At 39.6% G+C, this 144179-nt stretch overlaps 1 protein-coding gene across 1 annotated transcript; it reads left to right on the plus strand.

Moving 5' to 3' along the window:
* Positions 1-3868: 3868 nt before the first annotated feature.
* LOC122803861 (photoreceptor outer segment membrane glycoprotein 2-like) lies at positions 3869-117113 on the plus strand. Its single transcript, XM_044073542.1, has 3 exons — positions 3869-4492; positions 94728-94974; positions 116847-117113. Exons 1-3 carry the CDS (start codon positions 3912-3914, stop codon positions 117111-117113), a joined length of 1095 nt encoding a protein of 364 aa, XP_043929477.1. The 5' UTR covers positions 3869-3911.
* The last annotated feature ends 27066 nt before the right edge of the window (positions 117114-144179 follow it).

Consider the following 144179-nt stretch of genomic DNA (forward strand, 5'->3'; position numbering starts at 1 on the left):
TTAAAGCTGTCTCCCTATGTTAAACCCATTTAACATAGCGAAACAGTCTGTAAAAAGCAACGGAGATCTTGCTTTCTCCGTTGCTTTTATAAAAACTGTCTCCCTATGTTAAATGGGTTTAACATAGCGAGACAGCTTTAAAATAAGCAACGGAGATTCTCTGTTGCTTATTTTAAAGCTGTCTCACTATGTTAAACCCATTTAACATAGCAAAACAGTAAAAAGCAACGGAGATCTTGCTTTCTCCGTTGCTTTTGCTCACAGCTGTGATGTACTGCTTAAGCATACACATGCGCAGTACATCAGAACTGCCGCGGAATACCAGACAGCTGCGGAAGGGCAGCAAGGAGGCATTATACAATGCCATTATTTAAGAAAATTAATTTTTTTTTTCTTAAATAATGTCATTGTATAATAGCAATAACCCACTTCTGGGTGTGGGTAATGCTGGATTTACCCATGGTTGGCTTTGTTTGGTCCCTCGGTCTTCGCCCACATGACCAAACCACGCCAACCGTGAGTAAATCCAGCATTACCCACACCCAGACGTGGGTTATTGCTATATTATTATTCAAGCATATAAAGGTGGAGCAATGGTGGTAATGAATAAATCTATGTATGTTGAGGAAGCTAATAGTCAGCTACAAGATGTGAGATTTTACACTTATATGCCCTATGATCCTACAGTTAGGATTAAAAATGAAATAGATACTTTTTTTGGAGTCTGCAGTTAGTGAAGGCATAATAGATAAATGCACAATGTTTCATTTAAAAGTTAAAGATCCATCATCACAATATTTCTGTCTCCTTCCAAAAATTCACAAAGATATTAATATATCCCCAGGGAGACTAATCATTTCTGGAAAAGGCTCCCTTACTGAACCTTTGTCTTAGGGGTGGCCACAGTGGTGCAGCGGTTAGCATTGTCACCTCACAGCAAGAGGTTTTCTGGTTCGATCCTCAGCTGGGGTGCCTTCTGTACGGAGTCTGCATGCACTCCCTGTGGTCATGTGGGTTTCCTCTGGGTGCTCCGGTTTCCTCCCACATCCCAAAGACATGCTGTAGGTGGATTGGACACTCTAAATTGGCCCTAGGTGTGAGTGCATGAGTGTGTGCCTTCCGTGGAAGGTTGGGCACCAGGCTGGCAATTCAACACTGTAAAACTCCACTGCCAATCATGAGTGGACAGGTGATCCACTGTGGCGACCCCTAACTGGGAAAAGCTGAAAGAAGAAGAAGATTATCCAGAGTTAGAACTAGGATATAGGACACAACAGAATTTTTGAATATTGTCTCTAATACCCAATTGGAACCTAGTTGGTTGATGTGTACACTGGACGTTACATCCCTTTACACTAGTATCCCACATTGGGCGGGTCTATGTGCCCTGGAATGTTGGCTAAATAGAATGTCTCTATATAGCTCAGGTTTCAATACTTTCCTTGTATGTTTGGCAGAGCATGTCTTGCCTAAAAATGTTTCTACTTTAACACCAAATGTTATCTGCAGTTGAACGGTACAGCTATAGGTGCATCCTTTGCACCCATATATGCTGACCTTTTCATGGGCTATCTTGAACAGATTATATATGACAGCAATTATAACATTTTTCTTGTGGAAATAGATATTTGGTGAAGGTTTTTGGGTACCTGCTGGATGGTGTGGAAGTCGGACGTTGTATATTTACAGGAGTTTGTCCAGTATTTGAATGAAAATAAATGGGGTATAAGGTTTACAATTAATTATGATGTTACGTCCATTTCTTTTTTGGATGTAACCATATCTATACAACCTGGTGGTACCTTGTCTAGTTCAATATACAGGAAACCCCATCATTCTAATACATTATTACATGCCTCCAGCTGTCATCCAAAACACATTGTTGCTAACATCTTCAAGTCACAATTTATGAGGATACATAGAATTTGCACCAAAGATTACAAACATTTTGATCAAGACTTAGTAAACCGCTTTAGGGAATGTGGATATTCTATGTCTAAGGTTATGCAGACCAGTAGGGAAGTTCAACAACTTTCCAGAAATGATTTACTCACACATAAGAAACATCGATCTCAGAGGGACAATAAAATTAGGTTTATCAGCACTTATGGTGGAAATACCCATGAATTTTTGGATATAGTGCAACAGCACTAGGATATTATTTTGCCTGATGATAAATTATGTGATTTATTAGGGAACAAATGCTTATTCTCTTTCCATAGACGTAAAACTTTGGGGAGCCATTTTAGTTACTACAAATGTTTCATGCCCATGGAACGTTATATACAGGCTACACTGGATGGGACACAAGTTGTGGGGTGTTACCCTTGTGCTCACTTTTCTTTTTGCAAATATATTTCTCAGACTAAAAAGTTTTTGAGTAAAAACATTTCTAAAGTTTTTTTCTATTAATGTTTTTGGTAATTGCAATAGTGATTGGGCTATCTACCTTGCAGCCTGTTCATGTTTAGCTTTTTACGTTGGCCAAACCTCTAGACCCTTTAAATTTCATATTTCGGAACATCTTAGTAACACCAGGAATAAACATTTGACCAATGCTTTATATAAACACACTATTTCTCACAAGAGAGCAACTTTTAAATGTATTATTATTGACAGAATTATGAGACATAGATCCTTGAAAATAGGTTGCCATAAATTGTTAAATAAAAAAGAAAATCATGGATTGTGAAACTGGGGGGATTATTTCCATCTGGCTTAAATGAAGATTTATAATTGCTTAATTAATGATTAATTATTCCATTATGGTTTTGTATATAATGTGGTGGTTGAACGGACTGAGTTATACATTGAAAAAGGCCATTGGGCCGAAACTGGTCTGTTTTTTGTGTTTATACACATAAAAGATTTTTTTCTTCAGTTGGGTGCTGGCTTTTTGTTATTGCTGGTTTTGTTTTTTGAGCCTGTGCACCTGCCGTCCTTGCAGAGGTCTTGGTTGTGGTTGTTCCTGTTTTTCATTTATCTCATGAAATTATTTTCTTTTGTATTTATATTTATATGGTGTTTGTTTCTGTTTTTTACCCTTCCTGGAAGGCTTTTGCCGAATTGCTAGGGGAATAGGTTTTGTGGATTTATTTATTTTAAATTTTATCATATATGCCATTTACTATAAGTCTCTGTGCATTTACAAACTGCTGTTCTTATTACATTTTGTAATACATTTGCTCTTTGAACCCAAGCAATGGCTGAAATGGGTCTCCTTTTGATTGGTCATTTACCCTATTCAGCAAACAAACAAATAACTAGTCAAGGCACACAAAAATCCCAATAAGTAGGAAAGGAAGGATATAAATCAGAACTGAATAATGGTATCAGATAGAGAGAAGTTACTTACTAGAAATGGTGAGAGTCTTTAGAACTTGTCACCGAATGTGCTGGGGTGCATCACAACTGATGATACTAAGGCCAGATCATATTTGTCAGGGATGAAGATTGGCTAGAGAATGTACAGTTGCAAATAACAAGCAGTGTTTTCAGTTTTGTGTGTGTATCTATCTTTCTATGTGTGTGTGTGTGTGTGCGTGCACGCGCAGCTATCTATATGTATGTGTGTTAGCATATTTCTCATGTATATGAGAACTTATTTGTATCCATGTCTGTGTGGTGACTTCACACAGAATAAGGTGAGATAAGAAAGAAGATCAGAAATTAGGCTGACTGTATTTATAGATCAAGAACAAAGCAGACAAGTAGGCTTCATATGTTTTTAAAATTACTGTGATGAACATTTTGCATATGCAGTGTAACAAAGTGGTAGAAGCAGGATAGAGAACAACTAAAGTATGTATCTGGAATTTCCAGACTATATATTTAATTTCTTTGTTTTTTTCTCCAACAGGATCTTAATTCCTTATTTATTTGTGTAGCTAATTAGTGAAAGACTGACAGGCATGGCAGTTCTTAAAGTAAAATTCACGAAAACAAAAAGGGATAAGCTTGCTCAAGCCCTCTGGATCCTGAACTGGATTTCTGTGGTGACAGGCATCATTCTTTTTGGACTAGGCCTCTTCCTGAAGATTGAGATCAAGAAACATAGTGAAATTATGGCTAACAAAGACATACACTCTGTTCCCAACATGCTAATTTCTGTCGGGATTATTGCATGTGCCATTAATTTTCTTGGAGGCAAAATCTGCTATGACTGTACAGACTCTAGTAAGTTCTGCCGGTGGAAATTAATTTTGTTGCCGTACATAATCTGTACATTTTTCTTTACCTTCTCTATCTTGGTGGGTGCTTTAATGTGTTACACTATGCGGAATGAACTGGATGAATCTCTGTACCTGGGCCTGAAGGAGGCTCTTAAATTCTACAAGGACACTGATACCCCTGGGAGATGTTATTTAAAGAGAACCATTGATATACTGCAGATTGAATACCAGTGCTGTGGCAACACTGGCTTCAGGGACTGGTTTGAACTACAATGGATATCCACCCGATACCTGGACATGACCTCTAAAGAGGTTCAGGAGTAAGTATTCTGTGCTGCTGAGGAGCTTTAATAATATTTTAGGATCATCATATTGCTGTTGTGTTAACTGTAATACTTGCAATATAGCTATGTAATAAAAGAGAACCATGGCTCATGGCTTGCCTTTATTATTCATGTATAAATATGGAGTGATCAGCATACCATGCTTAAAATTCTTTAGCGTAATTAGAACTCTAAAATCAAAAAACAAAAAGATAAAAATAGGCTGCAGTCAGTTGAACAAAAAACACAGCAAAACAAACAAATCCACTGAAAAACTGGCAGAAGACACGGTATAATAAAGTTCAAATAATTTATTAAGCATTTTCAATCATACTTTAAAAAAAACTTCTTCAGAATAAAAGTCATTCAGTTAAAACTCACTTTAAATAAGATAATAAAAGAAGTTGTATGTTAATAGAAAGCTAATCAGTGGACAAGATAATATAATTATTTATGCACATCTTTTTTTAATTTTCAGCATACTTTTTATACTAATATTTTCATTCAAAGTTGGTAGCTATTTGATACTTAGCCTTACGTGATACTCCATCTCACTGGTCCCCAGAAATTAATTGTAATCACCATCTCTGATATCCAAAGTTAAGGACTCTAAGAATTTTTTGAAGTTCTCACATACTTTTGAATGTATGCACAATTAATTATTTAAATCTTTGTCACAGTGTATTTATCAACATGTATGCATGATCAAAAACAGTTTTCTTGTTTTGCTGACATAAAACTGTCACTTTTTAAACTCTTGTTTAAATGTTTCACTTTTATTGTTGTAATTTTTTTGCATATATGTGTGATGAATTTTTCAAAAGCTCTTTCAAATTCTTGTCCTGTTTGTGAATAAAATAGAGTTGTTTATAATTGTTTTAATAATAATAGCACCCTCATTATTTTCATTGACCATACTTTTTATGTGGTCTACATGTAGCGTTTCAGACTCTGTCCCATTCAGTATTACCTTTACCTTAAATAGTTTGAAAATTCTGTTCTGTGTCTACTAACTTTTGGAATAATGCTTCATTAAAATTGTATATCATTTGTTATTGTATCAAAACTTTGGCCATAGTACCACCTATTATATTTTCCAATTTCTGACACTCTTCATGATAGAAAGTTCTTTCTATGTCTATCTACAAATTCTTACACCTATTTTTTTAAGCAGTTCACCTGTCTATCTAATTCTTATAATCCACCCACCGCATGTGTTTTCAAAACAGTGCCTGCCTGTTATCCTGTGACACGTTCAACTTTGAACAGTCCCCAATTAATCTCTTATGACCTGTGTCTTCTACAATGATGCTTTGTTTATGCCCCAAAGTAGACCATACTGCCAAATGATGAACAAATCCACAAAGTTTAGTTCCTGCCTTACAGAAAAAGAATTAAAATCAGTTTGTATTTATATTCCCTTTTACATAAGTGAATTTATGTTCCTGACTCACATTTAATCCAAAATAAGCAATACATTCTAGATATATATCAACCCCTTAACCTTATTTTTTCTTTCTCGTAAATCAATTAAAATTACCCCCCAAATAACTATATTCATATTCAGGTATGTCTTGAAAAATGGTGTTTGTTTATACTAGATGTAAATTCATAAACTATCATAATCCTCATAATTGTCCTTTAATACAAAAATCTTCTACCACTAACCTTTCTGGAGAAAAATTGTAACGCTGTGCACCTTAAAATAAGCTGACTTGTATAACTTCTGAACTCAAATATCTCCCATTAGAACATATAGTTCTTCCCCCATACATGTTCCATCTGTTCTTTTTGTCTTACGTCATTTAAACATGTGTCTAATAAACATATTATGTTATGTTATGTTTTAACCCTTTGCACCATTATATGAATGTGATCCTTCTGTTCTCATTTCTCATACTAATATTAGAGACATTTAGAGAAAGAAGAGAAAAGGTTATCCTTTACCTTTTTATGTCAGTTTGCCTTTCAAAGTATTTTTTTATTTTCCTTAATGTAACTCTGTTAACTGAAGTAATATATTTTCTTACTTATGTTATACACTCATCCTTTCTCAATATCTTTAGTTTTTCCTTCTTATTTTGCCATTCTCCATTCATTTACTCCTTCAACAGATGCATCATCTTCCACATCTTCCTTTATCTCATGACATACTTGTATGTCATCAGTTGATATCTCAGTTTATATATCATGCAATGTATATTATTTCCTTCCAGACACATTTTTTTCTTTCTTCTTTTGAACATTCATACCACCAGTGTCCCTATACAGTATCTACAAAGTGGTTTACTGATGTTTACCAAGTGATGTGGCTGAAAGCACATTTTACACCATTTTTAATATAATCATTAATTAATTTATCTGATGCTGCTCAGTAATACATTTTGAACAGTCCCCTTAATTCTGTTAACTGTTAACACACTTAGAATTTTGTTTAGCAACATTATCTGTTTCTTACAATATTTCTCATCTCCAGTACAAATAGTCTCGTCATCATATAATTCCTGAAAAATAATCCTGATTTTTTTTTCTACATCAGAAGACTGTTAATAGTTAACCTTTTCTTTAAAACTGGTGAATCCACATGGAATACATAATCATTCCAAGGATATTCTTGTTTTTTGCTCTTTATCATAAGCTTGAATTTATGTAATAATTCAAAGTTTTGAAATGTTCCATTGCAGAAATGATTCTTTCCAAAATTGATCTGGGAGTGTATTTGTGAAAACCTGAACCTTAATGGCTTGATTACCTTACACTAAATGACATACCTGTCAATTACCAAATCCTTTTTTGACATAATCTTAAGTGTTTGTTTCTTTCTGTGCTTCAAAATGTACTCTGTCCATTTTCTGTAGCAGCTGCCACCTCAGCAGACTACTCATTTCTTGCACTTTTCTTCTCCTGTAACCAATCAAAAGCCCATGACCAGACAATTGTAATATTGTTGAAGAACAACAGCAAAAATCCACAGAAAATAGTTTATTACAAACTCTCTCTGACGTCTCAGCCAAAGCCTTCAAGGAGAATCTAATTGTAATATTGTTCTCTGGTTCACTTTCTTCCTGTAATCCTCAATGGACTGAATTCTTCTGCTCACCTTCTTCAAGTACTGTAACATCTAGCATTGCTCAGTTCTTCAGCAACTAACTTACAGGCATGCAAGCCCTGTGTCACCTTCTCAATAGCTACTTCACTGCCAGCTATTTTTTCTGTAAGACATACTTCCCATCGCTGTAATCTGCAGTACTTCTCATTCAACTCCTTCATCATACTCATTCCTGTTACCTTCCTGTGGCCATCTTACAGGAAAGATAAGGAATTTCCCTGGTGCTGTTGTCAGATTTCACTTAGTATGAATACCAGCTCTGGCTCCCCTCCCTGGAAAGAGGTCAGGGGCCAGTTGGGGACTGACCCAGTCATCAAAGGATGAATGGAAAGATGAAAAAGTGCCAAGAAACTTTTATATAAGACTTCAATTTTTGCATTATCATATTGAATATTTTCTTTAAATACAGTGATAACATCTATGTTAAAGATCCACTGGCACTTACTTTCAGTATTAATGAAAGATGTAATGGATCTTTGTGCAATTACAGAATACCCAAAAATATTCCCAGTCTTGTATTTTCTACAACTAAGAAGTTATAAACATCAGTATTAATGTCTCATTGGTCAAACAGATATATTAAAATGCTACCAATTTATTTCTTAGCTAAAATGACCTCACTAAATGTTGATGATACTATTATTAAAACAATTATAAACAACAACTGGAGGATTTTATTTGGTAATCCTGATCTGTTTAGAACACCAGGAAAACAATCATATTTTACTGACAAATGTTTAAGACTTAAAATATTTTTTTAACTCAGCAAACATGACAGTAAAGAGTTATAACAGAAAGAAACATGTTTAAAAGAGGGTTTTCTCAAGCCTGCAGATTTATTAATGTAGGTCCTTCATTATACTTTAGTCATGTAAATTAAAAGTTTTAGAATAAAGTAAAATATTTGACTGTAATAGAGGTAATGTGTGGTACACTGTGACAAGTTTAAGACTTTTGTTAGTAAAATATCATGAAAACTGTCACAGTGTATTTATGAATGTGTATATGTGATCAAAGATAATTTAAATAATGCACTATGCAAACAATCACAAGAGTCCTTGTTTTTCTGTGATACAGTCATTAACACTGGACATCAGAGTTGGTGAATACAATTTAGTTCTGAAGATTAGGGAGACGGAATGGCAGATAAGGCTGAAAGCCAACCAGCTACAACTTTAAAATGTCTGCTGAAAGTAGAGAGATTTGCATAGATAGTTAACTTGTGTTGTGTGTTAAATGGCTTTGTTTTAAACATGTGAATTGTTTCAAATGTGCATTTAAATTTAAATGGAATGACTTTTATTTTGGATTCACCTGTAAAATATAGATGAAAATATTTATTTATTTAAATTTTATTAGATTGCATCCCTTGTCAGTTTTTAGAAAATTTTTTGTTTTAGTATAATTTGAAGTCTGTCAGAGCACAGACACTTCAGTTTTATGCTTTAACCCTTACTTTCTGTCTTGTGAAATGTAAAAAAAAAACCACTGCATCCAGCAACTTGAAATATGCCGTATGCCCACTAGAGATTATATGGCAGCATTACAAAAATAGATAACTTTACCTTCTCTCCAGATAATGTATTCTGCAGTCTATAACCTAGATATAACTCACTGTACAGACAAATTCTTCTGATGGGTCATCCATGGTTCATTATTTCATACTGTCATATGTTCTGAAAATTCATTCATTCATTCATTCATTTGGTAATTAATTTGCAAAGTACACACATATGATACTTGGTGCTGTACAAACCATGATAGATTCCATTAGCAGTGTATTCCATTCACACTACATATCTGTGTACCATCCATATGACTATCTATGGGTACTTGGTACTGCACAAGCAGTGATACCCCTTGCAGTGTATGCCATGCATGCTACATATCTATGTAACATTGTCACAGTGGTTCTGTCCTACACACACACACTACTGAGAAGGCATACAGAAACAGAAATATTGAGTAGTGTTGCAGACCTGATGCATTTTGCCTGCATCTGGGCTGATACTATGGTATTTATGATTAAGGACGTATCTATTAAGTTCACTGTTACACAGCTGTGGTAGATGCTTAACAGAGGTAATCCAGAGGGCTTGAGTGAAGTGTAGTATCCCACCTGTAACCCAGAGGTGACAGGACTAACAAAAACAGTGTACAAAGGATTAGTCCAGATAAAATTACTTTAGCAGATGTAGGATATTCCCTCTCTCTCCCTGATACCCTCCCTGTGGGAGGAATAAATACACCTTATAGATGTTTCCAGTAGTTCATTCAATTAAGTAGGTAGATGGATGAGTATTCTTAGATTTTTTTTTCCAAAATAGATACATGGTGGTCAGAGTATCTTTTCATTGTCAATGAAAGTGTCCATGTTCCTAATAACTTTGTCAATTTTCAAAGAGGGTGTCATCTATGCGATGAGTGTATGGGCATCCATGTTTGTTAAAAGACAACATACTATATTTCTTGGCATTTAGCTTATGGCTGTAGTCCCGGTAGTATTTATTTCTACACTTTAGACCATACTGGAGAATCTGGGAGTCAGACAAAGATTTTATGATAATGAGTTTGTAGTCATCTGCAAACTTTATCAGCCACAGGGCCTTAACACTGGCCTTGACATTAGATAAGTAAATACCCAAGAGAAGTGGCCAAAGGACAGTATCTAAGGGAGACTGCCTTTGTTAATGATTTCTGTAATGATGCTCTTCTTTGCCTTACAGATAAAGCTGGTTAGTCCTGTAGGTCTATAGTCTGTGGTGGGTGGTGGAGTAGGATGACTGCAGCAGTTCTCCACACCTTGGAGAGGCTGAGATTGAATAAGTTTAGTAGTATCTATAAATCAGTCACTGGTGCTGACAAGACAGCAACCTGGTATATTGTCTAGACCCATAGGGCCAATTGTCTTTGGCTTGGAGAGTGCCATCAGGACTTGCTCCAAAGGGATCTGAGGGAGCTGTGGTCATGCTAATATGTGGGAGAAACTAGGGTAAAATAAAGATGTAAGGTTAGAGCTACATCTGTCTAGCTACATATTGGCTAAGTCCTCTGGGTTTAAGTATATGTTGCTGTATATTAGCTCAGTGCAATGCTGGATATTGCTTCTAAGGTTTTTGACATAGTTATAAAAGGCCTTGTGGTTGTCCTTTGCTATGTGTTGCAGTTTTCATTTCATCCTTATTTAGTTCTCCATCTCCAGTATGACTAGCATATGACCTTGGGTCTTCACATCTATAACACCCTCTGGTTGCTTCTCACTTGGAATGCCACTGAATTCTCACCTTTTCCTTTCTTTCATTGAAGCCAAACATGTAGTGTTTTAATTTAAAAAATATAGTGTTTAATGTACTGTCACACCCCAGCTCACAGTATTTGTTAACTTCAAAGCCTCTGAAAACTTTGAATAATAGCAAGCATGAATTGGATGTACATAGTCCTTATACTGAAACATGTTTTTTCCAGACTTAATCAACCTCCTGTTCTGTTTGTGCAGACCTTTATGGGTCAGATACCACCTTGTATGTTCTTCCTTTACAATTTAAAATGACAAAGCATGGAAACTTGTGTATTCTTGCTAAAATGCATTTCTTTAGTAAATTTGGCACTATCAGTTTATCAACCTTAACACTGAGCTATGTATGCAACTGATCTTGTTTTCCATTTTGGACTGGCCAACCTCTCATAGTAACCTCTCAAAGCCTTAGCATCTCAGGATCACTCTCAGTACTTTGCTGAAATTCCTTCACTTTTTTTCCAGTGAATGGCAGTTGTCCTGTAAACTTACAGTTCATCAATGAGGAAATCTTGCTGCTCTGGCAACATGAATAACTCAGCACATCTGTTTCTTTCTTTTTCTAGCTTATAATATTACATTTAATTATACTTCTGCAGTCAGAATACTCTTTGCAATCTTGACTGTGTTTTGCAGTGATTTTTAAATATACTCTGTAGTGGCTAGTGGATTTTTGCACTTGCACTTGTTTCCAAAAGACTTTTCGTAAACCTACTTTAATTAGCAGCTTTCCTTCTATCTGAAAATATATTTTCTAAAAGTCAGCAAAAGCTCAGGAGCTGTATGCATCTGGTTTATTCTCTTTTAGAATCATTGCACCAGTTCCGTTATGGCTTACATCTATTAGTAATGTGGCAAACTTATTCACATCAAACTATTTCAATGTGGGTGGTCTGGATTTGTAACAAGGAGAGAGAAAGTTAAGGCTTTGGTTGTGACCCAGACAACCCAGTATTAACTAGAAGTCCAAATACTGGGAAAGCTAGTCTTGAAGAGTAAGATTGAGCAGTTAATGCTGGCATGCCCCCCTGCACCCCCATGCAAGGAGGAAGTGGTGGATATGATGCACACTTTCTAAAACTGCCTATTTTTCTAGACTCCTGATGTTTGTAAAAATCCATGGTTGTCATATTCCTGGCATAACTGAAACTACTTTTTTGTGAAAATGGGTAGTATTTCCTCTTTATGGCTTTATTTGGATTTTGCAGATTGGGCATGCACAAAATTTATGTGTTCAAAACAGTAGCTATGCTGTGTACTCATTAATTTTGTTTGATTTAGTACTTAACCATGTCCATGTACTCACCAGATGTGGTAGAAATATTTGAGTCCTATTTCATTGAGGTGACAGCTTTAGAAAATAATGCATCAAAAGCTATAAAAAGACTGTCCTGGATCTAGATGAAGTGGAGTTAACAATCCCTCCATAATCTAAAGTAGAAAGCTTTATGCCTGCACCCCCTTACTAAATATAAACATTTTTGAAGTTACACCAGCTTAGCAACATGAGCAGTTTAATGAATATACCCCATTAGTGGAAAAAAAACCTCAAAAGAAGTAATCAGTTACCTACATTATTTAATTCAAATCTTCTCAAGCCCACTCCTTGAATGTGGAACTTTGTTAGACGTGTGCAGCACTGACAACACTGCAGCTTCTGTCTGAATATGCTGAGTGTCTGGAAAACAATCTAGACTAGTAAATAAATCTTTGTACTCACAAAGCAAATTCTTACTCTTCACATTGACATTATTATTTATACCCAAGTTATATGACTCAGTATAGCTAAAACACATACTGTATTATCTGCAACAGGAACTGAATCTTTTAACGTTTATTCTTACAGTCATAAGTAATCACTTTCTGACCCAGTGGTTTTACATGATTAACTGAATAACAAAGCAGTTTCACAGAAATCGTTTCCATTTACTTTTTCCCATTCAGTGCTTTGAATGTTTGAGCAAACATTGTATTGCAGCATGTGCCAGTATCTTCATTTTAAGGTTATTTGACCATCTTGTGACAAATCCTGTTGCAAATTTTCTCTGTCACTTAATTGCATAGTGTTAACTTTATACATATGATCACTTACTTTGTGCCAGAGAAGCTGATTTTCATCCATTTGTTCTGCCACAGACTTATCTGTACATAGTTTCATCTCATGTGCCTTCAGTTTTCCATTCCATTCCCCTATCATTTGCTGACGTTCTTGTTGAGAGTCTGCCTGCAATACCATATAGTCCATAGTCTGCATACAGCAGGTTTGTTGATCTGTCCCTTGCAACCTTTTGCTCATGTGGTCCATCACCAGTATGAATATCATTGGGGTCTCAGCTAAACCTGGATGCATACACACTCCAACTGGGAGCCCCCTGTGCCTGCATTTCTCATGTGACTTTTTTCGTATTTACAAAAAGATTTCAGGAGTGCAAGGTTATCATTACAATCAGTCCGTCATTCGTGCTCTTGTGGTCAAGTTGTTTTTTTTTTTTTTTACTTATTTGTAAAAAGATTCTAGTAGCATAACTTTTTTGACTACTTGAGAAAATGCCATGTACATGAAAACTCATGATTATTACAAAGTGTACAAACAGTATTTTTATTTTATTTATGTATGCTTGTAAATATAATTAAAAAAGATTTTATAATTCTGTTTGGGTTCTGGTACTGACATTCAACTGGGATTTGCACTCACATGAGCCATTTGTGCTTTTGAACATACAGACTTGAATACTGAAGATCAGGACTGAGCCTCAGGCATTTGAGATTATTATTCAATGATCTTTCAGTGATCCACAATCTTACCCAAACCTAGACTTGAGGAACATTTTTTTTACTGAAAGGGTGATATAGGAAGGGTAATATATAAAGGGATTCAGGAATCATTCAAATAAAGCATCCTACTATTTCTCAAGTAATGCTTTAACAAAACACAGAGCTTCTTTTTATGTCATTTCCTTCATTTGCTGTGTTAAAACAGAATGAGATTGAATGACAGAGGTGGTAAGGACATTTATCCTTCTCCCTATCGTTCCTCTCTCTTGTAGTTGTTCTGTGTAGAGCTATGGGGGTACTCAATTTTGTAATTGTTATTTACAGTCAGTGATGTGCAATGTTGACTTTTTTGTTTGACAAAGTAGTGCCAATAAAAGTGTGTCTAACATTTAGCCTTTTTTATAAACAAGAAACATCTTTATTAAATTATTGCTTATGACATAGGCAATCATACATTTATATAAGTGAAAACAAATCTTATTGACATAATCTTAGTTGCAAGCATTTTTACAACACAAACCATATTGAGATAATTTTACTTGTAAACATTATACATTAATTATCTACCCAATCATTGTCAGTCAAACATTATATAACTCACTGAAATCCTGCCTTCTTTTAAAACTCATTCCTCCCCTGCATGTATTGTTCCCACAATTTCCATTTTTTTCGTATGTAATTTGCTTCTACCCTTCTAAAGATCTCAATTCCAGTTGTTTTATCTCTGTTACTATATTTACTACTTTATAGTACATTTGGTTTAGACTTTAATTTACATTTTCTAGTATTTGCTTTTTTGGCAGCTATCATAATTAGACTCAGCAAGGCCTTACAATGTCTAGACAATTCTGAATCTCTATCATAGCTCAGAAAAATAATTTCCCTAGTTACACCAATTTGCTCACCCTGTATCTCTGATACAGTTGTCTGCAATGAATCTTTAAAGTCTGCCAGCTCATTATACTCCCAGAAAATATGTTCCCAATTACCACTTTCTTCCCTATCACACCTCCAACATTTGGTGTCTACCAGAGGAAAAATTTTCTGGTGTCTATTTGGCATATAAACATATCTGTGTAAACACTTCTAAGCAAAAATAATAAATCTTCTAGATTTTGTTGAGTATTTGGGAGACAAACATATATACCCCCAGTCTTTATTTGTGAATTGCTTATCCAATTTCTGTTCCCAATCCTTTCTAACCTCCTCTGATTGAGTCTTATAGTTATCATGCAATAGTTAATATGCTCTAGTAATTATTCCTTTTTTAACAGCAGCTTCTGTTCTAAATTCTAAAAGCTCTAACAGTGCTGGTCTTTAGTTTAAGACCCCCCCCCACACATTTCTTTCTCTTTGCCTATACTCTGATAGCAATCCTTGATAATGGAAGGCAGTCTCTAACCAGCAGTCCAAATAGATTCTTGGCATCTTCCCATTCTCTTACCTTTCCCTCTCTAGTTATTTACTCCCAATACCTTGGTCCCTTTGCCAGTTTTCTCCAATATATTCCAGCCCCCTCTTGCCTATTGTATGTATCCCTAATTCCAGTCATCCCTCTCAGCAGACTGTCCTTTCTCCATCAATGTGTTGGCTCGCTTCTAGAATAATACTTTCTGCTACTTTATAAATATAATATTCTATATGATTATTGTTCTCCATAAAATTCTGCATCCAAAATCCCCATCTCTCCTTGTATCTAGAGTTTCCCCCCTGTTTCATCATCATCATCTGCTTGTTCTATTGAAAGAATTAACATATCTCACTTGACTTTTTGCCATCTTCCCCTCCCAGATAAAATCCTTCAACTGTTTATTAATTGCTATCCATAACAACTACTCTGGTTGAGAAAAATATGCCTGACCTTTGTATAAGATTAAAGGGACTAAAAACATTTTAATTGCTTGTATCTTACTATCCATATAGATATAACAGAGCTTTCAGTTTCTGAGTTTTTCTATTATTTTTTTATTTACTCTCTCTCTTCCCACATATCCTTAGCTGTCACATGGAATCATTTTTTTAACCCATACTCTTAAATACTTTATTTTATCACATCCCCATAAATAATAGATATTGCTGAAACAATTCTTATGTGGGTACATAATTTACCACTATTGCATTTGTTTCAGCTTCATTAATTTTGTATCACAAAATTATTTGAAACTTCTGAAAATGATCCACAACACTGTAATGTCCTTTTCTGGTTTTATCAGGTATAAAATAATATCATTTGCAAATTGAGCCATTTTTTTTAAACAAGAAACATGTTTGTTAGTTGCAAACATTATACATACTCTATCCAGCCAGTCAAATATTACATAGCTCATTCAAATCCTGCCTTCTTTTAAACCTCTGCATGTATTGTTCCCACAATTTCCATTTTTTTCCTATGTAATTTGCTCTTACCCTTTCCTAAAGATTCCAATTCCAGTTGTTTTATCTCTGCCACTATATTTGCTACTTCTAGTAAAGTTGGTTTAGACTTCGATTTCCATTTTCTTGTAATTACTTTTTTTTGGCAGCCACCATAATTAGACTCAGCAAGGCCTTATTATGTCTAGGCAATTCTGATTCTGTATCATAGCTCAAAAAATATAATTTCCCTAGTTATACCAATTTGCTCTCACAGTATCTCTGACAGAGCAGTCTGCAGGGAATCTTTAAAGTCTGCCAACTCATTACACTCCCAGAAAATATGTTCCCAGTTACTTGTTTCTTCCCCATCACACCTCCAACATTTCCTGTCCAGCTAAGGAAAATTTTTTTGGAGTCTACTTGGGGTATAAAATATGTATGTAAACACTTCCAATCAAAGATCCTAAATCTTCTAGACTTTGTTGCATATTTGGGAAACATACATATACCCCCATTGTTTCTTTGTGCATTGCTTATACAATCTGTCTTCCCAATCCTTTGTAACCTCTTCTGATTGATTATTATAGTTATCATGTGTATAAGACTAAAGGGACTAAAAACATTTTAATTGCTTATATCTTAGTATCAATATTCATATAACATAGCTTGCATTTTCTCAATTTTTGTAGTTTTTTTTGTTTAGTCTCTTCCAATATATCCTCACCTGCTGCACCAGAATCCTTTTTAATCTATAATCCTAAATTCTTCATTTTATCATGTCCCATAAATACAGATATTGCTGAACCAATTTGTGTGTGACTGCAGAATTTACTGCTATTACATTTGTTTTAGCTTCATTGATTCTATATCCTGAAAAGATTTGAAACTGTCTAAAAATGTTCCACAGCACTGTAATGCCACTTTCTGGTTTTGTCAGGTATAAAATAATATCATCTGCAAACAGAGCCAGCTTTCCTTGACTACCATACTAATTATATCCTTGAACTTCTGAGTCCCTTATTTTCTTTGCCAGTGGTTCTAAATATAATACAAATAACAAAGGGGAAAGAGGACACCCCTGCCTGGTTTCTCTGGTCAAGCCAAAATGATCAGAGAAACCCATTCACTTTAATGTTTCCCTCTGATCCCTCATATATCCTCCTAATCAACCTTATAATTTTATCAGGGAATGCAAATGCTTCCATTGCCCTGCTCACAAAGTCCCAGCTTACTCTGTATCAAGACAAACCAACATCAGTGGTATTTTTTTACATTATGCTTCCCTCTGGATCATCAGTGTTCTGTTAATGTTGTCAAATGTTTGCCTCACCTCCACAAAACCACATTGATCCATGCCTCTCAATTTTGGCATCACTTTTGCCATTCTTTTAGCCAGCATAGACATAAACACTTTATAATCATGATTTAATATTGAAATGGACCTGTATGGAGGTGGAGTTGATGGATCTTTACCCTCTTTACTTAGTACAGCTACTACCAATTTCTTCTAGTATATTGAAACTTCTCCTCTTAAAATACTGTTAAACAAAACCTTCCAGATCTTTATCATTTTTCCCCCTCCTTGCTTCCAAACTTCTACAGGAATACCATTTATTCCCAGGGACTTTCTTGTAGATTGGTTATACATAACCATTTTTATCGTATCTCCTTCTATCCTAACTGTTAGTAATTGAACCTTATCTACCTCTGACCTTGGCATATTTAATTCTTCCATAAACATTTCAATTTGTAACTTTTCCTGATTTCCATATTTCTTTGTTTTATACAAACTTTCATAGAATTTCTGAAATATTTCTAGTACTTCTACAGGATCTCTTGCTATCTTCCTTGTTATAAGCTCCCTAAGCTTGGCGACAGTACTTTCTACTTTCTGTTGCCTGAGACTTTTGTTCTTTTTATTTTATTTATTTATTTATTTATTTTACATTGCAGTGCCTACATTTCTTAAAACTAAACAAGGAGAAAGAAATAAAAACAGGCACACCATTACACTTAAAAAAAAAATTACTTACAGTTTACTTTCTCCTGCCTCTTTACCTCTCCTAAATATTATTCTGAACATTAATGACATGAATTAGGGCACATACTTTAGAGTCCCCTACAAGTTTAACAAAGTTCAAAAGAGTCCAATGTTTCCAGATTTTCTTGTTCTGTCATATTTCACAAATATACTTATTGCTTTGTAATTCCACATTTGTCAGTTTCCAAGTTACTGGTTTTATCCATGTTCATCTCCATCTCCCAAATCCTATCTCTTTTTCATTTCCAAAGCACTCTTGCTTCTTCTAGCTGACTCTTGTGCTTTTTTTCCTTCTCTTAAGCATTTTCCATTGAAACATTGGAAGAGGTTTCACTGGCACAGACTCTTTGTGGTCTTTATTACCAGAAAAACAAGAAGCAGAATCTCCTGCTGTTTCATAGCTCACTTTTTGTTGGACAAACTTTTGTATTTTGTCCTTAGCATGTACTTCATTAAAAATGTATTTTGTCCCTCCAGGGAAGAATATTTTGAAGATAGCTTGCTACAGCAGTTTGACTCTCATGCTTGTTTCTCAACATTCTATGAATAGTGGAATAAATTTACTCCTCTTGTGAGACTGGTGTACAATGAATAATCATTCTCCACAAATACTCTGCTGTCTCTCACTTTTAGTGCTTTGAATTTCTGCCTCAGTTGCATCAGAATCATCTTCTGCTGGAAGGATTGCATCTTTATTATTAAAGGTCTAGGTTGCTATCTCATAGCCATATTTGGAGCATGCACATAATGTACCATTTCAATTAACAACTCCTGCTGTGGAATACCAGTCCATTTGCTTATTTGTGCTTTCATAAAGTTAATAGAATCTATTCCTTCCAACTTCTCTAGTACAGCATAAAATATCAGGTTTTCCCTACATGCTCTGTCCTCTAAATCTTTTATTTTTTGAAACATCTTCTTGAGCAGTCTCATATTCAGCCAGCCTTTTCTTCATTTCAAACTCTGATTTTTGCAGTTTTATCACCTCATCTGAACATTTGTTTAAAACCTCCATTTTTCCAGCCTTTTGTTTGAGTTGATATACGTCATCAGTGTTTATTTATTTGTTTATTTATTTTAATCAGGTCTGTGTGCAGTTGTCTCCTTTTTGCTGAACACTTGCAGTACTTTTCCCAGTCAGTGTTTTTTCTTCACCTTTTTAGCTGACTTTCAGGTCCTCTGTATTTCTTTTTTCCTGGCATCCAGGCAGTGTCCTTACTAGCCAGTTACTGAAATTTACCCAGAAATGCAGATCCACTGGCTTTCCCTGCTGAGTTTCTGTTTTCACACTGGGAAAAGCTAGAATTAAGCTGTTACAAAATGTGCAACCAACTTGGAAGTCCCTCATGGTGATCAGACTTTTATCCCAAGAGGAAGTAGGATGGGGTGGTATTTTGCCATAGGAAGAGGAGGAGGAGGACAGTTACAGGAAGTTAACTGTATCATTGGGCAGCCAAGCCAGAACCTTGGTTTTCTTCTGCCAACAGAAATGTGTGCATACATGTATATAAGAAATACATAGACATATCACTGGGAAGTATGTATTTCTCCCGTTTTTAATTTCTCCAAGTCTTTTGGGTTTCTAATACCATGATGGGAATGGACCCCATTCCTAGGTCAAAGTATGATTAAAGTTCATGAAATTAGTATTGTTTCACAGTTTGATGTCAGCCAAAAGTGCTCTTCGTAGCACCCACAATGTGCCCAGTAATGACTCCTTCTGCAGTTTGTATGGTGTTATATGAATAGGTAACATATCTAAATATGATTGTAAATTATTTTTTTATAAGACCCATTGCTCCTACTACTATTGGAACTGTCTGTGTATCTTTCTTCTACATGGCTCTAATTTCTGCCTGCAGATTCAGGTATTTTATGACTTGGTGTGTCTCTCTGTATGCAAGACACTGTAGTCACTGGGTGTGGTGATGTCAATGATCAATGCTACTTTTGTCTTCTTTTCTTGGACCACCATATCCAGTTTTCTAGCATCTGTCTTTTGAACTGTTGGTATTGAGTGATCCCATGTGATACAAACTTCATCATTTTCTATGATTCTTTGTGGCTCATGTTTCCAGTGTTTTTCAGCCACTTCAATACCATTATGTTTGCACAGTCTCCATTGTAACAGTCTCGTCGCATTATTATGCATTTCAGTATCCAATCCCTCTGCCATTAGTGGGTCCCAACCAGCAACAAGGTGTGTAACTGTTTCCAATTCGGTTTTACAAAACCTACATATGCCTGTTTCTCCCACATGTTCAATGGACTTTGTAAACCAGTATGTACGTAGCCCACTATCTTGGGCTGCCTATATTAACCTTTCATTTCTTGATGTGAAGTCGCCTCTCTTTAACCATTCTTGCATTTGTTCTTAATCAACATGAGGATCTCCCAGAAGTTTGCCATACTTGCAACTATATTTATGTTTTTTCCACATTTCTTGTCTTCTCATCTGGTCCATCACCTTATATTCTTTCTTTTGTTTTTTTTAGTGCATTCAGTTGCTTCCTGGTTTTTAATCTACTTCTGGTTTGATTTCCATTCCTGCTTGACGTCGATATGCTTCTGCTAAATTAAGCAGAGATGTCATCTTAGATTTATTCTCCTCATGTTTCAAAACTTTCACTACATTTGGATCTTGTGATGTTAGTAGATATGTGTGGAGTCCCACAATTGCAGATCTATACATGTAATCAATTTCAAGGAGACCCATCCCTCTTTTGGAACGGGGAATATATAATCTTGGTATACACTGATTTTTATAAATCATTTGGTGAACATGAAGTATCCTTCTTGTTTTAATATCCAATTTATCCAACACTTTTTGGGGCCAGTCAGTCACTCCAAAACTATAAGTTAGGACAGGAAGAGCAAAGGGATTTATGGCTTGGATCTTGTTCCTAGATGCCAGTGCTGTTTTCAGGATTAATTTAAGTCTTCTAAAGTACTTCTTACTGAGCTTTATTCACATTTGTTCATGTTTTATTGCTGACCCTTCATCAGTTCCCAAGTATTTATAGACTCCCTCTTGCTCAAGTTCTTTTATATCACATTCTTGTCCCAAACTGATGTTTTCCTGGTGCTGCAGTTTTCCTTTTTTAAAGGTTGCTTTTGCACATTCTCCCTCTTAGCTTCTGCCCATGATCTTGTATAGGCAATTAGTCCTACTGATATCTGCATATAAGTAGCTAATATAAAAAAGTGTGTGTGTGTGTATTGTGAATGTTTCAACTGCCCTTATTGCAGAGAGGAAGAGAAATATTAACAGTGTACCTAGTTGATAGGAGTACTAGCTGTCTATCTTTCTGCACAATAGTACTAATTTGGGCATTTCTGTATTGGGGGTATGGAAAAGGTAAAAGTCTTGATATTTTGCAGGAAAAAATATTTTCTGATTTTCTTTAAATGTCCCAGAAAGCCGTGATATTACATTTAAGTCATCTAACTAGCATGTAAAGCAGTATAACTAACCAAAATTGCATGTAACAGAATCTTTATTACTGTGATAAGATGCAAATTATTCTTTTTCATTTAATGATGGCATGTTTTTCCTGCACAATCTCAAATTTCAGTAAGAACATCCTACTTTGGGCATCTAAAAAGATAATTCTAATAACTGACCACATATTTTGTATAATGATCCAGTTGTAAGTGGTATTCTCTATAACTTCAACAGTCTAATAGAAAGTGGTGCTAGTCTTACAGAAGTACTGATTTGTTATACTCAAAGATTATGGTTTTGATGAAGTGTGAGTATACTGCAATATAACAAATCAAAGGGTAGCAATGCAACAGAAGTGGGAAAATATAAAGTATGAAAGCATTTGTACCTCATTTAAAAAAAAAATCTAATAGAACAGATTCAAGGACCGATAGTTGTATTTATTTGTTTATTTTTTGTACTGTGCTTGTAAAATAGCTTTGAGCAAAATGTCAAGTACATTAGCACATTTCTCCAACAATCAGGATAACAAATGCATTTCTTCCTACTGCTGCTGACACTTGTCTGGTGAGTAGCAGAACAAGTTCTTTGAAGTGTTGATTAACAGCTCTTAGATTACAGTGCTTGCTTTAACACCCCCAGGAAGAGTGCTGGGGAGGGTCTGTCAGTGTTCCTAGCATAGAACTACAAAACGACAGTCTTACAAAAACCTCTAATTAGATAGGTTCTTTGGCTGCAGATATAAAATTGGTCAGAATTGTTTAAAATAGGCTCTGAGAGAATTCTATATGATGGTCAATCAGCACTCCTGCTATAGAAGGTGTCTAAGATGCCTGTGACTCTCACTACTGACATTTTATCTCAATGGACTAGGAAGACAACATGACTTCCTTATATCTAGTTTGACTCATACAAAGGCACTTGAAAAGGATTCTGGGAAGGGGAAAAGAAATCACTAAAACAAGATTCCTTTAATATGTCAGGCTCTGGGCCTGACATTTTGTGGAAAAATATATTAAAATTTTATTAGCAGCACCTAAAGCTATTTTAATGTGTTAAATTAGACCAGAAAACAAAGACAGAATAGAAAAAAACGTATTTGTATTCCAAAGCAGAGTTTTCCTTTAAGATTTGTCTCTTGTATATAGTTTCTATAACTTCTTCATAATGAATAAAGTTTATTTCAGATTCATATGTGTTGTAAACAATTTCTTATACTGGATGCTTAACAATGCTTAGCGTATAAGTATAAAATGCATTTAATATAGTAATTTTGTTTAGACAAAAAGGTAAAAGAAGGTATGTGCTCTTATATGGAGATATGAGAAATATTGATGGAAATAGTTATGATCTGGAAAGTAGCCTTTTTAACAGGTATTCTTTGAATGAGTGCATAGGCTAGAGGTTGTTATGGTTTACGTGAAAAAGTGATATTGTTTGAGAGGATGTCCAGTTCCTAGTTACAAAGGAAATAAATTGTAGAGGCAGGCTGCTGTATTTTTAATAACGACCAAGGCACAAGTTTAGCACACTGGGAACTCAATACACAGTTTCTAGCATGTATTATTCAGAGTACATTTAAATAGATTCACAGCTTAGACTATTCTGGCAACCCAATGCAAATAAATAGGAAATCAGGAAAATAGTACAGACTAGTCAGAGCTGGATGCTAACTGCAAGTCCTACACAACTTAATCTTTACTGATCATGTACCAGCTAGGCATAATGTGAGTACAGGATATGCCAAGTATCATCTAAACAACTTGCTGTGCAAGATTTCCATATTGTTTGTACCATCTGCTCATAAACCTATACAGGAATGCAGATTTGAGAAATTTCCTTTGGATCTGAAGTACAGCCATTCAACGAAACATAGACTTTGCATATAAAAGTCTGTGTAAAAACTGAAACATACCACCACAGGCTACTAAAAATTATGCTTTTCAGAATAAAATAAAAACTTTAATTGTTAAGACTTAAAATGAAAAGTAAAGCAATAAAACAAAGCCCTTGATGATTTGTATATGATAAGCGCTTTTGGCTAAAAGCCTTCCTCAGATCATAAAGAATCTGGTTCCACAGGGCTAAGATAAATGAATGAAACACCAATCATGTGTCTAAATCCAAGCCAACACCTTTTTCTAAAGCAATGAGTTCACAGCTAATCAGAGACCTTGAAGGAAACACACATCCAAGTTGCCAAATAAATACAATTTCCTTGAAGAAACAGCACATACCAGGCTAAGGCAGCCTTATCAACACTAATCAATGTTGATGTTACTTCAGTTCTTTCTTCCCCAGTAAATACTTTGAGTTAATATAACTACTTAAGGCTTGTATAACATCAGTCCTTTTTAAATGAAACTTAACAAAAAAATCTAGTAGTTCTAATTCCATTGCTGAGACGGTCATTCATTTATTTCTCTTGACTCAAACTGTCAAGCAAAATAAAGGACATAAAGACATAGTGGAAACTGACCTCTTGTGCTGATAAGAACAAACTCCATGGGGTTACTGGTTCAGTATCTGGTATTCACAGGTGGTCTCCCATCCAAGTACTAACAAGGCCTGACCCTGCTTAATTCCGAGACCAGACGCATTCAAGGTGGTATGGCCGTAGAAGCAAAATCTGCTTCTTTGTGAAATAGGTACATACCAAGCTAGAACAGCTTTTGTACCATTAGCCCACGTTGCTGTTCCATTGTTCATTTTCCCATTATTAATGGCAAAGGCACATATAGATGTCATCATTTCCTCTTGGTGAGAACTTCCCAAAGGGCATAATTATTCAAAATCCGTTGCATAAAGGCAAATGTGCAGTCACTAGTTGTTTATCTCAACACAGACTTTCTGTGCCATGAACCATCTTTCAACTACTAAAGGGACTTAAAGAATACCAACATCAAGGAAGCAATTCCCAGTGCTTAATACTTCACTTATCTCCGTACAACATCCTTATATTGAAAATTCTTTTCTTTAAGGTTAAGGTAAACTTCACATTCCTTTGCTAGTAGACCAACTACAGAGTCCTTGGTGCACTTGTCAACATATGGGTATGCGCCTTGTCTTTTAAATTGGTTTAAGTGGTATAACTGCATTCAGGCCCAGAGGGCGATCTGCTCAGAGATTAATAATCCAGTTCACCTTGCATATTTCAGTCCTGTTGCTTATATCTCCACCTCTAGGACCTTCAAAGACACTATCAATGGCTTTAAACATGAAGGAATGTAGGGGATGCTGAATGACATGATTTGCCAAAGAGTTTTTGTGATCCTTATGCTGGATATCTCTCAGATGGCGCAACACTCTGACCTTGAATTGTTGGTTGGTTTTGCCTACATAATAAGCAGAACACTTTAAACAAGTAGCTAAGTAAACAATATGTTTACTATTACAGGTAGCACTGCATGAAAAACGATATTCCAGTCCCATAATGGGTTGTTTGAATAAATTGCTGCTATCTATCACAGGGCAGGCTTTACACCTGCCACATTTAAAAGTTCCTTTCTTATTGATAGAACTTTGTCTAGAGAAACCATCTTTCGTACATAATAGCCTTTTCAAGTTCTTTTTATTTTTAAAAATGAATTTTGGCCTCTCTCCCACTATTTCTTTCAGTTTTTCATCTTAGGTCAGCAATGGCCAAAACTTCTTGACAATGTCACATATATGTCTCGAATCATTGCTATATGTGAGCATGAGACCAAGGGTTTGCTGTCCTTTGGAACTGTAACTTCTTTATGATCTGAGGAAGGCTTTTAGCCGAAAGCGCTTATCATATACAAATCAACAAGGGCTTTGTTTTATTGCTTTACATTTCATTTAACAATTAAAGTTTTTATTTTATTCTGAAGAGCATAATTTTTTAGTAACCTGTGGTGGTGTGTATCAGCTTTTACACAGACGTTTGCTTAGTTTTTGAAACCACCTTTGGCAGTCACAGGAGAGTTTCTCTTTCTTGATTCCATGTAAGGACAATGTGACAAACCTCATATGCCCATTTCCAAATGCATCAGTTAACCCCTTTTTGTAGTCCTTAGAGTGTGCAGACTACACCTTCAAATCAACAAAAGATAATCTTATGCATTTTTCTGATGTCAGATATGTGCATAATAAACGTTGTTATGCATCTTTGACAGCTTTTTATGATTGGGTCTCTTGCTGCAGAAGACACCCAGCACAAAACAGTATTAGAAACTCCAATGTAATTTGGATGAGTGGACGGAAAACTGCAAATTCAGGGTCAGCAAGTAAATATCCTAATGTATCCTTGTTCTGGCTGCTTCTGAAACATTTGTAAGCTAAATATATGTGCTAGAAACTATCATGGAAATGTAAGTCTGGGCTTTAGGATCCTCACATATAAATAGGTTAGTTAAATACTTATGAGCCTACACAGTTTGACAGCTTTGAAAACTACCATGCTGTTCATGTGCCCACATTAACACACACACACACACACACACACACACACACACACACACACACACACACACACACACACACACACACACGGCATAGTGAAGTGGCTACCAGCTTTTCAGCTGTTGATTGATCAGACACATGCTTTGCCCACTGTCTGTGTGGCAGCTTTAAAGTGTGCTACAGCTTTCAAAGCTACAGCACACTTAGCACTCCTTCAACTTTTTATTTTTCATTCTGTAAGTTGTAGGTTATCAGGTCAGCTAAAGCTCAATATAGTGGAAAGAATTGTGAATGGGCTTGTGATCAAAGCTATTTGTTAATGTTGTTGTTGTTATTGTGTCTTTCGGCTTATCCCGGTTAGGGGTCGCCACAGAGGAACTCCGGTCCGCTAATGTTTGGTAGTGGATTTTTATGTGCCGAGTTACCAGCCCTGACGCACAACCTTCAACGAAGGCATGCCCATTCACGCATGCCTCCACACAGAAGACGCTCTAGCTGAGAATCGAACGGGACAATGGCTTGCTGTGAGACAACAACGCTACCGCAGCACCACTACCGCGAGCTAATTTGTTAATATGTTCTCAAAATACATTCAAGAAATGCATCTCAAGCTTTGCTTCCAAGGTAAATGTTTTTGGATCCATTTTTCAACACATTAATAAGCAAGTTATGCTAAGCAACCCAGTCATAATCCTCCATAAGTTATCATGCATAAGAATTGCATTCTATTTGTCCCATTCATTGTTGAGTGATACTGCTTTTGACTATGTTACTTTTGTAGGTGAGCTGCTCCAGCCACCCAGCACCTTTTCTATAAAACAATACTTTTCTATTTCTCCATTGAGATATCTACTTTGTAACATAAAATGATGTGCTCTTCTTTTCTTTTGTGTTAGCATTTATACTCCATTTCCCTTGAGATACTTATTTTTTGTCACATCTCTCTCTTCTTCAGAATTATACATGGTATTATCTCACACTCTCATTTATCATGGCTTCTAAAGCATATCCTGCACTATATTCTTTGCCATTCTCTCAACTGTTTCTATTTGCAGTGTCCTTAGATAGGCAAATTCTTCAGAATCTATTCTGAATAGAATTCTACACAATATCCCTAATGTAAACTTACAACTTGCTAAAAAAGGGACAATAATTTCCTGTTTTTTTACTGATAATACATCTTCCTGTGCTTTCAAGTATTCTGGTAAACGTCCATCCTGCTGTCTTGCATTGCTTGTTTACCTTTATGTCATCCATCATAGTTAACCCTAGGCCATTTTATCTGTTTTGTTATTGATTGTATAGCCCCTCTTTCTGTATAGTCCTCTCCCATGCTTTTGTTCTCAGATGCCTTAATTTGCACTGAACATAAGGTACCATGTTTTGTGCCATTTTTTAAATCTTGATAAGTCTCTTCTCAGTTTTTCCATGTTCACATGTGTCACGCAGTCTGCATATGTTTGTGCCATTTGGAAAAAGGCAAACATTTCCTTCTAGTTATTCTGTGGTATCACTTCTGAAAACATTAGAAAGGATGGGCCCTAATACTTCAACATATGCGTCACCCATTTCCTACTCATCAGCACACATTCCTGAATAACTGCAGAGTTTTATTTTAAATTTAGCAAATAGCTGGGCCAAATTTAAGCTATAGCTTGGGTGGCACAGAGGTGCAGCAGTTAGCATTGTTGGCTCACAGCAAGAGGTTCTCCGGTTTGATTCTTGGCTGTGGTGCCTTCTGTGCAGAGTTTGCATGTCCTCCCTGTATTCATGTGGGTATCCTGCGGGTGCTCCCATTTCCTCCCACATTCCCAAGGCATGCTGCAGGTGGATTGGACATTCTTAATTGGCCCTAGGTGTGTGTGTGTGTGTGTGTGTGTGTGTGTGTGTGTGTGTGTGTGTGTGTGTGTGTGTGTGTGTGTGCGCGTGTATGTGTATGTGTGTGTGTGTGTGTACCTTCTGAGGAAGATTGGGTGCTGGGTTGGCAACTAGACACCATGACACACTACTACCACTCGTTCTAGAACCAATGATCCACTGTGGCATGTCCTAACAGGAGCAGCTGAAAGAAGAAAAAGAAATTTAAAACTATAGTTTATTTCCTTATTTATTTTACCAGTATTTTTCAAAGCATTTTGAATAATTGCCCAGCCCCCTCAATTCTTCTACTTTACAAAATTAAAAAAAAAAATCTGAAGCTTCTTCCACCCCACAAATATTACAGTCTTTTCCTCTGAATGTTATCATTTGTTTCACTGGAAGCTTATCCAGTGACAAAATCCAAAAAAAAAAGAAAATCTCCAATCTACCATTTCTTCAAACCTTTTCACTCTCTCTCTCTCCTTAACCACCACCTTTACTGCCTCTTCCAGTTTTCTGCATGGATGTACATAATAATTATCCTTCATTGCCTTCTCATAGCAGTCTTTTCTTTCCCCTGTTTCTATTATGCTTATTTTCTATATTCTTAGTTAGTCTCTGCGTTCTTTAATTTTATTTTTCTCTACTTTTTTCCCTTTCTTTTCCTTCTAGATTCCATTTCTATACTTTTCATTCTTTTTGAATAGCACACTTTTCTTGTTTTTCTTAACTTTTTCCTTTGGTTACAATAAAATAATACAACCTCAATACCCATGTTTGCTACTAACCTGTTCTTATGTACGCATTCACAAATAAGCATTAAATCACCTTTTAGCAATCTATTGTTTCTTGCAAAGAGGGGCAACTTTACATGCTTGTCTGATAGTCCAGTCCCTTAACATTAATAATGCGCTTAGTAAACTATCTTTGTATTCTAACTACTGGATCTGTGAACAACTGTAAGAACAAACAGCCACACAATACTCTATATGTGGTCTAATTACTGACTTGTAAAGTGGCAATAAAACTTGTTTATCTATACTTGTAGTGGTATGCAAAATATCCTAAATGGTTATAAAACATGTCCAGCCATAATGTTAGCAAATATTGAAGGTGAAATGGTTATCCATTATCACCTCAAGTATTCTAGCATCATATTATTCAGAGCATATAGACAGCATGGATTTTTAGTTTCAAACTGGATAACTCCGCATTTTTTAACATTGAACTTCCTAGTATTACTTCTTGACCAAAGTTCTAAAGAGTCCATAAATCTCTGCATGCTCAACTGGTCATCCATACTATCAACAGTTATTCCCCACTTGTGTATCAGCATAACTGTTGCTAATCCAAATCTTACTTTGAACTGGAAAGTCAAACATAAATATGGTAAATAAATGTGGCCCATGCACTAGTCCCTGTGGGACATCTACTTCTGTATTTTTAGTGTCTGAAAGAGCATCTCTGTTTTAATCCTGTAACTTCTTCCTTTTAAACAATTTCCTGTCAATGTAATTGTATAACCATTGAGGTTACCTTTCTTCATAATGCTCAGTATTTCAGCTTGCTGCATGGAATTGGAAGCCTTATTCAGATCCAAATTCACAATATCACCTGTTAAACCCTGAACTAAAGCTTTCCAAACTGACTGGTAAAAATTAATCAATCAATTTTATTAAATATGACCAGCTTTCCATGAAACCATGTTGATAGATGCCTAATACTGTACATTTTGCCTTAATTATGAGATTAATCAGTGCACATTCAAAACATTTTCCAAATATACAGGTTAAATTGTTGGGGTGGAAATCAGGGTTGCCACCTTTTGTATCATCCTGTTTCCTGACAGTCAAGTCGCATCCCATATATGCGTAAACCACACTGCTATTTCCAGTTGCCCCGGCCCTTTACAAACCAAACCAAATGTTATATGAAGTGCCATTCCCAACAATTCACAGTCATAATGTAAATAATTAACAATGAGCATATGACACAGCTTTTACTCTGAAATAATTGATGTTTTTTATTTTAATTGTAAATAAAAACAACATGCAGTAGAACTTTTTCAATGTTACAGTACAATTAATAATAGCAAACCAATGAAGCTTGATTGCAGTGATTTGTAGAAACCACAGTGGCTGTCTTGTATACTACAAATTAATTAATATGTTACATAAAAAGTAGTTTGGTATTATAACACACCAAGTCCTTCTTCACACAAAATACTTGAAAAATACATTGATTTCAGCACTGGATATTTAGAACCCAAAGAATGCAGTACTCTAATGACAGGTGCAATTGTTATCCATCCATCATATGTTAGGTCTTCAAGACATATTAACTTTATGCTTTTAAAAGAAAAATGCTGTACATTTGCTAACTGATAACACACAGTATTCACTTAAAATTCATTGCTGACTACATTTAAACATGTCATACAAACTAAAAGAAGAGTTTGTCACTGAACACAGAGAGATATCCAAAATGAAGGTGCTAGGCTTGTATGATATAGCACTTAATGTAAATTGAAAAGCCACTACTACTATACCCAGAAACATATGCCAATGAAAACAGATGGAAATGAATACATTTTGCTCAAGGAATTGACATTTACAAAAAAGTTTTTTTTTTGTTCTTTTTAGGTAAAGCAATTGTAAAAGTATGCTCTCCTTTCTAATAAGTCTAAGAAAGTGTTTCCTTGTGCTGAATGTAAATGCAGATCTGATGTTGTCAGTCTTCACGTAATCTTTGACTGTGGGCTCAGTTCCGAGTCTTTGGAACTGACTCAGCCGTTATTCCAGCTCACACCTTCCAAAAATTCTCGAGCTAGGCTCTACCCATGATGCTCCTCATCAAATTACCTCAGATCTCATTTGCCGCTTTGTAGGGCCAGACGCGTTCAACCAACGTCTCGAGCCTTGACTTTTTATCTAACTGTAAGTTAGTTTTTCCCTTTAAATTCTGTTTCTTTCTATATTCTTTATTTACCTGCTCCTCTAGTTCCCTTTAGTTGTGTGCGTGAGTGATCTTTTTTCTGTTTTTTAATCTTTAGGTAGTCTAATGTACCATTGTTGGTACTCATCCCATTTACCTTTGGGTAACCTCCTTTACCATTGTTGGTAATTCCTCTTTCTTCTCTATTATATAAAAAAAAAAAAAAAAAGTAAAATCTCTTTCTTTTGTTTATCTGTGACTGTGTGTGTATTTGCGTGTGTCAGGAGGCCTTAGTTTCTATAATGGCTGACAAACCCTCTAAAGGCACCTCCAGTTTTAAGAGGTGCCAAAAGTGTGAGAGAAAAATGCCAAATTCAGATGGACACACCTTTTGTGTTTATTGTCTTGGTGCTGTCCATCTTCAAGAAAATTGCCCCATCTGTCATGTTTATTCCAGTAGAACCCTGACAGAGTGTAAAAATAAGCTCATTCTCAAAGGAACTCTTAAATGTGAGTTTGAAGAGGCTATCTCTGGTCCCAAAACAGAAGCCAGCTCTTCTTCTTCTTCCTCCTCATTGTTCTTCTTCAAACTGAAAAAGTGAACTCATTCAGTTCCAACAGCATCTTCGGAACCACCTTCTAAATTGGTTGTCTTCCTTGGTGCTGACTGTCTCCTCGACACCAGAGGGAAAAGAAAACTCTTTCATCGACACCAACCTCTGCAGCTCGGGTATCGGTGCAGACACCTCTTGCTTCAGTACCAACTGAGCACTCTGTACTGAAGGAATCACAATTGATAGTTCTACTGAGGACATCTTATTCTCCCTTAATTGACTTATATGCGGATCATCCTCTGAGTCCATTTTTGGAGAGATGGCCACCAAGATCTTCATCGGCCTCTTCTATTCAGTCCACTAAGAGCCTGTTAGAGTCAAACATTGAGACTGGTTGACCAACTCCTGATGGAGAGGAGATTGCCTCCATCTTCAGTTCCTAGCCAGGTTGGCTCTGGAACCTTCGTTCTTCTACACCCATGCAGATTCCTCCTTCGACTCCAGCTGAGTTTTCAGTGCCCCTGGTACAGACCATCCCAGCTTCAACTGTTTCAGTGCCAGCCAGAACTCCTTCTCCAGCACCGATAGTTGCCTTGAGCTCTTCTGGTTTGTCAGAACTGGAGACCTCCTGGGGTTGGAGCTTCGTTGCTGGTTCCAGGGTTTGACTTCAATTTTTTTTTGAGACCTCCATGCCTCTTGGGGCCTTGGCATATGTAAATGTTCGACCCTGGCTTCTGCTTCAGAGGTGGCTTCCTCGGTGTGGGGAGGGACCACCATTCCAAAGGAATTTATTTCAGTTTGGGGCTCCCATCTATCTATGGGGGGGGCCTGCCTTTTGGGCTATGGAGAGGGCCTTGCCCATTGAAGACTCACAGTCTATGCCATCCCTGTCTGGCCAAGTAACTTGTCCATCCCCTCAACCGGAGCTTCCTCCAGTCTCTTCCCTGGGACAGAGGGCACAAAAGCTTCAGGAGAGATCCACCCTGATGATATTGTCTTCAGATACCTCTCCAGAGCATCCCACTAAAGAAGTACCTTCGAAGAAAAAGTGCAAGAGGAAGCACTTGGACTCCCCTGAAGAGTCCTTCATGGAGGATACCGATTTCGATGAAGGGGAAGGTTCCCCCAAGTCACCCCCTGATGATGTTTCCTTTGTGGACATCCTAGAAACCCTGAAATAGAGGGGTGGCTGGACTACCCTCCAACCTTGCTCTGAGGAATTGGTACACCTCTAGAGGCTTTTCATGCCCAGCCCTTTTGGATCTCACTGCCTGCTGATGATCGCATATAACCGATTACCCAGTGGGCTTGGAAAATTCCTGACTCTATCGAGCCGATCCCTAAAAGACCTGACCGGATTCTCTCTGCCCCAAAAGATGAGCAACATTGGGCCAAGGAAATTCCTGTAGATGCCATGGTGGTAGTGGTAGCCACTAAAAAGGAACTTGCTAAATAAAGTCCAACTATCCAGCCTCCTAACAAGAAGTCTAGGACTATGGATAGGCTTTGGAAGCATATATACACTCATCAAACTTCGCTTTCAGGTCCTTGAATTATGTGGCACATTTTACCAGGCTTCAGAGAGATCTGATTAAAGAGATTTCAGATACTCTTACTGGAGTAGTCGCTGAAGGGGTCCCAGATAAGGTTATTTTTCAGCTCACCACCCTTGAATCAATTTCCAATTCATCCATGAGGCTAATTGCTCATGCAGCTGAAGGGACGACAAGAATAGCAGATTCAAGTGTAACCATCAGGAGACACACCTGGATGCACTTATTTGATTTTGCAGAGCCATTTAAGTCTTCTTTCGTCAACGCTCAGTTTGACGGATCATCTCTGTTTGGCCCCAAGATTAAAGAGATGCTAGCCAGATGTGAGAAAAATGGGAAGACTCTTTCTGCCGAGGGTGTATGCTTCTCCACTCCTCAATGGCCCTACTCTAGGAACCAGAGAAGTTGGAGGCCATGGTTCAAAAATACCCAAGGACCTTACCAAGACTCATGTGGGAATGACTTCTCCCGGGGCAGGGGGTGAAGTAATAATGGATGACGGGATCCAAGATGCAGAGGTGGAGCAGAGAACCAGGGGTCCAGAGATTCTTTCTCTGGTAACTCCTACCAGCATTCCTGAAAGGAGGCCAAATTGTCTTCTTCTGGAGGCAGTTGGGGGATGATTATCCCTGCAGCAATATGTCTGGCTAGAAGTGATGACAGACAAATGGGTGCAGAAGATCATTTCCAGAGGTTACATCATTCACCTTTCAATGAAACCAAAAAGATTCCCAGACATTCCACCCAGTTACAGGGAGGCAGTTGTCTTAGAAATTCAAAAAGTGCTTGATAAGAGTCATCCAAGCAGTCCTGCCAGACCAGAGAGGATCTGGAATTTACTCAAGGTTCTTTTTAGTGCCCAAAAAAATGGGACTGGAGACCCATTTTGGATCTCAGTCAGTTGAACAAATCAGTTCAACAAACCAAATTCCGGCCGGTCTCGGTACAGTCAATACTTCCATTCTTGGAAAAAGATAACTGGATGTGCTCAGTAGATCTTCAGGATGTGTATTACCACATAAAAATGGACAAGCACTGCAAAAGATTCCTGCACTTCTGGCCAGGAGTCAGTCACTATCAGTTCAGGGCACTGCCCTTTGGTCACACCACAGCCCCCAGGGTGTTTACCAAAGCACGGCAGTGGTGGCAGCACATCTTAGACTGCTAGGATTCCAAGTATTTCCATATCTTAATGACTGACTACTTACCGCTTCCACCAGGCATCAACTCTTAAAGGCACAAGATTACACTCTTCATCTATGTACCACTGTAGGAATCACTATAAACTATGAAAATCCCATTTAGAACCATCACAACAGCTGAAATTTATTGGAGCTATGCTAGATACGGTCACTGGATTTGCATCACTTCCCCTGGAAAGGCTCCAAAGGATCAGGTCACAAGTAAACCAGATCATTCAAAACAAGAGAGTAACAGGAAGACTCATCCTACAGGCTTTAGGGTCAATGGTAGCCGCTTTCACTCTAGTTCCCTTGGCCAGATATCACATGCAAATTCTTCAATGGCTTTTGGCCTCCCAATGGTCCTTGTTAAATCAACCCATGTCCCATCTAATTTTGATCACCAGTCATTGCAAAGAAGACCTAGGTTGGTATCTCCAGAACAACAAAATCTTGCTAGGCTGTCCCTTTGTCCCTCCTCAGCCCCAAGCCATAGTGACCACGGATGCATCCCAGATGGGGTTGTGCATTATCTGGGAAAGACAGTCCAAGGCATTTGGTCCTGGATGGAGGCCAAATTGCATATCAACGATCTAGAGATGAGGGTGGTGCTCTTAGCATTGCAAGCATTTCAAAATACCCTCCCTTTCGGAATGATTGCAATTCCAACAGACAACATGTCAGTAGTCTGGTATATCAACAAACAAGGGGGGACCAGGTTATACCATCTTTATCGAGAAGTTCTCAGACTATGGCAAAGGACAATTTCCTCCAACAGCTTTCTAATGGCAATGCACATTCCAGGGAACTCAAACATGATTGTAGACAAGTTGAGCAGAACCATCATCATGCCTCATGAGTAATCTCTCAATCCAGTGGTGGCAAGAAAAATATTCCGCCACTGGGGACAACCTTGCTGTGATCTCTTTGCTTCCTGTCTGAACAACAAGTACAGCAGTTACAGTACTTTGCCCTAACCCCCCCCCCGGGAGTCACCCAGAAACAGTCTCCATCACAACTGGCCCCCAGTCTTCTGTAAACCTTTCCTCCGACTCTTCTGATAAATCAGTTTCTAAAGAAAGCCAACAGGTCGAAAAACAGAATAATCCGTATTGCCCTGTTCTGGCTTCAGCATGTCTGGTTTCCTTTTCTTTGGCCTTATCTACTTCAGAAACCCTGGATACTGGACCCAGCTCCAGATGTATTGTCCCACCCAGAGGGAATGGTTCATCTGAATCTTCAGCATCTCAAGCTCACTGCATGGCTTTTCCAGTTCCCATGATTGCCAGGCATTTCTCCCCCACTTCCCTGGTCCGAAGCATCATTCTGGCCCACCACAAGCCTTCAACTAGAAAACTATACCATAACAAATGGATAAAATTCACTAAATGGTCACTTGACTGTAATATTGACCCATATGCAGCACATGTAGACAAAGTCCTAGACTTCTTAGTCTTACTCCATGACGCTGGCTCATAAGTTTCTACCATTCGGGTCCATCTTGCTGTGATATCTAACTTCCATATTTGTTTCAACAGTTCATCACTTATGTCACATAAACTTTGTAAAGCCTTTTTGAAAGAAACCTTAATGCTCAGGCCTCCAATTAAAGAACCCTCTGCTCCATGGGATTTGCATTTAGTACTGCAGTCTCTCATTTCTTCCCCCTTTGAACCTTCAGCGACTTGTGACTTAAAGTTCTTGTCCTGGAAAACCTTATTTTTGATAGCTATCACTTTGGCAAGGAGAATGTTGGAAATTCAAGCCTTGTCCTACAAACCCCCTTATTTGATATTTCATAAGGACAGGGTCTCCTTCAGGACAAATCCTTAATTTTTGCCAAAGGAGGTTTCAGAGTCAAATATCAGTCAAACCTTACACCTCCCAGACTTTTTTCCAAATTTTTCCAACAAGTAGGAGTATTGTCTACACTTACTAGACATACACAGACAGTTACATTTTTACCTTCACAGAACAAAGGACATCAGAAAATCCGATCAACTGTTTATTCCCTTTTCTACACCCTCTTTAGGTAATCCAATATCTAAGGGTACCTTGACGAAATGGCTTAAGGACTGTATCACCCTTGTTTACAACAACAAGGGACTCCACCTAACATGTCCTGTAAAACTCATTCAACGAGAGCTGTAGCAGCATCAGCAGTTTTTCATGTCAGTGCTTCCTTAGACGATATTTGTGCAGCAGCTACATGGGCATCTCCTCATACCTTTATTACTCATTACAAACTGGACCAGGTCTCTAGGGGACGTGGATCATTTGGCTCAATGGTGCTCAGGAATATTCTTCCATGAGACCTCCCAAGATTCAGGTAGCTAGCAACTATGTCCCACGGTTAAGGATTATGTGAAGATTGACAACTTCAGATAAAGAAGTTATGTTTTACCATAACGTTCCATCTGTGTTGTCAATCTTCACTGATCCTTAATATTCCAACCCTCCTTCTTCCTGCCTTAGAGCTCTTTGTGAAACGAATATGCCCAAAGACTGGCTTCATAATCGAGACACAGATATGGTCTCTTATCTATTACTTCTTGTCTGTCAGAATTGTAGGCAAACTCGATCTGAGGTAATTTAGTGAGGAGCATCATAGGTAGAACCTAGCTCGAGAGTTTTTGGAAGGTGCAAGCTGGAAAAACAGCCAAGTCGGTTCTGAAGTCGCAGAACCAAGCCCACAGTCAAGGATTAATGAAGACTGACAACACAGATGGAACATTATGGTAAGACATACCTTCTTGTTTTCTTAAACAGTAATATGTGTTGCTTGCACTACTAAGAAGTACATTCTTGCAATTCTGATGGCATGAAATAGTAAACCACTGAAGAAGAACCCATAGATGGACTGTAATGAGTTACAAATGCACTGTAGGAAATGTCTGTATACAAATGATATGTAGTGTACAATATTAAAACAGCAATGGTGGTTTTGGGGATTTTAACAGTCCAACCAAATCCTGCCTCAAACTAGATGAAATATTTGATAAATGCATTCATTAAGCTACAGGGTATGTAACAACTAAAGAGACAGCTGACTACAATGTCATAAACTACATAATTTGATCTCCTGTTAAGGCATTTAGGCTTTTAAAAGAGAAATTCATTATTGTTTATAAACTTTGACCAAGTAATGCATACTTACAAAATCACTGCATAATACATTTGCATACCATGCGAATAAAAACATTGGTTATGTTGTGATACTCTGAAGCATCAAACATGCAGTCAATACCCGTTTATGACTTATGACATTCCACAGGCAATACATTGAGAAGCCTCTGCCATATCCAGAAATTTGTATCAATGGAATAAGATGAAAAATTCTGTTTGGTTAGGTAATGGTATTTTCAAAAAAGGAAACATAAAACACAGTGATTCGTTCTGCTGCAGGTAAATGCAATTTTCTTAATCTGTTTGTGCTACGTAGACGTATTACATGACAGTGTTGATATTAAAGGTAAAATATGAATTTAAGCAAGTGTTCAAGGAAAGGTTTTCATACTTTCCGCTCCCCACTCCAAAACACTATCCAGTTAAGTGTTAGGCTTTCTATACGATTGTTGGCATGACCCTAGTAGCTGCACTTAAACACTTAAGTTTACCCTTTAATTTAGAAATCTGTGGAAGCTGAGGACTATTCTTGTTATTTACCATGTCTTAAACATGTACTTTTTGATAGTGGTTGGCAATTACACGTAATGTAAGCAACACTTATGTTCACACTTGAATTTGGAAGCAACACTTTAGTTCCTACTTTAATTTGGAAATTTGTGGAGACTGATGAGGATTGATTCTCAAGAAACAGCTTGCATTGAAAATGTACTAACTTTTATTTCAACTGATCTGCTTTGCATGACAGCTGCGTACACCTCAGGGGCAGTGATGATGTTGCTTTACATTTTTCTGGATGTATTCTTTCAGATGTGTACTATAAGTGTTAAGTTAAAAATAAGAGGACATCACATCTGTCAAAGGTAATAACGATTTCCTTTATTTTACTTGTACAAGTAGACATCAAATACCTAGCTACAATAGCAAAAAATGTCTGTCTGATGCAGTTTATGCTCTTGCTTTTATAGTGAGTTCTGTACACAGAACAAAGGAAAATTTTCAACCTAAGTATTACAAGCTTAGCAACTTGGAGCTTCATTAAAATATTATTGCTAATAGGAATTCTAGACACAACTGGTACTTTCCTAGAAAAACATGATCTATTTTAAAGGTCAAACACAAGCTGGTACTTTCCACATTTACTGTTTTTACTGGTACTTTCCAATCAAGGTAAAACTTCAGACTTTCCAGCGTGGTTTGACCTTTTGTAAGTTAACATCTTAAGCCTTTGCACGTATTTAACCCAAGCAAGCCTAGACATGTATATGATATACAAAATAAAAGCTGTTATCAAGAATAAAGTTACTACATTTATTATTACATTTCCCCCCTGTTAACACTTTTATTCTTGTTAGGTAAATGATTATTAACATCCTCACCTGACTTTTCCAACGGATTTTCGTTCAGGAGATTCATAAAAGACATTTACCCTTGGTCAATGGACAAGATTTACAAAAAGCCTTTGTGCAATACCTCCCATAACTCATCTTGCTTTTGCCACAACCAAGGCATGCCAATTTTAGGCAAGAGGTGAATGCCAGCTTCATGTAAGAGGTTAATGCCTTTAAAACGCCAGACCTATTTTTCTTCTGGTTTCTCCTTCAGTGCATTTTTATGACTTTCTGACTCTATCCTTTCGGATCCTGGGTCACTCTTTCTTCTTCGTTTGTTCTGCTTCGTTGTGTACCTCTTTATTTTACTGGTTTTTCTATCCTCTCGCCCCCCTCCCTTCATTTTATTTTAGGTGGGTTATAGATGATTTTGCACAAAGGTCACTTTATAACTCTTATATGTTAGTATATGCATCATCATACAATTTAGCATACGCATCATTGTCCACTGGCTGCAATTGCTGGTACATTGTTTTTGTGACGGCAGTTTCAACTAGTTTTTGCAGTAATCCCCGAATGCAGGGAATACAACAGCATCCACATGTCACAAGAATAGCTGCAGCAACCCCTATGGAAATTAACAGGTTTCCGATGAGGTGGCTCCACTTTCCGAACCACGCTTGTAAGAAATCAGTGAAGGGGTTATTTATGCCTGAGTTTTCTGCAAGTTCCTTGGACAGCATGTCAAGTCCCTGTAGAGCTCGTGTGATGCTGCCATCTGGTGCGGTATTGTTTGGGATGTAAGTGCAACAGAAAGTTCCGAACATCTTGCAAACCCCTCCTTCCTTTGCCAGTAGCATATCCAGAGCGAGGCGGTTTTGCCAAGCCACTAGAGAGGTTGCCTCCAGCTGTTCAGCAACACCTTTCAGAACATCTTTTGTGTAATTCACAAAGCGTTGTTGGTTGTAATATATATAGTTGATCCAATCCACATTTTTGTTAGGTTGTACCCATATGAAAATGGAAGCAAACCCTGCGCCTATTTGGTTTATGGCCTTATATTCATCGGGAACTCCTCTCGGGACCCCAATACTATCAATATAGATGCCATTATTAAAAGCTTGTCTCGGAGCCTGTCTTTTATTTCTTCTTTTGGTCTGCTGAGTTGTTTTGAGGGCCGTGGTGGGAAGTTCGTCAGCCGCCATGGGTAGGATGTAAAAAGGCAAAATCAACTTTACTAGAGTGCACGTTCCTTTTCAGGATTTTATTAGTCGAGATCTCAGTCTATTATCTCTGCAGAGCCACCAGACGTCTGCCAGACTGTGCGTCTGACTTGTCAGAAGTTTATTGTCATTTTTGACAGTGGTTTTGTTGCAATAACCTGGGGAAAGAATACCATAATCTTTCCCAGTGCCATTTCTAAAGAAACAAGTGTAAGAACCAGGATAGTCAAGTGCTGCAGGTGGCTTTACTGACAATTTTGTCAACGGGAATCATTGAGTTTCATTTTTACAGTCCTTGTGCGTCTGGTTATGGAACAGTTTTAGTAAGCAGGTATAGTTTGCTTCTTCAGGGAGCAGTGGAACAGTAGCCAGTTCCTGCCTGCCTTCAGCACAGGCAACGCAGTCCTGATGTTGAGCCTCCTTAGTGCTAAATGTTACCCATTGCATCCAGGCATTTTTCTGTGCGAATCCTGTCTCTACCATTAACTGCTCTTCTTCCATCATTGGTGCCTGGGTCGTGTTTGTCACGGTTTGAATTTCGATCTTGATTTTCCCCAATGGGTCAGTTACTGCTGTTATTGAGATTCCGAGTCCATACAGCCCTGAATCAGTCACCTGTGGGTTGAGAATAGTGATGGTGACATATGGGGAAGAGTTTTGAGCAACAATCTTTATTCTTCTCTGTCGATTTTGGTCTTTTTCTGGGATTCGTGCTGCACTGGTTTCCCAACTTCCTTCCGATGTCCACCATACATTTTCCCAGGAGGCACAGTTTATATTGCATAGATATTTTACTTTTGCTCTTCCTGTGGCTCTGGCCCTTTCATATGCGGAAAATGTGGAACAGTCCACTCCGGTGTCACAGACATTAAGATAAAAGTTGGTACTAACGCCCACTTGAGTCTGTAGTAAGACATAGTCATTCTCCTTGGTTACCATTCCTCGGTGGGGGACTGCACCCTTTATTGTTTTTAAGAGGAGAAAAGTGACAATGGTCACCCACAATCCCATCATTATGTCCTTATGTGATTATGTGTCAGTGAGTGGGAGTTCTGATGTCGACTCTAAGTCTTTGTTAATCTGGAAAGTTTTGACAATCTTGCAGTGTGTCAGATGTATCCACGAAGTGCGTTCTGCTATTCTTACTGCTGTGGGGGTTGAGATAAGCACTTGGTATGGACCTTCCCACTTTGGTGATGCCCAGTTCTTCCGCTTCACGATTTTGATCCACACCCAGTCTCCTTGTCCCACTCCCACTGGTTCCGTTACCTTTGGACCTGCAAAGTAATCATGAGTTAAGAGAGATTTCTTGTTGGTCAGCATTTTTCTCATATAATCCGCTAGCTCCTCACCCCCCTCACGTTCCGCTGGCAGGATACCATGCCACTGCGGGACGTAATATGGTCTTCCGAAAAGAACTTCATATGGAGCCAGACCCTTGGAAGAGGGCGTGATTCTCATGTGGAGAAGAGCTAGTGGTAGGCAGTCCATCCATGTAGTATGTGTCTCTGCCATGAGTTTTCGTAATTTGCTTTTCAAAATACCATTGTGTCGTTCAACCAACCCTGCTGACTGTGGGTGGTAAGCACAATGGTTTTTCAGGTCAATGTGAAATACTTGGCCAAGTCTTTGGACAATTTGGTTAACAAAATGCGAGCCATTGTCGCTATAGATGCGTTTGGGAATACCAAATCGTGGGATTATGTCCATGGTAAGTATTTTTGCCACTGTTAGGGCGTCTGGGTGTTTTACAGGATAAGCTTCAACCCATTTAGAGAATGAGTCTATTATGACTAATACAAATTGCTTTCCTTGGGATGGTGTCAACTCTATAAAATCCATACAGATGGTGTGGAATGGGTACGGAGGTACTGGGAAGGTCTGAGTAGACTTCCGTATTTTCCCTTGTCCATGATATTGTGCGCACAGTAGACAGGAGAGGGTAAATCGTTTTGCATAGGTAGAGAATCCCTTACACCAGAAAATCCGCGACACTGTTTCTGTCATTACTGATGGTCCTGCATGGGCAATTCCATGACTTACTAGGGCTGCATACCTAAAAAGATTTGAGAGTAATACTAACCTACCATCCTGTGCTTTATATACACCTTCCTGTTGAGTTACTTCGTATTTTATCCACCTCCTCCTTTTTTTATTTGGTGTAAGACTCTGCATGACTTTTAGCATTTCTAGATCCAAAACATCACTAGGTTGTAACTCAGAATTGCTAAAAAGGTGGTCTTCCTGTTGCGCTGCATCTTTTGCTGCCTTATCTGCAAGCGCATTTCCCAGTGATATGGGATCCTTATTGTTGGTGTGTGCAGAACACTTACATAGGGCCAGTTTCTGTGGTAACTGGACAGCGTCTAGAAGACCCAGAATCAGATTCTTATGATTGATTGGTTTCCCTGTCGCCATTACCATTCCCCTATTCTTTCATTGCTGTGCAAAGACGTGCACAGTGGAAAAAGCATATTGACTGTCCGTATAGATTGTAACTCTTTTCCCCTGTGCTACTATGCAGGCCCTGGTCAGTGCTACCAATTCGGCCGCCTGAGCTGAGTAGTGCCCAGGTAGTCGCCCTGTCTCTAAAATTGTGTCTTCTGTGGTGACCGCATATCCCACCAATGTCTTCCCTGTCATGTCCTTTTTTGCAGAGCCATCTACAAAAAGTATCAGATCCGCCTCAACCAGAGGCATATCTTGTAAATCAGGACGGGGAAGAATCTTTTCATGTATAGCGTCTAAGCAAACATGAGGTATTCCTTCCTCTGGTGTGGGTAGTAATGTAGCCGGATTGAGTGTGGTGCACCGTTCAATTGTCATATGTGGCTGAGTCAGTAATATTGTCATACAGGAGAGATGCCTACTTGGTGACAGAAATGTAATTCGGTCCTGCAATAAAATTGTAGCCACTGAATGTGGTACTCGAAGTGTCAATGGGTGAAATAGTACCAAAGAGGCAGAGGCTTGCACTGCCATAGCGGCTGCTACTACTGCCTGTACACAGTGTGGAAGTGCCCTTGCTACAGAGTCCAATTTTGAGGAGTAAAATGCAATAGGTCGCTGTTTAAGTCCATGTATCTGAAGCAGGACCGATGTCATATATCCTTTCTTGCAGTCTACCATTTGCAAAAAGGGTTTTGAGTAGTTTGGAAGCCCTAACACTGATGAGCTCACTATAAGTTGTTTAATACGCGTAAATGCCTGTATAGCCTCAGTTGTCCAAGTCTGCTGGTCACCGGCTGACATAGGGGTTCCGTAAATCAGAGCCGTTAAGGGCTCTGTTTCCTCAGCATAGTTAGGGATCCAACTCCTGCAGAAATTTGTTATTCCCAGAAATGACATCATTTCTCTTTTGGTTTGAGGCATTGGGACTTGCAAAATAGCCAGTTTCCGCATTTGTTCTAACTGTCTGCCCGCTTGTGAGATTAAGTATCCCAGATACTTAACCTGTGGCTTCCATAATTGCAATTTTGACTTATTTACCTTATGACCTTCATCTGCTAAAAACTTAAGCAGCGCCACTGTGTCCTTTTGGCATCCTTCGAGTGTAGGAGAAGCCAATAGGATATCGTCTACGTATAGCAGAATTTGGCTTCCTTCCCTGGGTGTGAACTGAGCTAAATTGGCTGCCATTTTCTGAGCAAATATTGTTGGGCTTTCACAATATCCTTGGGGTAGTCTGGTATAAGTATAACGTTTACCTTGATAGGTAAACGTGAACCAGAACCTACTGTCCTCATGCAGAGGTATGGAGAAAAATGCATTGCTAATGTCTATGACGGTGTAGTACTTATTGTCAGGGTGTAAGTTGTTTAAAAGGGTGTGAGGGTCTGGTACCACAGGGGCTCTCGGAACTACCGCTGCATTTACCGCCTGTAAGTGTTGCACCATTCGCCACGTCCCGCCAGGTTTTTTGACGGGAAACAGGGGTGTATTACACGGAGAGTCGGGGCATTCTATTAAAATTCCTGATTCTTTTAGAGATTTTATCACTGGTGCTATGCCTTCTTCTGCCTGTTTGCTAAGTGGATATTGGTGTTTGTGTGGCCTAAACCCTGATTTTGGTGTTATATGAACTTTTCCTGCTGTTTTCATTAAGCCCACATCCCCCTTATTAAGTGACCATAGACATTGTGGAATATCCTTTAAAACTTGTTTTTCCTCCTGGGTAAGGAGGAAATTTCAGCTGGGGGGAGAATTGCATTCTCTCATGTGAACTGTCGGCCTAGCCTGTGTTACCCAGTTTAGCCTCTGAACTTGAACCTGGTGTTTTTTTAATTGTCTTTTTGACATCGTATTCCAATCGGTGACCTTTTTTCCTAAGTCTACCCATTTAGCGCCCTCCGTCTTAGTAATTGAGACATGTGGCTCATAGTGGGATCGAAACAATTTTTCCATCTCCTTGGTCAAAATGCAAGTTGCCACAGCATTGCCTTGTGTGTCCCAGAAAAGATTGTTTAGCACTATTTTAGTCACCTTATGTCTTAAGAACTGTTTTTCAAATTCCCTATCAGGCCCTGCCATTTTTCGGTAATACATAGTGCAATGTAGTTGCCCTGCCACCGTAGGAGGTTGGTCCCTATATTTACTTAGGGCCAAATTAACCAGATCCTTGGTAATACTCCCCGGTCCTGTGGCTATCAGGTCCTGACTGTACCAGTAGTGTAACTCTCGTGTCCCTTGGACCATCATTTCTTGGGTGGCCACCATTCTCTTGGCTTCAATTCCCCGTGGAGTGGGCACTGCTGCTATTCCAAAAGTATGCATTAAATCCCTGCCCAACAAATTAACTGGGCATACTTTTGATATAATTGCCCTGTACCGGACTGCCTGATCTGTCAGCGGATCAGTGAACAAAAGTGGACAGGATAGCGGTTCCTTATATACACGTCCGTTTGCTGCCTTAACAAAAACGAACTCTTCTGTCTCACAATTAGGAGGCAGGTCCATTGGCCTTAGGAGGGTCCGTGAGGCCCCTGAGTCACATAGGAATTTTACCTGGTGGCCCTCCACCATAAGTTGTATCACTGGCTTTTCATCTAGTTGCATGGTGGTCTCCAGGGCCGCTAAATTGATGACCTCACAGTCTTCTGACTCAGTATCCCAATCTACACAATCACCCTCCCCCTCCCCAGTTTCCTCTGCTATGCATTGGCAGGAGTTAGATTCCTCCTGATAAATATCACAATAAATATCCTCTTCCTCATCATCTTTCTCATCTTTTTGCCCTTTAACTACAGAACCGCAATGACCACAACAGTTTTCACTATCATATAGTCATGCAGAACTTTGCTTACGTTCCTGCTGTGATTGTTGTCGTTCCTCACAGTCTGCAGAAAAATGTCCCTTCTTTCCACATCTAAAACATTCGCCCCTCTTTGCTCTACCTTCATAATCTTCTGAATGTCCTCCCTGCCTATTTTCAGAATCTCTACTTCCTTCGCATCCTCCACGTCCCCTCTGTTTGCCTCTCCCTCTTCCCTTTTGATTTTGTATTAAGAAAATCCCTCCGTCATCCCCAACAGCAAATACTTGTCCCTTTTTTTTCTTTTTTTGTCTTGCATATTCTAACAAGGGCTGTAATCGGGATGTACGGTGATTTATTATATGTTTGGTTATAAAACTACTTATAGGGGCACGGCAACCTTTTAAAAAAGAATTTTTGAGTTGTTGTTCGTAAGGACTATCAACTTTTTGGTCTTGTGGTGTGTCCATGCCACAGTGATTGTTAAATGTCTCAGTCAATCTGACAATGTAATGGTCAATCTTTTCATCGTCAGCCTGAGTACATTGATTTATGCACGTCCAATTTGCCCGTGGACGCCACTTATCGGACATTCTGTTTAGAATATCGGTGATCCTTGTGTCTAAGGTGTCTGAATTATGTTCCAGGATGGCTCCATTGTCCGTCCTGGATGACCAATTTCCGCATATTAAATGCCAATCTGGTCCTAAAATTTGTCGTAAAACTTGCTCGATTTCTAATCCATTTAAATGATAGCTTAATCTCATTCCAATTAGGTCCTCGTAAAATTTCCGGAAATTGATTTTAGGGTGAGGTATTCCCTCTGTAGCTCGTTTTATGTCTTCCTTTGCCCATGGACGGAATACCAAAATAGTGGGATCCTGTCCGTCACCCCCTGCCTGAGGATTTGCAACCTGTATGAGGGGAAAACTTTCTGCAGAATTTTCCTCTTTTTTTATCGCCCATTGTCCCTGCCCCACTGGGCCTGACCGCAATTGTTTAGGAGAATCAACCTTTTATAATATTAACTTTGGGACCAGCGGAGTTTCTACTGTATGCCAAGATAGTGGAATGCGTGGATACAATTGTCCTGTCTGCTGTCCCTGGTTCGGCCCCTGTTGATGTTCTGTTTCCGGTCTACTGGCCTCATACTGAGGGGGTCTGTCCCTTAATTCATCTCCTACTGTCCCATATGGTGGACATGTGGGTCCTCGTGTCACTGCACACACCGTATGTTCATCTTCCTTGTCCACAAAAAGAGCCACCTTTTTATCATCTGCTTTATTTTCACATTCTTTTTGTCTTTTTATCCTGTCTTCCTTATCCTTTATTGTCTTATTCTTCATAAATCTCTTATTGGCCTCTTCCAACCACCTTTGTGCTTGGGGAAACCCCAATTGTTTTTGTTTTTTAGTCCTAGTCCCTGCATCTATTTTTATATTTCTTACTAATGCTAAACATGAGGTCTTGTCTAATGTTCCATTAAAGCCATACTTGACTTTCCACTTTTTAAGAAATTGTACATTTCTGTTATTTAAGTTTTTCATATATTTTTCATCCTTATTTAAGTCTACATTGGTCTGACATTTGCAACATCCTGACCCCATTCTAATATATTGAAATTATTTTCAGTCCTTCCGTATTATGAGATCTGTCCTGACCTCTTCCCTTTTTTTTTTTTTTTTTTACTAAGGTCTTATTTAAAAATGACCTGACGCACAATAACCGGTTTTCTAATCCTTCCTCTAAATATTCTTTTGAAACAAAGAAAAATCTTACCTTTCTCAGGCGTGTGTCCTCTGTCCCAGTTCGGATACCGTCTCTTGGATAGGAATCAGAAAGCGACTGGCCTCTCTTAACGACAAAATAGTCGGAGGTCTTTCATTATAAGGGCGCCGTAGATTCGACACCCTTCCCGTACGGGCGTTACAGCCTCTCTGTCCCCTGATTCGTATCTTCGAAGAGGTAGCCCCACGTTTGGGCGCCAAAATGTTAAGTTAAAAATAAGAGGACATCACATCTGTCAAAGGTAATAACAATTTCCTTTATTTTACTTGTACAAGGAGACATCAAATACCTAGCTACAATAGCAAAAAATGTCTGTCTGATACAGTTTATGCTCTTGCTTTTATGGCGAGTTCTGTACACAGAACAAAGGAAAATTTTCAACCTAAGTATTACAAGCTTAGCAACTTGGAGCTTCATTAAAATATTATTGCTAATAGGAATTCTAGACACAACCGGTACTTTCCTAGAAAAACATGATCTATTTTAAAGGTCAAACACAAGCTGGTACTTTCCACATTTACTGTTTTTACTGGTACTTTCCAATCAAGGTAAAACTTCAGACTTTTCAGCGTGGTTTGACCTTTTGTAAGTTAACATCTTAAGCCTTTGCACGTATTTAACCCAAGCAAGCCTAGACATGTATATGATATACAGAATAAAAGCTGTTATCAAGAATAAAGTTACTACATTTATTATTACAATAAGCACATTATATTATCCAAAAATTTAATCTGTTTTGCTCATTATGTTGCTTGTTTCACATGCACGATTTGGGCATTATAACGTAAGTGGTACTGCAGTTACTTGAATGGGTGATTGCATTTTAAAATTGCATTCACTTTTGTGGATGGTAGGTAATAACATGCCAGTCATTGCAGCACTTAAAGTGCAGTAATCTGAGTAAAGTGCATCCATGTCTACATCTGTTAGATTTAAGGCCTCTGCACTGTCTGTAGTTTATCCCATGCTACTGTTTCCTGAAGACTAAACAACTGAAGAATTTTTTTAAAAGGCTGTTATTAAAATCAAACAGTTTTTGTAACTATTAAAGTGATCTGTTGTAAAGTATTGAGAAACATGCTGTATCACATGTAGGGGTTACTGCTTTAAAGCAGATGGTGCTTTAGCTCCAAAATATTTGTCATCCATTCTTTTCTGCAGCTTGTCTCATACTCTGTATCACTGCATATACCACAGGGGTGGTTATAGGGTGACTTTCAACTTTTGTTATTGATCTATGGAAGACGGAAAATGTGAAAGAAGTATATGTAGCACAGTGCATCAAAGATGCTAGTATCCGAGAAACCATTCTAATGAACTTCCACAAATTTCCAAATTAAAGGCTGGCATTCCTCAGGCCACTGACTAATGAAGTAGCTTTCAACTGCAGGCCAGCATTCCACCAGCCATGAAAGTGCTGGCAGCAGTAACAACCACCTTGTCACAGCCTGCTGAAGAATCTCCTTCCAATCCTTATCTAGGAAAGTAAACACATCTTTTAATTGCACCACTTTTTTTAGCTGAAGATGAAAATTCACTTTGCACTTTCAAGACTAGCATTTCCACATCAAATCGTGCAAGGGCATTCCTGGCATTTGTTACCACAGTTATACAACACATGGCATAAGCAGTTAGCATTATATGTCGCACCTCAGACTGAAGATGTTTAAAAATGGAATGATGTTTCTTGTAATTGACAGAAGCATTGTCTGCACCATAGCTGGATACATGCTTCAATTGCAGTCCTTTCTTTACTAGTATGCCTTCTACTTTTGTAAATAATTTACCAAATTTTGTAACTATAGATTCATCAGACTCATTGTGGTCCACACAAAAGTCTAGCTTTTGCTGGCTGCAATGGTTGCAGTCGAACTGCCAATGGGAACTTTTTTTTGTTTTGTTTACTTTATGGGAAGCATCATTTGCAATGGAGAAGTAAGAAGATTCCAGTTCCTGTAGAAAACTCTCCTTGGGGTATGGTGTCAGTACATTCATGAAAATGTATTCTGCCTTTCTCTTACCACAGTTTAGTTTTGCTGCATTTGTTGAATGTGAGTAAATTGCCTGTGCCAGTTTTGTGCTGCAGTGTGTAGAAACTGAGAGTGGTTATGTTGCATCTCATTGTGCACTGCTGTAATCTTTTTTTCAGAGAATCACTAGATGGAGCACATGGCTGTACAGATTTGGTCATTAAGCAGTTTTACTTTTGTAACTTCAGACATTATTGATGTCTCTCAGACTTTTGGTGACTTTTGGGGGCCTTTTCCCCATCCCACTTGATGGTGAAGGTTATCCCTCAGGAAGTACACATTCCTAGTCAAGCTCACTTTGTCACAGAACACACCCATGGGTAGGTCTGCTTGCAAGTCTTGTTATAGCAAAGGGTGTGGGGTTCTTTGATGAAGCCATTGACATGGTGGTGGTGCCCTCAACCTCTACTGCATGCAGTCCTCTTTTTCCAAAAGTAGTCATGCTGATTCCTGCACTGTGTTCACAAAAAAAGGAAAGAAAAAATAAATGTATTAACCCCACCCCATAATGGAAAATTTCAGTTCATATAAATCTGAAACAAACAGCTGAAGAATTATTCTCAATAATCATACTTTGATCCAATGTCCTGCCCGCAATAGCTTTACATTTAAACAAAAAAACAACGCAAAGCAGAAACTGGATATATAGAGACCCCAATTTTATTATTAGTGCTTTCGTTTAAACATTCCTAAACATCATCAGATCTTAAACATTGCTCTTATAACTTAGTAAGTTGCTACAAAAGCAGGAGTTGTGTTAGCATGCAATTTCTGAACAATATTGTCACATCCTTCCTCTGAGCCAGTGATCAAGGACCAACAGCAAACAATATACCTGCACAAGTGGCTGGTGCATGGCTATACCACATCAACAAAACAGCAAAAAAGAAAAAGCCAGCACTCAATTCTCCAGTGTAGCCTTCTGGCAAAAGAATATTTTATTCCATGAACACTGAATAAAAAAGTAGCCCAGTGGGGTCATACCGGTTTCGGCAAAGCCTTCTTCAGCAACCACACCACAAAAAATAATATAGACTATTGACTCACACGCATTTATATGCAATGTAATAGCATCCTCTAGTGGATAGAAAATATGTTACAAAACTAGATAGCAAAAATATATATACAACAAAATATTTAAATATCACAAAATATCTGTGTGTACAGGAATCCAATATTAAGTATATAAATGCTGATCCATTACAAAATCATTCAAAATTGGTCATTCAACCCAGGTGAAAATAGTTAGTAACTCATGTAATACATGAACCTCATTACTGTTAAACCTGATACGGTCAATGACCATGAAGCTAAAGACCCCTGTGGGATGTTTAGGTATGTGTTTATATAAGGAACTCAAAATGTTTTTGTTTCTAATATCACTTAAATGTTCACCGACCCTTAATTTAAAGGGTCGGGAAGTCAGTCTCACATAAAATAACCCAACAGCTACATTGGGCTAAATAAATAACCCAACTGGTACTGCAGTTAGCAAAAAAGGAAACATTATAAACATGTGGAGAATTGTGAGAAGTAAAACTATCTGACTTGAGCACCCTCGGACAATATGAGCAGTGCCCACATGGATGACAACCCAACAAAAGTTGCCCAGTTACTGTTGTTTGAGCGGGGGGGTTAGGAAAATAATTGTGCACCCTTTTGTAGTGACTGAATAAAGATCCCAATTATCGCCCCTTCTGAAAGGAATAAGAACACTAATCCTTAATGTAATTGTTTAATGTATTATCTGACTGTAACAAGTACCAATGTCTTTGAATGATATTCATGAAGCTCGTGGTGTTTCTGCCATAAGTAGTGACCAATCTAGGCTCCTGAGATTGGTGTATGCACTTGGGATGGTATGATAGTAACTGTGACCTATCTTGTTGATTAGCAAACCGACTGACTCTGGTAATGTCACCTGCTTGGTATCCCCTGTTCTTAAATCTGGTTAACTCCTGTCGATGGTAGGCATACGTGGAGAAATCAGAGCAAATTCTCCTAATACAAAGAAATTGCGATTCGGGGATGTTCCTGATGACATGTTGTGGGTGGAAGCTTGTGGCATGAAGTAGGGTGTTGAACTGAGGAAACTTTCTAAATACCTCACTCTCCAAAGTGTCTAATTCAGTTCTCTTAATTGACACATCCAGGAAAGTGATTTTCAGTCTGTTATAACTTAGCTTAAATTCTACACCCCACTTATTGGAATTCAAATATTCCAAAAATTCAAACAGAAATGCCTCATCCGCTCTTCACACCAACCAACAGTCATCAAGATATCTCCTCCAAATATCTAATTCATTCATAAAGATATTATAATTGATATCATAAATCAATTGTTCCTCCATGTAAGCCATAAACAGGTCCGCATATATAGGGGCAAAAGAAGCCCCCATAGCAGTACTTTGGATCTGCCAGAAGCACTTGTCTTGTCTTTGAAATAAAAGACATTGTGGGTGAGTACCAATTCAGCCATACAAACCAGAAGAGTGTTAAAACCTGGTTTGTACATATTCATCTGATCAAGCCAATATTGCAAAGGAGTGAGTCCTGCCCAATGGGGGATACTAGTATATAAGGAGGTGACATCCAAAGTACATAAGAGCCAGTCCGGTTCTAGTTGAATATCAGATATGATGGTAAGAAACTGTGTGGTGTCCTGTATCATTGCCCATATCAAGGATAGCAAAAGTTTAAGATACTGTGTGAGAAATTCCGACAAGGGCTCAGTCGAGGAGCCTCTACCAGAGACAATTGGTCGACCACGTAGTCTGTTGGGATCCTTATGGATCTTAGGCAAGAAGTAAATGTATTGTTGTCTACGGTAATTAACCTTGAGGTGATAACAGGTATCATGAGTAATGATACCCTCCTCTTCTGCTAGATCCAAAAATGTATCAATATCTTGTTTAAACTTACTTGTTGGGTCAATAGACATTGCCTTATAATGAGATTCATTAGATAGTTGTCGCTCTGCCTCTGCCTCATAATCCACCCAATTCTGAACCTCCACTGATCCACCCTTGTCCGCCGGCAAAATGACAATGTCATGATTCTTAATAAGAAGTTCAACACATGACCTTTCTTGTTGGTTAAGATTATCCTTAATCATATTATACTTGCTCAAATTCAGATGTAAATCTTTGAGAACCTCATTTTGAAAAGACTGTACAATGGGTGACACTGGTGGCTTGAACTGTGAAGGTCTAAATCGAAAAGTTCCAAGGCCAGATTGATCTACCTTTTCTCCTTCTAAGTTGTGAAAAAAACAATTTTAAGTTAAGGGTACGGCAAAAATTGACAACATCTTGTGCAAAATGGTGCTCCGGAACACAAAAACCTGGCACAAAACCCAAACCTTTATTTAAAACCTGAAGTTGTTCATTAAATGTAACAGAAGATATGTTGTGTACATTGTTCCCTTCAACATTCAAATTTTGGTCATATTCTGAAGAATCACCCCAAGATCCATGATGTCTTTTGTGTTTCCTACCGCCCCCCGTCTCTGAGATCTGTGCCTAAAGGGATCCCCCCCGTCAAACTGTGCTCTAATTTGTTCCTCTTGGGAACTGGTGAAACTCTGGTGTGGCCAGTGATCAAGGAACCTCAATCCTCACCACTGACACTAGTGTGGAATGTTCACTGAGAGAGAAAAATAGACACCCACAATATTTTCAGATGCAGCTCTCTGCATCGAGCACAATTTCCCTTAAAAGTACACAAGGAATGCACACTCCAGTTTTGGGGCTGGACTTCCTCTCCAGGCCCCCAAATAAGACTCCACACTGACCACCTCAGAGTTGAGTCCTCAGCCGGGTGTTCCAAGCCAAGTCCTCCACCACCCTCTGTGTGAAATCAGTGCTCTGTGTCCCTGTTCTAAGTACCTGACACACACACTCTTTGAGATTTGATTTTCACACACACACACACACACACACACACACACACACACACACACACACACACACACACACAACACACACACACCTGGAAAATGCTGGCACAGATTTACCCACTAACTCCACCTAGACCATAAGGTAGATACTGCCACCAGAAGACCCTAAAGCCAGCTACTTTAAGGCTCTTGCCAGGGTATCCAATTACTCTTAGTAAAATTAAAAACTAATGTTGTTGTTGTTCTTGTTGTGTCTTTCAGCTTTTCCTGGTTAGGGGTCGCCACAGCAGAACTCTGGTCCGCTAATGATTGGCAGTAGATTTTTACGTGCCGAGTTGCTGGCCCTAACGCACAACCTTCAATAAAGGTACACCCATTCACGTATGTCTCCACACAGAAGATGCTCTAGCTGAGAATCGAACAGGACAACGTCTTACTGTGAGGCGACAATGCTACCGCAGCACCACCACCGCAGTAAAATTAAAAACTAATAAAAATGGAAATTAAAAACTAATACAAATGGTAAAGTTCCACCAAGCAGCACGACTTTCAGGAACATGAAGCCACAGTGCCACCAAATAAATGAAATTAATCTCAAAAGACCAGCCACAGTGAAAGGTATAACTATAATAATAAATAGTAAAATAGAAAACTTGAAAATACTGAATATCTATTTATAATAAACACCAGTGTTTCAGTTCACAAGAAATATAAAAAAATCACAGCTGGAAAGACTCAGTCAGATACAGAAAAACTTGTAGTTATGTACTCACCATAACTTCAGATGTTTGGGATCCATCTCGCCTACATTCTGACTGATGGGTTCGGAGCCGATCCCTCGGCTCCGACTTGGCACGCTTATGCCAAAGAGCGAAGTCTCTTATTGGCTGAGCTTACTATATCCCAGGATGCACCACTACCAGTCCCCCAGATCTAGTTTGTCCACATACATGCACACACGCATGCACTGCTTATATAACATCGACAGATGATACAAGATAAAAACAGTAGAACTCAAACCGTTCAATCTCTTCTGATCTCCAAGGCAGGGGGAAGGAGGGTGGGTATTAGGAATGTAGGCGAGATGGATCCCAAACATCTGAAGTTATGGTGAGTACATAACTAAAAGATGTTATGTGATCCTATCTCACCTACATTCTGACTGATGGGACAGCGTCCTAGCACCTAAATCCTGGGTGGCTCACTGGAAAACACTCCTGAGTACCGTGGAACCAAAAGATGCTCGCCCTTTAGATGCCACATCCAATTTATAGTGGGAAATGAAAGTGTGCGGGTTGGACCAAGTAGCCGCATAAATCTCAGAAATAGCGAGCTTGGAATGAAATGCAATAGAGGTAGCCATAGCTCTAGTAGAGTGAGCTTTGACAGATGTTGTAAGTTGCTTATTTGAAGAGGAATAAGCCTGAGTTATGCAATCTCTAATCCATTTGGCAATAGTAGCTTTAGTGATGGTTTTACCCAGTTTATTATCTGAAAAGGACACAAACAATTGATCTGTTTTTCGAATTTGTTGAGTCCTGTCTAGATAGAAGCGCAATTGCCTGTGAACATCCAATGTATGCAAGGTGTATTCCGCTTTGTTTGAAAATTTTGGAAAGAAAACTGGTAGCTCTAGAGATTGTTGGAGACAGAGATTAGAACAAACTTTTGGAACAAAAGATGGATTAGGCCTAAGTGATACTCTATCCTTGTGAAAAATCAAGTACGGTGGTTTGATAGATAGGGCTTGAAGTTCTGAAACTCTTCTTGCAGAGGTAATTGCAATTAAGAAGGCAGTTTTCCAAGACAGATATTTCAACTCACATGTAGCAGCTGGTTCAAAAGGGGAAGATGTTAAGGCACAAAGTACCAAATCAAGATCCCACGGAGGCGCAGGATGAAAAACTGGGGGTCTTAAAAGCACAGCACCTTTCATGAAAGTTTTACATAATCTGCTGCTCATCAACGGTGGGTCTATGGATTCGTGAAATTTGGAGATAGCTGCTAGTTGGACTTTAATAGTAGAGACTGAAGATCCTTTATTAAACAAGGATGTTAAAAATTTCAAGACCTCTGGTATCGGGGCAGTAATAGGGTCTAAGCCTCTGAGTTGAGCCCAGATAGCAAACCTCTTCCACTTACTGTGATACAATTTCTTAGTGGTGGGTTTGTGGGCTGAAGATAAAATGTGAATAACTTCCGGGTCCAAGTTGTGATTTCTGACTAAAGTCGGAAGTGGAGGGGCCAAGCTGTTAATTTCAAAGTGTGAAGGGACTGGTGCTGTTGTCCTGACTGATGAACCAGAAGGTCTGGAGTTAGATCCAAAAACCAAGGACCGTCCAGAGTATATTTCTGTAGGTAGGGGAACCATACCTGATGAGGCCAGTACGGAGCAATTAGAATCATTGTGGACCCCAATTGGGAAGCTTTCTGGATGACTTTGGGGAGGAGTGGAACCAGAGGGAAGCATAAAGCAGTCCTGTTGGCCAAGGTTGGACTAGAGCATCCGTAGCTGCCTCCCCTTGATGCGGAGTCAAGGAAAAGAACCTTTTGCACTTCGTGTTTTGTGGTGTTGCAAACAGGTCGCAGCACGGAATCCCCCATCTTTTGAAAATCTGAGCTGCTACTGTTTCGTTCAGGGACCACTCGTGAGGAGAGAGAATAGTCCTGCTCAGTCTGTCTGCCAATACATTGGATTTTCCTGGAATGTGGGTCGCTACCAGGAAGCGGTTGGTAGCCACTGCCCATTCCCACACCCTCATGGCCTCTCTGCAAAGGGGGTAAGATCTGGTCCCTCCTTGTTTGTTTAGATACCAGACCACTGACATGTTGTCTGTGTGGATAGTGATAATGCCTTGAGGGAGAAACTTGTGGAGGGCTTGTAGGGACAGAAGTACAGCCCTCATTTCCAACACATTGATATGGAGAAATGTTTCGTTTGGAAGCCAAGAACCCTGAACTGACCTGCCCAGACAATGCCCCCCACCCGTCTGGGAGGCATCCGTTGTCAAGGTGGCCACCGGAGGGGGTATAACAAAAGGTCTTCCCTGATTCAGATTGGATGGCAGAAGCCACCAGCGGAGGTCCCATTTGCACATTTCTGTAATCAGTATGTGATGATTGAGGGGGAGATCCTGAAAAGACCATTGTGTCGATAACAGCCACTGAAGAATCCTCATGTGCAATCTTGCCAGAGGAACTAGGAGAACTGTGGCAGACATTGAACCTAAAAGTTGCAGGACCATCCTGGCTGGGGCTTTGGATCTTAGAAGCAGGGCTCGGGCTTGACCTTGTAATGCTTGTATCCTTTCGGTAGGAAGGAAGATTCGCATTAATTTTGAGTCTATCTCTGCTCCTATGATTCTTATGCGCTGAGAAGGCAGCAAGACAGACTTTGACCAGTTGAATGTAATTCCCAGGAAGCACCCAGGAGATGGTGGCTTGTAGGTTCTCTAGTAGTAGATGCCTGGTGGTGGCAGTCAGGAGCCAGTCATCCAGATAGGGAAACACTTGGAATCCGAGACTCCTCAGGTGAGCAGTCACTACTGCCAAACACTTGGTGAACACCTTGTGGGCTGTGGTGAGACCAAAGGGCAGTGCACAAAATTGGAAATGACTGTCTCCCAGGCTGAAGCGCAGATACCTCCTGGACGCCTGATGTATCGGTATGTGATAATAGGCGTCTTTGAGATCTATGGAGCACATCCAAACATCTTTCTCCAACAATGGGAGAATGGATTGTAAAGTGACCATTCGAATTTGGACTTCATGACAGACTGGTTTAGTTTGCTGAGATCCAAAATGGGTCTCAGGTCCCCTGTCTTTTGGCACTAAAAGAACCTTGAGTAATTTCGGATCCGATCTGGTCTGTGGGGACCGGTTGGATGACTCCTTTTCTAGCAGCTTTGAAGCTTCTACGGCTGCAATTTCCCTTTGACTGGGTGGTGGGTCCGGGATTTTTGGACGGTGGGGTGAGTGTGTGAAGGGAATGGTGTAACCTCCGGCAATAATCCGAAGCACCCATCTGTCCTGAGTAATAGACTCCCAGGCTTTTAGGTGCTTGGCAAACGGCACCCGACTGGCTCTGGAGCAGCACAGCCGGGTAATCCCTCATGGAGTGTGGGAGGCTGAAGAGCCACGAAAGGACTCGCGGTCTCCAGTGTTGCGGGGCCTCTGCCGCCTCTGGGACAGCATCTCCCAGAAAAATTTCCCGTCCTCTGCCTCTGGAAGGGAGTCTTCCTGCTGTTGAGGAAAGAATTTCTGTGATTTGGAACCACATCTTCCCTCCTCTTTAGCCTTGGGATAAGGCCGAAAGGGAGTGGAATAACGTGCTCCTACGGCAGATAAAGTCTTTCCCTCTTGCTCACAGCAGGTAAGAGTGTCTTTTACCTTGGGTCCAAACAAAGAGGACCCATCAAAGGGAGCGTCGGCAAAGGAAGACTTGAAGGCCTCCCGAAATGACACAATGGAGCCAGGCTTGTCTCCGAGAGCCACGCCTGTGCCAGCCGCTCTGCCTGCCCCTTCGGCCGCATATGAAATGAGCCTCATGGACGAGTTAGAAATTGAGGTGAGGATAGCCAACTGAGAGCTAACCGACTGGGCTAGCTGCTCAGGTAGGTTACCTGAGAGGGAGTCTGAGAGCTCCTTGACCTGATCCCTCTGTAGTCTGGTGAAATGTGCCAAATAATTCAGGGACCTCAGAGTAAAGGCCGCTGAAGTCAGGGTGCGCTTCCCGTACCGGTCCATGCTCCTAGACTCCTTATTAGGAGGATGGACGGATGTTGAAGCCTCTGCCACGTCCTGCTGGGTAGCAGATGCCACCACCATGGCATCTACAGCCACGCCTTTCGTTAAGAACTCCTTCTCGGGTGGGGCAGACAAAAATTTGTTAGGGCGAGAAGGCACTGGTTCCACAGTATCTGGATGTTCCCATGCCCTCCGACAAACCAAATCCAGGAGCTCGTCGAAGGGCGGAGACACCCAGGAGGCGGAGGGCTGAGCCCCGAAGGCCTTGAGAAACACCGACTCATCAGCGGAGGGGGGTTTGGAATTCCAGCCGCCTCGTTGCTTAAGGATCTCTAGAATGTCTGCAAATGAGACATCATCCGAGGACGACTTTGGGGACCCCTCCGCATCATCAAGATCAGTGTCCAATGTAAGAGACTCGTCGGGGGAGTCCACGTGCTTCCTCTTGCACGATCTCTTGCTTGGGCGCTGCTCCGAAGACAACTCGGAAGAACCCTCAGGAGGAGGGGAACCCGCAGTGCGGGTAACCTCAGGCCCGGGGCTCCGCTGCCTAGAGACAGGGGAACTGCCAAAGACCCAGTCTCCATGCCCAGGGAAGGTGCCGGTAAAGCCAGAGATGGCAAGAAGACTTGGCCAAGGCACTCCTCATAGCTCTGAAGGCCGGACCCCAGAATCCTGGGAGGGTCCGGTCTCCGGAGCCATGATAGCAGACGGAAGTCCCGCGGCCGAAGCACCGAGAGGGAGGCTTGGAACCAACAGCATTGGCCCCGAAACGTCACCCCCGGGTCCGGCCGAAGAAGTCCGCGTGCTAAACTCGGACCCGAAGGCCGGGGTTGGAGTAAGGGTCGGAGCCGACCCTAGGATCTCCACTGGCTCCATCAGCACCTGCTCCGACGGAGCCGAAGCGGTCGGAGGAGGAATGGCAATGGAATGGGCTATCGGCTCCGAAGCCAAGTGGGTCGGAGCCGAAACAAATTTCTGAAAGACTGGGGACTGGAACAGTCTTTGGAGCACCCTGTCTATGTCTGAATCTGACATCCTTGATGACCTGGAAGAGACCGAATGGGTCCGAGTAGGCCTCTCCAACGGCTCCAAGGGACTAGGGGACCGGCTCCGAATCGACTCGACAATTATCGGTGCCAAGAAGTGTCCAAACCAATTTCCATCGGTGCGAAGAGGGCTTCGCGCCGAGGAGGAAGTGTCTGAGCGGACAACCTTCATCGGCTCCGAGATCAGTGGAGCTGATGAAGGTGACCCGCCTCGATGCCCCAGCTGTCGGCTCTGAACCCAGAGGAGTCGAGGCTGGAGGCATCGAGGCAGACCGTTCCTCGGCTCCGAAGTCCGTGGAGCCGAAGGAGAAGCCTGCCTATGTCTTTTGGCGGTCGGTTCCGATGGACTGGTCGGAGCCGACGCCCTTTTCTTTTTAGCAGGAGAAGGAGAGGAAGCTAATGCCTCTTCAAATGATGGTTTAATAAGGCCTTTTAGAATAAGTTTATTTTTCCTCTCTTGGAGGACCCTCGAGGAAAAAGCGTGACAGACGCTACAGGACTCCTGCAAATGTTTGGCGCCCAAACAGTACACACAGAGAGAGTGATCATCTGTGATCGACATTTTGAAACTGCACTTAGTGCACTTTTTAAACCCTGAAGGCCTAGGAGCTTGTGACATAATGGCAACCAAATTAGTGTATAACCAGTAAAATACAAGACACACTAACTATCACAGAGAAATTCTTTTCTTTGAATCAAGAACTGTCACAAATAGAAAGGTATGATCAAGGAATACAAGAACCTTTAAAAATAAAAAGGAACTTGACAGACAACGGCTGACAAGGGAAGGCCCTTCAACCCAAATGGAACCTCCAGTCAGACAAAACGCAATCACTACACAAAGTTTTTCCACAAAAAAACTTCAATCATACACAAAAATACGATATAGCTGTTAAAACAGCTTTTTGTTGAATTTTAAAGGAATTCCTGACAGGAAAGTAAGAGAAAAAACCCTACTTAGCTCAGCCAAGCTCGAGACCACGTCTTTGCTTGTTAGCGGCAAACGAGATCTGGGGGACTGGTAGTGGTGCATCCTGGGATATAGTAAGCTCAGCCAATAAGAGACTTCGCTCTTTGGCATAAGCGTGCCGAGTCGGAGCCGAGGGATCGGCTCCGAACCCATCAGTCAGAATGTAGGCGAGATAGGATCACATAACATCAATATTTAGCTATTTTCACTATATTTTCTTAACTGGCTGAAGAACTATGATTACTAGTCAGTTACCAAAACAAAGCAAGATGAAGTGGATGAGTGTCTTTGTTGTCAATTCCAATAACAAAGTGCTGAGTATTTTTATCACATCTCTCGCTAGTATCTAAATACAGTTTCAGTGCTGGCTGCAGAATGACATCACATCTGGTCAGTCACCTGACTGACTACTCCCCCCAGTAGCAACTGAGCCAGGATTTGGCACAGATGTGTCATAGTACACACACAGAACTTTGCTAAGGCTTAATACAGCATCTGGAATCTATAAAACAATTCCAACAGTTCTGCCCTTCCTGTAGAAAGGCTTTTCATAGACCTTGCATCTCTAGTTGCATTCAGACCTGTGAGATAGAATCTTTATGGCCTAAACCCAGTCATTTAATTTCATGCTATTTTTCTTAAGGTTAGCTGGGCTGAGCTTAAACATTTTCCTTCCAATATCCTCTATTAAAATATATACATTTCAGCAGTTACAACAATATAGCCTGACATACATGTATATTTCTTTTCTGTCCAGCAGGTCCCACTGTTGATACATTTTTAACACAAGCATCTGTACAAATCAGTTTAATATTCAAATGACATATAATTCTCTACAAAACTCCAGCTAGCTATGCTAGCATGTGTTGCACATACACTGCCCTACTCCCTCTGACACAGCTGGCACTACCTCACATCATCACATCTCCCCCCCCCTTGAAGACTTAAGCTAGTTTCTCAAGTGACCCTGGAAAAGCATTGCTTGAGAGGAATGAGCTTGTCTGGGAACACATGAACCTATATGCTGTCTTGACAGTCAATCTGGATTGGCAATGATGACCCCACTATGGTGCTGCACCAGCACCAGATGAGTGTATCCAGCCTTCCCAGTGATCATGCCTCCAAACTCTTGTAACACTGCTCAGATTTCTCGAACCTGGGTAGAGGATAGCCACTGGGACATTGGTAAGCCTTCCACTGAGGTGTCATTCTGAACCTCACTGAGGAGATCAGTCACCTGATCCCCCTCAGACTTCTCCTACCACCCACTGAAAATACTCAGCACAAAAATAATTATTATAATATTATATTATTATTATAATAATAATATTATAAATAATTGGAAAATGTGGACTAAAACTAGGGCCCCTCCTCTTCTTCAGAAATATAAAGAACTCAGGAATAAAATAAAAAGAAAATCATCCATTATGACAAAATAAACTTCTGTGCCAATCCTCCCTCTACTCTTAAATCAGACCCAAAGAAATTCTAGAGCTCTATTAAACAGACTTTTCATCCAGGAATCCCTTCCTCTCCTAACCCATGTCCCAATGCAACACCTGAAGACATAGCCAACAAATTTAACAATTTTATAAACTCAATAACCTCCATAATAAATCCCCCCCCAGAAATAACACTAGCTCCCCCCACAAACTCTATACCTCTTCCAAACCCTCATAACTCCTTCTCTCTAAAAGCAGTATCAACTATGTAAAGTCATTACTCTCTAAACTTAAACCTTGCTTCCCATCTGTTGACAAGCTACCCCCTTACTTCCTGCAGATTGCCTCTGAACCTCTTGCCTATCCTGTATCCATCTTAATCAACTGATCCATTTCTGAATCCTATGTCCCCACTGTGTGGAAGAATTTCTGTACTCTACCCATTCACAAAGGGGGCAACTCCTCAGACATATCCAACTTCAGGCCAATTGCCATACTCTCTCCACTCTCAAAAATCCTAGAGAAATGCATTCACAAGCAGGTAATGCATTACCTTCACCAGGAAAATGTTCTCACACACCACACAGCATGGTTGCTGTCCCAAGCATAGTTCAACTCCTGCACTCATATCATTCATCAACATAGTCTCCCTAGCTTGTGATAACAAACTTGTCTCATGCCTATTCCTTGACCTTTCTAAAGCCTTTGACACTGTCTCTCACCCACTCCTCCTAGATAAACTCACTAACTTACATTTCTCTCCCCCTACTATCTCCTGGTTCTCCAGTTATCTCTCAACCCACCAGCAATCAGTTAAATGGCTCTCTGCACTATCCTCCCCTCTCACTGTACAAATGGGAGCCCCCCAAGGGTCCATACTTGGACCACTACTCTTTAATATTTTCACCAACTTACTCTACTCCTCTTGTCCCCAGTCATCTCTTGTGCAATATGCTGATGACTCAGCTGTTATAACCATTGCTGACAACCCAACTGACCTCCACTCAACTACCCAGGCATCCTTCCACACCATTGAGACTTGGCTTAGTGATAATTAATACTTAATCCAAAATAACTAAGCTCCTACTCTTCCTCCCTAAAAACATCACCACACTCAAAAGTACATTTACCATCTTATCCTGCAACAACACTATCATCTCTGCTGAATCTAGTACTAAATTGTTAGGTGTTACAAAAGATGATCAGCTTAAGTTTGATCTCCATATTACTAACTCGGTAAAAATAACTCATCAGAAACTTGGACACCTTTTCCTTAGCAAGAAATACGTAACTAACACTGCCCGAATAACTCTCTCCCAGGCTTTATTACTCCCAACACTCCTGTACAGCTGCCACATATTCACAAACCTAAATTTTACACTTATTTCCAAGCTTGAAACTACCTATAATAAGATCGCCAGATTTGCAGCTAAACAAACCTACAAGCTACACCACTGCTTAGCAATACAGCAACTAGACTGGCTAGAATTCCCTCAGCTGCTCCAACTATACCAACTACAAATCATCCACTCTATCCTCTATCTACCCTCCTTCTGCTCCAGCCTCTCCACTATCATATCCAAATATTCCCCTGCTAGGATGCTACGCAGCTCAAATCAAGAATTATTAGACATCTACAAACCCAAAACCAAAATAGGCTGCCTTCTCTATAACTATAACCCAGCTATATCCTGGAACCAACTCCCCTTGGAAATAAAATCCCTCCAGCATAGCAAACGTTTCAAATTAGCCACAAGGAAATACCTATAAACAAAATGGTCTTGCCAACCACCCTGAAACCACCATCCTTTCTCCTATTTCACCACCTCACTCTTAATGTATCTCTAACACTATTCCCCTGCCTCTTCTACCTCTTCCCTTCCTCTATCTCCAACCACTCTTAATTCTTAGTCTCAAAACCTGTCTAGTCTGTCTCCTATTCTCTACCTCCTCTACATCTCCTACTAGCCAGTCCTACTTTCCTTTCTTGCTTCCAAACTCCTATACAACTAGATCCTACCCACTTTAAATAAGCATCTGCCTAACTATTAACTCATTTTGCTCTAAGCAGCTAAAATAATATTGCAACTAGTCACTTTTTCTTCTGCTAATTGTTTAAAACCTTGTTTATAACAACTCACATACGTGTCTGCCAATTGTTAATACTCTGTATAATTGAATTGCCTGAGGAGCGTTTTTTTTCTCTCCAGGTCTCTGCTTGTAAGATCCTATAGCTGACTATTACTACTATGTTACTAAAATTTAATAAATTGTTTTCTAGTCCAGAGGAGCTTTTCTCCCTGGGTCTCTGCTGAAAATGAACCAAAAGCTCAGCTAGACTAACCCGGTTAACAAATGTAAAATATATAAATAAATAAGTAACTACAAGGGCCTCCCTATCAAGGTAAGGCTTCATCATGTTAACATTGTACAGTTTGTGCCCCTACCTCCTGCATACCAGGTTTACCATGTAATTAACATCACTGACCTTCCTTACCACTTCTTAGGGTCCTTTCCAAGCTGCCTGCAGCTTATTTTGCCTGACAGGAATGAGCACCATAACCTGCTGTTCCACAGCATACCTTCGGGCTCCAGCATTCCTGTCATACCAGACCTTTTTTTCTGCTGTTGGGCTCCAGACAAGTTCTCCTGGGTCAAGCCCATGAGCTCCATAAGCTTTGTCATAAGGTTTAGGACATATGCCACAACACTCACCCTCCCACTCATTATGAATGAAATCCAAAGGCTCCCTCACCCTATGCACATACAGCAACTCAAAGGGTAAAAAACCTGTGAATTCCTGGGTACCTGTCGGTATGCAAACAAGAGATGGGGCAAATATTTGTCCCACTCTCTCTTAAACTGGTCCGCAAATGCACTTATGGTCTGACGTGTAGAGTTTTAACCTCTCCACAAGACCATTAGTATGGGGGAGGTAGGGGGTGGTCTTTAGGTGTTTCACCCCACAGCACTCCACTAGACAAGCCACAAGTCTGACATGAAAGTGCCACCTCTGTGAATCAATTTTTCTCTTGGGAAACCTGCCCTGCTGAAAATATCTAACAAAGCATTTGCCACCTGACCTCAATGGAGGACAGCGCTACCATCTCAGGGTATCTAGTAGCATAATCTAGTACCACTAGGATATATTTCTTCCCTGAGGAACTTGGGTACTCAGAGGCCCAACAATATCCATAGCTACTCTGTGAAATGGCTCCTCAGTCACAGGCAAATGCATCAAAGGAGCTTTCACCTTGTCTCTTACCTTGCCTACTTTTTGGCACTGCTCACAGGACCTTCAGTACCTTGTTATATCCCTTGAAATCCCAGGTCAATAAAAGTTCTACATAATATGTCTCTTGGTACACTTTATGCCCATATGGCCTGCAAAAGGAATGTGTCTGTCTTAACAGTGGCCTGTTTTCCATCCACTAAAATAGGATACAAACTCTGGTGATAGTTTGGTACCCTTGTTGTCTCCAGACAGCTTACCACTGACTCCCTCACCTTTTGCAGGCTCCCCTCACCTTTTGTTCCCCATCTTGCTTCAGTGGACATTTGTATGCTACATGGCCACCTCTGGTTACATTTAACACATCTAAATCTTGATCCTGGCCATGTACCTAAACTAGTGGCTTCCCCTATTACCAGTGAACTCTGTTGGGTTGGTTTAGGCTGCCCACCATGGGTTCCCTTATATCCATGTGCAGCACTGAGTATCCCCTTCTTGTGCAGTGGTGCTGTGCTTGCTAAGTACAGATCTCCTTTTCTTCCCAGCTCATCTTCACAGTTAACACTCCCGGTCTGCCAACCAGATTCTTGTGTCCTTAGGCAAAGTGCTGAAGGCTTGTTCCCACACCAAAAGGCCTGCCAGCCTTTCAAATGTGGTGACCTGACACGCACTCACCTATCTATGAAAATAAGTGCTTATCTCAGCAAAATAATCACATACCCTTTCATCTGCCTTCTGTCTATGCTCACAATTTATTTTGTAAGCTTCAGGGTTAACTTAAAACATTCCAATAAATATTGTTTAACCTAATAGAGAGAGAGAGAGACAATATTTTAAGATGCAACTCTCTGCACTGAGCACAGTTTCTCTTAAGAGTTCACAGGGAATGCGCACTCTAGTCCTGGGGTTAAACTTCCTGTGCAGACCCAAATAAAACTCCTCACTGATAACTTCAGATTTGAGTCATCAGCCGGGTGTTTCAAGCTATGTCCTCCACCACCCTCTGCGTGAAATCAGTGCTCTGTGTCCCTGTTCCAAGTAGCTGATACACACACACTCTTTGAGATTTGATTTTCACACATGCACACCTGGGAAAGGCTGGCACAGATTCACAGTAGAGAGTTGATTATCCAAAACATCAGTTATCTGAATGCAGCCTTCCAAACTTTTCGGGTAGGAAAAGTCATAAAGTCTGAATATGTAATGTTATACATATTTGCTTGTGCATGTTTTTGAGCTTGTAGCTCACTCGTGTGTGAAAAATATTCTTTATTATTGTTCACTGGATTCTCTGAATGGTTGAAAAGTGCATTCCCTGCGTAGAGAAAAAGCAAGATTTTAGAAGTTTTTTATCTGGTTCAATTATATGTTTGATTATCCAAACAGTTTGATTATCCGAACTACCCTAGATGACAATTAGTTCGGATAATCAAGATTCTACTATACCTGCTATGCCACCTCTATCCAGACTGTAAGGTAGATAGTGCCACCAGAACACCCAAAAGCCAGTTACTCTAAGGCTCTTTCCAGGGTACCCAATTACTCTTAGTACAATCAATACTTATACAAATGGTAATGTTCAACCAAGTAGCAAGACTTTCAGGAGCATGAAGCCACAGTGCCACCAAATAGATGCTTTACTTTCAAAGGTTAAAATATTTTCTAAAAGACCAGCCACAATGAAAGGTATAAACATATGTAATAATAAATAATAAAATAGAAAACATGAAAATACTGAATATCTATTTACAATAAACACCAGAGTTTCAGTTCACAGGAAATAAAAAAAAACACAGATGGAAAGACTCAGACAGATACAGAAAAACAATATTTAACTATTTCCATTATATTTTCCTAACTGATAGAAGAAATACTGTTCCCTAGTCACTTACTAAAGCAAGGCAAGGTGAATTGGATGAGTGCTTTTGTTGTTAGTTCCAATAACAGTGTTGAGTGCTATCACGTTTCACTAGAATTTAAATGCAATTTCAGTGCTGGCTACAGAATGACATCACATTTGGCTACCTGACTCTGTGGTTACCACACTACCCCTTCACTAGCAACTGAGCCAGAATTTGGCACAGATGTGTCACAATACACACATAGAACTTTGTTAAGGATTAATGCAGTATTTGGAAGCTATAAAACAATTCGAACACTTCTACCCTTCCTGCAGAAAGGCTTTTCATAGACATTGCATCTCTGGCTGCATTCAGAGCTGTGAGAGAGAATCTTTATGTCCTAAACCAAGTGTTTTAATTTCAGGCTATTTTTCTTAAGGCTAGCCGGGCTGAGCTTAACCCCTTCCTTTCCAGTATCCTCTGTTAAAATATACGCATTTCAGCAGTTACAACAGTACAGCCTGACATGCATGTATATTTATTTTCTGTCCAGCAGGAACCACATACATTTTAGCACAAGCATCTGTACAAATCAATTTGCTATTCAAATGTCATATAATTCTTTACAAAACTCCAGCTAGCTATGTTGACATATGTTACACATACACTGCCCTAGTTCCTCTGGCACAGCTGGCTGGCACTACCTCACATCATCACAGATATGAAGTCTGAAACTCAAATGAATGTCATTATTTAGTGACTTTAGTCCTTAGGTCATCTTAGTGATTTAGCCTAAAAAAAAAAAAAGTAAAAAAAAATTTTTTGAGGGACTGAAAATATGAGTTAAGGATCCAAGAATCTGGATGTTCTGTGGAAATCTGTACTTCCACAGTTGAGAGGTATGGCAAGGGAGTGTATTCAGTAGTTGGATCAGAGTGAAAGAGGAGGTTGGCATATTGGTTAAGGTTTACCTGGTGGAGAAGGCTATGGGCACTAGATGCAGGGTTTTGATTCTCACATGGAGTAATGGGTGTTACCATATGAGTCCAACACATGATTCATGATTAGGCATGCTTGCTTCAGAGGTCGTCAGGAGCCAGTTCAAAAAAATATTTTTTTCTTCCCTTGAAGTCTTAATGTGTCTCTTCTTTGTGCAGATGGCAAATATGCAGAGTTTATGACAGAGGTGTGTGGCCATTGTGTCACAGGCAGAAGAGCTGTTCCAGGAGGTTCCTAGTGCTAAATCTGTGATGGCAGATAAATCTGGTGAGTCCAGTTGGAAGAGACAATGTCCAGGTGTGAAGACCAGGTTGGTGGCTCGATGGAAGCAGGCACAGCAGTCAAGGAATGTTGTCGCAGTGGATCTTCCTGCTGCTGGAGTTGCACATGATGGAGTGGCAGGTAATGATATGTTGTTGGTAGTTCTGTTAGGCAGGGCAGGTTCAGAGTATGTGGGGAATAATTGTGGGATAGTTATTGACTAGGTGTGTCAGGGGTTGGGTGAAGCTATAGGTGCATTGGGAGATATGCAAAGGTTTAATGAGCAGAGCCAGAGTGAAGCAGGTCAGTGGGGAGGATAGCATAGGGTTGTCTATGCAGAGTGTGGGGTCATCTGTGGGAGGGGTGGGGTTGTTCACTGAAGTAGGATTGAATTTTGGCATAAAGCCGGGTGATTGGTTGGCTAAATAGGCTTTGGGTCAAGGGGCAGGGACAGTTTTTCTGGCTCCTCACATTCTGTCCTCAGTTAAGGAGAAGATTTGGAGGGGGAGTAAGTTGATGTATTTGAATTGATTGATGGGGAAGGGGTTCAGCGATTGGTGGAATCAGAAACAGTAAATAGAAAAGTCCTTTTGGCAGCTTTGATGACTTTGAGAAGGAGGAGAGTCAGTAGGCTGCGATCCAGGATGTGGGATAATTTGGTGGTAGGCTTCGTGTACTACATGGCAGTTTGGCTAGAGAAGGATACTGCTTTGGCCTTACCACTCTTGGCCTATTGTCTTATGATACAGGAGGCTCAGAGTTTTGGGGGGGGGACTGCTTGGTTGTGGTATGATCAGAGGTTATGGAAGTGGAAAGCAGCTGATCACTCCTTCCACTTTGAAGTTAAACATTGGGACATATAGCTAGCCATGGATAGCTTTGGAGTGGTTAGTAGAAAGGGAATGGTGGGAAGTATGCTGGGATTTTAAAGCAGGACGCTGCTCATGTGTAGGGTGTAGGTTCTTGCATGCTTGTTCAAAGTGCGTGATTTAGAGAGTGATTTATCCAGCAGTGCAATGTGGTCAGCAGGAGGGTAATTTGGTGTCTCTGGGTTCACTTTCACTGATGTGGGTGTTTACCTTCCTCTTTTCAGGGGGTTTGGAATCCATGAGGTAGGGGGAAGTTTTGAGGGCTGTGGGGAGGGGTATCCTTTCATGGGGCAAGTGGTCAGCCGGGGGATGCATTCTCCCATTAAGGTGCCAGTATTGCACTGTATGCTCCAGAAATTTCCTAATTCTTCCCTTAAGGAAGAAACAATTGATAGATTTTGTCGGGGTTTATATTAAACCAAGGGTGGTGGGGGATGGAGTAGTCTGTAAGAATCTGCGATCTGTACAGAGGAAGGATGATATATTGGAGGGTTTGGTAGAGAAGGAATGGCAGGCGGGTAGGTTTGTTGGGACCTTTGGATAGCCCCCCTTTTGAGAGTTTTAAGGTTTCACCTTTGTGTCTGGTTCCTAAGAAGGTGGATGGTGAGTTGTGGTTAATTCCCCATTTGTCATACCCAAAAGGGATCTCCATTAATGGCTTTATTTCAGTAGAGGGTCCCAACATCACTTATGCTTCTTTGGATGATGCCTTGAGTGTTATTTGGGGGTTTAAGGATCTGTGGTTAGTGAAGGTGAACATTAAATCTGCATTTCACCTTTTGCTGGTATGGGAGGATGAGTGGACATTATTAGGTATGGTAGTTGGGAACAAACATTACTTTGACAAGGCTATGCCAATGAGATGCTTGGCAGCTTGTTCTACTTTTGAGAAATTTAAAACTGTACTTCATTGGGTTTGGCAGCAGCGAGTAGACACACAGAGGGCAGTGCATTACTTAGATGATTTCTTGATAGTAGGTGAGGGGTTTGGGGGAACATTGGAAGGTTTGAGAGAGATTTTGGGGATGTGTGATGAGTTAGCTACCATGCCTGTTGACTATTGACTAGGCAGAAGATGGAAGGCCCAGCTTAAGGCATTGGATTTCTTGGGGTTATTGGTGGATGTAGAACTTGGGTTGTTTTGCTTACTTGTAGACAAGATAGCCCGTTTGAAGGAGAAGATTGGATGGGTGATGTGCAAAGACAAGGTGTGGATTAGGGAGGCTATGGAGTTTTTAGTACTTCTAAATTTTGCATGCCAGGCAGTTCATCTGGTGCATACCTTTTGTATGTCAATGGCCTTCTTGTTAAAAGGAGGGAAGAACAAACATCATTGGGTCAGGATTAGTAAGTTGCTGCAGGGTGATTTGGCACTTTGCTTGTCCTTTTGGAGCAGTTTAATGGTGTTTCCATTTGGCAGATGGATTGGGTTGGTCGACTGGATGGGAAACAGAAAATATACACCTGGGATCCCACCTGTGTCCCTACTGGACAGAGAAAACAGGTGCTGACTTTGTGGGAACATGGGTGAAATTCTTGGCTAGGCTTATAAGGGCCTCCAGGCTAATAGCCTAGTATCATCCTATGAACCTATAGTCAAGGGGAACTGCAGTTGTTTGTGAATGCAGCTGGTGGTATCAGAATATGTGTATTTTTTTGAAGGGGAATACTTTGTGGCTCGTTGGACAGCAGATTGGAGGGGATGAGTGGAAAAGCGATGTTGCCTTTTTGGAGTTAATGCCAATCTATCTAGGTTGCCTTGGTAGTTTGGCAAGACTGGTTTAGGGAAATGAGGGTAATATTTTATTCAGACAATATCGAGGTGGTGCGAGTTTTGCAAGCAAAGACTGCGAGGTCTGAATTGTTATTGTTAGTTTTATGTAAGTTGGTTTTGCAGATTTTAATTCATTTTTCTTTCACAGGTGTGCATGTGGTAGGGGTTAGTAATGGGATTGCTGACAGTTTGTCTTGATTTCAATTTTCCAGGTTTCAACAGTTGGTCTTGGGGGTGGAGGAAGAGGCAGTGGTGTTGCCAGATAAGGTATGGCATTTTGGGCTGATGTAACCAGGCAGTTGGTGCAGCAAACCTGGGCAGCATCTACCAGGAGTGCGTATGGTAGGGCATTATATGATTATGATAAATTTATTTTACAGTTGCCTGAGGGTAAAGGAGTTTGGTCAGAAGAATTATTATTGCAATACTAGGCTTGTGCTTGGGGGCAAGGTAAGGCCATGCAGTCGGTTAAGATGGACCCAGCAATGATTAGTATATTTGTGCAGGTAGCTGGACTGCATGATTTCACAAAGTCCTGGATAGTGGGGTGTATGTTGAGAGGCTGGGGTAGAGTGGTTGGTGTGAATATGGATATGCGCTTACCTTTGATAAGGCAGGTTTTGAATGTTTTATTGAAATGTTTAGTTTTAGTGATTGGTGAGTCAGTGGATTATGTTTTGTGGGTAATTTTGTGTTTATGGATGTATTTTGGGGCATTCTGGTTGTCAGAATTGTTAGGGTAATTAGTTTGGAGAGATGTCTTGGTTTTTCCAGTGACAATGCACATTTGGTTATGTAGATCTAAAATAGATCAGTTAGGGAAGGGCACACAGATAGTTCTTGGGAAAGATAGGAGTGATGGGCTTTGTCCAGTGGGTTGTGCTGTGAAATTGATGTGGACTCATGTGGGGAGCCCTTATGACTTGGCTTTCCTGTTGAGAGGGGTTACGGTGGTAAAGGGGTAATCAGTTTGTATATGTAATAAGAAGAGCTCTGTGTTGTATGGGTTTTCTGTGAGAGACGTTTTTCACTCATTCTTTTCAGATTGGTAGGGCTTCAGATTTAGTGAGGGAAGGCAGATCAGTTGAGGTTATTCTGAGAGGGGGTCAATGGTATTCAAATGCCTATTTATCTTATATTAGTTAATGGATTCAATTGGTTTAATATTTATTATTATTTTTTTTAGGAAAAGAGATTGTCATCCTAGACCATTTATATATTCAGTGGGCAGCAAAGAGGGCTGCTGTTAGGACATATGGAAAGGGATTGGGTTTGCTTCGATCTGGGTGAACAGTCCCTTTTCTGGGTCAGTGATCATGGAGCCTAAGTGCTCACCACAGACACCAGTGGTGGAATGTTCACTTTGAAAGAAATAGACACACATGCAGCTCTCTGCACCAAGCACAATTTCTCTTAAGAGCACACAGGGAACACTCTTCAGTCGTGTGGATGGACTGTCACTCTCTCTCTCCATGATCCAAAGAAATAATCCATACTGACCACTGAGGAGCTCTGTGTTCCTATTCCAAGTAGCTGACACACACACTCTTTGAGATTTGATTTTCACACACACACACACACACACACACACACACACACCTGGGAAAGGCTGGCACAGATTATCCACTCTACCACTTCTGCCCAGGCTATAAGTAGTTCCACTGTTACCAGTCAGCTACTCTAAGGCTCTTAACAGGGTGTCCAATTATACTGGGTGAAATTAATACTAATACCAGTGGTAATGTTGACCGAACAGCAAGACTTTCAGGAGCGTGATGCCACAGCATCATTAAATAAATAAGTATTCTTGAAGGTTAAATATTTCCTAAAAGACCAGCCACAATGAAAAGTGTAAATATATTTAATAATAAATAATAAAATGATGTAAAAATACTGAACATCTATTTACAATAAACACCAGTGTTTCAGTCACAGGAAATATTAAAAATAACACAGATGGAAAGATCCACACTGGTACAAAAAAACAATACTTAACTAATCTCACTATTTTCCTGACTGATCTAAAAAATACTGTTTCCTACTTACTTAATAGAGCAAGGCAAGGTGATGTGGGTGAGTGGTTCTTGTCAGGTTTCACAAACAGACTGCCCTGAGACTTCTGTCTCATTCAGTAGTAAAGCATCATTTCAATGCTGGATTACATAATGACATCACATCTGATCACATTACTCTGTGGTTCCCACAAGCTTAACCAGGTTCTTGCACATATGTGTCACAATAAACACACACAGAGCTTTGCTAAGAAGTGTTAGAGCATCTGGAAGCTATAAAACCATTTCAGCACTTCCACCCTTCCAGGGTAGCAATTAGTTCACCACTAAGGACAATACACCAGGATTCCAAGTCCTTGTTTTTACAGATGTTGCGTCTCTGTCTGCATTCAGACCTGTGAGATACAATCTTTATGGCTTATACCAAGTAATTTAATTTCAGATTATTTTTCAAAGTCAGCTGGACTGAGATTAACCTCTTCTCTTCCAGTATCCTATGTTGCAATATGTTCATTTCAACAGTTACAATACAGTCTTACACACAGGTGTATTTCTTTTCTGTGCTGCACGACCCACTGTTGGTACATTTTTTAACAAAAACAACTTTACAAATACATTTTCAATACTAGCACCTGTACAAATCAGTTTGATATACAGGTGACATATAATTATTTACAAAGCTCCAGCTAGCTATGCTGGCATGTATTACACAAGCACTGCCCTACTCTCTCTGGCATAACTGGCACTACCTCACATCATCACAGGTGGCATGGTATTAGAGGTCTTAAGTGGAATTAGCTTATGGATGAATTTGCATTTATGGAGTCAGAAATGGGGGCTTCCTCGAGTATTAATGGTACATTTGGCTGGTAATGACTTAGGAATAATACCTAAAGAAGAAGCTGGTATATAGGATAAGGGAGGATCTGGTTATGTTGCAGGGGTTATATCCAGGCATGTGCATTTTATGGTCTGAGATAGTACCACATTTGTGTTGGAAGAATGCCGCTAGTTTTATGGTGCTGGAGTGTACACAGAGGTTTATTAATTGTAGGCTGGCATGGCAGTTGGTTGTTTTGGGTATGCATATGATATAACATAGGGATTTTGATGACAGGGACCTGGTTTGGTTTAGAACCGATGGAGCACATCTGAATGAGTTTGGTTTAGATCTGTTTAACATACATTTAAGGTTATTTTTGGAAAGTTTAATGAAAGTTCTTTCTTAGGAGAGGGGGAACAGCCTGTGGTCACGCTAGTGGGTAGAGAAGAGGGGCAGGCTTGTCCCTCTTCTGTTCTTCCTCTTGGTGTTGGATGTTGATGCAAGGAGATTAGGGGATGAAAGCGAGCAGCAGGACGCTGCTTTAATAAGAATAAGTGAGCAGTGGTATGGATGCTAGTTATTCATGCAGGGTGAGCAGGGCTACGCTGCCCTGATGCATGGTTACAAGGATTTTACTTGCTGTGGTTACAAATGTATTCATGTTATGGTTAATATTTGAAGTGATGCAATAAAGTTATGTTGGAAGTTAATAAAGGTCATCAAATGTCATTTGATGTGTAGTGTTTTATTGAAGGGGACCAGGACAAATGAGGTTTGGGAACAAACAAATTTGTCCATGGACATCTTTAGTTAGAGGTTAGAGGGAGTTAAATGGGGGTGGGGAGGTGTTGGGGAAGGAGGTTAAGGTTAAGAAGTAAAGGGAGGTTTGATTGACTGTGGGAAGGGAAGGGTTAATTTATTAGGGGGAGGTTAGAGGAAGTGAGATTGATGTAGGGTGGGACTTGCATGTTTTATGTGAGTGTAACTGGGAAGGAGAATCATATTTTAGGATGATCTTGCTACCCGCCCTCCCTCCTTTTCTTTTTGGATTCTTTTGGATGGTATAGTTATTGAGCTGGGTGTTGGGCAGAGAAGAGAGACAGGCTTGTGCCTCTTCTGTTCCCCATCTTGGTATTGGGTGTTGATGCAAGGAGTTTTGGGGGATGAAAGTGAGCAGTAGGACACTGCTTTGATTAATAAAAATAAGTGAGTAGTGGTATGGATGATGCTTATTCAGGCAGGGTGAGCAGGGGTACACTGCCCTGACGTATGGTTATAAGGATACTCATGTTACAATTAACATTTGAAATTATGTAATAAAGTTATGTTGGAAGTTAATAAAGGTCATCAAATGTCATGTGGTGTGAAATGTTTTATTGAAGGAGACCGGGACAAATATATTTTATTGATTGATTATTCATACATTAAAATAGCATTGACTCTGTCAAGGAATTCACCAGGAGCACACCAGAATCCACCCATGTGTAAAACTCTTGGAGTATTTGGCTCTAGGTGTTGCCTTTTAGGATACTAAGGTTACTAGACATAATGACACCTTACAATATTACCACAGGTGTTTCAGTAAGGAAGACTGAATGGTGCAGTTGGAACATGTTAAGGAAGCCTTGTTTATTTAGGGATACTCTGCCTGGGAGTTTGTCCAACAGTACGACTACCAAGTCACGCCAGTATGAGGACAGGATCCCCAGTAAAAGAGTGACCATCCAGACATGAAAAAACTCTACAGAACCATAACGAACCCTCAACAAATATTCATTGCAGATGACAATTCGAACATTTTCAAAATAACTTACACTACTGTCTTTTAAACAACTAGCCAGCTGACAGAAGTGTATTCTAAGAAGCAGACTGAAACCAGACCATATCATAGTCTAGAATGGCCCAGCTGGCATGGGAAGGAAGGGTTTGCCTATTCTAGTGGAGATGGAACCATAGTAGATTCCCTTAGTAGACCTCATCTACCTTGCTTGCAATAGGTGGTAGTTCTACCTTCAAGAAATTATATGGGTGGGAGAATCCCTGTTGTTCTCAGTGTAGCAGGCATTTGTGGAAGTCAGTACAGTGGCCGGGGAAAGAGTTAGGTTCACTCTCATGAATACAGACCAACCTACTTCCTAACCCATAACTCTCATCTCTCAGGGGTTGAGCTGATTAGGCTGTCATGCAGATAAGAGTATGATTGACTTGCAGGGTTCTCACACATTCTGGGGAATGAATAGTGATGGCTTGCCTAATCAAAGGTGCAAATAGACCAGTTTATAAGGAAATATGGGAACCACTGAGCAGGTCATGCAGATGGGGGAGAAAAATTTACAGCCATCGAAACTGCAAAATAATTCAGATGTTTTGTACTGCTACAAGCATAACTTCACAAAACAGTTGTTTTAAGGTAAAAAGCTTTTTTTCTACATTCACTTCTGAGAATATGATATACCCAATGAAATACAAAAACTATCGAGAGTCAAGCCAGACTTGCAGTTTCTTAGAATAACTGACAAGCCAGTAGGAGAACATTTTTCTCATTTCAGTGATTCTGTATCAGGCAATTTAGTTTTGGTTCTTCAAGGACCTTAGGTGCATCTCTGAAAAGAAGGACAACGGAATTAAAGGTAATTGGTTCTTCCTCTGTAGCAATTAATAGTGGACACATATTACTTATACTGAAGGACAACAAATGTATGTTGTACTAGTAATGCTTTGATTTATGCTGATTTTTGGCAGAATCTAAAATTCTGGCTACCTTGGAAAGTTGATAGTACTGGAAAGACCGTGGGGTTTGCATGCTGCTGGCACCTGTGTTTTATTCTTGTAGACAGAATTTAGTATGATGTAAGGTTATCATTTTATCTGAATATTAGCAACCATAGCTTAACAGTGAGGAAGGTCCTAATTCTCAATGCATTTTTATTGTATTTCTAGCTACCATGCCTGTTGACTATCAACTGTCCACCACTTCCCATTCATTCCCCATCACTAAGGCAATCAGTGGTGTGCCCTTCACAGAGGGAACCAGGAGGAGTGTTTTCCATTTAAAGGCCCAAACCAGTCTGCTTGGATAGGGGATGTTAACCCACATCGAGGAGTGAGGGCACTACATCTTCTTGTACATCTACATGCTTCCATGCACCTCATAATGAAGGCTGCTGTGTTTGAGATTTGATAAGTTGAATGCACTTCTGTGACCTACAGTCAAACTTTGTGTACCCTATTGCAGGAGATAGTGGCATTGAACCACCCTGTACTGCCTCATCCCCCAAGATAGGCATACCCATCCTCTGAACACCAGCTCCATCAGATGACAGAGCTGCTAAGTGAACTTGAATCACCTGGATCATAGTCAGGGCTTTATTTCTCCATACTTCTCAGTAAGATGTCAAAAGTAGTGCAAAGCAATGTGGGGTTCAGGTACCTAGGCAGCGAGACATTTCCCTGTGGTACATTTGACTGGGGACACATGGCTGATGTGACAGACAGCTGCAGAGAAATATGGATGTTTTCAAATTCCCTGTTGACAAAGAGAAAACTGTGTTGCCATGCCCACAACTTCAATAACCAAATGCACTGGGGAAGAACAATGTCCAAGGTCCCCAAGGGAACATGAGACTGCAGGCAATAAGGCAGGCATCAGCAGCAGGCTGGCCAGAGGGCTTGTCAGTGGCAGTAAAAATTCAGTACATAATGGGCACTGCCTTTAAAATTGGTGTGTGTGGAACACTACCCCCTTCACAGTATCTAGGGAACATTGCCTACAATGCATACTGGAGCGAAAAAGTGACTACAGTAGCCTGTAGAATTTCCTCCATGTTGTACCACACTTCTACATGTTGCAATTACATAAACATGTATTGTAAACTGTGCACAACACACATTACTTCTTCTGCCACCACAATTTGGTTATTAAAGCTGTGAGCATGGCAGAGTGAGCTTTTCTTTGCCCACAGGGAATTTGCAAACAGCCATATTTCTCTCCAGCTGAATGTCACTTCAGTCATGTGTCCCCAGCCAAATGTACCACAGGGAAATGTCTTGCTGCCTAGGCGCCTGAACCCCAATAAGTGCCTCATCAAACTCCACTAAGAAAACCAATCATATAATCACACAGTAACAGCACGTTATTAAAACAATATATATATATATATATATATATATATATATATATATATATATATATATATATATATATATAAAGAGTAAGTGCTTTCATCTCACGGACAGAAAAGTCAAGACTTCATCAGACTGCTGAAACAAATCACAGACATTCCTATTTTATTTGCAAATACAACATTATTTTTTTAACATTTGTTGACTTGAAATGTCCGACTAGGACAGAGCCTATTTTCAGCAAAGGCCCAGGCAGAAATGTTCCAGACACATGTCTTTGGAATGTGGGAGGAAACCAGAGTACCCAGAGGAAACCCACTCGAACGCAGGGAGGACATACAGACTCTGCACAGAAGACACCCCAGCCCAGAATCGAACCAGACAACCTCTTACTGTGAGGTGACAACATTAACTGCTGCACCACTGCACTGCCTCAAATGAAAAACAGTTAACATTTTTTCTCATTAACATTAATTACATTTTATACATACTAACATTTTAAAATCTCTTTTTAAATATACATCCAAAATTTAATGTACCATGAAGGCTTGGCTCTTCTGTTGCTTTGTATTGTATTTGCCATTTGAACTCCTTCACTTCTAATTTATTTTCCCTATCCCCCTCTCTAAAATCTTTTTCTTGGCAGTCAGTGATAAAACATATAAACTTCTCATACTTTCTACACAGAAATGTTAAATAAGTCACTTTTAAAACAGCATAGTGATTTCATCAGTGTGCAATGGATGTGACCATTTTTATCTATGTAACACACTTTGTTAAATTTTGAATTTATGAGCAGTCTAACTTACCCAATTAACAAAGGAAATGAACATTAGATGTAATTTTTTTTAATTATATGTCTGATGAGTGGGGAGGCTGCCCTTCTTGGATGTATAAAAATGATTTCCAACTATTTTGAGAGTTCAGGAAGGCAATTCCTCTAAAATATATGATGCGGTATTTTGTTTTTGTTTTGCTTCCTGATTCCCATTAACTATCAAACCACAGTCCCACCCATTCATTCAGCCTGTTCATTTACCTGGGAGGTAAAAGTCCTCCGAGTGCAATAATTCTATTAATACAGGACTGAACATGGTTGCTTCTTTGTCTCATCTTATAGTGCCCCTCTCACAAATATCCAAGTCTCATATCCTGTCTAAATGAATACTGACACTTAGTTTAGTGAATGATACTCTATATAGCAGTACTTTCTGACTAGCCCATTTAAGTGTCATAAACTCAAATTTTAATTGAAGTCTACCCTTATTTTAGGAAACTATTCCCCATGTTTGTGTGTGTTAATACCTGCTGTTACTTTTCATTTTATTATAAATTGCAAATACTTTAAATTCATAACCTGTTCCTTTCAAACTTGATGCAACATGGTTTCAAGTATTTCTATTTGGACTAGAATAATAATATTCTTATATGATTTAGTGAAGCTGCCACTTAGAAAATTGTGGCTAAACAAGATTCGCTGCAAAGTGTTTTGTTATGAGCTGTGCTCTGTAGCACTCTTCCTCATATTTGTTAAGTTGGAAAATAAAATTCCCTTCACTTAATCTTGTCTGCCAGTGTCCCAAAATTCCTTCTTTAACCACAAAAATATGGAGGGGGTCCAAATCCCTTTGTAGTTTATTTATGACCCTATGTGTACATCATAGAATTTGCACTAAACTTATTTAATCCAATCCAGTGTGTAGATGTAATTAATTTAGTTATTTGATAGTTGTCTTACTTTTTGAACAAAGTAAAGAAGAAATGCAGTCAAATAGTAAGAGATACAGACTCAAAGTGACTTAAAAACCATTCTGTGCAATTTCAAAATATCCCATCACATGCTGCATGCTGTGTGCACCAGTCAAACATCCAAAGTTTTTTGCATTCTGTAGGAACTTGGTGGTTGTACTGAGGAGAATGATATTTTCACTAATGTGAGTTCTAACATCATGTCGAAGCATTGACGTTTATGCAGTACCTCTGTAATGCAAATACATTTATTGGTCTCAAGCAGCCATATCATCAGCTGGGCCTTAGATAAAGTGGTGGAATGATGATGTGAATACCTTGGCAGTTTGTTCTGGACTCAAGGATGAATTTCCTAAATGTCCTTATTTCTGTGGTAGACATTTTGGGTACATCCAGTATGACTCCAGACTTAATGAAGAACATTTTAAAAATGTTATGTATTTTTAATTTAAGAGAATTCTGCTTACTTATGATTTCCTAGATCTCACACAGAACATGGTGAAAGAAAAAAAAATGTAATCTACCCTCCTAACCCTTCACAATCTCAATTTTTAACATCAACTATATCAACTCTCAGATCCAAAACACTGGCACTACTGTGTAATTTCTTTTTAGTATTTTTTTTTGCTCCCCCAACAGGACCGAACCTTATGGTTGCTCTACTTACACCTATTGTGACCCATTTGTTCCACTTTTGTGGGAGCTAGGCTTTCCCTGGGCAGGCAAGAGCCCTAGTTACCATTCTTTCCTGACAGGGAATCCCCAATGAGCTCAGCAGCTCATATCGAGAGTTAGGTGCATACCTCTCAGCTGTCCAGAATTTTGCAGAATGCCCAGATTTTTGACTTATAAGTTTGGTTCGTCTCTAATAATGTTTTGGTTTTCTGGCAAATCACGGAGAATCATAGTCACTAAATAATGATATACATTCAAGATTCAGGCTTCATAACTTTCAGAAAATGCATGTTAATGTAAAACCTGTTATTCTAACATCTTTCTAAGTTTATAAAAGCAATAATTACTATTTAATGTGTCCCTATTTTTAGGTCTTTGTTCCCCACCCCCATTATTTTTGGTTCTGTCCAGATTTCTTATGCTTAGAGGTTTAGAGGTATGGTCAGGTGGTTAGGAGCAGTCCAGCCTTGCTGGTCCTGTGGAGTGGCCTACCCACTCCCCTCACAAAGTGCTCTCCTCCCCTGAGGTGGCTCTTCCAAGCTCTGATATAGCTAACCTCAGAGAGTAACCCTCATCTCATAGTGTGATTGCACATGGCAGTATGGGCTCAGTATACTCATCCTCCACAGGGTATATACCTAATGCTCCTTCTAGGCATCACCCACGTGAAGTTCCAAAGTCACCTCTCTTCCCACAAGATAGGTGAGCAGGCACAGGCTACTAATTCCTGTCCTCCCTTTCCAGCTCCTACAGGTGCTTGAGCAAGTATTCGATTTTGGGTCACCTGTGACATAGTCAGAGTTTTATCCTTCAGCTTCATGGAGTGACTCAATTTCTTTTTAACATTCTGTCTAAAAAACTTTTATTGAACGTTTGAGAATAAGTATGACACTATGTTATATTTTGAGAATGTTACTCTGGCAAGACTTTGTTATTCATAGCCTAAAATGTAAGGCATTAATATCTTCAGGGCATCTCAGGAACAAAATCAGTATCAGTCTTAAGAGAATTATCAGACTTGCATTTATTTCATTTACTTTGAGTTGTTGAACGGCTATGATTTTCTCTGCACTGTATAAATTACATGACCTTTACTCTATGATGTTGAGCTTATTCTTTGTGACATACAGGGCAAGGATCGTTAATTACTTGACTATGCTTAGCTTGGTAGAAGACGGAAGTTGCTAGTTTCAGGAAATGCTTATAGTTGATTGGATTAATGGATTTTCTCTGATGTGGTGAAACTAAGGTCACACATGAATGACCTTGGGTGATTCCCTGTCGGAGTGAAAACTAATTTCCTCAGCATGCTCTGAAAATAGTCTGTCTGTGCCTTACAGGAATGAAAATACTGATGAAAGCATTGCTTACCATCAGGAAATTTGTTTAAAGTGTTATGAAGCTCATGAAAGTTAGAGTCCATAAATATGTCAATATCAACAACAAAACTAAGAGTTGTAATGCATGCAAGCAGAATTCTTCCTGTGGTTATAGGAGATAATGGTAAAGCATTTTAGTAACAAACAAGATTTTCTGGCTCCCACCACAGCTGTTTGCCATCAGCTGTGTCTTGAAACCCATCCTCAATTGTCTGCTCTACCCAACCTGGCACGTTTTCTAATCCCTTTGGGCTGTGGCCGCAAGTGAAGTCTTGGTGTAAGCAGTCAGAGGTGTGAGAAGAGGACATCTGGACTTCCTAGTATGGTGCCATCCTGATAGCTGTGACTACTTTTGTTTGGTATACTTTATGTACTGCCCCATTTCAATTCACGGTATGCCTTGCATGTGCACATATCTCTGGACTGGTGTTATTTGTCTCCAACAGTAACTGCTAATTATTGTCTGTACATTCCCCCACCCCCACCCAGAATAAGTGAACTGGCAAAAATCTCTGTCCACTTTATCCCTCTCGTAAGCTCCTCAGGGATTGGGTTCATTAATCAAACAAGTTTGTATTTTTCAGTTCCTTTAAGTTGTTTCAGAGACTATATTAACATATTTAAAGTGCTTAGATTACAGGTGCAAAGACAAAACAGGAGAATCTTCTTGGACTGACACTCTTGCTTGATTAAATGAAATTAATGGCCTAAGATACACTGTCATATGAAATTTAAAAAAAAATTGCAGGAGGAGGCTTTTATTCTCTAAAATCATAGAAATCTATATAGTAAGTAGCCATGAGGGTTTTTCTAATATGGGATATATTCAACGCATTTTTACATACCCCTCAATGGGAGATCATTACTCATAGATGTCATAATAATAATGAATCTCTTGGGAATGGCAAAACTGGTTAAGTTGCCTAGAGAGAAAACAGATAGAGCATGTTGTTGATCTTGCTACATTGTTTATCTAAACACAAGTTACGATTCCAGATATGTTGAGTAGGTAACAGATTTATGCCTTAAGATCCTTACAGCCATATATTTCTAAATATTTCAGGGAAGAGGCAGCTAGGGCAAATATTAACCTTACAAATAAGAGAATGATTTGTTCAATGTCTAATTCAGAAATGTCACCACACAGTCCCTGGGTATTTGGTTGAAGCATTCTTCAGGCATTTTCTCAGCTTTACTGATTTGTTATACAAAGCATCTGGTGATGAGGAGACCAATGCAGTTGGGCAAACAGGCCTTCTCAGATCTTTGAACTTTTCAAGTTATGAGTTGCTCGAAGAGAAGGTTTGACAGCTCAGAACTCAATGACAGCTTGCTTATAAGTGATGCTATAGAACAGCTCATAGATCTGAGATAACATATGAGATGATACTAAAGGAAGAAGCCAGCAGGAAAAGTAAAAGATCTAGATGAGTTTCAGTCTGAACTTTATGAATCTTTCAATAAGCTATTCTCCCCGTGGCTGTTCAAGGTCATGAGTGATGTAATACTGAACTGGCACACCCAGTCTTATGGATGGATGCATATGTATCAGTTATCCTAAACTCAATGTTCTAGCTTTCTATAACCCTTTATACATACATGCATACATGTGTGTGTGTGTGTGTATATATATATATATATATATATATATATACACACACACACACACACACACACACACACACACACATATATATATATATATATATATATATATATAGTTCATCATGACTACATTGTTGAGCTGTATTCTGGTGTTCTTATCACCTCCCTGTAACTACTGACATTACTCCCCCTGTAGATACTGACAGTCACCAGTGTATGTTTATTCAAGGCAGACAGAGAAAACATAACATCAGGAATGTACTGCTGACAATAAAAGAAGTAAAGAATGAAGGGAAGAGGGCTGTCTAACAATACATAGCCCAAATACAAAGAGCAATTTTGACTGAGTCAGTTGATCTTTTCTTTCCTGTTTTAAAATCACTTTATTAAGAAAGTAAGCACAAGAGCACAGTAGGGAGTGTATATCCTTCTTGTTTTTACATGTGGTACAACACCTTGTGGGAGGTGCTCCCAATGTACTAATATTTTCAAAGCACCTCAAACCCACCTAGCTAATAAGATGGCATCTTAGGTTATATTCAAGAAAGGAAATTGTTTTATCACCAGAGTGGTGTACCTTGCTCTATGTGATACGTGCAACAGATTCTATGTTGGGAAAACGGAGAGGGTGTTGGAAAGCAGAATCTATGAGCACATATATGATGTTAAAAACAAGAAGGATACAAGTGCATTATATAGGCATTCCCTCACTTGTTCTAATTTTAAAGGTTTTAAATTTGGTATTTTGGATACTGTGGACATAGATTTGAGGGGGGGAGGGACTGGAAGAATTTATTAAGTAAAAAAGAGCTGGTTTGGCAACTCAGAATAGCAGCTAATTTTCCACCAGGTATAAATGATTCCTTGACAATACTTCTAGCCCTGAAAGAAAAATCCGTGAAACTTTAAGTATTTTAACATTTTTACATGGATTACTGTGCCTGCATTTTTAAATACATGCTGAAGGTATTTAATATATAACAGTGTTTTATTTGTAAAAAGCTATGTTGGCTTGAATATTAACATCCTGTGTATTTAATATTGCTCATGTGACCATTTCACATGTGACTTTTTTTGACAATACCGCTGGCTCAATTTTATCTATTATGTAACATGTACTGGTATAAAAATGGTTCTTGAATCTGTGTGCTTTATTCTGATGAAGTCCTCTATGTGAAAGACGAAAGCGCTTGATCTTGGTGTGTTTTTACTGCAATAAATGGAGTTTGTATACAGGCTTGTTTGGTGCATTTTCCATTTGGTTCCTGGTCTTCTGCTATTCGCACTGCACCAGATATTTGGATTTTAAAATTACTTATATGCCAACACACTTGCTCAACGTTTTCTGGAATTCATTAATTCCAATGCCCTGGGCCAACTCATTCTTACCCCCACCATCCTTGACCTGGTCATTACTAATATGGGTGACCATTGCTCTACACCAGCAATCAACTCCTCCCTGGTCATATCTGACCATAAGCTAATCACCATGGATATCCACATCCCACCCTCACCCCCCCAAAGGAATCCACCATAAAAAAACTTCTCCAAAGCCAATTTTGGGCTTCTAAAAACAGAGGCGGCTAACTTCACAATGCCCATGCAAATGGAAAATAGGTGCATGACTGCTGAATCATACACTAATGCACTGTATGGGCACATACACAAGTGCATGGAATGGGCCATACCAAACAGAACCAAGACGCTATCCTCCAAAAAAAAGGAAGCCAATCTGGTGGTCCCCTACCATAAATAAACTCTACAACAGAAGAAAAAAAACTGTTGCAGAAAAGAGTGAAGTTCCAAGACTAGAAAAACTCCCTTGGTAGCCTCAGCAAAAAACTGAGATCACTCATCAAATCCTCTAAAGCTAGCTATGAAAACAAAATTGCTGCAGATTCCAAATACAACCACAAGGCATTCTATAGTTATGTCAAGACTCTACATGGCAATACTCAGATCTGCTCTGAGTTATAGCACAATGGCAATACATATACAGAGCCAACAGATTTTGCCAACATACTGGTCAACAGGTTCAGTGCGAACTTTACCCCCCTTTCACCCTAAAGGGCCTATTACAATACCTGAGGAATGCCAAGTCCCTATTATCACAGCTACACAGGTAAAAACCACACTGTCCAAAGCCAAGAATACAGCTTCCATGGGATGTGATAATATCCCTTGCTGTGTTCTACATGAATTACAAAGTGAACTGGCACCAAACATGAGTACCCTGTTCATTCGCAGCCTCATTTCAGGCTTTGTTCCTACCGAATGGTGCACTGCTACGGTCATCCCACTCCACAAAGAGGGAGCAACTATAGACCCTGGGAACTACCGCCTCATTAGCCTGATGAGTCTGATATGTAAGACTATGGAGCACATCATCATGGAACTTATAAATAGAGACATTGAGAATCTCTAAATTCTGAACCCCATGCAGTTTGGGTTTGTGAAAGGTAGATAATTCCTGCTCAACCTGGTAGACTTCTTCGAGTCTGTCACCAGAGCTGTGGATGAGGGAAAAGTAGTTCACACAGCCTACCTAGATCTTGCCAAGACCTTCGACACCATCCCTCACTCAGGAATCATAGAAAGACTCACTTGATTCAGTCACCAAAGCTGTAGAGGAGGGTAAGGTGGTTCACATAGCCTATCTAGATCTCGCCAAGGCTTTTGACACCATCCCCCACTCTGGAATTATAGATAAACTCACTAAACTAGGTATAAATCCCTATGTCACAAGATGGGTTGCCAATTCGCTCACTGATAGAACCCACACTGTGAAAGTAGCAGACTCCAAATCCAACTTCAGACCAGTGACAAGTGGAGTACCATATGGTTCAGTCCTGGGTCTTCTCCTGTTTGGTATCTACTTTTCTGAAGTACAGGATAACACAGAAGGTCTTTGGCTAACGAAGTTCACAGATGACTGCAAATTAGGAGCCATAATTGAAACTCCTAATGATGTGGACATCCTACAAAAGGGCCTCACTGAGACAGATGCCTGGTGTCAAAACCATGGCCTCAAGCTCAATGCCAAAAAGTGCATTGTCATCCCCTTTGGTAAAAACTCTATACCCATGAGCTGCCACATAGGTGGTAGTCTACTTAAAACTGAAAGTGTGATAAGAGACCTTGGGACACAGGTGGACAGTAGTCTCTCCTTTGATAATCAGATCGCCACAGTAGTTAGGAAATCCTTCTATGTGGCACACCTCATCACAAAAGGTTTCTCATCCAGAAAAAAAGATGTCACTGTTCCCCTCTACTCATCACTCATTAGACCCATTATAGAGTATAGTGCCCCTTTTGGTATGTACCTCACAAGACATCTACAACAACTGGAAAGGCTACAGAAATACCTCACAAAGAGGCTTACCGGCCTCAAACAGATGCCCTACGCAGACCATCTCAAAAAACTCCAGCTTTACTCCATCGCATATTGCCTACTCAGAGGAGATCTCTGCCTAGCATACAAAGCTATATCAAACCCAAAGCTGTTGGACATGCTCCACTTAAAGAAATCCCAATTCCTATGAGCTACACACTCTAGGACCTAAACCTTTTCACCACAATAAACAGAACATGCTTGAGGGATAGATTCTTGTCCCAGAGACTTCCCATACTCTGGAACAAACTACGTATCTATATCAAACAAAGCTCCTCATTAGCACTCTTCAAGAAAAATCTTGATGATTGGATGGGAAATAGGAAATTCACCCCAGAGATCACCTCTGTGACTCTGCTCGACAGGGGCACAGGAGAATAATTTTCCTGGGTGGCAAAAACCAGGGTACCTTTTTGGCTAGGCTTTTATAGGCCCCAGGGTCGACAGCCTAGTACCTACCTATGAACCTATAAACTAGGCATAAACCCCTATGTCATAAGATGGGTTGCCAACTGGCTCACTGATAGAACCCACACTGTGAAAGTAGCGGACTCTAAATCTGACTACCGACCAGTTACAAGTGGTGTCCCACAAGGATCAGTCCTGGGTCCTCTCCTGTTTGGCATCTACTTCTCTGAAGTTCAAGCCAACACAAAGGGACTCTGGCTGACCAAGTTCACAGATGATTGCAAACTGGGAGCTATTATTCATTCTCCAACTGATGTGGACATTCTACAGAAGGGCCTCGCTGAGACCAGTGACTGGTGCCAGAACCATGGCCTCAAGCTCAATGCCAAAAAGTGCATTGTCATTCCCTTTGTGAAAAAATTTGGTGCCCATGAACTACTACATAGGTGGTAGTCCACTAAGTAATGAAGGTGTGATAAGACACCTGGGGACACAGGTTGACAGCAACCTCTCATTTGATAACCGCACTGCCACTGTAGTCAGAAAGTCCTTCTATGTGGCACATCTCATTACAAAAGATTTCTCATCCAGGAAGAAAGAGGTCATAATCCCGCTCTACTTGTCCCTCATTAGACCTATTATAGAATGCAATGCCCCATTTGGTATGTACCTCATTAGACACCTACAACAACTGGAAAGGTCACAAAAATACCTCACTAAGAGGATCTTAGGCCTTAGAAAAATGCCCTATTCGGACAGACTCAAAAAAATCCAGCTATACTCTGTCTCATATCACCTACTTAGAAGCGATCTCTGCTTGGCCTACAAAGCCATGTCTGACCCAGAGCTGTTAGATATGCTACACTTAAAGAAATTCCAATCCCTCTACGCCACATGCTCCAGGGACCTAAATCTCATTACCACAATAAACAGTACATGCTGGAGGGACAGGTTCCTAACCCAGAGACTTCTCATACTCTAGAACAAACTTCCCATTCACATCAAGCAGAGTACTTCGCTGGCCCTCTTTAAGAGAAATCTTGACGAGTGGATGGGCAATAGGAAGTTCACCCCAGGGATCACTTCAGTGGCCTTGCTTGACAGGGATACTGGGAACTAGCTTCGGGTGGCATGATGCCAGAGAATCTTTTTGGGCTAAGTCTTATTTAGGTTGCAGGGCCATTAGCCTAGTAAACACCTATGAACCTATGTTATCTATGTTATCTTGGATTTCACTTTGGTTGTAGAAAAAAATACCCACTGGTTTAATTTGGCAAATAGATCAGTAGATTAGGTAATTTCCCTCCTTAGATTAAAACAATTCTGTTGCAGTATCCTGTGTTATCTAAAACTGATCTCAGTCAGGAAAAGGCAGCTGGAAATGCTATTTAGAAAATTGTATCTTTTTTTAAACTAAAGACTTGATTGTTTATAAAGCACTGTATGGGGGGAATTAATGTTTAGCACTGCTTGCTAAAAACATATCCTTCTAATTATGGCTCTACGTCCATGTGCCAACAGCTAAGGCAGTTATAACATGCCACCATTATTTTATTCAGTAAATGACAAAAATATCTCAAAAGAACCAAGTCAGAAAACCTGTCTAGTAGATGAATGATCAGTAACTCTCTCTTAGACTTGAAAGATTTTTTTCTACATCTGCTTATCCCAAATAACTGTGTCCACCTTTTAATATTTAATGATACACTACCATGTAAAACAATTTGGTAAATGAAACTACCCCACACAGAGGTACAGGCAAGTACAGTTTAAATCCAAAAATGTAATGGCTCTGACCATAGTACATTCTGTGTTAGAAGAAAAAACACTGACTGAAACTCAGCAGATGACTGCAAGCTAGGAACAGTCAATGATCCCCAAATGACTTAGCCATCCTGCAGAAGGTTTGTCTCAAATAAATAAATGGTGTCAAAATCATGGACTGAAACTAAATATCACAAATGTATTATTGTATCCTTTGGGAAGTCATCTTTCCTGGGGAACTGCCACATTGAAGATACACCCTTAAGAGTTGTCTCAGTTGTTCAGGATTTGGGATCTTGTTTGGACAGTGACCTAACTGTTGACCAACATGTGTCTGGTATTGTAAGAAAGTCCTTCCATATTGCACAGCTTATAAACAAAGATTGTGTCTAGGTGGATACTTGAATTTTCAGAAACTCGAAATTCATATGGTTGAAACCATATGATCGAGTTTCCGAAAACTTGAAGATGAAAATAAAAAACTTCCTTTTTTACATTTTTGCAGGAGTACAAGCCCCGCTGCACCCACCACACCCCCTGAAAATTACATATACCAACTCTGAAATCACACTACAGTGATCGTGGTACAGTGCGGATTGGGATATTTACCCTTTTCTCATTGTAGTGCGACATCAGAGTTGGTATATATAATATGCAGGGGGTGTGGAGGGTGCAGGGGGGCTTATGCCCCTGCAAAATTGTAAAAAAAGGAAGATTTTTGTTTTTATTTATTTTTTGATAATTGAGTTTTCGAAAACACGATCATATGGTCCTAACCATATGAATTTTGAGTTTCTGAAAATTTGATCATCTGATAGGAATCTATGTAGTTATAGAGATGTCATTGTCCCCCTTTACTCAGCCCTCATTAAGCCAGTCTTTGAATATAATACCCCTTTGGTATGTATCTGTCCAGACAACTGCAATAACTAGAACACCCACAGACATACCTTACTAAATGGATACAAGGCCTAAACAACATGTCCTACATGGACCGACTCAAAGCCAGTGGTGGCTGGTGACTTCAAATCAAAGGAGGGCTGCAGGAGACAGCTGAATGGGTGGGACCAATGGGAAGGGGTGTGACCAACTAGAACGGGGCAGAGCTATGCTCAAAACCACAAAAAACTGGGACTTTAATTAAATACGCTGCTCTGGGTGCCAAACCATCATTATGAAAGTCCACTCAAGACAAAACGAACTGTAGAAGAAAAAAATAAATTACTTTTTAAATACATTACTGCAATGCCAGTCAAAATCAAGTACAAAAAAAACAAGCAGCACTCAACTCAAACCACTTCTCCTTGCACTGCAGTTCTAATTATAATTTATATTCAGCTTTATTAAAGTACCAAGTAACATGCTGAAAGTAATAATCTCTGTGATGCCCCCACTCGTAAAAATGTTTCTTATCCAAAAAAGACCTGCTGCCTGACAACAACCATCTACTTGTTGTATGGGGAAAACGTGATCAAAGTAAAAAATGAACAGCAAACAAGAAACAAGCTCAAGATAAATTGCTTAAAGAATTATTGCACAGGTTATGGAGCACACATGATAGATTGGGATTCTGTTTAGTTTACGGGTAAAGCCTGCAAAGTGACAGACTTCTTTTTTTTAAATAAAAATATACTTTTTCTTACACTGTCACTAATCTCATTATGTAATGTGTAGTTTTAAACAATAACCCTTGTTTTTGCATATTTTTGTAAAAAATTGTTCATATTTTTGGACTACCGATACATCTGAGGTAATGAAATGTATCTTTTATGTTCTCCTTTTTACTTTTTTGGGGGATGTACACATTAAGCTTCTTTAAGTTTTCTTCAAATGTCTTCAACTGTGCATTTTTATCTTTTTCTTTTTTCTCTGTGATTGACAACTTATATTTTAAGTAGGTCATAATGAAGTTGGGTTCCTGAAAACTGTAAACTCCATATCCAAATAAATTACCAGCTCTTTGTAGAAATTAGTATCTTCTCTTTTTCTAACTGACACATTTTGCTAATGCTAATTCTATTAACACAGCATGCTGTCGTCTACAGCTGCTAGCTTACATCTAATAACAAAGCAAGAGTTTAGCATGCATATTTTAAAGCACACAAGTATGTACAAACATGCATGCATGACAAAAAGAGGAATTATCCTTGACACTTTGTCTCCCTTCTTTTTGAGTTTTGGCTAACTTTGTGTTCCCTCTTCTATTTTTTTCATCCCGCAATCTCGCCTTTTATTCCATTATTTTTTCCATCTCTACATACCTGTCCTCATCTTCCTCTACCACTTTTTTCCTTATTCCTTTTATTTCAGTCTTTTTTATTTTCCTTTTTTGATACTGTTTATTTGCTTTTGTTTTATCTTCTCTTATTATAAGCATGCATACATACCTACATATCTGCTTATAACCTGCTTATCTCATATTCACACTATTCCTAATTACCACGTATAGTCATGTACCTGACCACCAGCATTTGCTGCTGTAGTTTATCCCTTGCTCTTAATTTCTCTTTCCCCTTCTTCTCATCTCACAATGTACAATGTACTCATCCCTCATTAGACCCATTATAGAGTATAATGCCCTGTTTGGTATGTACCTCACAAGACATCTGCAACAGCTGGAAAGGCCACAGAAATACCTCACTAAAAGAATCACAGGCCTAAAGAAGCAGATGCCATATGCTGATCGTCTAAAAAAAACTCCAGCTGTACTCTGTGGCATATTGTCTACTCAGAGGCGATCTCTGCTTAACATACAAGGCCATCTCAAACCCTAAGCTGTTGGACATGCTCCACTTAAAGAAATCCCAATCTCTCAGAGCCACATGTTCCAGGGATCTAAACCTTGTCATCACAATGAACAAAACATGCCGGAGGGATAGGTTCCTGACCCAGAGACTCCCCATACTCTGGAATAGACTGCCCATACATATCAAGCAGAGCGCCTCATTAGCCCTCTTCAAAAGGAACCTTGATGATTGGATGGGAGATAGGAAATTCACCCTGAAGATCATGTCAGTCGCCCTGCTAGACAGGGGTCCAGGGAAGTAAATATTGTGGGAAGAAATATCCAGGGAATTGTTATAGTTAGGCTTGCATAGGCCCTAGGGCTGATAGCCTAGTACCATCCTATGAACCTTTGAACCTATAAGGCATAAGACTTGGAATTTAAGCCTTTAATTGATGTGAATGCGGATTTCTGTGACAGTGAGCACAGTTTTTCAATATATTTTATAAAGATAATATGATACAATACAAACACAGCTGCCATAGAAGAATTTTACTTTTTTAGTAGGACCTGTTTTTACTGATTGTGTGTATTTGCTTGTCTTCTAGTCTGTCATTGTATGTAAATACTTTTCTTTTTTTTATTATCTCCTTTATGTTTTCCAAAACAAATTAATTTAATTCTAAATGCTTTTCTGAACCTTTCTTGTGGCACAATTTACAATGAATTCTGCCCTGATGAAGTTCATCAGCTAGCAAACTCAATAAAATAAATACTTAAATAAGTAAGACAGTAACTAATTTACTTACTGACTAAATATTTTGCTGCTAAGACAATGTACACTGATCTTTGCCTGTCTGCTAAGACCCTGTTTAACTATGTGACAGGATTCATTGCTGTTTAAGGTAATATAGTGCCATAGGAACAACCTGACAAACGTTACAAAGTTTAGCTTTGTGCATTTATGCTGTACTAAGCTTTGAACACGTCAGGGAAGGAGTAAGTGAAACATATGTCCTAGTACCAGAAAGTGGCAGGCAATATAAGCTGACAATCTTCTTAATCTGCAGCAATAGTTGATATGGACAATAGGGAAAGATGTCAGAATAGCAGAAATGTGTAAGTAAGTACAAGTAGTTAACAATGAGGTCCTTGAGAACCTCGAGAGAACAACAAATGTTTAAAAATGGCTGGAAGAAACTGAATTGCTTTTTTATCAGATTTACAGAGAAACAATAATAAGAAAAGAAGCATGGAAGTAGCATGTGGACACACTGCTGAAAGAAGATGCTCTTGTGAGATGCCTCACAGTGCATTGCATTGCCATCTATAGTTACATCACTACCTTCTGTTGACTAGCTTGTGAAAATCTTTAAATTTGGTCGTCTTTAGGCTGCTGATATGCAGTAGCAGGGATAAGTGCCACATGAAAAGAATGAGTTGTCAGCAATACTCATTTACTCTGAAAGCAGCAGTCAGGGTTAGGATTTGTTTTCTTAAGAATATAAATTCCCATTCACTCCCAGTGAAAGGCCTGCAAAGTAAAATCAAATGAAAGTGGGAACAGATTCGGAGGAACTGAACTCATGCTAGTCATAAGAATACTTTAGGAATCCATCACATTATAGTTGCAGCATCTCACCGGACTCAAAATAGTACTTCTCTCCTTCTTCTGTCAGGTCTTTTATACTACGTCTCTGGGTTTTCTTAGATAAAAAAGTCAGCTTCAGCACAAGTTCCTCTTGGGTGTTTCGGTGATTTAAAACAAACAGTGATTTTCATTGCCTACAGCATTATTTTTTCCTGCCAGCTTGCTATTGTTTGACTTATCTCTCTCTCTCACACACACACACACACACACACACACACACACACACACACACACACACACACACTCCTCACCTAGAACGCCTGTGAGACCATCTGACATCAGGAAAACACACACTCCTCACCTAGAACAGCTGCGAGACCATCCGACATCAGGAAAACACACACTCCTCACCTAGAATGGCTGCAGGACCATCCGACATCAGGAAAATAAATCCAATCCAGCCCTGTGAGTGACAGCGGGAAAAAGAAATCCAATCCTGCATCCATCCTCCAAGAGAGAGCTCCTCACCCGTGCAAGCTAACGGTAAATCCTCCAGTCGTTGTGAGAAAAACCTCACCTCTCTCCCGATTGGTTCCAGCTGTGCAAAGCTCTCCTGATTGGTCTAGCCTGCAGAAGGAGCAGTCCAGAGCTCTTCTGTTCTGTGTAGTCATCACCACACAGACTTCTGGGTATTTGCGGGGCAGAGATGCCTTTTCCCTTATCTGGACTGCTTGACAAAGCTGTCTGGAGTTCTTCTGGATTCCAACCAGTGCGTGTGCACATGCGTGGACTTTTGGGATTCATAGTTAACTGTTTTTTTTTACTTTCCTTTTTTTTTTCCTAGGTGGGTATTCTTTTTGTTTTCTAGGTGGGAGGGCTGCAGTCCTGCAGTCCTATAGCATGAGCCGCCCCTGCTCAAAGCTCTGTACCCTGCAAACTGCTAAGAGATGATCTGTGTCTGGGATGCAAGGCATCCTCCGACCTATTACAGATAGATTTGCTGCACGTCAGCAAATCAAATGGCATCAGAAGTACCTGGTCTAGGGCTCTAAACCTCTTCTGCAACATCAACAGAATGGTTTGGAGGGATGGGTATATCTTGCAGAAGATAGCACTGTTGAAGAACAGACAACCCATTCACATAAAACAACATTCATCCCTATCCATATTCAAGTGGAACATAGATCTGTGGATGGGAAACAAAATATTTACCCCAGGACTGTTCCCTGTAGTACTAATGGACAATGGCAGCTACTAAATGCTTTGTCCCATGTATGGGTCCCTTCAAATTATCTATGGTATGATCCAATTTATTATCATTAGGAGAGATATATAGTTTTCGACCATAGGATGGGTAAGACCAATCAAGAACCAAATGTGAAAGGTTATTTTGATCACAAAAACGGAAACTGAATAGGCGTAAAATGGCCTGCAAGGGCAGCTAACCTTCTACTTATCTATGAACCTATGAAAAAAGTGCAGAAAAAAATTATAACTGTTTGGAATCAGCATAAATTGCTCTAAATTATTTACTTCAAGAAGCCATTTCATGAACTTACTAATCTTACATTAAAACTATAAAAAATAATGTTTAACTTCAAAAAGACTGAGCACAGCACAATGGCAAGAAGGATAATGTGACTGCATTACTTTAATTCACATGCCACATAAATATTTCTGCCATACAATCCCAGACATGCCAAAGTTGCAAACAATTGAAACCATCTTTGTAATTTTATTTGCCATTTATTCACTGCCCTTTTTTACTAGTAAGTTTAAATAGCAGTTAGAAGTGCTGTTTTTCCAATATAAGTTTTCCAGAAAATAACTATAAATGTATATTAGACCAAGCCATGGACTGGCCGTGTAATGTAGAGTTAAATAAAAGAGAATAAATTGTATATCTTAGTCAACTCTCAGACAATGAACTTGGTTAACAAATAAATGAATAAACTTATGCTGCATTTTTTAATTATTAAGTTACTTCATGAAATTGTATAGAAAAGTTGAAAAAGAAAACATGGATCCAGACATCAACTAAATTCAAAACTCAGTCAGTTTAAATGACTACTTTCAAAATGCAAATCTATGTATTAGTTAGTCTGCTCTGACCTCTAAAGAAATGTGCCACGCACAGTATATTGTAATATTACCACCACTAAGTAGCTCAACATGGTGCAATAAGGTAAAATAAGTAGTGATTTTTTTTTTTTTTATACAGGGGACTGCACCCTCTGATGGGGGGGACTTTGCTATACACTCCCTGTCTGTAAATATGCTACCTCCGATGCCTCATCAACACAGCCAAAAAATACTAAATATATATATTTTCCCCAATGAGCTTGTGTTTTAAGTAATCTCTGACATGTACCTCCCTTGTCTGCAGTTTAGTTAATTTCTGTACATACAGACTTCAGATATAAAACAGTATGCTGCCAGAGAAGTATTATCTATGTAGGTATCTATTCCATTTCATTTTCTGTCAAGTCTACAAGTGTATTTGTTTGTCTGTCATTTTGTTCATTTATCTGTCATCTGCAGTGGGGAAGTCAATCTTTACAGTGAATAATTTAATGCTTACATACCCTCAAGTGGTTAATGTTCTAACTTTCTTATTTTCTTTTATTTTAGTCGTTTGAAGAGTAATATTGATGGTAAATACCTTATGGATGGAGTCCCCTTCAGCTGCTGCAATCCCAGCTCCCCAAGACCCTGCATTCAGTACCAGATCACAAATAACTCCGCACATTATAACTATGACTACATAACAGAGGAGCTAAATATCTGGAAAAAAGGCTGCAAGCAGGTCTTGCTGGACTACTACATCAACACCATGCAGTCCATAGGGCTAACTGTGCTCATTATTTGGGTTTTTGAGGTAAGAGGCAGTAATAAGAAAAGTCTGATACCAGTAACTGTAAAACACCACTGAAAGGAGTGGTATAGAATCATTAGGGTCATGCTTATCGTTGTTGTCTTATCAGTTGGTTGACATCTTCCAGGAGACAAGGGCATCCACAATGTTTTGTAAAATTGCAACTTAATTGTTGATCTCTTTTCATGTTGATTGGTTGAGCTCACTTTGGGGCAAGTGATAAATGTCTGTGTACAACTCCAGTACACTTATAGATTCATAGATTAGTACTAAGCTAACAGCCGTTGTGGGCCATTTTAAGCCTAGCCAATTATCCCATGTGAGAATCAAGCTCTGTACCTTGTGTCTGTAAGGTAAACACCTTAACCATTATGTCAACTTCCCACCCTTCATAATGATCGAGTATTCTGTAAGAAATGTGTACCTTAAATATGAATCGTACATTTTTTCAATTAGTTTTAATGATACACTGCTAATTTTCCAGTAATTTCAGATGCTGGTACAGGTCAAAGAGGTTTGATTTGGTTTATAGCTTCATGCCTCTCAGTACTTCTATAAATAGACAGTGACTTATGATACTCTGCACTTTCTTTTTTCATATTTTACCCACCATTTCTCTTGACTTCTGCCTAACACTTTCAGGTATTTATTTCTTTAGAAACAAACGAACAATACCTGGTAAGTAATCACAGGAACCATAAGAAGTCTAGCCATATATACCTTTAAGGCGATACATTTAAAAGTTCTTGCCACCCTTTTTGAGCATCAGTAGTGCTCACCTTGCAAATTGAGCAGGGTCATACATAATAACACTACTAAAAATTTTGATTTGTGTCTACCCATCCATTTAACTTGTTAAACCTTCTAGGCATGTGTGCACCTTCCAGAGATGACTCAACAGCTGTCCCTCCAGCATGTCCTGTTTATTGTGGTGAGAAGGTTTAGTTCCCTGGAGCGTGTAGTTCGGAGGGATTGGGATTATTTTAGGTGGAGCATGTCCAACAGCTCAGGGTTTGACATAGCTTTGTATGTTAGGCAGAGATTGCCTCTGAGTAGGCGATATGCAACCGAGTAAAGCTGGAGTTTTTGGGATGGTCTGCGTAGGACATTTGTTTGAGGCCAATAATCCTCTTTGTTAGCTATTTCTTTGGCCTTTCCAGTTGTTGTAGATGTCTTGTGAGGTACATACCAAAAGGGGCGTTGTACTCTATAATGGGTCTGATGAGTGACGAGTAGAGGGGAACAATGACCACTTTTTTCCTGGATGAGAAGCCTTTTGTAATGAGGTGTGCCACGTAGAAGGATTTCCTGATTACTGTGGCAATGTGTTTATCAAAGGAGAGGCTGCTGTCCACCTGTGTCCTAAGGTATCTTATCACACTTTGGGTGTTAAGTAGACTATCACCTATGTGGCAGCTCATGGGTACAGAGTTTTTACCAAAGGGGATGACAATGCACTTTTTGGCATTGAGCTTGAGGCCATTGCACTGACACCAGGCATCTGTCTCCATGAGGCCCTTCTATAGGACGTCCACATGTGCCATCTGTGCTAGCCTGTACTTCAGAAAAGTAGATGCGAAACAGGAGAGGACCCAGGACTGAACCCTGAGATACTCCACTTGTCACTGGTCTGAAGTCGGATTTGGAGTCTGCTACTTTCACAGTGTGGGATCTGTCAGTGAGCCAGTTGGCAACCCATCTTGTGACATCAGGATTTATACCTAGTTTTGTGAGTTTATTTATAATTCCAGAGTGGGGGATTGTGTCAAAAGCCTTGGCGAGATCTAGATAGGATCTTGTGTGGAGTGGGACTTCTGGGGCATGGTGGGGGATCTGTAGCAAGTTACAATTTGTATTGTGGTCTTGCCCAGAGTTAGCTGCACTTGGATAATCCCGGACGCATTATGCTGAGCAACTAGCCTGGAGGTGTGGGTATCTTTGATGAATATGGACACACCTCTACCTTTTGTGTTTCAGTCTAGGTTTGGTGGCCGAAAGGTGTGGTATGAGTTATAGCCCAGTAATGCAGGGGTGCTCTCTGGAGCCTTGAACCAGGTCTCAGTCACTGCACAGATGTCGATGTTCTCCATTTTTAGAAGTGCCTCGAGTGAGTGCATTTTGAGGTTTAAACTTTTAACATTGAGTAGCATTACCCTCAGATTTTGCTTGCATGTACCTGTTATGGTGGCGGATTTGTCTTTTGAACCTTGCTTAGAAAAGGTACTATAGGAGTGGCAAGAGCCTTAGCCAGTATTTGGAATCCCAAGTTCGACAGGTGCAGGCCATCTCTGGCAAAGCATCGTGGTCTGTCGATCATGTAATCCCAGGCAGACAGATACTGGATCCCCTTAGAATGACACCAGAAGCTTAGCCAAGTGTTGAAGTCAATCATTTTGTCCTTGTACTGTAGTATCATTCTGGGTGATGGCAGGATGCTACTGAGGGCTAGGGTCATACCTGCCTGGCTACAAGATCAGAGAGCTCCTCCATGTCTCTTTTCATGTGGTCCAGGGAGGTACATCTCAGGTCATTCACACCGACATGGACAATGACAGAGTCATATTTGTACTTGTGGTGTGACTTGAGTGCATGGGTTATGTGGTGGATCCTGGCATCTGACAGGCAGCTGACTGTAACTTTCTCCTTGTTCAGCCTGGTAAGTGGGACATCAGTGTGCCTGACTATAGAGTCTCCAATGACTAAAGTGTTTGGTACATTGTTTTGCCTTAGGGGCTGTTTCTGGGTGGCACACTGGTGTTGTGAGCAATGTGTCATTTTGGTGGTAATTGGTGTTTGTTTGCATATCAGCTTTGGAGGTCCTCGTTTCTTGGGTAGGTTAATGTTAAGGGGCTCCACATATGTGGGTTTCGTGTTACGTGTTATGTGTGGGTGTTGGTGGTGTGGGTTCAGTGGGTCTATGTGTTGCTTGAGGTGTAGTGCAGATGTTTACCTTCTCCTCTTGACTGTTTAGCACAGTCTTGGCAGGAGAGAGCTTTGCTTCCAGTTTAGCTATGTAATTGCATCTCTCGCAAGTTGTAGTATTTGGTGGCAGGAGGAGAGGGTTGTCTGTGTACATGAGGCAATTGCTACATTGCCCCAGTATGCCCAGATTCACTAGGTGGATAGGAGAAATCACTGGAAGCTGACCCTTGGACATGCCTGGTTGGTGCTTTTTTAGTACAAGAGCTGTTTTTTTCCTTACTTTGACAAGGTTCTTGCAAGTTAGGTTCTTTAGTGCTTACGGTTGAATTTTAGTGCTTGTATTAATTTATGGCTTTTTTAGTGCTTTCTAGCTGTACTAGAGCAAGTGCTAGTCACAGAGGTTCAGATTTTAGTGCTACTGCTGAAAAAACAGCAAGTCCTAAGGGAAACTTTGAAGAGCAGATGTTCTGGCACCAGGAATATATTAACCCTAGCTGAGCCGCACTGTGAAAACCCGGGTTTTAAAGCAGGAAGTTGAAAGGGATAGAAGCTGCCCAAAATGGCCAATAGCACAACAAACTAGAGCTGGAAACCACTCCCCTAGTGATAGATAGGTTGTTTAGAGCTTACCACTGCCACTGACAGGCTGCAAGACTATCCTCGATCCCTGCAAGGTCTGGTCCACTCCCAACAAAAAAACACAGTCCAGAAGTCAGCAAATCTGGGATCTGGACTGTACTGGTTTAAGGAAAGGCGGGAAACGAGGAGGCAGATAGGATTTTTGTAGAAGATAGGGTTTTTTGTTTTTTTTTAAGTAGAGAAGTAGCAAAAGCACAAACAAAATACACTTACAAAGCTCTAAAAGGCTAGTGCACACGAGTGTGTAGCCTGTAACAGTAAATTACAATTTGAAACAAATGATCTGGCAAAGTGCAATGTGCAAATAAGGCAGAAATGCAAGTAACTAAATTAACACAGTTGTAAAACACTTAACGACCAGGTGCGGCAACCAAAAAGAAGCAAAATATCTTTTTATCAATTTAAGTCTCTCTCTCTCTCTCCTTTCTGCTGCTGCAATTCTCTGCTGGACGCCCCACGAGGAACCGCCGAGGAATATACTAGCGCAAACCTGGGCAAACACAGGTTTTAAAGCAGGAAGTTTAAAGGGATAGAAGCAGCCCAAAACTGCCAGTAGCACAACAAACTAGAGCTGGAAACCACTCCCCTAGTGATAGGTTGTTTAGAGCTTACCACTACCACTGATAGGCTGCAAGACTACTCTCTATCCCTGCAAGTTCTGGTCCACACCCAACAAACAAACACAGTCCAGAAGTCAGCAAATCTGGGATCTGGAGTATAGTGGTTTAAGAAAAGGCAGGAAATGAGGAGGCAGATAGGATTTTTGTAGAAGATAATTTTGTTTTTTTTTAAAGTAGGGAAATAGCAAAAGCACAAACAAAATACACTTATAAAGCTCTAAAAGGCTAGCGCATGAGTGTGTAGCCTGTAACAGTAAATTACAATTTGAAACAAACGATCTGGCAAAATGCAATGTGCAAATACGGCAGAAATGCAAGTAAATAAATGAACACAGTTGTAAAACACTTACAACCAGGTGTGGCAACCAAAAACAAGCAGAATACACTCCCCTAGTGATAGATAGGTTGTTTAGAGCTTACCACTGCCACTGATAGGCTGCAAGACTACTCTCTATCCCTGCAAGATCTGGTCCGCTCCCAACAAAAAAAACCAGTCCAGAAGTCAGCAGATCTGGGATTTGGACTATACTGGTTTAAGGAAAGGTGGGAAACGAGGAGGCAGATAGGAATTTTTTTTTTGTTTTTTTTTTAAGTAGAGAAGTAGCAAAAGCACAAACAAAATACACTTACAAAGCTCTAAAAGCCTAGTGCACACAAGTGTGTAGCCTGTAACAGTAAATTACAATTTGAAACAAATGATCTGGCAAAGTGCAATGTGCACATACGGCAGAAATACAAGTAAATAAATTAACACAGTTGTGCTGTGCTACTGTGGGATCATCAGCTGCTAGATATTTGACCAGAGAAATAAAGACTAAGTGTCTAACAGACTTCCCCATTTTATTAGGGTTAGGGAACATTGTTGCACTGGCAGGTGACTGACTTCTGAGGATCAATTTGTAGGTCAGTTGGTTGAGTATATAATGACAGTAGATGCAATAGAAGTTAGGGGCCATATACAGCAATGTGCACACTGTTATGCATATCCCTAGATGGCACGTCAAGATGGGGAAGTAAAGAAAGACTGCCATACATCTAGATGGCAAATTATAGTGCAAAGCTTATGTAAAACATAGCAGCCAGTTATCAGTAAATAATGGAGGAAAATGATGTAATGAGTTATCCATTGTACTATGATGGTTATCTTTTGTGGGGACATTTTGTTTGATCATAAATTGAAACTGCAGAAAAAGAAAAAAATACTGCATTGTGGTGTACCCGGTGACTAAATGATTTAAGCATCTGTTATGCAAATAAGTAGAGGAAAGACATTGTGTGTGAATGAACTATAACAATATTGCTGTTTATTGTTGGAGGTGTTGGAGAGTCCTTCGGAGGTTCACTATGTGCCTAGCAAGGATGGACATATCATGTAACCATCTGCGGAAAGTGTAATCTGTAAGCCAATTTGGCCTGCTTAAGTAAACCCTTGTGAGTTAGTTTGTGGAAATACAATATGCAGCCTGCTTACGGGAGATGTGCTGAACAACCATGAGTGGTGCAGGCTGTGAATGATTAACACAGTTCTATTCCTAACCTGCCTGCATTGAGCACCTTTTCTGCTTCATTGTAGGCTGTGTAGTCCTGTGATCGCAGGTGTATTGTCTTCAAATAACTGTAGCAGCTGCAATTACATTGGACTAATACACTCTGCATTCTTCAAGACTCGAGGTACACATGTGCATGAATGGAAATTCAGTGTACACTGTAACTCAAATGTGATATATTATACAGCTGATTCAGGGTGCTGTACTCTATATTAGAATGGGAGATGTACTTTATGTTCTACCAGTAAAGGTTACCCCATATGTATGATGGAAAATATTACATATCTAATAATAAGAATTGTATGATATGTTTGAGAGTAGACTATGCACTCTGATAGATGCTTGATAGTGCCTATAAAAGGTGCAGTCAGTTGCAGACTGCTGAATGGGCATTCTCGATCTGGAAGCAATTAGCAGCAGACTGCAAGTGGTAGGAAGTCTTTCCTATATGTTAGATGGAAATGTACCAAGCAAAACACTATGGGATGTACACTACATGCTTAAACATGGGAGATGAACTTTTTGCCACAATAATGGCAAAACTCTTCTGGAATAACTTAAGATCTTCCTTTGTCTATACTTCCTCTGAAGTTACCAAATGACAGTGCATGAATGGAAGCTAATATAATCTACAAAAGAACAGTAGTGTCTGTGATAGTTTAAGAATGTCTTACTTTGGGTTGTATATGTCATTACATCTATAAGGACAACCAGAAAACTGTGCATTTTGGAAGGGACTATCTTCTCCAGAGGATAAACTATCACCGACACTGCTGTTCTTTTGTAGATGGGAGTAGCTTTTATCAACTCTCATTCATGCACTGTCCTTTGGTAACTTCAGAAGAAGTGTAGAAAAAAACATATCTTCTCCAGAGCTCCTTCCCTTCTCATATAACACATATGTCCTTCCTGAAGCTCCCAGATCTCCTTTGCCTTTTAAGAAATTAGACATAACCTCCAGAGATCAGCTAAGCAAAACTTAAATTGTACTTTTTGTCAGAGATTTCTCATTTTTTTCTTTTAGATTATCTTTCTGATTCCTTCTCTTACATCATTAAAAACTATGTAAAATGTTTCTTCTTCTTTGTCCCTCCCTCTGTCATGACTAAGCACTTAGACCTAGTTAAATTTGTTGGCTCTTTGCTTTATTTTTATTTTATATTGGTTCTTGTTTGTTGTGTTTTGGCCATAGTTGTAACTGTTTTTCTACTCACAGTTAGTAGTGGTTAGTTTGTTCTTTTTATGTTCATTATTATTGTTAGCTATAGTCCTAAGTATCTGTAATAGTTGTTTGAGTCCTTTCTTGTTTGTTATTTGCTATGGACAAGGATTCAGGTTTTAAAAAATGTGACTGTTGTGGTCACACAATTCTGAACTAGAATACTCACAAATTTTGCATGGTATGTCTTGGGACCAGAGCATGTTGCTGCCTTCTGTGAGATATGTAAGGCCATTGGGTCTCAATCCTTACAGGAACACAAAAATAAGCTAATTCTGAAAGGTTGCCTCCTTCCTCATAGGACAAAAGGGACAATAAGGATCATAAGGAGAACAAAAGAAGAATGGAAGATTCCTCTTCAGGTCCTTCCTGGTAGAATCTTGCAGCCAGCTTCAACACAGGAGGCTCTGGCTCCTTTTACTTTGGAGACACATTCTTCCCGGGTCTCAGGACTGTCTCACACTGAGACTATAGTCATTCCTGGCCACTCCCCTCAGAAATCAGGTAGCAGCAGGTTCTCAACACATGAATTCTCCAAGTTCCTGATTTTTGACCCACCTAATAATTCCTCTTTTAGATGTACAAAATCTGTTCAAAACGTGACTGACATTAATTGGAATTAAACGATGAGTACAGTTCTCAATGAGCGGATTGATATGGATGTCAACCCACCCCTCCTCTGTTTCTTGTGCAGATTGAGTTAGCTTTTGGACCTGCAGCCATGATACTTCCTCCCTGGCACAAATCTTGGTGCCGGAGGTGATGGTGCTGACAACTTTTCTGGTGCTTCATCCTTTGGCATCTTTCATATACAATCCATGCCCTAAACAGAACTTCCTCTTCTACAGCATCTAACACACTTGACAATGATTCTGTGGGCAAAAGCTCCTGAATTCCAATTTCTTGTCTTCAGTGCCAACTCATTCACTGCCATACTCGGTGTTCAAGGTATCACCTCCATTCTCAACCTTGGAGCCATCTGGACAGTCAGTTCCAGGGGTGCACAGCTCATATCTGTCTTAGTCCACCTTTGCTGGAATGTGGATAGTTCAAAGATGTGACTCCTCAGTGTCAGCTTTTGATTTTTTTGAGACAATTATAGCCTACCTATCAAGACAGGCAGAGGATGCCCTCCTTATTTTGTCTCTGCTCATTGATACTGTTTAGTCCATGACCTTGGACCCTCACCTTTAAACCCATGGACAAGGGCAGTCTGAATTTCTTGAACATTCCTTGAGCAAGAACCCAAGGACTTTTTGGGTGATTTGAAATATTCCCTTCTGGAGCCTTCCCAAAAGCACATATGTAAGGAGTTGAGGCATGTAGAATGTTCCACAGAGTCAATTACCCAAGATAAATCATTGATGAAAGGGAAGGGTCCTCTCCTGAAGACACCAGATTCACTGCAATCTTGGAGCTGATGAGGCAGAGTGGTACCTAGCCTAATGACTCCCTTCCCAGGATGAGGAGGTACTTTTTGAGGCATTCACATCTGCCATTCTACTTCCTGGGTGGACCCTCCTGCTAACTACATGATGGACTTGGTGGTGGACAGGGTATGCCAGGAGCCTGAATATTTGAAGTTATACTGAAGAAGCCAGACAAGACCTTGAGACTGCCTAGTAGCAATGAGACTACAGTGGACTCAGTTATTGTGGCAGCTGCCACCAAACATGCATGGGCTCTACAAAGAGAGTTCATCATTCATCAGATCATCTTCCTAATGAAGGAGTCTAGAATGATGGACCTTGCAGGGAGATGCTAATCTGCCTCAGCAAATGCCAAGGTTCCAATGAGACTTTGCAGAATAGGCACTAATCTCCTTGTGAAATCCTGTCAGCTGTGAAACTTGCAAATAGGGTCACAGGTATCTACCATGCTCACCATGTCCACCCCTTTCCATGAGAGTGATACACAATGCAGTCAATGAAACAGAGACAGCAGCAGACATGAGACACCATGCCTGGATGCCTTTATGTGACTTTGCAGACAACTTCAGGGCATTCTTTATTAGTGCCCCTTATGATGAATCCTCCATCTTCTGACCTAAGGGTAAAAAAAAAATTTTCAGAACAATGAACAAAAGGGAAAGATATTGCCTGCCTTGGGAGTGCATTTTGAGACCTCTCAAAGGTCCTTTTCCCAGAACCACAAGGAGTTCAAATCCCTCTGGTGTAGGAAGCCGTGGTACTTTCTTTTCAATTCTTCTTCAAGTAGTATCAACTTAGGCAGAGGAAGTCCACAAAACCAGGGCTTCAGAGTTCCTTCCACTGAGAGGCAACCTCAACAACCCTGAAAAGGCTTTCCAACTTCTCCCCTCTGGATCCAGTCGGGGGGCCAAGTGTTTCATGATAGACAACCACACAGGACATCTGTGACAAGCATACTACCTGTAAGCTACATAACTCCCTCTTTAAGAACCACAGAATAGCATCCCATTCGCTTCCAGATGTACCATCCTGACAGAAAAGAGTAGCTACAAAGGAAATTGCACAGCTCCAGAAGTAAACTATTCAAGAATTCAAACCAGACCAGAAAGGATCCAGAGACAATTCCAGATTCTTTTTAGTGCCCAAAAAGTCAAAGGACCTTAGACCCATTTTTGAATTAAGTTGCCTAAATGGTTCTATAAAAAAGATAAAGTTCTAGATGGTCATGGTGCAAAACATACTTCTGTGTTTATAGGAAGGGAACTGGATGTGCTCAGCAGACCTTCAGGATCCTTACCTCCACATAAAAATTACCATCAAAACCTCCAGAGGGTATCCTGCTTCTATTTGGGAGCTAGAAATTATCAATTTGTGGCTCTGCCCCTTAGTCGCACTACAACTCACCTGAGTGTTCATCAAGTGTATGTTCATTACACAACTCACCTCAGACTACAGGGAATCCAAATTTTCCTATACCTGGATGATTGGCTCCTGACCACCATATCAAGAGTCCCTCTTATCAGCAAGAAACTTTGTGCTCCATTTGTGTCAGTCCTTAGGTACCTCCATCAACATTGCAAAATCTTATTTGGAACCATCTCAGACTTTAGTGCTCATAGGGCACCATCTGGACACAAGGCTACACATTGTCAAGCTCCCTTTGGATAGGTTGACAACCCTAAGATCCTTGTTTTCAAAACTGAAACTTCTTCCCTCTTCTCCAGCATTGTTATTCTAACAAGTTATAGGCTTGGTGGTAGTTGCTATTCATCTTATTTCCCACATGAGGCTGTACATGAGGGCATTACAGTGCACTTTCAGCATGCAGTAGTCTCAATCAATACTGACAAAAATCAAACCTATTTGACTTTCCTCCGCTTGCATATATCATCTAGACTGGTGGATGCAGTCACCCACAGTTGCAAAAGAGAGAGACCTTTTAGCCTCCCCATTCCGAAGGCCATAGTGACCTTGGATGGCTCCTCTACATGTTACGGGTCATTTTAAGGGAAAGATGGTCAAAGGGATGTGGTCTCATCAAGATACCAACCTTCTCTTCAGTATTCTGCAGGTGAGGGTGGCCCTTCTACTGCTGAAGGCCCTCTGGGACCACCTTTCTCAAGGAGTGATTTTATCAACATAAAAAAAAACACTTTGGTGGTATGATACATCAAAAAGCATGGGGAAATCCAATTTTACAGCTTGTGCCATGAAGCTATGAGAATGTGGCAATGGACAATGTCTTCACAGGACTTTCTGGTGGAAATGCACATTTCAGGATGACCAACTAACTGGGGGTTAGCCTCAGCAGGTATATTCTGATAACTCATGAGGAGTCCTTTAACCTGTCATTAGACAGACGATACCCTACAGCTGGGGGGATGAGCCTAGCTGCAACCGTTTTACATCCATGTCCATCACAAAATGCAGCAGCTTTTTTGTCCTAAGTCCTCCAAAGGGACAATCATCCAGGGAGGCTGTAGCACATCATTGGCCCCTTCGACTCTTCTACACCTTTACCCCATTGCCACTAATGACAAGATTCCTTCAGAAAGCATCCTTATGGCCCCTTTCTGGCTGAGGCAAATGTGGTTCGCAGTGTTATAATCTTCCCTCAGGAATCAGCCCTAGGTTATATATTTACAGCCAGACCTCATTTCTCACTTAGTTGGCAAGCCTCACCTGGACATTCCAACCCTGAAATTGACCACTTGGTTTCTTTAGTCTGACTGATGCCCAGGGACCATTTCCTTGCTTTCTAGAGTAACTCAGGTTCTCTCTGCTTCTCATAAAACATCTACTGTCAGGACTTAAAGAACTAAGTGGAAGATTTTCCATTTGGACCCTTTATCAGAGACTGGACACTTTTACTGTCCCGTTCTTCTGTATTACAATTTTTGGACACTGTCTATGATGGCTCTAGTTACTCCATCATTAAAATTTAGTTAGCAGCTATCTGAGATTTCCTCAAGGGCTTTAATTCACTAACCTTAGCCTGACAGAAAGTCTGTAAAGCTTTCCTGAAAGGTGCATTTCTTATGAAATACCACATAAGGACATGCACTTCACTTGGATCTCAACTTTGTACTGGATGCCTTGACACATCCCTGCCCTTAAGCCAGCTTCCTCAACTGGCTAGAAGTTTCTGTCTTAAAAAAAAACTTGTTTTTTATGACAGTAACTGCAGTTGGTGAATACTGGAGCTACATGCTCTTTCATCATCCAAACCTCCTTACTTAGTCTTCTAAAAAGACATATTTTACCTCAGAATGAGTCTCTCCTTTATTCTCATCAGTGCTTCAGAATTTAACCTTAATCAACCTATCCAAATTCTGGTTTTCTTTCCAAACCATTCCAACAAGTGAGACTACTTGCTCCACACACTTTTTTATATATATATATATAAACAAGACTTTTTTATAAACAAGAAAGCCTGTTCTGCACTCTTGATTTAAATAGACAATTACATTTCTACTTACACTGCCCAAAGGATTTTAGAAAGGACAGACAACTTCTCATTCCGTACTCCTCTGTCAAATTGGTCAGAAAGTATATAAAGTCAGCTTGTCTAGGACTTCCAAGATGTACATTGAGTAACAGCTTAATTCAGGCTCTCCCAGTCTGAAAACAGAAACTTAGCAGAGAAAGTTAGTGGACCTAGATTTCTGGGTAAATTTCAGTAAGTGGCTAGTAAGTCTTCTGCCTGTATGCCTGTAAAAAAGAAACATAAAGGACATGGAGGAAAATCAGCTACAAAAGGTGAGAAGAAAAAACACAGACTAGGATAAATATTGCAGGTGTCCAGCAAGAAGCAGTACAAGTTCCAGAAATTACTTCCAGTAACCTAGAGGAAAGTATAAAGCAGCTGCACACAGACCTGGTTAAAATAAATGAAGCACTGATGGAATATATCAACACAAACAATAAAAAGCTAGAAAAAAAATGGAAGAAGCATTAAACATATTCAGATAAGGTGACAAAACTGCAAAACCTAGAGGTTGGAATAAAAAAAGGCTATCTGAATATTAGACTGCACAAGAAGATATGTTTAAAAAAAATAATGGAATTGGAGGACAGAGCATGTAGGGAAAACATCATGAAACATTGTCACAGCATGAAGTTATGGGAAAGAGTAGTGGAAGCTAGGTTAAGAAGGGAGGCGATGAGTAGTGATCAGCAGTATGGTTTCATGCCAGGAAAGAACACTACAGATGCAATGTTTGTTCTGAGAGTGTTGATGGAGAAGTACAGAGAAGGTCAGAAGGAGTTGCATTGTGTCTTTGTGGATTTAGAGAAAGCATATGACAGGGTGCCTAGAGAGGAGTTATGGTATTGTATGAGGAAGTCGGGAGTGTCAGAGAAGTATGTAAGAGTGATACAAGATATGTACAAGGGTAGTGTGCGTTTAAGGTGGAGGTGGGATTATATCAAGGATCAGCTCTGAGCCCTGTCTTATTTGCAATGGTGATGGACAGGTTGACAGACGAGATCAGACAGGAGTCCCTGTGGACTATGATGTTTCCAGATGACATTGTGATCTGTAGGGAGAGTAGGGAACAGGTGGAGATGACCCGGGAGAGGTGGAGATATGCTCTAGAGAGAAGAGGAATGAAGGTCAGCAGGACTAAGACAGAATATATGTGTGTGAATGAGAGGAAGGATAGAGGAATGGTGAGGATGCAAGAAGTAGAGGTGGTGAAGGTGAATGATTTTAAGTACTTGGGATCAACAGTTCAGAGTAATGGTGAGTGTGGAAGAGTGGTGAAGAAGAGAGTACAGGCAGGATGGAGCGGGTGGAGAAGATTGTGACAGACGAGTACCAGTAAGAGTGAAAGGGAAGGTCTACAAGAGGGTGTACCAGTAAGAGTGAAAGGGAAGGTCTACAAGAGGGTAGTGAGACCAGCTATGTCATACGGGTTGGAGACAGTGGCATTGACAAAAAGGCAGGAGTCAGAGCTTGACATGGCAGAGTTGAAGACGTTAAGATTTGCACTGGGTGTGACGAGGATGGACAGGATTAGGAATAAGTATATTAGAGGGTCAGCCCAGGTTGGAAGGTTTGGAGACAAAGCCAGAGAAGCAAGATTACATTGGTTTGGACATGTGCTGAGGAGGGATGCAGAGTATATTGGGAAAAAGATGCTAAGGATGAAGCTTCCAGGTAACAGGAAAAGAGGAAGGCCTAATCTAAGGTTTATTGATGTGGTGAGAGAGGATATGCAGGTGATTGGTGTGACAGAGCAAGATGCAGAGGACAGGAGGAAATGGAAACAGCTGATCTGCTGTGGCGACCCCTAATGGGAGCAGCCAAAAGAAGAAGAAGCATGTAGGGAAAACCTGAGATTTTCTGATATATCAGAGAACCTGGAAGGAACAGACTGTATTAATTTTATGAAAGCACAAATAAGCAACTGGACTGGTATTCCACAAAAGAAATTGTTAATTGAAAGGGCACATTGTATATATGCTCCAAATCTGATTGCTAGAAAACAACATAGACCTTTAATAGTAAAGATGCAGTCTTATCAGCAGGAGGAGTTGATTCTGACAAAACTATGGCAGAAGGACAAAGTGCTAAAAGTCCAGGACAACAGAGTGTGTGTGGAGAATGACTACTCATTGTACACCAGGCAGAAGAGGAGTAAATATATTCCATTATTTAGGGAATGTTGAGAAGCAGGCATGCAATTTAAACTGCTGTACCCAGCCATCTTAAAAGTGTTTTTCCCTGGAGGGGTAAAATAATTTTTGATGCAGCACATGCTAAGGAGGAAATACAAAAGTTTGTCCAACTAAGGCTGAGCTGTGAAACAGGAGGAGGTTTTGCTTTGTGCTCTTCTGGTGATAGGGACTACAGAGAGACTGAGCCCGTGAAATATTTTTCACTGTTTCAAAGGAAAATGCCAGAGAGAAGGAAGAAAACATAAGAGTCGACTAGGAGAATTGAGACTATGTTAGAAATGAAACAGAGACAGGATTTGGGAGATAGAGATGAATAGGATTAAAGCTAGTAATTTGGAAATTGACAAATGTGGGCTGATAAAACAGTAAGTGTGAAACATTACAGAACAAGGAAACCTGAATATATTAGACTTCCTTGAACTCTGTTGAACATGTAGGGGACTTTAAAGCATATGCCCTGCTTCATGTTATTAAAGTTCAGGGAATAAATTCAGTAACTTGGAAACTGACAAATGTGGGATTAAATAGCAATCATTTTATGTGTGAAACATGGCAGAACAAGATGATTTGGGAATATTAGATTTTTGTGGATTTTGTTAAATTTGTAGGGGACTCTAAAGCATAAGCCCTACTTCATGTTATTAACATTTGAAGACTTAAATCAGTAACCTAGGCTAAAATCAGTAACCTGGAAATTGACAAATGTGGGATTACAAAGTGATAATTATATTTGTGAAACAGGACAGAACAAGCAATTCTGAAAATAGTGGATTTGTTTGGACCTTGTTAAACCTGTAGAGGACTCTAAAGCATACGCCTTACTTCATGCAATTAATATTTGGACAAATATTCAGGAAGGAGAAGAGGAGAGGGAGTTAACTGTAAGTAAAATATTTTTTAACAGTACTACTTAAGTGGTGCATACTCTTCTCTGCATGTTATAAAGTAAAGTTTTTTCAGTTATTTTTAAGTATAATGATGATACTAATATAAATATGTGCTTCTGCTTGTTCTTTTTGTTTCTTTTTCTTTGGTTTTAAGAAATGTAGATACTGCAATGTTAAAAGGGGGATCTGGTTAAAACAGCATGGCAAAAGAAAAAAATAGTGTGATTTTTCTTAGTCTTGCATAGGGGAATGACTGTGTTAAGTCTATTAACTTTATATAGTAACAGGTTTTGACAGAAAGCAATTAAGTGAAAAAGAATATTGAATATTATAAGGTCTTTTTTCTAGTACACAGTCCTGTAAGTGTTTTCCCAGCTGGGAGAGCTATAAAATAAGGTAAAACCAGACAGCACTTAAAAGAATCACAGGCTCTACCATAAGTCTTTGCATGGATAATCATTCTTTTGGATTATCTCAAGTCTGTTTGTGTGGTGGTCTGTTAGGAATCTTTGTTCCTGTTAAGGCGATGAAACTTTAGTACTTGAAGATGTACATAGTTTTGTGTGTTATTATTAAATTAGTAGGTTGTAGGAGGTATCAGGTGTGTGTAAGGGTTTTCAATAAAACAAAATGTTGTACAAAGTGTGACTGGCTCAAATGGAGATGACAAGAAACAACTGTATAAAAGATTAACCTGCCAAACAGTGCATGCATGTAACACAAAAGCTGGAACTATACACTTAACAAAAAAGCTGTTATACATAAAAGGTGGGAATAATAATCCCTCAAGAATATGATTCTTTCTATAATCTCTTTAAATGTGAATGGACTCACAGATAAATCCAAAAAATGTATAGTGTGAATAGCTATGCTACAGGAGAAACACTTGTAAAAAAACTGAACTTGTGAACTTGATAAAGAAAGGATTTCAGGATGGTTATTCAGCAGAATACCAGGGGCTTAGGAAGAGACAAGTACTTATATTAATTGCAAGATAAGCTCCAATAGTAATAGAAGAGGAAATAAAAGACAATAATGGTAGATTTGTAGTACTAAGGGGCTCCTGCAAGGGAGGAGGATTACACTAGCATGTATTTATATTCCGCTGAAAACTGCATTAATGGAGCTAAAGAAAATTCTGGGAGAAATAATCAGCTTTCAGCAAGGGATATTACTTACAGGTGGGAACTGGAATTTGATTTGCAACAGTGAAGATGTGTTGGGGGGAAAAAAAGGGAAATATAACAAAGGAGGGTAGATTTTTAAAGAAATTTATGAAAATGTTTGGTGTGAAAAATGTGAATTTAGTACTAGGAATTCAGAGTGAATTTACATATTATTCCCCAAGATACAAAAACTGGGCTAGGCTAGACATAATTTACATCTCACAGGAACATGTGCATAAAGGCAAAACATTTAGTACAACAACTCGGGCAACAAAAAGTAGAAAGGGCTGTGCCACCAAGCTTAGAGAACCTGTAACAATACCCCCACCAGAGGTGACAACATATTGCTCCTGGTCATCACCAACATGGGTGACTGGTGTTCCACACCGGAGGTCAATCCCTCGCTGGTTAGATCAGACCATAAACTAATCACTTTGGATATCCACATTCCACCCCCACCCCGGGTCAAAGAAACCACAGTGAAAAACTTTTCAAAAGCAAACTTCACGTTACTTAAGACCGAGGTGGAAAGTTTCAAAGCCCCCATGCTAAAGGATAATGCAGCCCAAGCTGCAAAAGCCTTTACTAATGCACTCTACGGCCACCTGCAAGAATGCATGGATCATGCTATCCCAAGCAAAACCATGATTATAAAGTGTTTGTGTCTATATTGGCTAAAAGAATGGAAAACATGATGCCAAAATTGACAGATATGGGTCAGTGTGGTTTTGTGGAGGGGAGAAACATTTGATAACATTAACAGAACATTAATGATCCAAAGGGAAGCAGAATGTAAGAAAATGTCACTGTTGCTGGTGGGTCTTGATGAAGGAAAAAGCATTTTAAAAAGTAAGCTGGGATTTTATGAGCAGAGCAATTGAAGTATTTGCATTCCCTGATAAAAATTATAAGTTTGATTAGGAGGATATATGAAGTATCCGAGGTGAAAATTAAAGTGGGTGGGGCCCTCAGTGATAATCTCTGCTGGTGCAAAAGAACTAGGCAGGGGTATCCTCTCTCTCCTTTATTTGCATTATATTTAGAACCACTGGCAAAGAAAATAAGGAACTCAGAAATTGAATGATATAATTGATATGGTAGTCAAGAAAGGTAGGTCAATTTGCAGATGATGTTATTTTATACCTGACAAAACCAGAAAGGGACATTACATTGCTGTGGAACATATTGAGACAGTTTCTGACCTTTTTATGCAGTAAATTATGTACCCACATATGAATTGATTCAGCAATATCCATATTATGGGGACATGATAAAATGAAGTATTTAGGAGTATGGATTAAAAATGATGCTGGCGTGGCAGATAAGGATATGTGGAAAGAGAGTAAACAAAAGATAATAAAAAAATGAGAAAATTGAAGTTCTGTTATATGGATATTAATAGTAAGATACAAGCAGTTGAAATGTTTTTAGTCCCTTTACTCTTATACACTGGTCAGGCATATGTTTGTCAACCAGAGGAGAAGTTGTAGATAGAAATCAATAAAGAGCTTAAGGATTTTATCTGGGAGGGGAAGACTGGAGTCAAGTGGGATAAGCTTACTCTTCCAATAGAACAGGGCAGATTGGGGTTAGCCTAGTTGAAGGGATATTTTAGAACAACACAGTTAAGGGTCCTATGCATAGCACAATCAGAAAACTATAATTCTAAGTGGAAAGAGATTATGATAAAACAGGTGGGAAGCTCAAGAAACAAGGAGAGACTGGGATTTTGGGTGCAGACCTTTAAGGAGAACAACAATAATCATACAGAATATTATATTCATAAAGTAGCAGAAGCTCTTCTGAGAACCAAGCCAACACATGAATGAACAAAGGAGATTCTTCTGATAGGGATGGCTGCAATTAGGAATACAGACGAGAATATATTGGAGAAAACTGGCAAAGGAACCAAGGTATTGGGAGCAAATAACTAGAGAAGGTAAGATAATAGAATGGGAAGACCCCAAGAACTTATTTGGACTACAGGTTAGAGATTGCCTTCCATACCAAGGACTGATAGAGTATAGGCAAAGAGAAAGAAATAGGGGGATCCTAAATGAAAGACCAGCACTGGTAGAGTTTTTAGTAGAATTTAAAACAGAAGTTGTCATTGAGAAAGTTATAATTAGTAGAGCATATAAAATATTGCATGATGACTATAAGAATCATTCAGAGGAGGTTAGGAAGGATTGGGAAGAGAGATTAGATAAGCAACTCACAAAGAAACAATGTGGGGGCTATACGTATGTCTCCCAAATGTGCAACAAAATCTAGAAGATTCAGGATCTTTGTCTGGAAGTTCTTACACGGGTATTTTAATACCCCAAGCAGACTTCAAATCATTTTTCCTCAGGTAGACAGCAAATGTTGGTGGTTTGATGGGGCAGAAATAGGTAACTGGGAACATATTTTCTGGGAGTGTAATGAGTTGGTAGACTTTATAAAGATTCCTTGCAGACTGCTCTGTTGGGGATGTTGACTGAGCAAGTTGGAATAACTAGGGAAATGATTTTTTGTGCTATGATACAAAATCGGAATTGCCTAGACATAGTAAGGCATTGCCAAGTCTAATTATGGTGGCTGCCAAAAAGCAACTACTAAAAAATGGAAACCAGTCTAAACCAACTTTACTAGAAGTAGTGAAGACAGTAACAGATATAAAATGATTGGAACTGGGATCTTTAGAAAAGGGTAGGAGCAAATTACATAGGAAAAATGTGAACTGTGGGATCAATACGTGCAGAGGAGGAAAGAGGATTAAAAGAAGGCAGGATTTGAATGAGCTATGCAATGACTGATTAACAATAACTGGATGTGTTAAAAGTGATGTATAATGTTTGCAGCTGCAGTTGTGCCATCACTGTTTGGAATGTATAATGTTTACAGCTGAGATTGTGTCGCTATGGTTTATTGTCATTTATATAAATGTAACATGGCCTATATTATACTTGATAATTTAATAAAGATGTTTCTTGTTTAAAAAAAAATAGTCAGCTTGTCTAGATGGCTGCTGGACTGCACACTTTTCATATATCAGGCTAACAACAGAACTTTCAGAACCATCGCATCTTCTGCAGCCTTTTTAAAAATTCCACTGTGGACAATATTTGTGCTGCTGCTGCTGCATTGTCTGCCAGGCGCACCTTTGTTAGACATTACAGGCTGGATGTGATCTCTAAATTGATATCCACCTTTGGAGCTATGGTTCTTAAGGGTATCCCATAATTATGCCACCCAGAGAATTTGGTAGTTGGAGGTTCTGTCCTATCAGTTGAAGTGAACATACATGATAAGCTGATATATAGAGGTTATATAGACTTAAAATTATGCATCAACCTTGGCAACCCACCCACCTTTCCCCTTCAAATTATCACCTTCTGTATATCTCTGGCAGACCACGTAGACCTAATCTGAAGCTTGTCCCTCACCCAGACTTGCATCTTCTTCTTCTTCCTTCGGCTGCTCCTGTTAGGGGTCACCACAGCGGATCGTCTGTTTCCATTTCTTCCTGTCCTCTGCATCCTGCTGTGTCACACCAACCACCTGTATGTCCTCTCTCACCACATCCATAAACCTTATCTTAGGCCTTCCTCTTTTCCTGTTACCTGGCAGCTTCATCCTTAGCATCATTTTCCCAATATACTCTGCATCCCTCCTCAGCACATGTCCAAACCAGAGTAATCTTGCCTCTCTGGCTTTGTCTCCAAACCTTCCAACCTGGGCTGACCCTCTAATATACTTATTCCTAATCCTGTCCACCCTCATCACACCCAGTGTAAATCTTAACATCTTTAACTCTGCCATGTCCAGCTTTGAATCCTGCCTTTTTGTCAATGCCACTGTCTCCAACCCATAAAACATAGTTGGTCTCACTACCCTCTTGTAGACATTCCCTTTCACACTTACTGGTACTCGTCTGTCACAAAGCACTCCTGATACTCTTCTCCACCCACTCCATCCTGCCTGTACTCTTTTCTTCACCTCTCTTCCAGACTCACCATTACTCTGAGCTGTTGATCCTAAGTATTTAAAGTCATCCAGCTTCACCACGTCTACTCCCTGCATCCTCATCATTCCTCTATCCTCACTCTCATTCACACACATATATTCTGTCTTAGTCCTGGTGACCTTCATTCCTTTTCTCTCTAGAGCATATCTCCACCTCTCCAGGGTCTCCTCCGCCTGTTCCCTACTCTCACTACAGATCACAATGTCATCTTCAAACATCATAGTCCACGGGGACTCCTGTCTGATCTCGTCTGTCAACCTGTCCATCAACATTGCAAATAAGAAAGGGCTCAGAGCTGATCCTTGATGTAATCCCACCTCCACCTTAAACTCATCCGTCACTCCCACCGCAGATCTCACCACTGTCACACTACCCTCGTACATATCCTGTACCACTCTTACATACTTCTCTGACACTCCTGACTTCCTCATACAATACCACAACTCCTCTCTAGGCACCCTGTCATATGCTTTCTCTAAGTCCACAAAGACACAATGCAACTCCTTCTGACCTTTTTTGTACTTCTCCATCAACACTCTCAGAGCAAACATCGCATCTGTAGTGCTCTTTCCTGGCATGAAACCATACTGCTGATCACTAATCACCACCTCCCTTCTTAACCTAGCTTCCTCTATGCTTTCCCTTAACATCATGCTGTGACTGATCAGTTTAATCCCAATGCAGTTACTACAGCTCTACACATCACCCTTAGTCTTAAAAATCGGTACCAAAACACTTTTTTCTCCATTCCTCTGGCATCCTCTCACTTTCCAATATTTCATTAAACAATTTAGTTAAACACTCCACTGCCATATCACTCAAACACCTCCATGCTTCCACAGGTATGTCATCTGGACCAACAGCCTTTCCATTCTTCATCATCTTTATAGCTATCCTTACTTCCTTCTTACTAATCCACCGCACTTCATGATTCACTATCCGCACATCATCCAACCTTCTCTTCCACTCATTCTCTTCATTCATCAGCCCCTCAAAGTATTCTTTCCATCTGCTCAACACACTCTCCTCACTTGTGAGTACGTTTCCCTCATTATCCTTTATCACCCTTACCTGCTGCACATCTTTACTAGCTCGATCCCTCTGTCTAGCCAATCGCTACAGGTCCGTTTCTCCCTCCTTAGTATCCGACCTTTCATACAATTCTTCATACGCTTTATCCTTAGCTTTTGCCACCTCTCTCTTTGCCATGCACCTCATCTCCTTATATCATCCAGACTTGCATCTTCCTGCTATATCTCAGTTCCATTTGAAATTTACACTACAAACTTAATATGAGAGCTTCAGGGGAGGACAGTTGCACTATGGAAGTAGGGAAGGAGATTAACCTCTAGAGAAGCAGTTGTTACAAGTCAGATCTACCAGATGGTAGATATAACCTATCTGTCAGAGGTATAACTAAGATCCAACAGTATGGTAAGTATGAAACTTCCGTTTAAGGATTTCAGGTTAATACTAAGGCTATTGAAGCCCAAGCATGTAGATTCATTCAGGAGGAAATTGGAGATAGTGGGTTGCCATATTCTTGATATATATTAGGATTGCAAAGATAAACATCTAAACTTTCAAGTAGCCCTGGATTAAATATGCAGTAGCTGAGCAAAGTAGTACTGTCTACTACAAGTATAGTGAGGCAGAGCTATGGATTCATTAAAAATAAAGTCACATAAGGCTATCAAAGGAAGTGAGTCCTTACATCTTACTGCTGAAATTAATCATGTTTTTGTCTTCTACAGCTGTCTGTTCTCATTGGAGTCCGCTACTTACAAACTGCAATGGAAAATGTCCTCCTCCAAGGTGATCCTGAAAGTGAGTCAGATGGATGGTTACTAGAAAATGGCTTTGCTGAAACTGCCAGATCCAACTTCAATATTATCAAGAACCTTGGCAAGGCAAATCAGATCTCCACTGTGTCTGGTATACATGATCCAAACATGGATGTCCCAAGAGCACAGTATGGACCAGATAACATTCCACCAGCATCTATTACAATACAAGGATAAATTTATTTATTTATATATTTTTAAGTCATGACTTTTTTCAAAGATCCCACAAGTATGTAATGCAGCTTAAGATGAAAAAAGTAGTCATATGTAAAGTACATTACGAACTCAAGAAAGCTTGCAAGCATCGTTAATGAACTTATCACTTCAGTGTGTAAAACAGGAGTGCAGATGAACTTAACAGTTACAGCTACCATGCAGCAAATGTTTCCCTAATAACTGTAGAAAGAATATTTACAGTAAAGACAAGAATGAGTGTTTTGACTGTGTACTTTATGGACCCTAACAATCCATAAACTATAAAAAAAGTTAATTACACCATACATTTTATTTTGTTGATTTTTTCCTCTTGAAAATCCTCCCAAGCTGGTAAAACAAGAGATAACCAGCTCAACATTTTATCTATGTCTTTAAAAGGCCAGTACCCAAACTAGACTATCTGGTTACTTAAGTTTACTGAATAAGAATTATCCACATCACCGATTCTAATTAACCATTAGAACATGAAATTTTACCATCATTTATCTGCAGACCATAGCTCTCAACCAGTCAGGGACAAATCCAGAAATAATCAGGGGCACTTTATTTATACTATTAACTTGACGCATTGACAGAATAAGAGAATGTGAACTGATATACATTTTCTGAAGTGAAATAAATATATAACTATAATTATTGTCATTATTTAGTAAGTGTAAAAGTGTAATTAACTACCTTTTCTCCAAAAATCACCAGTTTTAGGAGGGATTAAGAGGGACATAGCAAACAATTGAGTCAAAATAGGGACATTCCTGAAAACCAGGGACATTTGAGACATATGCTGCAGACATTTGATGCTTGTAACAATCCTTTCACTAAGCTGTGCATTTTGTATACATTTTTTATGATATGATACTGTTTTTTTTTTTTGGTAATATAATTAAATAAAGGGTAAGCTACTTTGTATGTTTTTTCTGGGGTAATTTGAACACTTGACTTGTCCCATCTGCCTCTTCCAAGTAGAGGTGAGTTGAAGTACCAGAACCATAGTATCTTTGTATGACTACAGTAAACTGGACCATATTAATTTGCCTTGAATAGTTGCCTTAGTAGCAGCCACACAGAAAGATAAACTTTGATGGCAGAAAAGGACCTCTTGGCCTATTCCTTATGCAAATTTTCAAGACTGATTAAACTGTTGATTATACATAACCTGAATTCTACTTTTTTTTAAACATCTTTATTAAATTGTCACTTGTGACATAGGCAACTTTACATTTATAATAAAAGTAATCAATAAACCTCCTACAGGTCACAAGAGCCATTAACTTTGCTGGAGAAGCATTATTCTCCTGCACTATAGCCAAACTCTGGAACTCCCTGCCATCCTCAATTACCTCTGTAACTTCTTGCACCTACTTTAAATCCTTACTAAAATCACACTTCAAAACTTGCCAGATATGCCCTTGCAACCCCCCTCTAATACCATTCACTACCCCAACCCACTAACTCTCTCAGCCCCCTATCAACAACCTACTCTTAGCAAACTTGGCTACTCATGTTCCCAGCTACCTACCACATAATACTAACTTCTTGTAGCAACAACTGCTAATGGCTGTTATGTAACTCAAAAACAGTTTGTATCAATTGTTCACTGATGAATATCAACTAAATTTTAACCATGTTTAGTATATGTCACCATATTTTAAAATTGTACTATGCTCTACAGCTGTTTTACATCTGTTCTCTTCTTGTCTTGCGTCCTCAACTGGACTAATGTCTATATTTAAATGCTATGTTTTTTTAACTGTATAATGCAAATAATAATGTGGATCTTTTCTCCCCGGGCCTCCGCTGAAAATGGACCTGTGTCCAGTCGGACTCTCCCGGTCAACAAATGTAAATAAATAAAATCAAACTATTAACAAGTTCATATTTACAGACATTATACTTTACATATATTGCTCTAGCAACATTACATAAATCATTCAATTTCTTCCCACTTTTTTAAACAAGAAACATCTTTATTAAACCATAAATATGCCTGCCCTGTGTATAGGATTAATGGGACTAAAAACAGTTTAACTGCATGTATCTTACTATCCATATCTATATAACAAAAGGTTTCATTTTCTCAGTTTTTGCATTATCTTTTGTTTAGTCTCTTCCCACATATCCTTAACTGCTACACCAGAATCATTTTTAATCCATGCTCCTAAATACTTCATTTTATCATATCCCCATAAATATGGATATTGCTGAACCAATTCACATGTGGAAATATAATTTACCACTATTGCCTTTGCTTTAGCTTCATTAATTTTGTTTCCCAAAAAGATACGAAACTGTCTCAAAATGTTCCACAACACTGTGATGTCTCTGTTTTGTCAGGTATAATATAATATCATCAGCAAACAGAGCCAGTTTTTCTTGACTACCATACCAATTATATCCTTGAATTTTTGAGTCCTTTATTTTCTTTGCTAGTGGTTCTAAATATAATGCAAATAACAAAGGGGAAAGAGGACATCCCTACCTGGTTCCCCTGCTCAAGCAGAAATTATCAGAGAGGACCCCACCCACTTCAATTTTCACCTCTGATCTCTCATATATCCTCCTAACCAGTCTTATATTTTTTCAGGAAATACAAATGCTTCCACTGGCCTACTCATAAAGTCCCAGCTTTCTCTGTCAAATGTTTTCTCTGCATCAAGACCTACCAACAACACTGGTATTTTCTTAGATTATACTTCCCTCTGGATCATCAGTGTTCTGTTAATGTTGTCAAATGTTTGCCTCCCCTCATCAAAACCACAATGATCCATATCTATCAATTTTGGCATTGCTTTTGCCGTTCTTTTAGCCATTATAGACATGAGAACTTTATAATCATGGTTTAGTATTGCAATAGGCCTGTATGAAGTTGGATCTGATGGATCTTTACTCTCTTTAGGTATTACACCTACCACTGCTTTCTTCCAGGATGTTGGTACTTCTCATCCTGTTAAAATACTGCTAAACAAAACCCTCCAGATCTTTATCAGTTTTCCCTCCTATAAAAATTTCCATATGTATCCTTTATTTATTTCCATATTTCTCTGCTTTATACAGACTTTTATAGAATTTCCAAAATATTTCTAATACCTCTGCAGGATCTTTTGTTATCTTCCTTGTTATAGGCTCCCTAAGCTTGGCAGCAGCCCTTTCGACTTTCTGTTGCCTGAGTCATTGTACTAAAAGTTTTTGTGCTTAACAGCAATCTTTGTAAACTTGTATATATTATTGAGCTAATCCCTTATTTTCTGCTTAGTATTCTGCAGTTCATCCTCTTCTTGTTTTGTGATTTCCCCCTATTCTGCAACACTTTAACATTTGCCAGTCCCTCTAAATAACTCTTTTTACTTCTTAACCATATCTCTCTATCTTTTATTTCCACCCTATTTTTAAACCCCACAGTGATTTTATCCCACTCCCTAGCTATATTTTCAAAAGTAATTTCTATCGTTTTGAATAGCTCCTGAATAATTTCCACTACCCATTCCTTAAATTCCTCTCTCTTTAACGGATTGCTGGGAAAGCACCAATGTCTCATTTTTATTTCATTACCCTGTGTTTTATTTTAGTTATTATTGGCGCATGATCTGAAATGGCTATTGTGTGCGTATCAAGATTTTAAACTAAATGCACATGTTCCTGTGAAATGTAAATTCTGTCTAGCCTAGCCCAGCCCAGTTTTTATATTATGGGGAATAATATGTAAATTCACTGTGAACTCCTATTACTGAATTTACATCTTCCATGCCAAATATGTTCATACATGTCTTCAAAAATTTACCCTCCTTTGTTACATTTGCCCTTCTGGCCCCCCACTCCAGACACATCTACACTCCTGTAAATCAAATTCCATTCCTCATCTATAAGTAATATTCTTTGCTGAGAACTGATTTCTCCTAGAATTTTCTTAAGCTCCATTATAGCAGTTTTAGATGGAATATAAATACATGCCAGTGCATTCCTCCTCCCTTGCCAGTAGCCCCGTAGCACTACCAATCTTCCATTATTATCTTTTTATCTTCTTCTGTCATTATTGGAGCTCCTTTTGCAATTAATATAAGTACTTCTCATTTTCTTTGTCCCAGATATTCCACTAAATAACCACCCTGAAAATCTTTCTTTATCAAATTTACATGTTCAGTTTTTTCTGTGTGTGTCTCCTGTAACATAACTATTTGCACTCTGCAGTTTTAATATAGTTCACTGCTCTTTCTTATTTTGATATTTAAAGACATTACAGAAAGCATCATTGTATTAAAAAGTTATTATTCCCACCTTTTATGTATAATACCTTCTTTGTTAAATGCCTACTTCCAGCTTTTATGTTACATGCATACACTGTTTGGCAGGTTGAACTTTTATATAGTTGTTTCTTGTCATATCCATTTAAGTGTATGCCACATTTTACAAAACTTTTTGTTTTATTGAAAACCCTCAAAAAATTCTCAATATCCCCCTAAAACCTATTAATTGTATACTAACACACAAAACTATGTATATCTTCAAATATTGAAGTTTTACCCTCCTAATAGGAACAAATGTCCCAAACTGACAGCCACGCACACAAACTTGAGTTAACCTAAAATAAAGGTTATCCATGCTAAAGCTCATGTTACAGCCTGTGCTTCTACTAAGTGCTGACTATCTTTATAGCTCTCCCAGCTGGGAAAACCCCTGAATGCTTTCAGAGAACATTATCTCCTAGCCAGTTTCTTTTCTCTCTCTCCCCCAGCCAATGACTCTTCACCAGATTGTAACCAATTTCTCTTTATCCGATGGTCCCCATTCAGTGTTTCTTCCTCATTTTTTGTAGCTGATTTCTTTCCAGGTGATCTGTATTTCTTTTTTCCTAGCATCCAGGCAGCACATTTATTAGCCATTGACTGAAATTTACCCATAAACACAAAAGTCTACTGGCCTTCTTTGTAGAGTTTCTTTTTTCACACTGTGAGAGCTAGAATCAAGCTCTTACTCAATGTGCAGAGCCATCTTGGAAGTCCAACCTGAATTCTACCTTCATCTTCTCTTCCCTGTAGTTTCTGTTATGTCTGACAGAAGCATTCTTGGGTCCCAGTAACATTTCTGAACTTGTCACCACCTCCAGACAACTTGTCAGCAGCTGTAAAGTTGCACTGCATGCATTAATACAGAGTGCAAGTTTTACATAGTTGTCTGCAAACATGCTATGCCAGTACTGAAAACCAGTAAGAATATGGTATATGCAGAGATTAGTCTGACCATCATGAAAGGCTTAGGATGAATGCCATTTCACCATATCACTGCACAAGCTTCATAATAATGCATCAGGTTTTGAGATCATAATTAAGTGAAAAACAGTGTTCAATCAAAATAATACTGGAAGAGAGATAGAGGAATTTCAATGTTTATGAACTCTATAGGTTGTAGTAAGTTTGCATTGAGAAACTGGCACATTCCCTATATTAGAGACTATCATTTGCTCTCAGTGGCTGTACTTCCAACGTAAGAACATCATATGGCAATGTAGATCATCAGGTTTGATTAGTGTTAGATCCTTTTGTGAATGGCTTTGTACAAGACAAACATCCAAACTGAGGACGGTTTATTCATCTTTATTTATAACGAGGGACACTGTTTTATGTATTTTAGCATCTTGAAATAACATTTCAAGCAACTGTGAGTTTATCAGTATTGTATAATTGGATTTTAAGTTTTGAAATGTTTCCTCATAATCTGAAACATAGCTGTTTTGCACATTTTAGTTAACAGCATGTCACGTTTTTATACAGCAATTTTGTAACACATATGGACATTGTGTAAGAAAGAACAATGCACTTGGTATGTTACAGCTATCTCAAGGCTGGATTAGGGATCTTCATTGACTCAACCAGCATGTAATAGTGATTTTCTTCAATCAGTCCTCTGCCTCAGTCAGTAAAATAAATAAATAAAAATCTATTTCCCACAAAAGACTTGTAAGAAGAAATGCAGAGCTGCCTAAAAAAACACACCAGCCATATCCTTGGTGTTTTGAATGTCATCCATTGCCCAGTGACCATTTTGCATGTGGCCTCAGGAACTGTCTACAAAACTCTTGTATTTTCCTGCAGTCTCTGCACTGGAGACTTTGGTGTAACTTTGTTGCTTGGAGTTGCAACGTTCTACAATGTTTAGTGACATGTTAGCCTCCCAAAAATAAGTCTAGTAATGTAAAAAAAAAATTTCATAGTGGGGATGGATTTGTGGAAGCATAGGAATGGAGCTCTGCCTGTGACCTAAAAGACACAGATATTGGGATACCCAGGCAGGAAGAATAGACTGAGCATTCAGTGCTTTATCTCCTTCTTAAGGTGAGAGTTTATTTGCCACCACTACAGCATCCAGTTGTGGAGGTTATAAGGTTAGGATCCTGTGGCCATGCATATTACAACAATCATAGGAGGGATGGGTAGACGTAGTTGTTACCAGTATGTAAGTCTGCTGAGACAATCATAGAGCTTCACTGCATACACTCCTTCCTGGATGTATAACAGCTGCCCCCATTCAGATTGCTATCCCATTGCATTAATAAACAATGCTGCTCCCAGGTGACATTTGGGGAGGAATAATAGATGGTGAGAGGTGAAGGTAAGTGCTCAAAACATTTTGGGGAAAAAAAGGTTAATGACCGATTTTACTGTACTATTTCATCTTTGTATTTTTAACAGCCATATAGTCAGACTGCGGAAATAATCTGTAGACAGATAGCACTTGACATGAGGAATTGCATAATATTGGACAGGTTATATATAGTAGTGAGCAATTTCTCAGACAATTTACAGCACTTGAGAACTATGCAGGCAAACATAAATACATACATCCAGGAGTATTTTGATGACATTGGCTATAGAAGTAACTGAAAACAAAGCTTTTCTTTGGCTCACAAAGTTATTTTATCCAAGGTTATAAAGAAGCAGTAATGAAAAATATAGCTCCAAAAACATAAAGAGTGTCTGGAACACAAGTCCACATCTATTTTAAATATTAAAACACACCTTTAAGCACTTTCATCATCTAATCACAACTTCATCAGAATAAAAAAAAAAACACTACAAAGCCAAACTTAAATAGTTATGGATTAAACTATTCAAGTAACACACACACACACACACACACACACACACACACACACACACACACACACACACACACACACACACACAAAGATTCCACTTACATTTTTAAAAAGACATTTTTAAAAAGACAGGGGTATTTTCACTTACACAGAACTAGCAGTGTACTTATATACAATAAAAACAATATATTAACCATTTTTGAAAAAACATACAAGCTAATAAATGTATATCACCTACAATCATAATAACACAAACAATAATTATTATATAACTATTATGTAACAAAGCAACATCTTGTTCATATAAAATAAAATAAGAAAAAAAGCACAGTTCTAATTAACTGGAACAGGCAACTGTCAAATATTCCTTTTCATGTGTTTTTATATTTTTTTCACATTTTTACTATCATATGGAACATTCTAAAAAAATCCCCCAAAAAAATAAATAAGATAATTTAACCATAGTATATTAATATTTGTATTTAAAGATTCTTATTAGTACCTTCACAATACATAAGCTGATAAAAAGCAGTGTGTGTGTGTGTGTGCGTGTGTGTATATATATATATATATATATATATATATATATAAATATTTATATATATATATATATATATATATATATAAATATCATTATTATCATTATTATTATTTACTATTATATATATATATATATATATATATATATATATATACATATATTTCTCTTTACACATGGACAAGTACTTAATTAGACAGATATTATATATATATATATATATATATATATATATATATATATATATGTACTGCTTTTTATCAGCTTATGTATTGTGAAAGTACTAATAAGGATAGTAAAAATATGAAAAAATATGAAAACACATGAAGAGGAATATTTGACGGTTGCCTGTTCCAGTTAGTTATAACTGTGTTTGTTTTTGGAGCTTTAGTTTGTGTTTGTTTCCTCGCTTTTAATGAAAAAATATAGTTTGGCCAATATAAAATGTCTAAATACAGATTTCACCAGTATTCAAACAAGTCTAAGTATAAATCTAACTCATGGTCTAGCTAAAATATATTTGTTACTGGCTCCAAATGAACCTGGTCCACACCTAAAGGAGCCCACTCCAGGGCTGTGATTAAAGTCTCTCTAGAGATTCGCCCACTCTAGGTATTTGGAGACATTCTTCCTTTCTGGGAATCCCACTCCAGGCACAATGGTCTACTTCTAACTGAGGAACTGTGACAGTATTACACAAACTTCAGCCTAGAACAATGAGCACCCCTCGAGTCCCTAGCAGATCTCTAGTGAATCTGCGATGGCTAAGAAAAGCCCTCCTTTTATGCTAGAATAAATCATATCATTGGTCTCATAATAACCCATTACCCCCACTTGCAGGAATATCGCTTCTAGGTAATATATAGCACTTGACAACTTTTAAATAAATAATATTTATATCATACAATGGCATTAGCAATGCTTTAAAGTCTGAGATAGTTAAATAAAGCATTTATTTACAGTATTTCCATCACATGCAACATTCGATACTCAAAATGTTGAATGAACCCACCCCAGCTTAAAACCTTGGGTTTTGAATTTAAATGGAGAAGAGTATAGGACACCTGAACAACCAATTCATCTATATGAAGATTGTTGGATCCACATTGCTGACAGTTTAGGAGTCAACAAAATATCAGGGTGAGATGCAGGTCAAATGCCCACAAAAGCAGTATTGCTAAGGCCATAAGTAAACCATGCAATGAGAGTTCATGCACTGTGTTCTAAAACTATTAAGTTGTAATTTATTGTTCTTGAGCTGGCCACTACATCTTCCACCCCAAGTTCACTTACAAGCCAAAGGTTCTAACATCTAGGATAGATTTTGCAGGAGTAATACAAATGATAATTATTTTCTGCTGAATCTCTTTATATAGTTTGCCTGACTCCCCATCTGCCTTAATATAGCCCTGCTTTTGCAGCATCCTATGGCACTGCCATTCTTAATTGTATATACTGTCTGATATGTAGAACCAAAAGATTTGGTAACCTCAGTTTTTGTTTTTCTCGGATTGTTCCTACTGCTAAGAATATAGATCATATACACTGTTCAGCAACAGCACTAGCTTTATTATTAGAATCCTTAAACCCTACTGTATTTACATTATTTCACTTCTAGGGGGGTTTGTTTGCTTGTTACTAACAGAGTTTTCAGCTCTATCATTTTGCATGTCTGTGTTGTTTTTCACCATCTACACTTAGTTTCTTAGTTAGAAGCTTTTGGCAAACTACCTTTTACACAGGCTTGCTGTGCTGTTTTCCTTTGTTTTTCATGCACTTTGTAGGATTTTTAGTACACCTTTATTTTTGGAGAAATTAATATACCATGCTGTATTAGAGCTGTCCTCCCAAGCAGATCTGAAAATACGTCCTCATTTCGGGCTAGAAATTCTAGCACCTTGTTTCTGTATTAGACAAAGACTCACCCATCTGAATAGCAAGAAAGATGTCCTTTCTTGAATGCATTTTTCCTACCACAATCTTACAACTCATTGTTAAAGATTCAGCTTCTTTCCATCTTTTCAGCAAAGTGATGTGATTTGTTCTGACTTTTTTATCAGTCTGCTTGACCTTATAATTGTACTTATTATATTTTTCTATTATTTCAAATGGACTGTGCCACTTAATGCAGATGGGTGGATTGGCATAATGGTTAAGACCTTTATCTCACAGTCAAAATGTACAGGGTTTGATTCTGGCCTATTACTAGCTAGGCTTAATAGTCTGCAAACTGATTGCTTAATATTTACCTTTGAAATAAAAACTTATTTTGTGCTAATGGCGCATATACCTAGTCTGTCTCCTGGGTTGAATTCTCTTCTTTTAGCATTCCTAATATCATCATCAACTTCTTTCAGCTGTTCCCGTTAGGGGTCGCCACAGCAGATCACCTGTTTCCATTTCTTCCTGTCCTCTGCATCTTGCTCTGTCACACCAACCACCTGCATGTCCTCTCTCACTACATCCATAAACCTTATCTTAGGCCTTCTTCTTTTCCTGTTACCTGGTAGCTTCATCCTTAGCATCTTTTTCCCAATATACTCAGCATCTCTTCTCAGCACATGTCCAAACCAACGTAATCTTGCCTCTCTGGTTTTGTCTCCAAACCTTCCAACCTGGGCTGACTCTCTAATATTCCTAATCCTGTCCACCCTCGTCACACCCAGTGCAAATCTTAACATTTTTAACTCTGCCACATCCAGCTCAAACTCCTGTCTTTTTGTCAATGCCACTGTCTCCAACCTATATAACATAGCTGGTCTCACTACCCTCTTGTAGACCTTCCCTTTCACTCTTACAGGTACTCGTCTGTCACAAATAACTCCTGACACTCTTCTCCACCCACTCCATCCTGCCTGTACTCTCTTCTTCACCTCTCTTCCACACTCACCATTACTCTGAACTACTGACCCCAAGTATTTAAACTCATCCACCTTCACCACCTCTACTCCTTGCATCCTCACCATTCCTCTATCCTCCTTCTCATTCACACACATATATTCTGTCTTAGTCCTGGTGACCTTCATTCCTCTTCTCTCTAGAGCATATCTCCATCACTCCAGGGTTTCCTCCACCTGTTCCCTACTCTTATTACAGATCACAATGTCATCTGGAAACATCATAGTCCACGGGGACTCCTGCCTGATCTCGTCTGTCAACCTGTCCATCACCATTGCAAATAAGAAAGGGCTCAGAGCTGATCCTTAATGTAACCCCACCACCACCTTAAACGCATCTGTCATTCCCTCTGCAGACCTCACCGCTGTCACACTACCCTTGTACATATCCTGTACCACTCTTACATACTCCTCTGATACTCGTGACTTCCTCATACAATACCACAACTCCTCTCTAGGCACCCTGTCATATGCTTTCTCTAAGTCTACAAAAACACAATGCAACTCCTTCTGACATTCTCTGTACTTCTCCATCAACACTCTCAGAGCAAACATTGCATCTGTAGTGCTCTTTCCCGGCATGAAACCATACTACTGATCACTAATCATCACGTCCCTTCTTAACCTAGCTTCCACTACTCTTTCTCATAACTTCATGCTGTGACTGATCAAGTTTAATCCCTCTGTAGTTACTACAGCTCTGCACATCACCCTTATTCTTAAAAATCGGTATCAAAACACTTTTTCTCCATTCCTCAGGTATCCTCTCACTTTCTAAGATTTCATTAAACAATCTGGTTAACAACTCCACTGCCATTTCACCTAAACACCTCCATGCTTCCACAGGTATGTCATCTGGGCCAACAGCCTTTCCATTTTTCATTCTCTTCATAGCTATCCTTACTTCCTCCTTGCTAATTCATTGTACTTCATGATTCACTAAACCTACATCATCCAGCCTTCTCTCCCTCTCATTCTCTTCATTCATGAACCCCTCAGTGTACTCTTTCCATCTCCTCAACACACTCTCCTCGCTTGTGAGTATGTTTCCCTCATTATCCTTTATCACCTTTACCTGCTGCACATATTTCCTAGCTCGGTCCCTCTGTCTAGACAATCGATACAGGTCCTTTTCTCCCTCCTTAGTGACCAACCTTTCATACATCTCTTCATATGCCTTATCCTTAGCCTTCACCACCTCTCTCTTTGCCATGCACCTCATCTCCTTATACTCCTGTCTACTTTCTTGATCTCTCTGACAATCCCACTTCTTCTTTGCCAACCTCTTTGCCTGTATACTCTCCTGTACTTCCTCATTCCACCACCATGTCTAATTGTCCTTCCTCTGTCCCGATGTGATACCAAGTACCTTTCTAGCCATCTCCCTTACTATCTCTGCTGTAGTTACCCAGCTATTTGGTAACTCTTCACTGCCACCCAGTGCCTGTCTTAACTCATCCCTGAACTCCACCTCACAATTACCCTTTTTCAATTTCCACCATTTTATCCTTGGTGCTGCCCTCACACTCCTCCTCCTCTTCTTGATCACCAATGTCATCCTACAAACCACCATCCTATGCTGCCTAACTACACTTTCTCTGGTCACCATTTTACAGTCTCCAATCTCCTTCAAACTGGCCCTCCTACATAAGATAGAATTCACCTGTGTGCATCTTCTTCCACGCTTGTATGTCACCCTATGCTCCTCCCTCTTGTTTAAATATGTATTCACCACAGCCATGTCCATCCTTTTCGCAAAATCCACTACCATCTGACCTTCTGCATTCCTTTGTTTAACACCATACCTACCCATCACCTCCTCATCTCCTCTGTTCCCTTCACCAACATGCCCATTGAAATCTGCACCAATCACCACTCTCTCAGTCTCACCCTTGGGTACAGTCATCACCACTTCATCCAGTTCACTCCACATTTTTTCTTTCTCATCCATTGCACACCCAACTTGTGGAGCATATGCACTAACAACATTCATCATTACACCATCAATTTCCAGCTTCATAAACATCACTCTATCTGACACTCTTTTCACCTCCAAAACACTCTTAGCATACTGTTCCTTCAGAATAACTCCTATGTCATTTCTCCTCCCATCCACACCATGATAAAACAATTTGAACCCACCTCCGATACACCTAGCCTTACTCCCCTTCCATCTGGTCTCTTGCACACACAATATTCCAACTTTCCTTCTGTCCATCATATCAGCTAGCTCTCTCCCTATACCAGTCATACTGCCAATATTCAAAGTTCCGACCCTCACTACCACAGTCCTAGCCTTTCTCCTCTCTTCCTGCCTTCGGCCATGCCTTCCACCTCTTCTCCTCCTTCGGCCAACAGTAGCCCAATTTCCGCCAGCACCCTGTTGGCTAACAGTACTGGTGGTGGTCGTTAACCCGGGCCTCGACCGATCTGGTATGGAAATATTTACTGGTGTCTGCATGAAATGATTTGGTGAAGTTTTACGTCGGATGCCCTTCCTGACACAACCCTCCCCATTTATCCGGGCTTGGGACTGGCACAAAGAAATGCACTAGCTTGTGCATCCCCAGTGGCTGGGTTTTAGCATTCCTAATATATATATATATATATATATACATATATATACATATATATATATATATATATATATATATATATATATGTGTGTGTGTGTGTGTGTGTATATGTATATATATTATTTCTTCTGCATTTCCTTAACTTTTTAACATGTTCTCTTTTACAGTGGGCATCACTACTCATGTCTTTTTTATCATTTAATAAAGTGTTCTTTAATACTTTTATATGGTGTTTTCTCTTCTTCCCAGCTCTCTTTAACAATATCATATAGAACCTTTGGATACCTACTATACCAGAGTTCAAATGGGTTAAACCTCATTGATGCTTTGTAACTCTCTCACTGCAAGCAACAACTTGGATAATAACCAATTGCAGTATTTACCATCCATTTCAGTTACTTTTCTTAACATGAATGTCAGTGTTTTACTGAACCTCTCTACTAAACCATCCATCTGTGGATGATAAACTAAAGTTTTTAACAATCTGAACTAAAAGTATAGCTGCAAGTGCTCCATAACCACTCTAGAGAATAAAAGCACCAACTTTCTGGAAATATAATTAGCATTAGCCTTACATAATGGTAGAGTTTCTGGAAATTTTGTGGTACAGTCTACTTCTTCTTCTTTCGGCTTTTCCCGGTTAGGGGGTTGCCACAGCAGATCACTGTCCACTCTTGATTGGCAGTGGATTTTTATGGTGTTGAGTTGCTAGCATGGCGCCCAACCTTCCACAGAAGGCACAAACACAGATGCACTCACGCCTAGCACCAATTTAGAGTGTCCAATCCACTTACATCATGTCTTTGGGATGTGGGAGGAAATTGGTGCACCTGGAGGAAACCCATGCGACCACAGGGATGACATGCAGGCTCCACACAGAAGCCACCCCAGCCAAGAATCGAACCAGAGAATCTCTTGCTGTGAGGCGGCAATGCTAACCTCTGCACCACCGTGGCCGCCCTTTGTGGTACAGTCTACCATGAACAAAATATATTGATACCCACTATTGATCTGAAAAGGTCCAACATTGTCCACAGTGATGCATTTAGATGGCATTTTTATAATAGACACTGGATTCAAAGGACTTGTGAAGTTGTTGTCAAAAAGTTGGTGTAGGATGAAAAAAAAATTTCTCTTTCTTTTACGATTTATGGTAAATAAAATCTGAATAATACTAGGGCCCTAGTTTTATCTATTTGCAAGTAACCTCCAAGTACATAACTGTATGCAAGTTTCATAACTTTGGAGCTAGAAATTAGTGTACAATTTCTTATTTGATGTTACTGACCCTAAAGTTCACAGTAAAGATAAAAAGTAGGTTCAGCTTTTTCTTCACTATCTCTCAGTATCACTTCTATTGTCTTCTTTATTGTCACCAAGTTATCATCTTTCCAGTGAGGTTTTCAAAGCTAATATGACTCACCCATTGGTATGCCAAATGTGGATCATTCTCATCACTTGTTTCAAAGTGGAATGTTCAGATTCCTGTTCAACGTACACTGATACAGATTTTTCTATATCTAAGTCTCCATCTGCAAATGGTGGGTCTAAACAAAAACGTAATTCCATTTTACTCTTTCTTTCCTCACATACATGTTACCTACATTCCCTGTTTGCTCCAGTTTTCTGTTTTACACTGACAGAAATGGGTTTAAAACTCTGACCAGATTGTGTTTCTCCCCTTTTTGCTGTACTGTTTATTTCATACTTATTGGCTAAAATCACCAATTCAGTACACACCTTTTGGTTAATTCTTGACTTTTAGATCTGTCTGTTTTAGGCTGGCAGAAAGTTTAGAATTTTGTTCAGGTTGAGATTTTTTTTTTCTTAACTTCATCTCTTTGTATTGGATACCTTTAGTATAAGATTCCTTCTCTTCATTTCCTTATAGTCAGATCTCTTTCCTACTTTGTAACCTCCTACTCAACCCCAAGAAAACTAAGTTAATGCTTTTACCTCAAAAAGTTGCCAAAATCAAAAGCAATCTTTTACCATAAAGCCAACAAATAATACTGTCAATAAAATTGTAACTCGCAGTAATCTCCTGGGCATTATAGGAGATGACAGTGTCAAATATGACCAGCATGTACTGCACACCATTAAATCTAAACACCAGAAACTAGGTTGCCTTAATAGGATCAATGAATTCCTTACAGATACTGCAAGAAAAACTGTAGCCACCACCCTCTTATTGCCAAGTCTCTTGTACACTGCCCCTATCCTAACAAGCTTAAACAATGCTCAAAGAAACTTGCCTCCTGCTACAATAAAATAGCGAAATTTGCCACCAATCTCCCTCATAGGACCCACCATTGTCATATCTTAAAGCAATAAAATTGGCTTGAATTACACAACTACCTAACATATTTACAACTAACTACAGCACACAAACTCATTCATCATCCAGAAAAATGCCCTGCACTACAAACTTGTTACTGCCCTGCTGCCCAGCAAGGGACTTCTGCTCTAGTAACAATTTCTTATTATTTACAAATAAGTCAAATAATGTTGTAGGAGACTCACTTTACTCGCACTACATTGCTAAACTCTGGAATACTATCCCCACACAAATAAAACTCTCCAACAAACTCAGTAGTTTTAAACCACTGCTTAAACAACATCTTAACCAATCCTGGTCCTGTACATGCACATCACAAGGTTAAGACGTGTTCATCGTATGATACTCTCCAAATACTCTCTTTAAACAAAATACTCTCAACCTCTCACTGAAATGACAAAATAATTTTTATACATAACAGCTGCATGTACAATCCACAAAGCTGCACGTGGGCTTTCTCTTTAGTAACTTCCACCTCTGTAAAATCTTAGACTGTATAAATGTAACTACTATCTGTGTATAAATGTAAATAAAAATATAACTACTGTGTGTTTAACTGGAGCTTAGTATAATGCAATGAAAGCAAATTACCTAGTCAGACTTTCCTAGTAAACAAAGACCAATAAATAAATAGTTTCAGGCAGTAATATTTTATAACTCCAATCATTTTACCAGAAGTATTCTTGAAAGCTGTACTGCCTCAGGGCATTCATCTATCTACTTTTTCTCCATGTAAGTCTGCTTCATTGCCCATCTCTACAGTAGTGTTTGAAGTTTCACTTAAGTGATTTTCTTCTTTCAGATCTATACTTGCATTGTTCCTTCATGTTTGTGCTAATAGCTGTTTTGTGCTTAGCTAAGTGCCTTTATTTATGCTTTCTTCAGTACTAATGCTGTACTTTGTCTTAATCAACTAAGGGTTTTGAGGGTTTTGATATACTCTTATTTCAGCACCCCAGCCCCCATTGCCATTCTCAGGTAATACCACACTTGTGTGCCTGGTTTCATAGGTTCATAGGTTCATACTAGGCTATCTGCCCTAGGGCATTTATAAGCCTAGCCAGAACGTGTTTGGCTTTCGCCACCCATTTTAAATTAATTTTGCTATTCCCTTTTTTGAGGTTAGTATACTGTGCCTCTGTCTAACAGTGACACAGAAGTGATACCCAGGGTAAACCTACGATCTCTCATCCACTCATCAAGATTCCTCTTGAAGAGAGTCAACGAGGGACTCTGCCTAACCTGGAATGGGACTTTATTCCAGAGTGAAGGGAGCCTCTGGGTTATTAATCTGTCCCTCCAGCATGTCCTATTTATTTCAGTGCTGAGGTTCAAGTCTCTCGAGCGTGTAGCTCAATAGGATTAGGATTTTCTGAGGTGCAGCATGTCCATTAATTCCGGGTTGGACATGGCTTTATACGTCAGGCACAGATCGCCTCTGAACAGGCAGTATGCCACTGAGTAGAGCTGGAGTTTCTTTAACCGGGCAGCATATGGCATCTGTTTGAGCCCTTTGATCCTCTTGGTGAGGTACTTTTGGGGTCTTTCCAGTTGCTGCAGGTGTCTGGTAAGGTACATCCCAAAAGGGGCATTGTACTCAATTATGGGCCTGATGAGGGATGAGTAAAGAGGCACGATGACCTCCCCTGATCTAGATGTGAATCCCTTCATGATTAGGTGGGCTATATAAAATGTTTTTGTAACCACTTTGGCCACGTGGTTGTCAAATGAGAGATTGCTATCAACTTGGGTCCCCAGGTCCCTAATTACTTCTTCTGTACTTAATGGATTACCACCTATGTGTTAATTTGTGGGCACTTTGTTTTTGCCAAAGGGGATGACTATACACTTTTTGGCGTTTAGCTTGAGGCCATGGCTCTGGCCCCAGTTGTCTGTTTCTATGAGGCCCTTTTGGAGGATGCTTGTGTCGGCTGGAGAGTCGAATATGGTGCCTAGTTTGCAGTCATCTGCGAATTTGGTCAGCCACAGTCCTTCTGTGTTGGCCTGTACCTCCGAGAAATATATACTGAACAAGAGAGGTCCCACGACTGAGCCTTGCGGGATGCCACTTGTAACTGGTTTGGAGTCTGACATGGCTCCAGCAATTCTAACCATGTGGGTTCTGTCCCTGAGCCAGTTTGCAACCCATCTAGTGACATAGGGGTTTATATTTAAGCTGGTGAGCTTATCTATAATGCCCGAGTGGGGTATTGTATCGAAGGCTTTTGCGAGGTCCAGGTAGGCTGTGTGGACCACCTTCCCCTCGTCAATGGCCTTGGTGACTGTTTCAAAGAAATCAACCAGGTTTAAGAGGCAGGATCTGCCCTTAACAAAGCCGAACTGGGTAGGATCCAGTGTCTGTAGGTCCCCAATATCTTTATTTATGAGGTCCATGATGATCCTTTCCATAGCTTTGCAGACCAAGCTAGTCAGGCTTATGGGGTAATAGTTTCCAGGATCCGTTGAGGCACCACCTTTGTGGAGAGGGACCACAGTTGCTGTACACCACTCTTTGGGTACATATCCTGTAGTAAGGCTGAGATTGAACAGTAGTTTTATGTTTGGGTTTAGCTCTTCTTGGAGTTCATGTAGGACGCAGCCCGGGACACTGTCTGGTCCCATTGATGCTGTGTTTTTTGCTTTGGAGAGGGCGGCTCTTACCTGAGCATCCGAGATGTCAGGGGGGCAGCACTCTGCTGGGATAGATATTTTCCCTTTTGGTGGGGAGGGGGGGGGAGAAGTTTGCGTTGAACCTGTCAGCTAGGATGTTGGCAATGTCTGTGGGTTCGGTGTATTTTTTTGTCATTTTGGACTAATTCTGAGCATATCTGGGAATTACCACCCAGGTTCCTAACATAACTAAAGAAAGCCTTGTGATTATCCTTAGTGTCCTGTGCAATTTTTCTCTCGAAGCTGGCCTTAGACGATTTTATGAGTGCCCGTAGTTTTTTGCTAATACTGATCAGAGATGCCTTCCCTTTTTGGAATTTTGCTCTATCATTTAGTAGCTTCCTCCTTCTATTGTATAGTTTGTTTATGGCTGGGGTCCACCAGACAGGACGTCTGCCTTTGGATGATTGGGTTTTGGTTTTATTTGGGATCGCATGATCCATGCATTCCTGAAGGTGTTCATAGAATGCGTTTATAAAGGATTCTGCGGTCTGGGCCGTATTTTCCACATGCCTGGGGGCTTTGAAGGATTCCACCTCGGTTATGAGGAGTGTGAAATTTGCTTTAGAGAAGTTTTTCACTGTGGTTTTCTGGGCAGGGGGTGGTGTCGGGATGTGAATATCCAGTGAGATTAGTTTATGGTCTGATCTTACCAGTGAGGGATACACCTCTGGTCTGGAGCATAGAGTCCCCATGTTAGTGATGATCAGGTCCAGTATGTTTTCCCCTCTTGTGGGAGTGGTAACAAGTTGTTCCATAGCATTTGAGTTTATAAATTCTAGGAACCTTTGGGCTAGGGTGTTGGAGCTAGAGTAATGCTCCCAGTCTATGTGTGGGTAGTTGAAGTCGACCAATATAATGGTGTTTGGAGAGACCTTCATATTTTCCAGTGTTCTCAGGAAGGCCGAGTGGGGTTCCTGGGTTAGGGAGGGTGGTCTGTAGCAGGCTATAAACTGGAAGGCAGTTTTACCCACTGTTAGTTGCACATGGATAGTCTCTGATGCTTCGTGCTGTGCCACCAACCTGGAGGTGTGGGTATCTTTGACGAATATTGATACTCCCCCTCCTTTTGTGGGTCGGTCCAAGTTTTGGGGCCGAAAAGCATGGTATGAGGCTAGTGCTGGGGTGCTCTCGGGAGCCTTGAACCAGGTTTCTGTTACTGCACAGATATCGATGTTCTCCATGCTAAGGAGAGTTTTGAGTGCGTGCATCTTGAGGTTTAGACTTCTGGCATTGAGTAGCATTACTCTTAGTTTCTTATCCCTTGTGATACCTATGGAGGTGGGTTTGTCTTTTGAGCCTTGCCTAAAAAAGGCACTATGGGGGTAGCAAGAGCCTTTGCCGATATCCGAAAGCCCAGGGGTGACAGGTGCAAGCCGTCCCTATCAAAGCATCGTGGCTTGTCTAGCATGTCAACCCAGGCTGACAGGCATTGTATCCCCTTTGAATGACACCAATACTTAAGCCAATTGTTGAAATTGATCATCTTGTCTTCATATTGTGGCATAATTCTTGGTGAGGGTAAGATGCTACTCAAGGTCAGGGTCATACCGGCCTGGGCCACATGCTCAGAGAGCTCCTCTATGTCTCTTTTCATGTAGTCCAGGGAGGTACATCTCAGGTCATTCACACCAGCATGGACAATGACTGAGTCATATTTGTACTTCCCTTGGAGTGACCTGAGTGCTTGTGTTATGTGGCGGATCCTAGCACCCGACAGGCAGCACACCGTGACCTTCTCCTTGTTCAGCCTGGTGAGCGGGACGTCAGTGTGCCTGATGATAGAGTCACCTATTGCAAGTGTATCAGGTGTGTTGTTTAGCCTTAAGGGCTGTGTCTGTTCGGCACACTGGCTTTGTGAGCTATGTGTTGTACGTGTTTTGTTTTGGGGTAGCGGTTGCTTGGGTGTCTGCTTTGGAGGTCTCTGCTGCTTAGGCAGATTTTTATTTAGAGCCTCCGTGTATGTTTTTGTGTGTTTATGTGTTTGGTTTGCTGTCGTGGTAGGTCTATGTGAGACTGGAATTGTACTGAGTGTGGTTTCCTTCTCTTCCTGACTGGTTACGCCAGTACTGAGTTGAGAGAGCTTAGCCTCCAGTTTGGCTATATGGATACATCTCTCACATGTGTTGGAATTTGTTGGGAGGAGGAGAGGGTTGTCTGTGTACATGAGGCAGTTGTAACATTGCCTCAAGATTCCCAGATTCACCAGCTGGACCGGAGAGAAGATTGACAACTGACCTTTGGACATGCTAGAATAGTATTGGGAATTTCTTTATAATTGAAAAAAAAGGGCCAATGGGGAACAAGGTACTCAAGAGGACTTTGTGAGAGTGTAGTGCTTTTAATTTTTTAGTGCTGACTTATATAGTTGCTTTAGTGAGCAAGTGCCTTTAGTGAGCAAGTGCCAGGTAACTTAAATGCAATGTGTTACAGGTAACTTAAATGCAAAAACGACAAACAGTAACTTTCTTTTAAGTGAAACAAGGAAATGAGTACAGTAAGCAATGCAGATATCACTAGGGATCCACAGAAGCACTGAAAAGCTGCGTTTTAGGTGGTATTAGCATTTCAGGGAAATAACAAGCAAACAAACAACAAGCATACAAACAGAGCTAGATTCAGCAGGCCTGGATCTAGTCTATGCTACAGCAAACAAGGTGTACCAATTTCAGTAAGAAACAGTTGAAATATACAGGCACTATAAGCCTTTAACCAGAAATTCCCAGCTCAGAAGGGCAGAGTCCAGCCCCTCCTCCCACAAGAGTGCAGACCACGAACCTTCTTAATGTAAAATAACTGGCCTGAAGCCCAAGTGCTTAAACCAGAACTAATACACTTTTAGAATAACAGACACTGAGCCCTCAATCAGCAGTTCCCAACTTAGAAGGATGTAAGCTACCTGTCCTGCCACCATAGTGCAGGCCACAAACCTTCCTAATGTAAAACAACTGGTCTGAAGCCCAAGTGCTTAATCCAAAAGACTTAGAATGATAGCTACACTTTAATCAAGTTACTGCCAAGCAGTGATAAATACAATTGAATACTTTGAAGAATGCCTGGATTAGTGCTCAAGTTATACAAACAAAGCTAGATTCAGCAGGCCTGGATCTAGTCTACGCTACAGCAAACAAGGTGTACCAATTTCAGCAAGAAGCAGTTCAAATATGCAGGCACTATATGCCTTTAACCAGAAATTCCCAGCTCAGAAGGGCAGAGTCCAGCTTCTCCTCCCACAAGAGTGCAGACCATGAACCCTTTTAATGTAAAATAACTGGCCTGATGCCCAAGTGCTTAAACCAGAATTAATACACTTTTAGAATAACTGACACTGAGCCCTCAATCAGCAGTTCCCAACTTAGAAGGATGTAAGCTACCTGTCCTGCCACTACAGTGCAGACCACAAACCTTCTTAATGTAAAACAACTGGTCTGAAGCCCAAGTGCTTAAACTAAAAGGCTTAGAATGAGTTGCACCAAGAAGTAATAAATACAGCTGAGTACTTTTAAGATGACGCAAAAGCAAAATAAATTAGGAAGAAACACAAATACAGTAAAAGCAGATATATATATATATATATTTTGTTTTTTCAGAAAAGTAGCAAAAACAGTAGTAAAAACAATTCACATGCAGTGCAAGCTGGCACACGAGTATGTAGCAATATTAGTCCACACACAGTTTGAAAAAATGTAATTAAATTAAAAAGGACTAAAAGCAAGTGCAGAAAGGGTTTATTAGATAGAATGTGGTAAAGAGATGGGACTGGGGGAGTGTCCTAGATCAAATCTACAGTGGGATGGGCACTGCAAAAGCCACCAAATTCATCTTAATTAAGCCTATCTTTCTGCTACAACTCATTTAAACTTTCCTTTTTTAAAACAATTTCCAACATGTTTTAAAATGGGCAAATTATTTCCTGTAATAACATCATGGCTTAGTTCACATACTCCTACTACAGAATGTATTTTTCCTAAGGTGGTCTCCAACTTAGTTGTAATGGGCTAATCTTTCATGTCTGTGTGAACACAAAATACCTCTGCCTTTTTCTTGTTATGTTTTTGCTTATATAAACAAAGACTTCTCACTAAAGTGACCATACTACCTGAATCCAGTAAACTTTGTTTCTCCTTGCCTTCCAAAAATGCTATGTATTTACTGATTTTTGTCATTACTCAGTGACAGAAGACAGATTCTACAGGTTTAGTATATGCCTTATCACTATTGAATAGGTATTTTTTGTCAGCTTACATTTTAGACTTTTGTACATTCCTAACGGTAACCCTGTTTCCTTTACTTATTTAAATTATGCCTAGGTGGCGTTTCTTCCCACACCTTCAACAAGTTAGCTCAGTAATAAGTAATAATGATATAGAGGTATAAAGCCTTGACAATGGGCTGGCAACCCAAGTTCAAATTCCACCTCAGGCACTTCACTGCTTGGCTGGGAGGATGGGTGTGCCCATCTTATGGAGAGGATGTGAGTCCCAGCCAGCTATGTCCTCTAAGTCCAACACATTTATTGCCAGTGGGCAGGAATGGAGATGAAAGGGTGAGGGCTGGTGCAAGAAATGACATGAGCAATGCCACCCAAGCCAGTGATGGTAGCCATTGTTGGACTAGCCAAGTAGTATTAGTGAGGGGGGCATAAGCAGTCTACACTGTGAGGTAGGTGCCCACATGACTATCCAAGGGGCAGGAGTTATAACCTTACATACAAAATAGTTCTCATAGCCAGAATGCCAGTAAGAGCATCCAAACCCCTTGATGTGTGACTGCATTATCACTCTCAACCTAGGGGACCAGTATATCCATAAAGTAACAGAAAGTACTATATCCATAAAGTAGCAGAAAGTACTCTAAGAACTAAACCAACACAGGAATGGAGAAAGGAGATTCTGCCAATAGTGATGACTGCAACTAGGGGTACAGACAATAGGCAAGAGGGGGCAGGAATTTATTGGAGAAAACTGGCAAAGAAACCAAGGTATTGGGAGCAAATAACTAGAGGTAGAAAGATGATATCATGGGAAGAAGTCAAGAATTTATTTGGATTATAGGTTAGAGATTGTCTTCCCTATCAGGGATTGATATCTGAGTATAGGCAAAGAGAAAGAAATAGGGTAGGGTCCTAAATGAAAGACCAGCACTTGTAGAGTTTTTAATAGAATCTGGAACAGAAGCTGTCTTTAAAAAAGCAATAATTAATAGAGCATGTAAAATATTACACGATAACTATTAAGAATCAATCCCTCATGGTAATCTGACTTCCAAAATCTCTCCCTCCCCTCATGGCTATTGTCTGTTGTATGACCTACTTAAGTATTTTATCACCTGTTGTTTTCCATATATCAGTAATACTAGGTACCCAGCCAGCAAACCAGTATTGCTCTTGAGTCCAGTATTGCACTTGAGTAAAGCTCTTTTACTACAGAATGTCTCCTGCTTATTTTCTCAGAGCTCCCATCTGCTTGCCACCATCACCACTCTCTGGGAGGGTCCTGAGTTAATCCTGCTCCATCCTTGGCAGATAAGCAGTTTATTTTATTGTGTTGCACTTTCTTAATCCTGCTCCATCCTTGGCAGATAGGAGATTTATTTTATTGTGTTGCACTTCATTTAACTGTTTGAGAGTGCTACTGCTTTATTTTTGCTTTATTTTTCGAGTTTGTATTTAAATCATTTTAAAGATCCTTAATACTTGAAATTGTCTTGTTAATGTAATTTGTTTAAGAAGTTTTGTTGTAGCATTGCACTCACAAGCAATCTTTTTTTGGTGATTTACATCAAGAGGTTAGCTGTGCTGTGTATAAACGCAAAAGCCCAGAAAGTGAATTTTGTCTATAAAACTACCCTTAGAACTGAAACTTCTAAGTTAGTGTGGCTAAAACAAAGCCACTGGACAAAAACAAGCTCACTGCACCTAGTTTGCACATTAAACAGCACTGCTATCAAATCTTAGCACAGTCTAACCTAATATAGTGCGGGAACCCCAGAAACCACCCAAGGAGATTTCTGTATAACCCAGTCCACAACCTACAGCAGTCAAGCCAATCCAGGTCTGAACAACATGGATAAGCAATTTCCATGTCTCCATAATCAGCTTGGTAGATATGAGCATCCTGAGACATTGTAATAATTGTCTCATGTTCACAGACAACCATTTAATCATTAAAGAAACAAACACAGTGTGCAAGTGATGCACATGCACAATCTCACTGGAGGCAAAAATCTTGCATAGAAATAAGGTTGTCAAGATGCACCCTACATCCACTACACATAGTGTCCACCACACACGCAGACCAATTTATGTTGAGGCACTAAAAAGCAGTCTTCCCAAACCTCAAAGACCTCCATAGCCTATAAATGTCAATGCCTATCCTCATCAATCTCTAAAGCACTCACCAAAAGCAACACCTAATGCATGCCTACACCCAGTGGAGCCCCAAGAGCAAAGTCAAGTAAGGCAAACACATTATCTAGGATTCTTGTCATAGGGGACTCCATTGTACTACACACAGATGCCCCACTCACCACACTTAGCAAGAAGAAGATAACAGTTAATTTCTTGTCTGGAGCCATGATCCTCCAAGTTAAGCATGCACTCAAGTCACTACTTCACAGGTACCAGTATGATTCTATCACAGCCCATGTGGATGTTAATGACCTGAGATGTACTTTCCTGGACTATATGAAGAGAGACATTGTTAATCTTTCTGAATATGTGTCTCAGGCAGGTATGTGCCTGGCAGTGAAGAGCATTCTACCTTTATCAGAGATGATGCACATTACAAGCAAAAGATGATAGACTTCAATAAATAACATCTGGTGTCTTTCCATGGGAGATTCAGTATTTGTCAGCATGGAAGGACATGGTTAGCAAACCAAGTTGCTTTGCAAGGAATGGTCTGCACCTGTCTCCCCTATGCTTTCAAATGTTGACTAATAATTTATCCACCCCTTAAAGCCTTTTTTAGGCAATACCAAATTAACACACCTACTGACATAGCAAATGAAACCCAAAGAAAACTAAAGGTATTACTGGTCAGTGCTTGGAGTCTAAACAAGAAACTGTACACCCTACAAGCTCTCCTTACTCTGCTGAGTATAGACATCTGTGCCGTTACTGAGAAATGGCCTAAATCCACAAAAAGTACTTTGGCAGTGCAAGGCTTCAGTGGCTTACATATATATAGACCATCAGCTGCACAGACAGCTACAAAAGGTGGGTGAGTCTCAATCTATATTAGCAACAAGTATAACTTTAGATTGGTTAAACAGGATGCTGCCCTGGAATTTATCCATATGTAAATCATTATAGACAGAGTCCCACACCATATCCTAGCAAGCTATAGGTCACCTTCTGTACCTAGAATCCCAAAGGTCATACCTAGAATTACTACAGACACTCACCATTACACCTTATACCCTTTTCATGAGAGACTTTAACTACCTCTGCATAGACTAGGAAAGATACAGTGCCTCAGACTTGCAGGCCCAATGACTCCTGCACTTTATTAACAGAAATAACCTTGACTGGATAGTGCACATACCCACCAGAGCTTCAAACATACTGGACCTGGTATTCACCAATATGGAAGAGTGCTGCATTCCCACATCCTCTCTGGTGAAAACAGACCACATAGCTGTTTCCTTTGAAATAAAAATCAACTTGCCCAATAGTTACAAACTATTGCAAAGCAAACTACATCCTTTTAAGTAATAGTTTATCAAAATTCACTGCCCTTCCCAGCCCCAAGTTTACAGCAATGTATTCTGAATTGTTATGCTTCTTGTTTTTCTGGTAATAAAGATCACAGAGAGATGTGTCAGGGGTTTCCAATGTTTCAACAGAAACTGCTTGAAAGAAGGATAAACCACAAGAGTTGACTAGGAAAATTGAGAGTATGATGGAAATGAAGCAGAAACAGAACTGAATAGAACAAGAACATTTGTAAATATTAGACTTTCTTGGACTGTGTTAAACTTGAAGGGAAATCTAAGGCATATGCTTTACTTCACATCATTAATGTCTGGAGAATAAAATCAGTAGCTTGGAAATTAACAAATGTGGGATTATAAAGTGATTATTATATTTGTGAACCATGATAGAACATGAAAATATGGAAATATTGGACTTTTTAAGACTTTGTTAAAACTGTAGGGGACTCAAAAGCATATGCTCTAATTGTTAATGTTGTTATTGCTCAGAAAAATACGCAGGAGAGGGGAAGAGGAGGGAGACAGTTAACTGTAAGTAAAACATTTTTTTTTCTTAATGGTACTATTTTAATAGTGCATGATTTTCTTTGCATGATATAAAATAACATTTTCTCAGTTATTTTTAAGTGTAATGGGGATACTAATGTAAATAGGTGCTCCTGTTTTTTTTTCTTTTTACCTTCTTCTCTCTTTCTCCTTGCTTACTTTAAGAAATGTAGGCACTACAATGTGAAAAGAAAAATCTGGTTAAAAGAGCATGGAAAAAGAAAACTTAGTGTGCTTTTTTCTCATTCTTGCATAACAGAATGAATGAGTTATGGCCATTAGGTTAATCTAGTAACAAGTGTCAAGAGAAAGCAAGTCAATTAAATATTATAATGTTTTTTTTCTAGTGAACAAATGTATGCTTGGCAGTTTTGAGTCTGGTTTTCATGTCTCTAGGAGGCAATCTGATAAAGACAAATGGCTTGCAGAAAATGTTTTCTGAAAATATTAAAGTGTTTTCACAGCTGAAAAAGCTATAAAGTTAAGACAAAGCCACAGAGCACTTAGTAGAATCACAGGCTGTACCATGCATCTAAGTATAGGGATAACCTGTCTTTTAGGTTATCTCAAGTCTATGTGTGTGGCTGTCAGTTTGTAACATTTCTTCCTATGAGGAAGGTAAAACTTCAGTATTTGAAGATGTACATAGTTGTGTGTGT

Source organism: Protopterus annectens, chromosome 6.part0, assembly GCF_019279795.1.
Source record: "Protopterus annectens isolate FY-2018-M chromosome 6.part0, PAN1.0, whole genome shotgun sequence".
Classification (NCBI taxonomy): domain Eukaryota; kingdom Metazoa; phylum Chordata; order Ceratodontiformes; family Protopteridae; genus Protopterus; species Protopterus annectens.

Coding starts and splice junctions, on each gene's coding strand:
- LOC122803861 (XM_044073542.1), top strand. CDS start 3,912: ATGGCAGTTCTTAAAGTAAAATTCACGAAAACAAAAAGGGATAAGCTT. Junction 4,493..94,727: donor ACCTCTAAAGAGGTTCAGGA/GTAAGTATTCTG, acceptor CTTTTATTTTAG/TCGTTTGAAGAGTAATATTG. Junction 94,975..116,846: donor TCATTATTTGGGTTTTTGAG/GTAAGAGGCAGT, acceptor TGTCTTCTACAG/CTGTCTGTTCTCATTGGAGT.